The sequence below is a fragment of the Protomyctophum parallelum genome (assembly GCF_964188405.1).
Source record: "Protomyctophum parallelum genome assembly, chromosome: 12".
NCBI lineage: Eukaryota > Metazoa > Chordata > Actinopteri > Myctophiformes > Myctophidae > Protomyctophum > Protomyctophum parallelum.
The window spans coordinates 13,138,664-13,282,842 of record NC_139712.1 but is presented as its reverse complement, the minus strand read 5'-3'; the positions used below and the strand labels follow the sequence as shown (position 1 = coordinate 13,282,842).

Below are 144,179 nucleotides of genomic sequence, written 5' to 3'. Positions count from 1 at the left end.
CTGTTTCTCTGTTTTTCTTTTGTTTGTTGACAGAGAAAGAAGCATGTTATTATTATTTTCTTATGGACACCAGCCTCTGCACAACAAGCTATTAAAGAAAGAGAATAAAGATTAAGAACATTTATTCTTTAAAACTATGGATATTGGTGCTGGAGATATTAGCTGTACCCAGACGGATGGAGTCATGACATACTGTAATAAGTAATAATAATAATAATAACTAGAACTGTACTCTGTCGAGTGCATACTTGCTTGTTGCGCACTAGTAGGCCATAAATGGCCTACTAGTGCGCAAGCAGAGCGCGCAAGTCCTGTCGACCGCTACAAACTGTCAAATCTCAGCCTTCTCTGTGAAGGAACGTTTGAAATGTTGAATTATTAGGTTTAGCTATTTGCTACCTACCTAATTTATGCATGTAAAAAAGTAGTATTATGAAGTATGGTATACAAGTTTCTATCTAAGAAATACAGTTTTATCGATTTAGAATTATTCTGGATCCCTTTTTAGTTTCTCAAAGAATATAAATCATCGATATCCGATGAAAAAAAGGTATATTGTATTGTATAAAAGGTAAATTGTCAATAGTTTTAAATTTACTTAATCTTGGACTATAGTGATATTAATACTAAATGCCTCTGTGTATATGTAATTTGTAAGTTGATTAGCGGTATACTGTGGTTACTTTTGATGCGTATGCACCGTCCCAGCAAATGACGTAATGACTACTTGTGCCTGATACGGCAGTGGTGTCAGATTACATACATGTATACGCATTACCTTTAATCCTCCCGACACTAAAACATATCGTCATTATTACAGATTACATACATGTATACACAGGAGCATTACCTTTAATCCTCCCGACACTAAAACATATCGTCATTACGTCACCATCGAAAACCAATTACACCCTGGCATTGGGTCCTTTAATCCACATCTTTATTACGTCATCATTGAGAGGTAGTTGTACCAGTTCAGTCAGACAACTCAAGAAGGATGTAATATATTTATTGAATATAAGATAATCAATGCAATATATTTATTATGGTTTGGCGATGTATTGGATCTGCTTTTTAGGTACTCAGGTCAAGCGCATCAGTCCCGACCATAGGGACTCTGAATCCCCCGTACCTAAACAGTAGATCCAAAACGACAGGTGGTAGCTGGGGTGGAGGTGGGTGAGCACTTTGTATACAGCAGCGCACAGTATACAAAAAGCAGCAGCAAGCAAGCAAGCAGGAGGATGAATGCAAAACCTTCAGTTAAAGTAGCCGGTATGAGATGGGGTGAGCGTGTGATTGGCTGAATGAATCATGTGGATGAGAGTATGATGCTGCGGTGGCCCAATCAGCGGCCGGCGCGCTGACTGAGGTTCTCTGACTGAACTTGCTCTGCGCATGTCTACGACAGGCGCAAATGCTCATTTCAGTCAGACAACTCAAGAAGGATGTAATATATTTATTGAATATAAGATAATCAATGCAATATATTTATTATGGTTTGGCGATGTATTGGATCTGCTTTTTAGGTACTCAGGTCAAGCGCATCAGTCCCGACCATAGGGACTCTGAATCCCCCAACAGCGCAAAACATCTGAAACCCCCAAAAAGCAGATCATCACCAACCCTAAGCTATACATGTGTTCAACAGAGCACCTGTTCTAGCATTATGTGATGACTAGTCAATGTGTTCAACAGTACAGCGCCTGATGATCCCTGAAATTCAGGAGTCCTAAACGGTGTCCTGGTTCACTGCACAAATAACCCAACCCGACCAGGATCACCGAAAGGGACATTCTATCGTTATCATTAATATCTGAAATCAGTACCCAGTAGTCTACCACCTGGAGCTGCAAATTTTAGCGTGCAACATGATCGCATGCATGATCATGATGCGGCAATCGCTGCAAGTTCTGCCACAGTAATATGCAAAATACGTTTTAAGAATTTATTGTATACTTCTGTAGTAAGTAAGAAACAGTAGCAAAATAACACACTATTCACGACTCATTAGAATTTGAGCCTGTAAAATATCTGTTAAGTCTAGTCTAACGTAGCTTTCGTAAGCCGCAGAGGACCACCGGCCTAAGGCTTTGAGGGTGGAAGTTGGGACTTTTGATGCCGCTGCAGTAGCTGCGCCGATCCTGAAGGAGTGCGACGTGTAGCGATCAGGGGGCAGCCCACAGCCTTGGCACAGGAGACGCAGCTTGTTGCAGAACCAAGGGCTGGACATGACTTTGCCAGAATCCGTCATAAACAGGGGCTCATTGGCAGTTGCAGATGGACGGCATTGCAGATAGCGAGACATGGAGGAGAAAGGGCAAAGATCAGTGTTAGTTTCTGTTATTACCACGGATACTCCTTTACAAAATGGGTCTGATTTTGAGTGCTTTAGGTTGATGGTGAAATGGTGATCACAAAAAACCAAGTCAGAAACAGAAAGATCATGCATAGGATTGAAAGAAAAAGTGCTAGTGCAGAATTCACCGCATCTTAGAAACCCATAAAAAGCGGTGAGAAAAGCTGATTCTAATAAACGATCAATATAGGGGCTAAAAAATCCTTGACGGAGCTTGAGAATTAGAGTATTAAGTACTGAAACAGTAATAGGAAGGCGTTTGTCTTTAGACCCTGGAAATTGTTTTTTAAAACCATTGAGGAGGAGACGAACAGAAGGGTTGCCAAGTAGACTACTCACGGTGGGATCTCTGCAGCGGAGATGGAACTGAATGCCAGCTATAATGCCTTTGATGGAGGAGGGCTGGATTTTTCGAGATTCAAAACAGTGAACTAAGAAGGCGCATATAATAGAAATGTTGACAGGGAGAGGCGCTACGCAGAAAGAGACACAGAAAGAAGAAAAGTAGGACCATGCAGAGTCGTAGCTTTTTAATGTAGATTTTGACAAACCTAATCTCATATAGCTTGCTGCTGCCGTTAAGTAACAAGACAAGGAACAATCTAGTCTAGTACGGTCTGACTGAAAGTTGGGCACTTCAGACCCGTTGGCATTGCCTCTGGGCACAGGGCATGAAATTCCTGAAATTTAAAACGGGACAAAGCATCAGCTAACGTATTTTCCAACCCTGGAATAAAAGCAGCTTTGAGAATGAAATTATTCATGACGCAGATCCAGGTTATGCGCCTGACTAACCTGTTAATGGCTGGAACGGAGGAGCGACCCTTATTAATAATGAAAACCGCAGCCTCATTATCACAAAAAACTGTGATCCTTTTCTTATTCCATAATTTCCCCCACAGAATGCAAGCCACCGCTATGGGGTAAATCTCATAAAGTGCAGTGGATTTAGCACTCTCTGGTAGAGTGCTAAACTCAGCAGGCCACTTATCGGCGAACCATTCCCCTTTCAGTATCCCACCAAAGCCGCGCGAGGGAGCTGCGTCTGTGAAAAACGCTAGGGAAGCGGAGGTTTCAATCTCGTCATTATAAAAAAAAGAAATTCCGTTCCAGTCGTTCAATAGCAGCGACCAAAAGCGCAAGTCGGAGCGGCAACCTTCGTCTAGCTGAAATGTATCGAGCAGATTTGGCACGGATTTAGCGAGGTCGAGAAGCCTGGCAATGAAGGCGCGCCCCTGGGGAATAATGCGCATTGCAAAATTAAAATGCCCCAGCAGGGAAAGTAATTCCCGTTTAGAAATGGGCTTATCTGCAGTTGATAAAAAATCAGAAACGAAACCTCGAAGCCGGTCGAGTTTCTCTGTGGGCAGAGAGGCCTGCATAAGGTTGCTGTCTAGGGTGATGCCCAAAAATTCTAACCTGGTAGTAGGCCCCACCGTTTTCTCCTCGGAGAGAGGCACCTTTAAAAGGCCGAAAAGGCCTCTAACGGCATGAATACATTTGGCAGGAGCCGAGCTGGGAAAATCAACTACCAGAAAATCGTCTAGCAAGTGTAGTACAAAGGGTAATTTGCTACAGTTCAACAGAATCCAGCAAAGCGCTTCGGACAAAGTATCGAAAATGCGGGGGCTACTGCGACATCCAAAAGTTAAGCGGACTGAAAAATAAAGATTCGATTTCCATTTAATCCCGAAGAGATGCCATTGGGAGGGATGGAGGGGCATTACTTTGAAGGCGTCTGAAATATCAGCCTTCCCTAGCCAAGCGCCTTTACCTGCTTGTTTAATAAATTTAACAGCATTATCCACCGTTGCGTAGAATAAAGAAAACTGTTCGAGAGGAATTAAGCTGTTAACACTGGGGTGGCTAGGATTGTTGTGAGGGGCTGATAAATCAATAATTAGCCTCTTTTTCCCCGAGTACTTGCGAGTCGCGACTCCTATAGGGCTTATCCTAAAAATAGGAAACGGGGCTTTACGAAAAGGGCCTATTAGGAACCCCTTCTTCACTTCCTTCTCAATTAAACCCTCTACCACATCTGGTTCTCTGAGCGCAGACAACAGGTTTTTGCACACAAAAGTGACTTTAGGCAAAAAGCACAAGCCTGCTACAAACCCCTGCACTAGACCGGTGATGAGGTAGTTCACGAAACATCTATTTGGGTGTTTGAACAAGCAATGAGACAGTTCGGGCACGTTGATAGGAGTTGATGGGTGCTTTATTTCTTTTTCCCCTGGGCCGGGCGGGACCGGCGTGGGCACACCGCCCTTGGGTGGCTGTCTTTGCATACGCTGCAAATATGCATAAATTTACAATTAGTATACGTGCAGACATTTTCATTGAAATTAATGCATATGGGGACTAGCCCGTCGGAATGACGAGGCTTCACCTCTTTGCCAGGTCGGGAGGGCGAGCCTGCAGGATTGGAATGAATGGCTTTGAACGCTGCCCTGGGGCATAGGTTGGCAGAGTGGGCGAAGGAACCGCAAATAGAGCAGGACAGGGACCGGTGGCCCGTGAAATGCCTGCTGAATAGTTCCAGGTCCAGCACAGACCAATCTACGCGAGAGTTGAATCTCTGTAGGTACATCGCGGCTTTATTGGAAAATGACTTGTGGTACTCGTAGAAGAGAGTTCCGCCATAGGACAGTGCTAAGTCGGCAATGATGGCCAGATAGTTATCCATCTCGATTCTTCTCCCTGGGAACACCTCGCAGAGAACATCCCTGAACACGCCAAAAGCTACAATAAACTCTGCCAGAGTTAAGCTTTTCAGCAGACGAGGGTCGCTCTCTTTGAGGGTTAAAGTTACATCACCGCAGTCTATGAGTCGTCTATCCATCAGATCAGATGCGCATAGAATTTTAACGAAATTGATGTCGTTACCTGCTACGATCTGGTTGCGTAGGCTCAGGGAAATAGCCGCAGAGGAAGAAATGAACGGGGCTCCTGTAGCAGCGGCAGGAACTGCAGTTCCCAGGGTCCTTTGCGGGAAGACGCTGGGAGCATATGGGACCCCGCAGGGGGGGGCAGCGGCAGGAGTGTAGACTGGCATAGCGGTAGCAGGAGGAACGACAGGAACGGCGAAATGCGCGGCGGTGGATGGAGGAACAGCAGCCGCTTGACCTGACAGGTGGCTCACTGCGGAAGAAGCCGCAGATGCTGACGTGGCTGCTGTTGCCGGATCCTCTAGTGCTATGATTCGGTTGTTCATCCGATCCATGGATGATTTAATATCCAGCAGCGCTGTCAGGACAGCATCCTTCGCCCGGCTCGCCTTTTTGGTCGCGGGAGCAGAGGGACCGGGACCACCGGGTAGCGTCGATGAGGCATTTTTTCTCTTGGATGAGGCTTTCTTAGCAGCGGGGGGTGCTACTGGATGGGCTCTCGTTTCGCCCTCAGAAGAAGCCAGAAAGAAATCGAATAGCTCGTGATGAGATATACCCATGGGGGGTGAAATCTCACGGGAGAAAAGATCCTCGAGGATCTTGTGCACAGGCCAGTCCTGGAAGGACGCCTGCTTCTGGGCGATACGGCCGCTCCGGCGGACTGCATCTGCAGACTGGGCATCTACAGCCTGTGAGAACGCCAGGGAATCAATGTCGAGGTCGGTCGTCGTGAAGTCTTCGTCCCCGTCCGAGTCGGGCTGCAGACCGCTTGAAGACATGATGACGACAACCCCGATCAATAGCAAAAAACGGACCCGCATCAGGTAAGTAGTATAATAAATAAATAAATATAATAGCACTTTGTATACAGCAGCGCACAGTATACAAAAAGCAGCAGCAAGCAAGCAAGCAGGAGGATGAATGCAAAACCTTCAGTTAAAGTAGCCGGTATGAGATGGGGTGAGCGTGTGATTGGCTGAATGAATCATGTGGATGAGAGTATGATGCTGCGGTGGCCCAATCAGCGGCCGGCGCGCTGACTGAGGTTCTCTGACTGAACTTGCTCTGCGCATGTCTACGACAGGCGCAAATGCTCATTTATACCCTGACGTCATATGCGGGGACGGTGCATACGCATGGAATATGCTGGGACGGTGCATACGCATGGAATATGTTGGGACGGTGCATACGCATGGAATATGCTGGGACGGTGCATACGCATCGAATATGCTGGGACGGTGCATACGCATCGAATATGCTGAGACGGTGCATACGCATCGAATATGCTGAGACGGTGCATACGCATCGAATATGCTGGGACGGTGCATACGCATCGAATATGCTGAGACGGTGCATACGCATGGAATATGCTGGGACGGTGCATACGCATCGAATATGCTGAGACGGTGCATACGCATCGAATATGCTGGGACGGTGCATACGCATCGAATATGCTGGGACGGTGCATACGCATGGAATATGCTGGGACGGTGCATACGCATGGAATATGCTGAGACGGTGCATACGCATCGAATATGCTGGGACGGTGCATACGCATCGAATATGCTGGGACGGTGCATACGCATGGAATATGCTGGGACGGTGCATACGCATGGAATATGCTGAGACGGTGCATAGGCATCGAATATGCTGAGACGGTGCATAGGCATGGAATATGCTGAGACGGTGCATAGGCATGGAATATGCTGAGACGGTGCATAGGCATGGAATATGCTGAGACGGTGCATAGGCATCGAATATGCTGAGACGGTGCATAGGCATGGAATATGCTGAGACGGTGCATACGCATGGAATATGCTGAGACGGTGCATAGGCATGGAATATGCTGAGACGGTGCATACGCATGGAATATGCTGAGACGGTGCATAGGCATGGAATATGCTGAGACGGTGCATACGCATTGAATATGCTGGGACGGTGCATAGGCATCGAATATGCTGGGACGGTGCATACGCATGGAATATGCTGAGACGGTGCATAGGCATGGAATATGCTGAGACGGTGCATAGGCATCGAATATGCTGGGACGGTGCATACGCATGGAATATGCTGAGACGGTGCATAGGCATCGAATATGCTGAGACGGTGCATACGCATTGAATATGCTGAGACGGTGCATAGGCATGGAATATGCTGAGACGGTGCATAGGCATGGAATATGCTGAGACGGTGCATAGGCATCGAATATGCTGGGACGGTGCATACGCATGGAATATGCTGAGACGGTGCATAGGCATCGAATATGCTGAGACGGTGCATACGCATGGAATATGCTGAGACGGTGCATAGGCATCGAATATGCTGGGACGGTGCATACGCATTGAATATGCTGAGACGGTGCATAGGCATCGAATATGCTGGGACGGTGCATACGCATGGAATATGCTGAGACGGTGCATAGGCATGGAATATGCTGAGACGGTGCATACGCATCGAATATGCTGGGACGGTGCATAGGCATCGAATATGCTGGGACGGTGCATAGGCATCGAATATGCTGAGACGGTGCATAGGCATCGAATATTGTCCTGGACGAAACTAGTACTTGCGCGCTCTGCTTTGCTGTCTGTTCAAGCTCTTGGCAAAGCCACACTAATGGCATCTCTGTGCTCTGGAGTGACATACTGGCCATGCGATGAGCCCTACGTTCAAATAAGACAAAGCAACTCCGGTGATAACTTCCATCTGCAGCAGTAAGATCATTTACACAAGATAGTCGAACTCTTAGGAATTGATCATACTTTGCTGATTCTAATATTCTCTTGCTGACTTTCATTTCTTGTATGAGATGAAGGGCCTCTTTTTTATCTTGTTGACAAAAGATACACCGCTTCCAATCAACTGGAGTTGTTTTGCTCCGTAGACTTACATTTTTCTGATTGGCATTTGATGTGGATGCAGACGAACTTTGGTCTTGTCCTATTTTTTGTCCAGCCTTCCTTAAGCATTCAATTTTAGTTTTACTCATGTAATTAGATCGACAGTTCTTATGCCATAACAATGATTGAGACGAGTTCTCAATAAGTATTTCAGTAAGTCGATTGGTTGCATCTCGGTAATTGTCAATATGTAATTTAGAACGGAGTAGTCTAACTCTATCAACTGACTGGAGGCCATCTTTACTAACTGTCATGAGCTTTTGCTTATTGTCTTTCTGACATATGACACACAATTGTGGCTCCAATGACACTTCTTGAGTATTGTCCATTCCCTCAGCCATGTTTTCTGTCAACAGCCACAATTGAGACTTAGGTCACATTCTCACCTAATACTTCGGTAGACTCAGATCCGTATGGGCGGGGAAATGGAATTCTTGCATATTTAATTGGCTGGGGTTTGCCTTCACACTGTCATTCGCAGCAATTGGAAACGCAGCAGGGGGGACCTTTATCAATGTGTTCCGTTCATAAACTATAGACTACACAGTGAAATCTATGGTGATAAAATTACACTCATAACGTGCATGTGTCGTGCCGTCTGGGACCCCCCCCCTCTCTCTACGCACGCAGCCGCCACACACTGTTCTTTTGGGCATGGAGGCACAGCGCTGCATGAGCGCACTGATATAACTCCCCAGTCCCACACAGTGACAGCACTCCATGTTTACGGCACACACAGACAGACAGAATATTATGTAGGCTATAATACACTGCAGTGTTTTTATGTGTTTTCTTAAGCAATTGATTAATGTACACGTCCTCATTTCGATCAGGGCTTCAGTCTCCTTATTCGACCACGTCTATCCACAGTAACGGGACATCTTTGCGCTGCGTTAAATATGCCTTCTCCGTCTCCAACTGTGTTCAGCTCCTCACCCGCCACATTATGTTTGCTTCATTTCCTTTATTTACTGCGGATTGCATTCACACCTGCACCGAATCGTAGTCAAGTGCGATTCGAAGCGAAGCGAAACCCACGTTTTTGGGCGGAGTAAAATGCGGTTATTTGCTGCGCATTAGGATTCGAATGAGCCTTCACACCTGCCAAACGAAGCGCACTTTCTGACAATGCGCAGCAGGATTCGTTTTAATCGCAGCAAAGCTCTCTGGTATGAATGCGACCTTAGTTGTGTGTGTACAATTTGTGTTCAATGTGTTTCAAGTTCTTTAATGGCAAATAAAATAGTTTGAGGAGTAGTCAGAGACAGAAACGTGTGCAGGCAAAAGTTCAAATAACAAAGGTCAATCAGCGAGGCAGAGGTACTGTAAGGGGTTAGGCAAAAATCTTAGTTTAAACGAGCAAGAGTCAGAATCAGTTCTTAAAGAAGGATCAGCAAAATTGTCTTGAGAGCTTGAGTGAGTCACAGAAACAATCTGGCAAACACTCTGAGCAGGGAGAGGGCTCTGGCTTAAATAAGGCTGGCCTGATAACTGGTGATGGTCTCCAGGTGTGTTCACTCTGGCAGAAGCTCCACCCACACCCAGAACTAGGTCACACTGTGACAATACATTTTGTGTGTGTTTTTTCTTTTCTGTGAGGTTCAGCTCCTTCTGAGAGAAGAAACAAGGTGTTTGTGGCTGATATTTGAGTTAGGCCATCAGTTTATGCCACAGGCATTCAATATGCTATTTAAGCAATTTCTTCACAAGTATTTTGGAGTTGGTTACCTTTATAACCTCCCGATGTGCTGGTTGGTGCCTTGCATGGTTTCTGCTGCCATCGGTGTATGAATGTGTGTGTGAATGTAATGCACAATCTCTGAAAGCGCCTTGGATAAAAGCGATATATAAATGCACCATTTACCATTTAATAAATGACAATTTTCACAATAAATATAAGTTTTAAGCAGTTTCCTCACACTTGATTTCAATTCTGATTATTTAATTGGATTCCCCATATATGAAAACACAAAGAATGTCACTTCAGTCTATTTTCTACCTTTGTTTAGTAAACATATAGGCGTTTTATTATGTTTCAGCATAGTGGTGGCCGCCATCTTTAAATTGTCCATTTTGAGGGCTTAGCGGCCATTTTTGAGCTTGGCATACAGCAGATTTGGATTCAGCAGACCTTAATACCCCTAGAAAGCTTGTATGCCATAAATTAACACGATTTGCCTTCAGGACTTTAAATAAGCACATATTCTGAAATGCTGCCTTGACTAACCCACATCAGAGCTGCCCCCACCTTCCAAATGTTCAAAAGCACACTCAAAACCCACCTTTTCAAACTGGCTTTCCCTACATAACCTAACTTATTTTAGGTTGTTTAAAACAGCGCTGTGAGACCCACTGTTCACGCTTTGACCAATCATCACTATAACAGAATCATTATAAGTAAGCACAGTCCTCCACTGAAGGGTGAGAGATTTATGTTCTTCAGTTAATGTCAATGTTTTATAACTTTATGTTTAATGTCAATGTTTTATAACTTTATGTTTAATGTCAATGTTTTATAACTTTTTCAAATGTTTCTGTTGGTTTCTGTTGTGTGAGCTTGTATATTAGCTGTTCTCTGTGCGCAACACTGTTGTGCAAGAGGAGGTTGAATGTACTGAAACCAGCGCTCCCCAAAACAACAGGTTTGGAGATCTGTTGGGAATTGATTACATGAAACAGTCACCCTAGCCGCAACTTGCAACTCTAGATTTTTTTATAATGGGATGAATCTAGAGTTGCAACAAGCTCCATCCACTTCCTATTCATCATTTTTGGTTTGTGATCTGCTTGTCTTAAACGACGTTAAACTCACCAACATTGCAGCTGTAGTCCAAGCTTGAATTATCCTCTTTCAATCTGCCGAGCTTGTTTTTCATAAAAATCCACCGTAGAGATGTTATGAGCTACTTTCTGTCAAGAGATCCTCTGCAAGTGATTCTTTTTCTAAGTGTTGCAGTTTGGAAGCACTCGTCGTACGTCACTGACTCGTCTCTCCTAATCCAGGGCGCTCTCCGTGGTGATGAATGGATCGATATGCTGGCGCTTAATTTCTGCTCCTCATCCGTCTCTCTCCCGCAAAATATGAACGCTTTTTGGATCACATATCGTATAAATTCAAATTAGGGGGGGGGGGGGGGGGTCCCAGTCAGGACTACATGTCAGGGTGGGGGGTCCCTGTTAGGACTACATGTCAGGGTGGGGGGGTCCCTGTTAGGACTACATGTCAGGGTGGGGGGGTCCCTGTTAGGACTACATGTCAGGGTGGGGGGGGTCCCCAGTTAGGACTAGATGTCAGGGTGGGGGGTCCCCAGTTAGGACTACATGTCAGGGTGGGGGTCCCAGTTAGGACTACATGTCAGGGTGGGGGGGTCCCCAGTTAGGACTACATGTCAGGGTGGGGGGTCCTCAGTTCGGACTACATGTCAGGGTGGGGGGGGTCCCCAGTTAGGACTACATGTCAGGGTGGGGGGGTCCCCAGTTAGGACTACATGTCAGGGTGGGGGGTCCCCAGTTAGGACTACATGTCAGGGTGGGGGGTCCCCAGTTAGGACTACATGTCAGGGTGGGGGGGTCCCCAGTTAGGACTACATGTCAGGGTGGGGGGTCCCCAGTTAGGACTACATGTCAGGGTGGGGGGGGTCCTTAGTTAGGACTACATGTCAGGGTGGGGGGGTCCCCAGTTAGGACTACATGTCAGGGTGGGGGGGTCCTCAGTTAGGACTACATGTCAGGGTGGGGGGGGGTCCCCAGTTAGGACTACATGTCAGGGTGGGGGGTCCCCAGTTAGGACTACATGTCAGGGTGGGGGGGTCCCCAGTTAGGACTACATGTCAGGGTGGGGGGTCCCAGTTAGGACTACATGTCAGGGTGGGGGGTCCCCAGTTAGGACTACATGTCAGGGTGGGGGGTCCCAGTTAGGACTACATGTCAGGGTGGGGGGTCCCCAGTTAGAACTACATGTCAGGGTGGGGGGGTCCCCAGTTAGGACTACATGTCAGGTTGGGGGGTCCTCAGTTAGGACTACATGTCAGGGTGGGGGATCCTCAGTTAGGACTACATGTCAGGGTGGGGGGTCCTCAGTTAGGACTACATGTCAGGGTGGGGGGGGTCCCCAGTTAGGACTACATGTCAGTGTGGGGGGTCCTCAGTTAGGACTACATGTCAGGGTGGGGGGGGGGGGTCCCCAGTTAGGACTACATGTCAGTGTGGGGGGTCCTCAGTTAGGACTACATGTCAGGGTGGGGGGGGTCCCCAGTTAGGACTACATGTCAGGGTGGGGGGTCCTCAGTTAGGACTACATGTCAGGGTGGGGGGGGGTCCCCAGTTAGGACTAAATGTCAGGGTGGTGGGGGGTCCCAGTTAGGACTACAAACTGTACCTACAACATCCATGCATTCATATTCCTGATTTAGACAATCTTTATTTTAAAGAATGACCTCCAACTCACCAAAAGATGACGATGACTATAGAAAGGATAGTGACTATATACTAACCCTAAAGGAGAATTCCATGCTAGAATGCTTTTTTTTTTTTTTTTTTAAGATATTTTTTTGCGGCTTACGCCTTTTTATTGATTTTTTAAGGGACAGATAGTAGGCTGACAGGAAACGGGAGAGAGATGGGGGGATGACATGCGGTAAAGGCCGTGTCGGGTTCGGGAGTCGAACCCGCGGCACACCGCGACTGGATCACCAGTCCGGTGCCCAGACCGTTACGCTACGGCCTGGGCCGCTAGAATGCTTTCTTATCTTTCTTACCTTTCTTTGTAGTTGTTACGTCCCCACCAAAGAGGTCCAGGTGTTTTTTTGTGCAAAAGCTCCTTATTGGCTATTTCCCCTACCATAAGCCCTCAATGAATTGCATTGCATTGAATTGGAATTGAATGGGGCTATGGGGTGTTGTGCTAATTCGCTTATTTCCATCGAAATAAGTAGTAAAGTGTGCCGATTATGGGATATTATTTACATTATGAAGAGAGGATATATACAAAGAAATTATAATTTTGAGCGATGGAAATAACCGAATTAGCACAACACCCCATAGCCCCATTCAATTCCCATTCAATTCAATGCAATTCATTGAGGGCTTATGGTAGGGGAAATAGCCAATAAGGAGCTTTTGCACAAAATAACACCTGGACCTCTTTGGTGGGGACGTAACAACTACAAATAACACCTGGACCTCTTTGGTGGGGACGTAACAACTACAAAGAAAGGTAAGAAAGCCTTTTAGTATGGAATTCTCCTTTAACAATGACTACTAATAGAAAGGATATCTAGTTAGTTAGTTAGTTAGTTAGTTAGTTACTAATAGAAAGGATATTTCCAACCAGGTCTGAGGCACATTTTATAAAAAAATAAAAGAATGTGATGAATTGTTTATAATGAAGACAATAAACAATGAACCATCAACATAAAATAAAAGCCCGGTGTAACGGCCTGATGGCGTTTGGAACCGTTCCGACGTCTGCAAAAAAAAGAGAAAAGAAAAAGCACAGATCAAGAAAAACAAAAACGTGCTATCCAGCACCAAACGTAAAATTAACAAATAAATGAATAAGAAACATGTAAAAAAGAAAATGTCATTGAGAATCCCAATAATGTGTAAACCAAATTAATAAAAATAGACATGATTTGTCCAAAAATAAACAAATGAATGAAAGCCGCGGCAGGTCATGTATAAACCCTAGTAGACGCTGATGTGTTCCCACAGACCCAGGGACCACCTAGGGACCCCCAGCCGGGCCCTTCGGCAGACCAGGGACCACCTTGGTACCCACCCAGCATGAAGTGGGTAATGTTTCCTTTCCTAACAATGATACAAAGTGCTCGTACAGAACGTTTTTCGTCAAATAAAACTTGAAGGCCTTTTAAACAGCTTTCGGGCGTCTTTTGTATAGCTTTGTTTGTTCTTCTGCACAACTATACCACGCAAGTTTCCGTATAACTGCAATGTGTGAAATGAAGTTGAAAGAAAAATAACTTATCTCATTGCGTGTGTTTTATTCCTCTGCTGGCCCCAATCAGATGATTTTAGACGCAGGCCTCCTATAGTTAAACTTTCCTCTGCTGACCAATCAGATGATTTTAGACGCAGGCCTTCTGTTTCGTCTTTAAAGTCATTCAAATCTATCCTAATATAAATATATATCACCTAAGCATATATAGCTGGTTGCTTAGTAGAAAAGGAAATAAAAAAATAAAATGTAAAGATATTTAGGTGTAGTTCCAGACTCTATAGTATTCAGAGATTGTAGAATATTGGTCTGGCTACGCGAGACTAGTCTGACCCTAAAGCTTCTTCGGGTACTTCGGTGTCCTCTCTCTGGGGTCGTCCTCAGACGAGCCCTCTATCGTCCAGACATCCTGCTTCTCCTGCTTCTCCATACATCTGACCAGTTCTTACAGACATCCCAGATGGTTCTCCATACATCTGACCAGTTCTTACAGTCATCCTGGTTCTCCATACATCTGACCAGTTCTTACAGACATCCTGCTTCTCCTGCTTCTCCTGGTTCTCCATACATCTGACCAGTTCTTCCAGACATCCTGGTTCTCCATACATCTGACCAGTTCTTCCAGATGGTTCTCCATACATCTGGCCAGTTCTTACAGACATCCTGGTTCTCCATACATCTGACCAGTTCTTCCAGATGGTTCTCCATACATCTGGCCAGTTCTTACAGACATCCTGGTTCTCCATACATCTGACCAGTTCTTCCAGATGGTTCTCCATACATCTGACCAGTTCTTCCAGACATCCCAGATGGTTCTCCATACATCTGGCCAGTTCTTACAGACATCCCAGATGGTTCTCCATACATCTGACCAGTTCTTCCAGTCATCCCAGATGGGTCTCCATACATCTGGCCAGTTCTTCCAGTCATCCCAGATGGGTCTCCATACATCTGGCCAGTTCTTCGGCCCTCGTCATAGAAACCACCCATCTCTCTCTCTCTCTCTAGGTGGTCCTCAGACCTGCTAGGTGGTCCTCAGACCTGTTAGGTGGTCCTGAGACCTGCTAGGTGGTCCTCAGACCTGCTAGGTGCTCCTCAGAGGTGGTCCTCAGGACTACAGCTTCTTCAGGTACTTGTGTCCGCCCTCGTCACTGCCCTTGTAGGTGTATCCGGTGGGGGGCTCGCGGCTGGCCGGGCACACGGTGATCCTGTGCTGGACGAAGGTTCCGCCGTAGGTGGTGAAGTCCTCGAAGGGCTCGCCCGACGCCTTCAGGTTGGTGACGGGCTTGATGCTCTTCCGGAGGCCCACGCTGGCGGCCGGCGACTCGAAGTCCACCTGGTACTTGGTGAGGCCGTCGAAGGGGCCCGACGGGGGCTTGTAGGCCAGCTCGGGCAGCACGATCTGGCTGCGGCCCGTGAAGTCGGGCTGCGTGTACGCGTGTCCGTACGTGGTGTGGTCCTCGAAGGGCTCGCCCGAGGCACGCAGGTTGGTGACGGGCTTGATGCTCTTGCGCAGCTCCGTGGTGGTGTGGCGGTAGTCGTCCTGGTACTTGGTCTTCCCGCAGGTGGTCTCGTTCTGGTAGCTGATGGCGGTGGGCCGCTGTGGGCAGCGGTGGCGCCCGCAGTTACACACGTTGCAGATGCACTCGCTCATGTTTTCCGGTTATCCTTTTATATGACGGCGATATGTTAACGGTAATAACGTTGTCCTGTAGACGGTGATAATTAGGGGAGCGCAATTCCGGCGTTTTGGGAGACTCGTCACACGGCTCCGGCTATATGTGGTCTGCAGCGCTCGCCAGCATGACGTATGACGATCGATGACGTCACTTCACACCCCTCCTATATTCAGCTAGTGTAGATTTATAGGGCGCTAGCCCCTCCTATATTCAGCTAGTGTAGATTTATAGGGCGCTAGCCCCTCCTATATTCAGCTATAGTGTAGATTTATAGGGCGCTAGCCCCTCCTATATTCAGCTATAGTGTAGATTTATAGGGCGCTAGCCCCTCCTATATTCAGCTATAGTGTAGATTTATAGGGTGCTAGCCCCTCCTATATTCAGCTATAGTGTAGATTTATATGCAGGGCGCTAGCCCTTCCTATATTCAGCTATAGTGTAGATTTATAGGGCGCTAGCCCCTCCTATATTCAGCTATAGTGCAGATTTATAGGGCGCTAGCCCCTCCTATATTCAGCTATAGTGTAGATTTATAGGGCGCTAGCCCCTCCTATTCAGTATTTTAGCTGTGACGTGAGCGCCCCCTCCTGAGATACTTCCGGGTCCTACTTTTGTGTCGCTTTTGTGTCCCCATGGAGTTATACTGTGACGCTCCGTCGGACTAAATCTGAGACGAAAACAACCACGAAAGTCTCATTTTACCGCTTTCCTCGCAACAACAAAGCTGCGCTGGTCTCCAAAATCTGGCTGTGACAGGCCGTCTGCCCCACATGGAATACTATCGCCATTTTATTTGATTGTGTCAACTAAATCCTCATTAATGCAAACTAGATTCAACATACTCAAGCCTGCACACATTGTAAATATCCCCCGAAATATTTTACCGAGCAAATGGACTGTTGCCACCTTCAATAATAATGATAATAATAGTCTTTATTGTCTCCACATCATATATTTTTGTTGTCATGGACACTTGTACAAAACATTAATAATTCTACTCGAGTTGGAAGCATTAAGACCCATTTTAACACTCTATGGCTTCCTTTCTGAAAAATAACGTCACTGTAAAAAGATTCACGCGTTTAGATATTCAATTTACAATGGGATGCGGACGGGAGCTGGTGCCACTTGGACCCGGACGTAACGTAGCACTACAAAATAACGTCGGACTTAAATACTGAATATTCAGCTATAGTGTAGATTTATAGGGCGCTAGCCCCTCCTATATTCAGCTATAGTGTAGATTTATAGGGTGCTAGCCCCTCCTAGATTCAGCTATATAGTGTAGATTTATAGGGCGCTAGCCCCTCCTATATTCAGCTATAGTGTAGATTTATAGGGCGCTAGCCCCTCCTATATTCAGCTATAGTGTAGATTTATAGGGCGCTAGCCCCTCCTATATTCAGCTATAGTATAGATTTATAGGGCGCTATAGCCCCTCCTATATTCAGCTATAGTGTAGATTTATAGGGCGCTATAGCCCCTCCTATATTCAGCTATAGTGTAGATTTATAGGGCGCTATAGCCCCTCCTATATTAAGCTATAGTGTAGATTTATAGGGCGCTATAGCCCCTCCTATATTCAGCTATAGTGTAGATTTATAGGGCGCTATAGCCCCTCCTATATTCAGCTATAGTGAAGATTTATAGGGCGCTAGCCCCTCCTATATTCAGCTATAGTGTAGATTTATAGGGCGCTAGCCCCTCCTATATTCAGCTATAGTGTAGATTTATAGGGCGCTATAGCCCCTCCTATATTCAGCTATAGTGTAGATTTATAGGGCGCTAGCCCCTCCTATATTCAGCTATAGTGTAGATTTATAGGGCGCTATAGCCCCTCCTATATTAAGCTATAGTGTAGATTTATAGGGCGCTATAGCCCCTCCTATATTCAGCTATAGTGTAGATTTATAGGGCGCTATAGCCCCTCCTATATTCAGCTATAGTGTAGATTTATAGGGCGCTAGCCCCTCCTATATTCAGCTATAGTGTAGATTTATAGGGCGCTAGCCCCTCATATATACAGCTATAGTGTAGATTTATAGGCCGATATAGCCCCTCCTATATTCAGCTATAGTGTAGATTTATAGGCCGCTAGCCCATCCTATATTCAGCTAGTGTAGATTTATAGGGCGCTAGCCCCTCCTATATTCAGCTATAGTGTAGATTTATAGGGCCCTAGCCCCTCCTATATTCAGCTATAGTGTAGATTTATAGGGCGCTAGTCCCTCCTATATTCAGCTATAGTGTAGATTTATAGGGCGCTAGCCCCTCCTATATTCAGCTATAGTGTAGATTTATAGGGTGCTAGCCCCTCCTATATTCAGCTATAGTGTAGATTTATAGGGCCCTAGCCCCTCCTATATTCAGCTATAGTGTAGTTTATAGGGCGCTAGCCCCTCCTATATTCAGCTATAGTGTAGATTTATAGGGCGCTAGCCCCTCCTATATTCAGCTATAGTGTAGATTTATAGGGCGCTAGCCCCTCCTATATTCAGCTATAGTGTAGATTTATAGGGCGCTAGCCCCTCCTATATTCAGCTATAGTGTAGATTTATAGGGTGCTAGCCCCTCCTATATTCAGCTATAGTGTAGATTTATAGGGTGCTAGCCCCTCCTATATTCAGCTATAGTGTAGATTTATAGGCCGATATAGCCCCTCCTATATTCAGCTATAGTGTAGATTTATAGGCCGATATAGCCCATCCTATATTCAGCTAGTGTAGATTTATAGGGCGCTAGCCCCCTCCTATATTCAGCTATAGTGTAGATTTATAGGGCGCTAGTCCCTCCTATATTCAGCTATAGTGTAGATTTATAGGGCGCTAGCCCCTCCTATATTCAGCTATAGTGTAGATTTATAGGGCGCTAGCCCCTCCTATATTCAGCTATAGTGTAGATTTATAGGGTGCTAGCCCCTCCTATATTAAGCTATAGTGTAGATTTATAGGGCGCTAGCCCCTCCTATATTCAGCTATAGTGTAGATTTATAGGGTGCTAGCCCCTCCTATATTCAGCTATAGTGTAGATTTATAGGGCGCTAGCCCCTCCTATATTCAGCTATAGAGTAGATTTATATGGCGCTAGCCCCTCCTATATTCAGCTATAGTGTAGATTTATAGGGCGCTAGCCCCTCCTATATTCAGCTATAGTGTAGATTTATATGCAGGGCGCTAGCCCCTCCTATATTCAGCTATAGTGTAGATTTATAGGGCGCTATAGCCCCTCCTATATTAAGCTATAGTGTAGATTTATAGGGCGCTATAGCCCCTCCTATATTCAGCTATAGTGTAGATTTATAGGGCGCTATAGCCCCTCCTATATTCAGCTATAGTGTAGATTTATAGGGCGCTAGCCCCTCCTATATTCAGCTATAGTGTAGATTTATAGGGCGCTAGCCCCTCCTATATTCAGCTATAGTGTAGATTTATAGGCCGATATAGCCCCTCCTATATTCAGCTATAGTGTAGATTTATAGGGCGCTAGCCCCTCCTATATTCAGCTATAGTGTAGATTTATAGGGCGCTAGCCCCTCCTATATTCAGCTATAGTGTAGATTTATAGGGCGCTAGCCCCTCCTATATTCAGCTATAGTGTAGATTTATAGGGTGCTAGCCCCTCCTATATTCAGCTATAGTGTAGATTTATAGGGCGCTAGCCCCTCCTATATTCAGCTATAGTGTAGATTTATAGGGTGCTAGCCCCTCCTATATTCAGCTATAGTGTAGATTTATAGGCCGATATAGCCCCTCCTATATTCAGCTATAGTGTAGATTTTAGGCCGATATAGCCCATCCTATATTCAGCTAGTGTAGATTTATAGGGCGCTAGCCCCTCCTATATTCAGCTATAGTGTAGATTCATAGGGCCCTAGCCCCTCCTATATTCAGCTATAGTGTAGATTTATAGGGCGCTAGTCCCTCCTATATTCAGCTATAGTGTAGATTTATAGGGCGCTAGCCCCTCCTATATTCAGCTATAGTGTAGATTTATAGGGCGCTAGCCCCTCCTATATTCAGCTATAGTGTAGATTAATAGGGTGCTAGCCCCTCCTATATTCAGCTATAGTGTAGATTTATAGGGCGCTAGCCCCTCCTATATTCAGCTATAGTGTAGATTTATAGGGCGCTAGCCCCTCCTATATTCAGCTATAGTGTAGATTTATAGGGCGCTAGCCCCTCCTATATTCAGCTATAGTGTAGATTTATAGGGCGCTAGCCCCTCCTATATTCAGCTATAGTGTAGATTTATAGGGTGCTAGCCCCTCCTATATTCAGCTATAGTGTAGATTTATAGGGCGCTAGCCCCTCCTATATTCAGCTATAGTGTAGATTTATAGGGTGCTAGCCCCTCCTATATTCAGCTATAGTGTAGATTTATAGGCCGATATAGCCCCTCCTATATTCAGCTATAGTGTAGATTTTAGGCCGATATAGCCCATCCTATATTCAGCTAGTGTAGATTTATAGGGCGCTAGCCCCTCCTATATTCAGCTATAGTGTAGATTCATAGGGCCCTAGCCCCTCCTATATTCAGCTATAGTGTAGATTTATAGGGCGCTAGTCCCTCCTATATTCAGCTATAGTGTAGATTTATAGGGCGCTAGCCCCTCCTATATTCAGCTATAGTGTAGATTTATAGGGCGCTAGCCCCTCCTATATTCAGCTATAGTGTAGATTTATAGGGTGCTAGCCCCTCCTATATTCAGCTATAGTGTAGATTTATAGGGCGCTAGCCCCTCCTATATTCAGCTATAGTGTAGATTTATAGGGTGCTAGACCCTCCTATATTCAGCTATAGTGTAGATTTTTAGGGCGCTAGCCCCTCCTATATTCAGCTATAGTGTAGATTTATAGGGCGCTAGCCCGTCCTATATTCAGCTATAGAGTAGATTTATATGGCGCTAGCCCCTCCTATATTCAGCTATAGTGTAGATTTATAGGGCGCTAGCCCCTCCTATATTCAGCTATAGTGTAGATTTATATGCAGGGCGCTAGCCCCTCCTATATTCAGCTATAGTGTAGATTTATAGGGCGCTAGCCCCTCCTATATTCAGCTATAGTGTAGATTTATAGGGCGCTAGCCCCTCCTATATTCAGCTATAGTGTAGATTTATAGGGCGCTAGCCCCTCCTATATTCAGCTATAGTGTAGATTTATAGGGTGCTAGCCCCTCCTATATTCAGCTATAGTGTAGATTTATAGGGCGCTAGCCCCTCCTATATTCAGCTATAGTGTAGATTTATAGGGTGCTAGCCCCTCCTATATTCAGCTATAGTGTAGATTTATAGGCCGATATAGCCCCTCCTATATTCAGCTATAGTGTAGATTTTAGGCCGATATAGCCCATCCTATATTCAGCTTGTGTAGATTTATAGGGCGCTAGCCCCTCCTATATTCAGCTATAGTGTAGATTTATAGGGCGCTAGCCCCTCCTATATTCAGCTATAGTGTAGATTTATAGGGCGCTAGTCCCTCCTATATTCAGCTATAGTGTAGATTTATAGGGCGCTAGCCCCTCCTATATTCAGCTATAGTGTAGATTTATAGGGCGCTAGCCCCTCCTATATTCAGCTATAGTGTAGATTTATAGGGTGCTAGCCCCTCCTATATTCAGCTATAGTGTAGATTTATAGGGCGCTAGCCCCTCCTATATTCAGCTATAGTGTAGATTTATAGGGTGCTAGACCCTCCTATATTCAGCTATAGTGTAGATTTTTAGGGCGCTAGCCCCTCCTATATTCAGCTATAGTGTAGATTTATAGGGCGCTAGCCCGTCCTATATTCAGCTATAGAGTAGATTTATATGGCGCTAGCCCCTCCTATATTCAGCTATAGTGTAGATTTATAGGGCGCTAGCCCCTCCTATATTCAGCTATAGTGTAGATTTATAGGGTGCTAGCCCCTCCTATATTCAGCTATAGTGTAGATTTATAGGGCGCTAGCCCCTCCTATATTCAGCTATAGTGTAGATTTATAGGGTGCTAGACCCTCCTATATTCAGCTATAGTGTAGATTTTTAGGGCGCTAGCCCCTCCTATATTCAGCTATAGTGTAGATTTATAGGGCGCTAGCCCGTCCTATATTCAGCTATAGAGTAGATTTATATGGCGCTAGCCCCTCCTATATTCAGCTATAGTGTAGATTTATAGGGCGCTAGCCCCTCCTATATTCAGCTATAGTGTAGATTTATATGCAGGGCGCTAGCCCCTCCTATATTCAGCTATAGTGTAGATTTATAGGGCGCTATAGCCCCTCCTATATTAAGCTATAGTGTAGATTTATACGGCGCTATAGCCCCTCCTATATTCAGCTATAGTGTAGATTTATAGGGCGCTATAGCCCCTCCTATATTCAGCTATAGTGTAGATTTATAGGGCGTTACGCTAGCCCCTCCTATATTCAGCTAGCCTATAGTGTAGATTTATAGGGCGCTAGCCCCTCCTATATTCAGCTATAGTGTAGATTTATAGGCCGCTAGCCCCTCCTATATTCAGCTATAGTGTAGATTTATAGGGCCCTAGCCCCTCCTATATTCAGCTATAGTATAGATTTATAGGGCGCTACGCTAGCCCCTCCTATATTCAGCTATAGTGTAGATTTATAGGGCGCTACGCTAGCCCCTCCTATATTCAGCTATAGTGTATAGATTTATAGGGCGCTACGCTAGCCCCTCCTATATTCAGCTATAGTGTAGATTTATAGGGCGCTATAGCCCCTCCTATATTCAGCTATAGTGTAGATTTATAGGGCGCTATAGCCCCTCCTATATTCAGCTATAGTGTAGATTTATAGGGCGCTATAGCCCCTCCTATATTCAGCTATAGTGTAGATTTATAGGGCGCTAGCCCCTCCTATATTCAGCTATAGTGTAGATCTATAGGGCGCTAGCCCCTCCTATATTCAGCTATAGTGTAGATTTTTAGGGCGCTATGCTAGCCCCTCCTATATTCAGCTATAGTGTAGATTTATAGGGCACTAGCCCCTCCTATATTCAGCTATAGTGTAGATTTATAGGGCGCTATAGCCCCTCCTATATTCAGCTATAGTGTAGATTTATAGGGTGCTAGCTCCTCCTATATTCAGCTATAGTGTAGATTTATAGGGTGCCAGACCCTCCTATATTCAGCTATAGTGTAGATTTATAGGGCGCTAGCCCCTCCTATATTCAGCTAGTGTAGATTTATAGGGCGCTAGCCCCTCCTATATTCAGCTATAGTGTAGATTTATAGGGCGCTAGCCCCTCCTATATTCAGCTATTAGTGTGGATTTATAGGGCGCTAGCCCCTCCTATATTCAGCTAGTGTAGATTTATAGGGCGCTAGCCCCTCCTATATTCAGCTATAGTGTAGATTCATAGGGCGCTAGCCCCTCCTATATTCAGCTATAGTGTAGATTTATAGGGCGCTAGCCCCTCCTATATTCAGCTATAGTGTAGATTTATAGGGCGCTAGCCCCTCCTATATTCAGCTATAGTGTAGATTTATAGGCCGCTAGCCCTTCCTATATTCAGCTATAGTGTAGACTTATAGGGCGCTAGCCCCTCCTATATTCAGCTATAGTGTAGATTTATATGGCGTTAGCCCCTCCTATATTCAGCTATAGTGTAGATTTATAGGGCCCTAGCCCCTCCTGTATTCAGCTATAGTGTAGATTTATAGGGCGCTAGCCCCTCCTATATTCAGCTATAGTGTAGATTTATAGGGCGCTAGCCCCTCCTATATTCAGCTATAGTGTAGATTTATAGGGTGCTAGCCCCTCCTATATTCAGCTATAGTGTAGATTTATAGGGCGCTAGCCCCTCCTATATTCAGCTATAGTGTAGATTTATAGGGCGCTAGCCCCTCCTATATTCAGCTATATAGTGTAGATTTATAGGGCGCTAGCCCCTCCTATATTCAGCTATAGTGTAGATTTATAGGGCGCTAGCCCCTCCTATATTCAGCTATAGTGTAGATTTATAGGGCGCTAGCCCCTCCTATATTCAGATAGTGTAGATTTATAGGGCGCTAGCCCCTCCTATATTCAGCTATAGTGTAGATTTATATGCAGGGCGCTAGCCCTTCCTATATTCAGCTATAGTGTAGATTTATAGGGCGCTAGCCCCTCCTATATTCAGCTATAGTGCAGATTTATAGGGCGCTAGCCCCTCCTATATTCAGCTATAGTGTAGATTTATAGGGCGCTAGCCCCTCCTATTCAGTATTTTAGCTGTGACGTGAGCGCCCCCTCCTGAGATACTTCCGGGTCCTACTTTTGTGTCGCTTTTGTGTCCCCATGGAGTTATACTGTGACGCTCCGTCGGACTAAATCTGAGACGAAAACAACCACGAAAGTCTCATTTTACCGCTTTCCTCGCAACAACAAAGCTGCGCTGGTCTCCAAAATCTGGCTGTGACAGGCCGTCTGCCCCACATGGAATACTATCGCCATTTTATTTGATTGTGTCAACTAAATCCTCATTAATGCAAACTAGATTCAACATACTCAAGCCTGCACACATTGTAAATATCCCCCGAAATATTTTACCGAGCAAATGGACTGTTGCCACCTTCAATAATAATGATAATAATAGTCTTTATTGTCTCCACATCATATATTTTTGTTGTCATGGACACTTGTACAAAACATTAATAATTCTACTCGAGTTGGAAGCATTAAGACCCATTTTAACACTCTATGGCTTCCTTTCTGAAAAATAACGTCACTGTAAAAAGATTCACGCGTTTAGATATTCAATTTACAATGGGATGCGGACGGGAGCTGGTGCCACTTGGACCCGGACGTAACGTAGCACTACAAAATAACGTCGGACTTAAATACTGAATATTCAGCTATAGTGTAGATTTATAGGGCGCTAGCCCCTCCTATATTCAGCTATAGTGTAGATTTATAGGGTGCTAGCCCCTCCTAGATTCAGCTATATAGTGTAGATTTATAGGGCGCTAGCCCCTCCTATATTCAGCTATAGTGTAGATTTATAGGGCGCTAGCCCCTCCTATATTCAGCTATAGTGTAGATTTATAGGGCGCTAGCCCCTCCTATATTCAGCTATAGTATAGATTTATAGGGCGCTATAGCCCCTCCTATATTCAGCTATAGTGTAGATTTATAGGGCGCTATAGCCCCTCCTATATTCAGCTATAGTGTAGATTTATAGGGCGCTATAGCCCCTCCTATATTAAGCTATAGTGTAGATTTATAGGGCGCTATAGCCCCTCCTATATTCAGCTATAGTGTAGATTTATAGGGCGCTATAGCCCCTCCTATATTCAGCTATAGTGTAGATTTATAGGGCGCTAGCCCCTCCTATATTCAGCTATAGTGTAGATTTATAGGGCGCTATAGCCCCTCCTATATTCAGCTATAGTGTAGATTTATAGGGCGCTAGCCCCTCCTATATTCAGCTATAGTGTAGATTTATAGGGCGCTAGCCCCTCCTATATTCAGCTATAGTGTAGATTTATAGGGCGCTATAGCCCCTCCTATATTCAGCTATAGTGTAGATTTATAGGGCGCTAGCCCCTCCTATATTCAGCTATAGTGTAGATTTATAGGGCGCTATAGCCCCTCCTATATTAAGCTATAGTGTAGATTTATAGGGCGCTATAGCCCCTCCTATATTCAGCTATAGTGTAGATTTATAGGGCGCTATAGCCCCTCCTATATTCAGCTATAGTGTAGATTTATAGGGCGCTAGCCCCTCCTATATTCAGCTATAGTGTAGATTTATAGGGCGCTAGCCCATCATATATTCAGCTATAGTGTAGATTTATAGGCCGATATAGCCCCTCCTATATTCAGCTATAGTGTAGATCTATAGGGCGCTAGCCCCTCCTATATTCAGCTATAGTGTAGATTTATAGGGCGCTATGCTAGCCCCTCCTATATTCAGCTATAGTGTAGATTTATAGGGCACTAGCCCCTCCTATATTCAGCTATAGTGTAGATTTATAGGGCGCTATAGCCCCTCCTATATTCAGCTATAGTGTAGATTTATAGGGCGCTAGCCCCTCCTATATTCAGCTATAGTGTAGATTTATAGGGTGCTAGCTCCTCCTATATTCAGCTATAGTGTAGATTTATAGGGTGCCAGACCCTCCTATATTCAGCTATAGTGTAGATTTATAGGGCGCTAGCCCCTCCTATATTCAGCTAGTGTAGATTTATAGGGCGCTAGCCCCTCCTATATTCAGCTATAGTGTAGATTTATAGGGCGCTAGCCCCTCCTATATTCAGCTATTAGTGTGGATTTATAGGGCGCTAGCCCCTCCTATATTCAGCTAGTGTAGATTTATAGGGCGCTAGCCCCTCCTATATTCAGCTATAGTGTAGATTCATAGGGCGCTAGCCCCTCCTATATTCAGCTATAGTGTAGATTTATAGGGCGCTAGCCCCTCCTATATTCAGCTATAGTGTAGATTTATAGGGCGCTAGCCCCTCCTATATTCAGCTATAGAGTAGATTTATATGGCGCTAGCCCCTCCTATATTCAGCTATAGTGTAGATTTATAGGCCGCTAGCCCTTCCTATATTCAGCTATAGTGTAGATTTATAGGCCGCTAGCCCCTCCTATATTCAGCTATAGTGTAGATTTATAGGGCGCTAGCCCCTCCTATATTCAGCTATAGTGTAGATTTATAGGGCGCTAGCCCCTCCTATATTCAGATAGTGTAGATTTATAGGGCGCTAGCCCCTCCTATATTCAGCTATAGTGTAGATTTATATGCAGGGCGCTAGCCCTTCCTATATTCAGCTATAGTGTAGATTTATAGGGCGCTAGCCCCTCCTATATTCAGCTATAGTGCAGATTTATAGGGCGCTAGCCCCTCCTATATTCAGCTATAGTGTAGATTTATAGGGCGCTAGCCCCTCCTATTCAGTATTTTAGCTGTGACGTGAGCGCCCCCTCCTGAGATACTTCCGGGTCCTACTTTTGTGTCGCTTTTGTGTCCCCATGGAGTTATACTGTGACGCTCCGTCGGACTAAATCTGAGACGAAAACAACCACGAAAGTCTCATTTTACCGCTTTCCTCGCAACAACAAAGCTGCGCTGGTCTCCAAAATCTGGCTGTGACAGGCCGTCTGCCCCACATGGAATACTATCGCCATTTTATTTGATTGTGTCAACTAAATCCTCATTAATGCAAACTAGATTCAACATACTCAAGCCTGCACACATTGTAAATATCCCCCGAAATATTTTACCGAGCAAATGGACTGTTGCCACCTTCAATAATAATGATAATAATAGTCTTTATTGTCTCCACATCATATATTTTTGTTGTCATGGACACTTGTACAAAACATTAATAATTCTACTCGAGTTGGAAGCATTAAGACCCATTTTAACACTCTATGGCTTCCTTTCTGAAAAATAACGTCACTGTAAAAAGATTCACGCGTTTAGATATTCAATTTACAATGGGATGCGGACGGGAGCTGGTGCCACTTGGACCCGGACGTAACGTAGCACTACAAAATAACGTCGGACTTAAATACTGAATATTCAGCTATAGTGTAGATTTATAGGGCGCTAGCCCCTCCTATATTCAGCTATAGTGTAGATTTATAGGGTGCTAGCCCCTCCTAGATTCAGCTATATAGTGTAGATTTATAGGGCGCTAGCCCCTCCTATATTCAGCTATAGTGTAGATTTATAGGGCGCTAGCCCCTCCTATATTCAGCTATAGTGTAGATTTATAGGGCGCTAGCCCCTCCTATATTCAGCTATAGTATAGATTTATAGGGCGCTATAGCCCCTCCTATATTCAGCTATAGTGTAGATTTATAGGGCGCTATAGCCCCTCCTATATTCAGCTATAGTGTAGATTTATAGGGCGCTATAGCCCCTCCTATATTAAGCTATAGTGTAGATTTATAGGGCGCTATAGCCCCTCCTATATTCAGCTATAGTGTAGATTTATAGGGCGCTATAGCCCCTCCTATATTCAGCTATAGTGTAGATTTATAGGGCGCTAGCCCCTCCTATATTCAGCTATAGTGTAGATTTATAGGGCGCTAGCCCCTCCTATATTCAGCTATAGTGTAGATTTATAGGGCGCTATAGCCCCTCCTATATTAAGCTATAGTGTAGATTTATAGGGCGCTAGCCCCTCCTATATTCAGCTATAGTGTAGATTTATAGGGCGCTATAGCCCCTCCTATATTCAGCTATAGTGTAGATTTATAGGGCGCTAGCCCCTCCTATATTCAGCTATAGTGTAGATTTATAGGGCGCTAGCCCATCATATATTCAGCTATAGTGTAGATTTATAGGCCGATATAGCCCCTCCTATATTCAGCTATAGTGTAGATTTATAGGCCGCTAGCCCATCCTATATTCAGCTAGTGTAGATTTATAGGGTGCTAGCCCCTCCTATATTCAGCTATAGTGTAGATTTATAGGGCCCTAGCCCCTCCTATATTCAGCTATAGTGTAGTTTATAGGGTGCTAGCCCCTCCTATATTCAGCTATAGTGTAGATTTATAGGGCGCTAGCCCCTCCTATATTCAGCTATAGTGTAGATTTATAGGGCGCTAGCCCCTCCTATATTCAGCTATAGTGTAGATTTATAGGGCGCTAGCCCCTCCTATATTCAGCTATAGTGTAGATTTATAGGGTGCTAGCCCCTCCTATATTCAGCTATAGTGTAGATTTATAGGGCGCTAGCCCCTCCTATATTCAGCTATAGTGTAGATTTATAGGGTGCTAGCCCCTCCTATATTCAGCTATAGTGTAGATTTATAGGCCGATATAGCCCCTCCTATATTCAGCTATAGTGTAGATTTATAGGCCGATATAGCCCATCCTATATTCAGCTAGTGTAGATTTATAGGGCGCTAGCCCCCTCCTATATTCAGCTATAGTGTAGATTTATAGGGCCCTAGCCCCTCCTATATTCAGCTATAGTGTAGATTTATAGGGCGCTAGTCCCTCCTATATTCAGCTATAGTGTAGATTTATAGGGCGCTAGCCCCTCCTATATTCAGCTATAGTGTAGATTTATAGGGCGCTAGCCCCTCCTATATTCAGCTATAGTGTAGATTTATAGGGTGCTAGCCCCTCCTATATTAAGCTATAGTGTAGATTTATAGGGCGCTAGCCCCTCCTATATTCAGCTATAGTGTAGATTTATAGGGTGCTAGCCCCTCCTATATTCAGCTATAGTGTAGATTTATAGGGCGCTAGCCCCTCCTATATTCAGCTATAGTGTAGATTTATAGGGCGCTAGCCCCTCCTATATTCAGCTATAGAGTAGATTTATATGGCGCTAGCCCCTCCTATATTCAGCTATAGTGTAGATTTATAGGGCGCTAGCCCCTCCTATATTCAGCTATAGTGTAGATTTATATGCAGGGCGCTAGCCCCTCCTATATTCAGCTATAGTGTAGATTTATAGGGCGCTATAGCCCCTCCTATATTAAGTTATAGTGTAGATTTATAGGGCGCTATAGCCCCTCCTATATTCAGCTATAGTGTAGATTTATAGGGCGCTATAGCCCCTCCTATATTCAGCTATAGTGTAGATTTATAGGGCGCTAGCCCCTCCTATATTCAGCTATAGTGTAGATTTATAGGGCGCTAGCCCCTCCTATATTCAGCTATAGTGTAGATTTATAGGCCGATATAGCCCCTCCTATATTCAGCTATAGTGTAGATTTATAGGGCGCTAGCCCCTCCTATATTCAGCTATAGTGTAGATTTATAGGGCACTAGCCCCTCCTATATTCAGCTATAGTGTAGATTTATAGGGCGCTAGCCCCTCCTATATTCAGCTATAGTGTAGATTTATAGGGTGCTAGCCCCTCCTATATTCAGCTATAGTGTAGATTTATAGGGCGCTAGCCCCTCCTATATTCAGCTATAGTGTAGATTTATAGGGTGCTAGCCCCTCCTATATTCAGCTATAGTGTAGATTTATAGGCCGATATAGCCCCTCCTATATTCAGCTATAGTGTAGATTTATAGGCCGATATAGCCCATCCTATATTCAGCTAGTGTAGATTTATAGGGCGCTAGCCCCTCCTATATTCAGCTATAGTGTAGATTTATAGGGCCCTAGCCCCTCCTATATTCAGCTATAGTGTAGATTTATAGGGCCCTAGTCCCTCCTATATTCAGCTATAGTGTAGATTTATAGGGCGCTAGCCCCTCCTATATTCAGCTATAGTGTAGATTTATAGGGCGCTAGCCCCTCCTATATTCAGCTATAGTGTAGATTTATAGGGTGCTAGCCCCTCCTATATTCAGCTATAGTGTAGATTTATAGGGCGCTAGCCCCTCCTATATTCAGCTATAGTGTAGATTTATAGGGTGCTAGCCCCTCCTATATTCAGCTATAGTGTAGATTTATAGGGCGCTAGCCCCTCCTATATTCAGCTATAGTGTAGATTTATAGGGCGCTAGCCCCTCCTATATTCAGCTATAGAGTAGATTTATATGGCGCTAGCCCCTCCTATATTCAGCTATAGTGTAGATTTATAGGGCGCTAGCCCCTCCTATATTCAGCTATAGTGTAGATTTATATGCAGGGCGCTAGCCCCTCCTATATTCAGCTATAGTGTAGATTTATAGGGCGCTATAGCCCCTCCTATATTAAGCTATAGTGTAGATTTATAGGGCGCTATAGCCCCTCCTATATTCAGCTATAGTGTAGATTTATAGGGCGCTATAGCCCCTCCTATATTCAGCTATAGTGTAGATTTATAGGGCGCTAGCCCCTCCTATATTCAGCTATAGTGTAGATTTATAGGGCGCTAGCCCCTCCTATATTCAGCTATAGTGTAGATTTATAGGCCGATATAGCCCCTCCTATATTCAGCTATAGTGTAGATTTATAGGCCGCTAGCCCATCCTATATTCAGCTAGTGTAGATTTATAGGGCGCTAGCCCCTCCTATATTCAACTATAGTGTAGATTTATAGGGCGCTAGCCCCTCCTATATTCAGCTATAGTGTAGATTTATAGGGTGCTAGCCCCTCCTATATTCAGCTATAGTGTAGATTTATAGGGCGCTAGCCCCTCCTATATTCAGCTATAGTGTAGATTTATAGGGTGCTAGCCCCTCCTATATTCAGCTATAGTGTAGATTTATAGGGCGCTAGCCCCTCCTATATTCAGCTATAGTGTAGATTTATAGGGCGCTAGCCCCTCCTATATTCAGCTATAGAGTAGATTTATATGGCGCTAGCCCCTCCTATATTCAGCTATAGTGTAGATTTATAGGGCGCTAGCCCCTCCTATATTCAGCTATAGTGTAGATTTATATGCAGGGCGCTAGCCCCTCCTATATTCAGCTATAGTGTAGATTTATAGGGCGCTATAGCCCCTCCTATATTAAGCTATAGTGTAGATTTATAGGGCGCTATAGCCCCTCCTATATTCAGCTATAGTGTAGATTTATAGGGCGCTATAGCCCCTCCTATATTCAGCTATAGTGTAGATTTATAGGGCGCTAGCCCCTCCTATATTCAGCTATAGTGTAGATTTATAGGGCGCTAGCCCCTCCTATATTCAGCTATAGTGTAGATTTATAGGCCGATATAGCCCCTCCTATATTCAGCTATAGTGTAGATTTATAGGCCGCTAGCCCATCCTATATTCAGCTAGTGTAGATTTATAGGGCGCTAGCCCCTCCTATATTCAGCTATAGTGTAGATTTATAGGGCCCTAGCCCCTCCTATATTCAGCTATAGTGTAGATTTATAGGGCGCTAGTCCCTCCTATATTCAGCTATAGTGTAGATTTATAGGGCGCTAGCCCCTCCTATATTCAGCTATAGTGTAGATTTATAGGGTGCTAGCCCCTCCTATATTCAGCTATAGTGTAGATTTATAGGGCCCTAGCCCCTCCTATATTCAGCTATAGTGTAGATTTATAGGGCGCTAGCCCCTCCTATATTCAGCTATAGTGTAGATTTATAGGGCGCTAGCCCCTCCTATATTCAGCTATAGTGTAGATTTATAGGGCGCTAGCCCCTCCTATATTCAGCTATAGTGTAGATTTATAGGGCGCTAGCCCCTCCTATATTCAGCTATAGTGTAGATTTATAGGGTGCTAGCCCCTCCTATATTCAGCTATAGTGTAGATTTATAGGGCGCTAGCCCCTCCTATATTCAGCTATAGTGTAGATTTATAGGGCGCTAGCCCCTCCTATATTCAGCTATAGAGTAGATTTATATGGCGCTAGCCCCTCCTATATTCAGCTATAGTGTAGATTTATAGGGCGCTAGCCCCTCCTATATTCAGCTATAGTGTAGATTTATATGCAGGGCGCTAGCCCCTTCTATATTCAGCTATAGTGTAGATTTATAGGGCGCTAGCCCCTCCTATATTCAGCTATATAAGTGTAGATTTATATGCAGGGCACTAGCCCCTCCTATATTCAGAATGTTGACCTTACTCAAACATTAAATGCTATTGACAATGGAAGGATAATTTATGTCATAATAATAACTAGAACTGCACTCTGTCGAGTGCATACTTTCTTGTTGCACACTAGTAGGCCATAAATGGCCAACTAGTGCGCAAGCAGAGCGCGCATGTAATGTTTTCGCCCGCTGTAAACTGTCAAATCTCAGTATCTCTGTGAACGAACGTTTGAAATGATTAATGTTTAAATGTAATTATTTGCTACCTACTATACATGTAAACATTTAGTATTAAGTATGATTCTAGTTTCTATCTATATAAGAAATACTGTTTTATTGTTGTAGATATATTCTGGATCCCTTTTTTGTTTTTCAGAGACAAATAAATCATTTATATGTGTTGAAAAAAAAAGGTATATAAACTGAATTAAAATATGTTATACAGTATACTTTTTCTGTAAACGGTGGAATCTCAATATCTCTGTGAAGGAACATTTGAAATGTGTAATTATTAGGTGTAACTATTTACTACCTATCTAATTTATGTATGTAAACGCCTATAAAAAAAAGTATATAAACTGAATTAAAAATGTAATTTTAATTTTATCTATTTCATGTTAGACTATAGTGATATTAATACTAAATCATGGTCAGAGTAATATGTGTCTCTAACTTCAATTTCTATAATAATACTTTCACATTTGTTAAAATATACATGATCTAAAATATTTCCGTAATCTGTAGTTGGATTTGTATTGAATTGTTTAAAGCCTAATTTTGACATGTAGGTCTTTATACTTCTTTCTATCTCAGTATTATGGTCTTCATTGAAATCTCCTATTATCAAAATTGCAGAAGTCGGAGATGATATATACTTTACCATGTTTTCGAGAAATGTGTTTAATTTTGAAAGGTCTGTTTTAGGTGATCTGTACATAAGAATGATATATAGATTTTTATCTTTTACATGTATACATATATGTTCTACTTTCTCTAATATCCTGCTTTCAGTTGGAATTCTTTCAATGGAAATATCTTCTTTTATAGCAAACATAACTCCCCCACCTATATCTTTTTCTCTGTCATTCCTCATTGTATTGTAATTCGTGTTCGTTGTTTTTAATTTAAAAGTAATGTTATTATTTTTCTTTAAGTGTGTTTCAGTAAAAGCTATTAGATCCAACATTTCGAGTTGGGAATCTGAGTTTATATCTTCTAAATGTGGTAGATAACCTCTGACGTTCAATAATCCAATATTTAATGAATGTTTTAATGGTAATTGAGTTATCTTACGTATATTAGGATTTTCAAGAGGTGATTGTCGTAATCGTATCATTTCTCTCTCTACATTCTTATCTACTTTGATCTTCTTAGGATTAAAGTCAAGTATATATAGATCTTTTATCCTTTTCACTCTGCTGAATGCTACATAGGCTTGTCCCGGGTTAAAATGTGAGCCCTTCATAGATACGACAATCTCTTGTATAGTTAAACCTTGGACCTTATGAATAGTTAATCCCCAAGCTAATGTCAACGGGAATTGAAATCTATTTGTTGATCCTGTTTTTCTGCCTCCATGGAATATGATAGCTTCATGTCTGTAAATTGGAACTGCTTCCGGATATTTTTTATAGTTACTATTAGCCTTCGCATTAAGACCAACATATTTGTCTTGGAATTTAACGAGTATTACTGTAACATACGTGCCGTTTTTTCCCAAAGTCAATATACTCAACAAATCCTCTGATACCGTTGACTAATCCATCAGATACCATTACATTAGTAGTCAACATCACTTGTGCACCAATTGCTATACTGAGTGTAGTTGGTAAACCTCCTGTTTGTGATAGTTTCCTATTTGTGCAATCCAGATCAAATAGTCGTGTGTCTTTATCTTTTCTACTATCTTCTGCCTTTATATGATAAATAGTAATATTCAATTTTTCAAGTTTGTAGTTATTGTGTTCATCGACAGATTTATTCTCTGCAAACACATGAAGTGCATCTTCTGGGTAATTATCAGCATTAGCATTTATTTCTCTTGATTGTAACTGTTGGTTCTCTATCGTGTTCGAGACTGGCTCTCCACTACATATTATTAAATATGTACGGGAACTGACCCCACAGGGCAGTGTTCATGGATATCTCTTTAAGACACATATACTATGGTGGCCCTGCCCAGATTGCCAATCAGCGGGCTATTTAAGCCCCATCTGTGCAGAGCCACTTCGATTTTTTCATTTCCACGAGCAGACGTTTCGTGTATCTCAGCAGTTTTGACACTTATTAAACAATATATATATATATATATATTTAGAACATACAGCTGCGTGGCACACAGTCCGCTTACCGGAGGTAAGAAGAGAGCCGGTCGTCGTTACGACTCCTCTCAGGGCGCCGCGTAGCTCCATCGAGAAATCAAACAAAACAGCAACAGCAACAAGCTGCAGTGCCTAATCCGCTAGACAGTGGAGGAAGCCTCAGCCTGTCCGTGCGTCCGTCCCTAGTGAAACCCGACCACGTTGGGGGAAACTAGGAGACGGCGTTCGGTGTGGCCAAAGCCAAGCGCGAAGCCGACCACGTTGGCGACGCCTTGGTTCCCTGGCTGCAGAAGCGGTGAGAGAGCCGGTCGTCTCGACGACTCCTCTCAGGGCGCCGCGTAGCTCTACTGATAAAACAGCAGCAACAACAAGCTCAGTGCCGAATCCGCTAGACAGTGGAGGAAGCCTCAGTCTTGTCCGTGCGTCCGCTCCCTGGGACGGCGTTCGGTGTGGCCAAAGCCAAGTGCGAAGCCGACCACGTTGGCGATGCCTTGGTTCCCTGGCTGCAGAAGCGCTGTGAGACCCCGAGCGAAACCGACCTCGTCGGTGGACCTCCTGGTTGATCATCGCGGCTGTACACCGTTGCGGCGGGTAGCGGGGTAGAACCCAGAGGAGCTGACCTAGTCGGCGTACTCTGAGGCCATCTACAGTCGCTGATCGTTGCCGCCGCGGTCCGGCCAGACCACACGGCAGAGAGTGTAAACAAACAATTCCAGCGTGTTCCACTTCCTCATTGACAGGTTGACATGAGCGTCATAGTGTAGGAGGGATTCCCGTCAGGGACGGCTGCCCAGACTGCACTGTGCCTCATGGTTCACAAGAGGGCGGTGTGGCTCAAAGATCAGGAGACAAAAACTCCCGATGACCCACCGTGTCAGGCGCTGCAATTAAATCGCTTACTCTGTCACAATTGGTTCTGGTTAATATATACTTATATGCTTATAAGTATGATAATGGCTACAACACCACACTATGCATGTGTACTTGTAGGCCTACTGGAATGATATACAAAAGCTCCAGTGTGCTTAATGTCAGATGGTTTTGTGCTAGAGCGCCTCAGAGCGGCCGAGCAGTTTATGTACAACCTCTTCCAGAGGTCCATAACTCTGCTGGTGACACAAAACAAACTGTGGACATTGATTTGGTATGGACTCTGTCCTAACAAAGAGAGAGCACACTGAGAATCCGTGTCATGGGGATGTCTTAGGGTACCATGTTGCCTTGATTCGTTTATGCAGCATTGTGAGATTCTGCAAAGGGTAGATTATGACCCCTCACGTTCAAGCAATTACTATGTGCCCACTCCCTGTTGAGCACAGTCCGAGTTAAAATATGGTGTACAATACAAGATGTATACATATATGTATATATAGGTACACATATAAAAAATAATATAGGTATATGAATATATCTATATAGAGACAAGAGGAGATGGAAACAGCAGGGGTTTCTCAGGCTGCATGTGGAGCTCACATGCCCACAGAGGATGGCCATGACCAGTGTGTGTCCTGCGGGGGCCCTGGTATGAGGACCCCGCCCCCGGTACGAATGGTCTCATCCTTCCAGCTGAAGCTGGAGGGGCCATGGGGGCCTGTTTTTAGAGGCAAAAGACCAGTCGTTTCCACTGACAGACTAAAATGTCCCATAGAAATGTCATTTTTATGTGAACATGTATGCTAATTGTATACAGCTGTGACTCTGTCTCCAAGACAATTTTTTCTCAAGGGAGATAAATAAAGACTACCTTGAACCTTGTCCCAGGTTGGCAGAGCTGGGTGAGCTAAGCTCAGGCTATAGCTCCACCTCTTTCCTGCCCTGCCTGGTATGGACAGGTCTGTAAAGAAGGATTTAGTGAAAGTTTTCTGTGAGACTACTTACGAGTGTCAGCAGCCTATTAATGCACTACAGTGTGCAGTTTAGGGAGCGAGCGTTGACTCGCCCTCTCGGGTTAGCTGTTGTCTCGTTTGAAGGTGAGACTAACAAAATTCCTTGGGGTCAGACGGCCATTAGAGCACACTATACACTACAGGGTATGGTTTATTGTTTATTGAATGGATCCCCGTTAGCTGATGCCGAGGCGACAGCTAATCTTCCTGGGGTCCATATGAAACGGACATACAAAAAGTACATGAATACATGTATTGTTGGTGTTACGCCAGCTTACACGCCTGTGATGTAGTTCGGTATTGTGGATCTGGGTTCAGTGACACAAACAGAACGTGCTGGGTCAGTCGAATGTTTCCCTTTATGTTGGGCAGTCATCATAGCGCACTATACTGTCATATTTCTGGCGAGGCGTCAGCTCACGCGACAGTGGTGTAGTTCTGTCACAGACAGGACATGCTGTGTCTGTCCGATGTTTGGTGACACAGACATGACATGCTGGGTCTGCCAGGAAGTATGCCTGAATCTCAGCCATTGTCACACTATAGGGCGTATTGCTGACGGGGTCAGCTCATGCGTCCGTGGTGTAGTTCTGTCACAGACAGGACAGGACGTGCTGTGTCTGTCCGACGTTTGGTTGAAGGCAAATTATGCAGGCATTATAGCGCACTATACTGTCGTATTGCTGGCGGGGCGCCTGCTTACGCGACCGTGGTGTAGTTCTGTCTGTGGATCTGGTTCCCCAGTGACACAGACATGACATGCTGGGTCTGCCAGGAAGTATGCCTGAATCTCAGCCATTGGCACACTATACGGCGTATTGCTGACGGGGTCAGCTCATGCGTCCGTGGTGTAGTTTCACGGTGAAGCCGGGCTCAGTAACACAGCAGAGCGTGCTGTGGCTGTCGCGCAGAGCACACGATACAGTATACAGTGTGTCACGGCGAGCCGTTTACGCACCTGGGTGTGACTCTGCGGGGTAGAATCCGGTTACCGGTCTGAAACCACAGAGAAAGCTCTTCTCATCCAGAGAAGTCACGAAGTCATGGCTATCTAGGCGCAGCTAGCCAACACAGGGCTATTTTGTCAATGACACCGTCACCTGCTTACACGGCGCTTCGGTGACCATAAGGGCCCTGACCTTATTGAGGAGCTACAGCGACTGGCTTCATGCTTCCCAGGCAGTAGCAGCGGGTGTGGCGCCTTCGGTTTCCACAGTCCGAGCTGCAGCAGGAAGGCCGAGCTCGTCCAATGAAGCTGCCTGTTTAGCCATTGGCCTTGTTAGGCCAGGAGGTCAGTGCATTGCTCCAACAAGCTAAGAAGGCTTGTGCAGATGAACAGATGCAGGAGGTGATGGCAGGAATGCTCCATCATGAGCAACTTGCCTCAACGGCTCCTCAGGCTGCGCAACCCCAGTTAGGTTTGGCAGCTCCAGGGGCCTACGGGTCCGGTTGGAGGCCAACCGGCGGGGTATGGCTAGATGTGCTCAGCACACCGAGCCCACTCCTCAGTCCTGACAGTTCAGGGAACCCAGCCCCCACATGCTGTCTCTCGAGACAGTGGCGGTCAATTCAGGTGGACCCCTGAGTAGGTTCCACCATGTCAAGGGTTGTATCACTCTCGAGGTCGTCCTCAGACGAGCCCTCCATCGTCGTTTCCAGTCATCCTGGTTCTCCATCTGGTCAGTTTGTTGGTACTTTGCGCTCCGGCGTCATTCTTGAGTACATCCACGTATGTTAGCGTGGGACGTCCTCGTGACCGGTGCCTGTTTGTTGGATCCCACAGCACTAGTTTGCTGGCTGGCATCTCTTGGCAGTTGAGCCAGCTGGTGCCTCCGCCCCTTAGGGCTGAGGGCGGCCACGGTGCACTGCGTCCCCCCGGCTCCCCTGAACATGCGGCCAGTGCATTATCTGTCCTTTACGGTCAGGCACTATGCAGGCGTATTGCTGACAGTGTCAGTTTACATGTATGAAACGTGTATAGTTACGCCGGTTCACACAGCAGAGTGAGTGTGAAAAGACTGTCATGGGGGAGCAGAACCACCAGAAGGGCGTATTACGGCATGGCCGTTAAGCGCCTGGGTGTAATTGTGTGGGGGAAACCGGTTATCGGAGCCACGGAGTGAGCTCCCTCCTCGTCCGGGGGTAATGGGCTATGCCGGTGACCTTGTGACACGGCGGACCACTGTCCCACACAAGGTCAACACAAGGATCACCCAGTTACTGAAGGGTGCTCGCACATTAGGTCGGCAGTCCCCCCACGGGAGGTGGTACTGTCTGCCTTGCGGCATGAGCCAATTAAGCGGGGACACTTGGGTGGCTTCTCGCAGGACAGCATTCTTGCTGTTAGCAGTGTCAGCCACAAGAATGTCCCTATGAGTGCATGAAGGATGCTGCCACTTCCTGCATGGCATTGGTTAGGTGGTGCTGGCACCAATCCCTGCATTCTATACCATAACGGCCTGATCAGAGTACGAGCCAGTCAGCCTGTTGAGTTGCACCCTCCCCACCCTCCTAAGCAGGGTGGTAAAGCAGGATTGCAGTCATGGTTGGGCCCTGTCAGGGCCTCTAATGGGCCAAACTGTTTTAAGCAGATGGTCTCCAAGACTGGGCTCCCTCATTGGGTTGTGAAACAATCTAGCAGGCATATAGGTGGGCAGGGATGTGGGCACAATCCGTGCAGGGCCTTGTGGCCCATGCACTGATGACGAGATGTCCCTCTATCTGAGATCTGTGTGACGGACTCTGTGTCGATGCCGTCCGCATTTAGCAGGTTATACCAGTGTGGTATCCATGTGACAGCCAGCACCCTCCTCACTGAGTGGGCTGGGCTCCGCATCAGGACACGGCTTCAACAGTCTGTTGGCCTACTGTCCGAAGGGCTGACTTGAGCGGGAGTGCATGACTGCAGACTGCAGTAACCTGGTTACATTTCCCGAATGGCACCCTGGTGCTCAGAGGAGCTCAGGTTAGGGCCCCACCAGTCCTGTTTGGGGGCCAGGCCGTTAGCCCTGGAGGCTCTATGATGAGCCCCCTTAAAATCGTTTAGTCAGTGAGCCTGACATGCTGTCACTCAAGACAGCCGTATTATATAGTCACGTCTGCAAGGAGAAATGTGGGAGTTGTGAGCGCTGTCAACCCCTGACACGCTCGGCCGGGTGATGGAGTAGTTTTACACCTCGACCCAACCTTCTCCCCAAGGTTCTCTCAGGGGCACATCTCAATCAGGTGATTGAGCTCTGTCCTCTCTTTACATGCAGACGGATGAAGTGTGCAGTGGTGTATCTCTGACAGAGATCTACACAGCAGTGACATGGGCGACTCTGCCTACATTCACCCTGTCCTACCAATGGAACGTGGTGGCATCCGCTCCCCCTGTGGGAGTCGCTCCTGCGTGCTACTCAGCGGTAGGGTCACCGGCACCTTGACCGGTCAGGTCGGCCGGGCATCTGACGGGCTGGCTTGAGCAGCCCTTCACCCCGGTGGTCACTGGCCTAGCATCGTGCTGGGCCAGCTGAGCCTAGGTGGCGTCTTGCGCCTAGGCCACGAGTATTACTTACTTGGTATGAATACTGAAGTTTTGGAGCATTTTGGCGAGCACCTGTGACTCATGGCGCTCACCACTTATAGGCTCGGATGGAATTCAGGTTAAACTGCCTCGGGCTGCCGCGGGGGCAGCTGGTCTGCTTATTTCCTCGCGGTGTGTCTTAGAGAGTTCCCGTACATATTTAATAATATGTAGTGGAGAGCCAGTCTCGAACACGATAGAGAACGGAGGGTTACACTGTAACCCAGGTTCTCTGAGTGGAGAGACTGGCTCTCCACGAAAGAGCCGCTTCCGAAATTCGTGTCAATCAAGTTAATCGAAGTGGCTCTGCACAGATGGGGCTTAAATAGCCCGCTGATTGGCAATCTGGGCAGGGCCACCATAGTATATGTGTCTTAAAGAGATATCCATGAACACTGCCCTGTGGGGTCAGTTCCCGTACATATTTAATAATATGTAGTGGAGAGCCAGTCTCTCCACTCAGAGAACCTGGGTTACAGTGTAACCCTCCGATATCCTCATCTGTTATTTTTCCTTCTCTGACTCGATTCAACATTACAGCAAAGTTCAAATCATCTTTCTGGCGCATTACTTCATTAAGTTCCAACAATTTAAATGAATCCCATCCATTACCACATATATTTGCCATTGCATTACTTGTACCTTGAAAGATGTATTTTTGCATTACTGGTGGTAATTGGAATAGATCTCCAACAGCTAAAATAGATACATTGCCAAATGGTTCTTGTACCTTTGAGCCATTTTCCATAACATTTGTGCCTTTAATTTGACTCAATCGTTTGTGTACTTGGAGAAAAATGTCTGCACCAATCATAGAAATTTCATCTATAATTAATAATTGCAGATTTTGTAAGGAATTTTCTAGTAATGCTACCTTTTCTTGATTCAGTGGTAAGAAAGAATTTCCAAATCTCGATGATTTTAAAGATAAAGCTGAATGGAGTGTCACACCTCTAATATTGAAAGCTGCTATTCCCGTCGATGCCGTAATCATAGAAATAGTGTCATCAGGTTTTATGAAGTTGGCTGTTTTGAATAATCTCATGCAGTCGTAATGGATCAGGACTCTTTCCTACCCCACCTGATCCACTAAGGAAGATGTGATATGGGACATTAACTCAGCACGGAAGTGTTTTTCCTTTCTAAATTATTTTTTATTGATTATGTATATAGTATACGTATGACTAGCTCTAAATGATGACGTAAGAAATATATATAGTATATATATAGTATATAGGCATATACTATATATGTATACATATATACTCTATACTCTATACTGTATAAAGTGTGTAGTTGTAAGTTGATTAGCGGTATTCTGTGGTCACTTTGGTCCAAAAACCGTGACAGCCGTTCCGCCATTTCAGGACCCCCCCAGAAAAACATCAAATCTGTGCCCTTATTGCTGGACCAATGATGACGAAATGACCATATTTCTTACGTCATCATTTAGAGCTAGTCATACACATACGTGTATGACTAGCTCTAAATGATGACGTAAGAAATACGTGTATGACTAGCTCTAAATGATGACGTAAGAAATATGGTCATTTCGTCATCATTGGTCCAGCAATACGGGCACAGATTTGATGTTTTTCTGGGGGGGTCCTGAAATGGCGGAACGGCTGTCACGACAAATGGACCAGGCCGATCACATTACTTGCGCGCTCTGCTTGCGCAAGTAATAATAATATGTATATTGGTATATTTGTTAAATTCCCGTTGATAATGAATGTAGAATGTATGGGGGTGGGGGGGGGGGTGGGCTGTCCAATGGCTTGTGATTGGCTAATCGCCCTACATATTGAGGTTAAAATTAAGGCAGAAAAGTGAAGACACCAAAAGTGATTGGCCGGATTGACATTTGTGATGATTTGATTGGTTGAGCACGGAATGTGATGATAAGATAAAGCATCATATCCCGCCATACGTCCGGACGGTATGCACGTTGTGCAGGTCTTTGTGGTCTAGATTCTCTAGAACAACCACTAAAGTATTTTCCTCACAACAACAAAGCTACTGGTCTCCCAAACCTGGCTGTGACAGGCCGTCTGCCACACACTGGATAATATCGCCATTTTATTTCATTGTGTCAACTAAATCCTCCATTTTGAGATCGTATTAATGCAATCTAGATTCAACTGCACACATTCTAAATAATGCCCCAGAAATATTGTACTGAGCAAATGGACTGTTACCACCTTCAATAATAATGATAATAATAGTCTTTATTGTCTCCACATCATATTATTTTCTTTGTCATGGACACTTATGGACACTTGTACAGAACATTAATAATTCTACTTGAGTTGGAAGCATTAAGACCCATTTTAACCCTCAATGGCTTCCTTTCTGAAACATATACGTCATTGTAAAAAGATTCACGAGTTTAGATATTCTATTTACAATGAGATGCGGACGGGAGCTGGTGCCACTTGGACCCGGACGTAACGTAGGACTACACAATGACCCGGACGTAACGTATAACTACAACATGTCGGACTAAAATACCCTATAAACCCAACCTCACTGGAAGCCACAGGTTAGTTTTAACCCGCCAAGGGTTAGTTTTAACCTGGTTAAAAGTCTGACCACAAAACTGATTTATTTTTCACCTTGAGATCACATATGTTGAATTATTAATTATATTTAAACATTTCAAGAAAAAAAAAGTTACTAATGAACAATAACATGCCCCCAGCCCCCCCCCAGGCCTTGCAATGACTGTAAGGACCCTCTAGGGGTCGCGACCCCCCCTGTTGAATGCTAATGATTTAAGATGTATTGAATCTGAAAATACACATTTAACAACAATCCAACACAGTAACAGAAAATGAGGAACCAGACAAACAAAAAATATATACATTTACCTGAAGCTAAAGTCAATGAATCTTTCTATGAAGTCTATGGAAAAGGTTGAATCTGGGGCACAAGTTTATACATGTATTGTGAGTGTGTGTGTGTGTGTGTGTGTGTGTGTGTGTGTGTGTGTGTGTGTGTGTGTGTGTGTGTGCGCATGTATGAGTGTGTGTGTGTGTGTGTGTGTGTGTTTGTGTGTATGTGTGTGCGTGCATGTTGGGGGGCTAGCATGGGTTAGCATGGTGACATTACTGTAACATTATAGCATCATTGAATCAGTGTGTCTTTACTGTAAATTGGTGAAAGAAAAAGACGTTGCAACATCACTGGGGATGATGTGCCTCCATGTTTGGGCAAGACTGGTGTCATCTATACATATGACATCACCAACGTGACATCATCTATACGTATGACATCACCAACATGACATCCAAGCTTCACAAGGAAGTCACAGCATTGTGTCTTTTCTATTGTTTTGTTTTTAGGTCTCCTGTAATCCGAACCACACTTAGTGGTCCGCTTATCCCAAGTCGGGTCACGAGGGCAAAGGCTCCAGACCTTCCTCTCCACAGCAACATTAGTGACTTCCTCCTGGGGGATCCCTGAGTCGATGTAATCCCCATCTGGTCCTTGGTCTGCCCCAGGGTCTCCTCCCAGTGGAGATATAATCCATCTGGTCCTTGGTCTGCCCCGGGGTCTCCTCCTAGTGGAGATATAATCCATCTGGTCCTTGGTCTGCCCCGGGGTCTCCTCCTAGTGGAGATATAATCCATCTGGTCCTTGGTCTGCCCCGGGGTCTCCTCCCAGTGGAGATATAATCCATCTGGTCCTCGGTCTGCCCCGGGGTCTCCTCCCGGTGGAGATATAATCCATCTGGTTCTTGGTCTGCCCCGGGGTCTCCTCCCAGTGGAGATAATAATCCATCTGGTCCTTGGTCTTCCCCGGGGTCTCTTCCCAGTGCGACGTGCATCGAGGACCTCCCTAGGAAGACCCTCGAGAGGTATTCTAAACAGACCTGAACTGCGTCCTTTCCAATCACAGAAGCGACTCTGCTCCGAGTCTCTCTCGTGGTGACTGAACTTCTCACCCAGACACCCGTCTTTCGGTCATGACCATAATGGTGAGAGTAGGAATGAAGATTGCTCAATAGACAGAGAGATTTGAAGCAGAGCGACTGCAATACCGCTGCTCGCCTGTCATCAATCTCTCCCACTACACTCCCAGCAGCCGTCAAGGTCAAGGACCCTTCACTGGGCGACGCCAGTTGCACCCGGGGTTTTGCCCAAACCGGAGTTCCCAGCAGCAGTCTAGGACCCTTCGCCGGGCGACGCCAGTTGCACCCGGGGTTTGGCCCAACCCGGAGTTCCCAGCAGCGGTCTAGGACCCTTCGCCGGGCGACGCCAGGTCCACACGGGGCTTGGCACCGCCGAATATGCTGGAGTTGGGGTTGGCCACCTGGTTGAGCGGGCCGGCCACCGTGCGAGGTTTGAGCTGCAGGCGAGGCCTCTGGGCGCGCTCCTCGTCCGAAGGCTCTCTGAAGTCGGCGGGAGGAGGCGGCCCCCCTCCTCCTCCTCCTCCTCCTCCTCCTCCTAAACGTTGGGGCGCTCCTCCGTCTCGGAAGTGCCCCGGGGCTCCCGCCACGGCTCCTCTCGTTCCTCCTCCCGCTCCTCTCCTGTCGCCAGGGGCGTGTCCGCTCCGGCCACCTCCTCCTCCGCCCATGAAGTCGTCGTCCCTGAAGCTCCGTTCGTCCTTTCGGAAGGCGTACGCTCCCCCCCCTCTCCCCCCGTCGTGGTGCCCTCCCCCCCCTCTCCCCCCCCGCCCGCCGCCCATCATCGTCGTCATCATCTCGTCGTCTCTCGTGACGAAGGCGCGGTCGTCCTTGCGGAACCCGAAGCCGCCTCCGCCCGCGCTCTCCTGCCGCCGCTTCTCGGCGATGTCCACCCTCAGCGAGCGCTCGCCCAGCTTGGCGCCGTCGTACTTCAGCGCCGACTTCAGGGAGTCCAGCTCGTCGAACTCCACGTAGCCGAAGCCCTTGAACTTGTCCGTCTCCTTGTCGCGCACCAGGCGCACGCTGCGGATGCTGAGCTCCTTGAAGATGGCGTCCACGTCTCCCTGCACCGTGTTGAAGGGGAGGTTCCCCACGTACGCCGTGAAGGGCGGCTCCACGGGAAGCTCCTTCTGCTTCCTGTTGGGGGCGCCGCCGCCGCGCGCCCAGCGCTGGCCGAAGTTCCCGTACGCTCTGCTGTCGTGGTCGTAGTAGTGGTCGTTTACGTGATGCTGCTGCTGGCCGCCATCTTGTTTCTGTCCGTCCTCGCCTCTGTAATGGTTATCCTTCAGGGAAGTCATCAGAACATGTATGCCGACTCACTGGGGAAAGAATAATTAGTTTTATCCAAGAATATTCTAGGGAACGATACACGCCAACGGTGACTAAACAGTCTCCTATAAGAGTCGTATAACCCGTGGCCTGCTTTAAATAGAGTCTGTGTCATAGCATGACGTCATCAGCCGTGCATGGTTGCAAATATGGCATCAGCTCTATCGGGAATCAGGTTGTAATGGCTATTAGCAAACGTGCTAACAGCAGTGGTGCTGTGTAGTGGCCTAATAGCATTAGCAACAGTGCTAACAGCAGTGGTGTTGTGCTAGTGTTACAGCTTTGAGTGGCGCTAGCCCCTCCTATATACATGAGCTTTGAGGCTAGCCCCTCCTATATACAGCTTTGAGGGGCGCTAGCCCCTCCTATATACAGCTTTGAGGGGCGCTAGCCATTCCTATATACAGCTTTGAGGGGCGCTAGCCCCTCCTATATACAGCTTTGAGGGGCGCTAGCCCCTCCTATATACAGCTTTGAGGGGTGCTAGCCCCTCCCCCTCCTATATACAGCTTTGAGGGGTGCTAGCCCCTCCCCCTCCTATATACAGCTTTGAGGGGTGCTAGCCCCATCCGATATACAGCTTTGAGGGGCACTATCCCCTCCTATATACAGCTTTGAGGGGCACTAGCCCCTCCTATATACAGCTTTGAGGGGCACTAGCCCCTCCTATATACAGCTTTGAGGCTACCCCTCTTATATACAGCTTTGAGTAGCGCTAGCCCCTCCTATATACAGCTTTGAGGGGTGCTAGCCCCTCCTATATACAGCTTTGAGGGGCGCTAGCCCCCCCTATATACAGCTTTGAGGGGTGCTAGCCCCTCCTATATACAGCTTTGAGGGGTGCTAGCCCCTCCTATATACAGCTTTGAGGGGCGCTAGCCCCCCCTATATACAGCTTTGAGGGGTGCTAGCCCCTCCTATATACAGCTTTGAGGGGTGCTAGCCCCCCCTATATACAGCTTTGAGGGGTGCTAGCCTCTCCTATATACAGCTTTGAGGGGTGCTAGCCCCCCCTATATACAGCTTTGAGTAGCGCAGCTTTTGTCCCCACACATCTCACGATTTGCCATTGACAAAGAAAGGGGATTTCAGGTCAAAATTCTGCTAAATATGATGTAAATTAAACACCCAAACATGAAAGGCCATTCACATTGAAGGGAAAATGCACGTCATATGTAAACGAACAAATCAGCTAACCAATCACAGGCAACAGGCATTCTGATTGGCCAGTATGATATGATGCATGATGATGTATGATGATAAGAGCGCCCCTCACTTCACCAGGGTGTGAGAGGGATCTCATTCCACTAGATCTCCTCAGAGTGACAGGGATCTCATTCCACTAGATCTCAGAGTGATCCACTAGATCTCCTCAGAGTGACAGGGATCTCATTCCACTAGATCTCAGAGTGATCCACTAGATCTCCTCAGAGTGACAGGGATCTCATGTAATTCCAGTATTGACAACCTTTGATGGAGAGAACATTTTGACGTCACAGTCACCGCTGTCACTTCCGGTCTGCAGCTATATCTTTAGGACATGTGAATGCTTTTAGGCGGTGAGCGATAACTGTCACGAGGCGTGACCATATATGGAGGCGTGGGTGACTAAGGAGGCGTGACCATATATGGAGGCGTGGGTGACTAACGGACGGACGGACGGTCTGGAGATGCAGGTTTTCATAGTGAATGTGGTCTACAGTCGCAACGTGGCTGTCAGAGAGAGAGAGAGAGAGAGAGAGAGAGAGAGAGAGAGAGAGAGAGAGAGAGAGAGAGAGAGTGAGAGAGAGAGAGAGAGAGAGAACACAGACAAAGAACAGAGGAAACAAAGGAGACAGATGTAGGCAGACACACACATGCACAAACGCACGCATGCACGCACGCACGCACACTCACACACACACACACACACACACACACACGCAGGCACACACACACACACACACACACACACACACACACACACACACACACACGTGTTTGTTTGTTTGGAAGATTTATCCAGGAGCAAATTATAAGTCTGTGCAGCATTCCCTACCAATGTTCTACCGCTGCATGTGATGTATTTCCTGAAAGAAAATTAAACATACTGCATGGAAATAACAAGGGAATCTATTGGCTAAAATGAAACATACTGGGGAATAACAAGGGAATCTATTGGCTAAAATGAAACATAATGGGGAATAACAAGGGAATCTATTGGCTAAAATTAAACATACAGGGGAATAACAAGGGAATCTATTGGTTAAAATGAAACATACTGGGGAATTAATTACAAGGGAATCTATTGGTTAAAATGAAACATACTGGGGAATTAATTACAAGGGAATCTATTGGTTAAAATGAAACATACTGGGGAATTAATTACAAGGGAATCTATTGTCTAAAATGAAACATACTGCGGAATAACAAGGGAATCTATTGGCTAAAATGAAACATACTGGGGAATAACAAGGGAATCTATTGGCTAAAATGAAATATACTGGGGAATAACAAGGGAATCTATTGGCTAAAATGAAACATACTGGGGAATTACAAGGGAATCTATTGGTTAAAATGAAAAATACTGGGGAATAACAAGGGAATCTATTGGCTAAAATGAAATATACTGGGGAATAACAAGGGAATCTATTGGCTAAAATGAAACATACTGGGGAATTACAAGGGAATCTATTGGTTAAAATGAAAAATACTGGGGAATAACAAGGGAATCTATTGGCTAAAATGAAACATACTGGGGAATTACAAGGGAATCTATTGGTTAAAATGAAACATACTGGGGAATAACAAGGGAATCTATTGGTTAAAACTACGGTTCAATATTTAACACTGGAATGTAGTTTGGTCATAGGGGGAGCTGTGGGGAAATGAATGTAGTTTGGCCATAGGGGGAGCTGTGGGGAAATGTATGTGAGCAATAGTTCCAGGAATAGTTCCAATTCCAGGAAGTGAACTGCCAGGAAGCTATAAAAGAACAGGAAGTGAGGCATTTCTGAGGCAGTTAGAAGAGTGTTTGGTGGTTGTTACTGTTTGTCTGTTTTTAATCCAATCCTTAAAGCTAAATCAGAGTGTTTGGTGTTTGTTACTGTTTGTCCAACACACTGTTTTTAAACCAATCCTTAAAGCTAAATCAGAGTGTTTGGTTTGGTTGTTACTGTTTGTCAAACACACTGTTTTTAATCCAATCCTTAAAGCTAAATCGGAGTGTTTGGTGTTTGTTACTGTCTGTCAAACACACTGTTTTTAATACAATCCTTAAAGCTAAATCAGAGTGTTTGGTGTTTGTTACTGTTTGTCAAACACACTGTTTTTAATACAATCCTTAAAGTTAAATCAGATTGTTTGGTTTGGTTGTTACTGTTTGTCAAACACACTGTTTTTAATCCAATCCTTAAAGCCAAATCAGAGTGTTTGCTTTGGCTGTTACTGTTTGTCAAACACACTCTTTTTAATCAAATACTTCAGAACTGAACTTTAGGTGAGGGAAGATAGTAAAGTTTGGTCAGACGTTTCTGAAGCTTTGAACTCTAAGCAAACAATCCAGTGTTTGTGAACAAATGAACCAGCTGAGGACTCCTGACTTAAAGGTTAAGGTGAGGAGGATGTATAGTTTTATTTCTTTCAGTGAGCAATGCATTGTTCTTTTGGTTTTATAACTTTGAGGACTACTTGATTTAACAAAAGAGAAGATCTGCAACGAGTACTCGGATTCTCTTTGGGGATTACTTTGGGATACTCTGACTCTGGGACACCTTTAACACTAGGAAGTCTGAGCAGCCGTTCTGACCGAATTTGAAATTTCAACGTTTATTTTCTTAGCCCATGGAGTCCAGAGAAAGTTCCCCTTGCATGACTTTGTCTAAATATTCGGTTGAAATCATCTCTGTTTTTTTTTCCATTTGAAACATTTTGTAAATATGATTTTAGGCATATATCTCTTACTCAGTCTGACTATAATCGGCCCAATCGACCGCCGTCACCCTTTCTCCCCCTCTCGTCTTTTGTTTGCGCTGCTTGATAATGGTGTTAATGGTGATTCCCCGACATTTACTTTTCACTTGATATCGTTTCGTAGAGAGCGCCTACACAACCGATTTATATACCAAATGAAAGCCCCAATTCCATAGTTTACATGGTATTTTGATTTTTTTTAAATGAGCAAAAAATGAGCGAGTTATGGTCGTTATGGTGGTAGGGGTGGAGAAAAAAAAATAACACACAAAAGACAGCTGGAGACGGCATTGTTGTTGTTCAAGCCTGCATTCCATGTCCAACGAATTAAATCATATACGTTTGGCTGGTTAATTAACTTGGAATTTGTTTATTATTTTGATAAGATAATAGGAATATGAATACAATGATTATTATCATTGTTATCATTATTATTATTATTATTGAATGCTCGGTTAGACTCGACCCGACATTTACTTTCCATGAAGCGAGAACGCTTGCCGATGCGCGATACAAAATAAAAAGTGTTTGAATAATTCCAACCAGATAGACCTCCCGAACCGCTAAATGTTTTGTCAGTCAAAAGAACAGTTCTTTCTGCAAGCGACGTGGAACTTATGTAGGCATGCTGCTGTGGATTAATTTGTTCTGGCATATAGGCTCAATATCGCCAGCTCTTTGTCAGTCAAAAGAGTTCAGCCTCTGTCCGTCCTTCTTTATCTGTAAACTTTTTCTCTCTCTCTCCCTCTCAGGGAAGCATGCAAATGTTCATGAATTCAATAACTGCACGATGTTTTATAAACAGCAGCTGAGCTGGTGTTTCTCCTCAACATGCAGTGCATTTCACGTGTGGAGTTTATTTTTTGTATCACCAGGCTGCAGGCTTTCTATTTAGTGTCTATTTAGTGTGCAAGGCTTACATCCGGTAAGCCACTGTATGCGCTGAGTTCCATACACAACACATACACGAACCGTATCCTCTCCTCACCGGATGTTGAATTCACAGTGCTAACGGCCGTATTCTGAACGATGTTTTTTTATTAATTAAACTGATATAACAACATAACGTGGCTAATAATTGTTTATTTGGAATGTACTTTGGCTGGTAATTTAGGTAAATATAACGCGACTCACTTGTATAAGTAATTTACCGCGGACAGGCCGCATTTAATGCAATACATTGGCTTTAGTAATGTTGTTAGCTTATAATATTAGCAACTGTAAGCTAACGGCTGGAGGACTACGGACAATCCGGTCAATAACATCATTACACTTAAACATTAATACAATTATGTCATGTTTACATGCCTAGTCAAGCAGTCTGTACATCGCGTGGGGTGACATATATTAATTACATCGATAACACACAAGAAAAGACAAGTGATCTTGCTCTTTTGGAAGGAAAAAAATAACAACAAAAGGCAGCAACGACACTCTTCCATGGCTATGTTGCAATATAGTACTAACGGGCAACGGCAAAATATATATTTTTCACATGTATTATTAGTTTTATACATTTTAGGAGTGAAAACATGTGTTAAGAAACATATGATTTAATTCGTTGGAAATGGGATGCAGGCTTGAACAATGTCTTCTCCAGCTGGAGAGGGACGTGTGGGGGAGAGAGTGGCCAATCAAATCGCACCAAAAACACGGTCCCCCTGACCCCCAGCCGACTGAGTAGTAGTGATTTTTTTTCAGACTTCGTAGTGTTAAAGGGACATTATGTGAGTGAAAGGGTGAATGTAATGGGTTGTGTTTTGCTGCAATACAGTTACAGTTACACAACAAATCACAATAAGATACACAGAAAATAAATACACAGCAAATCACAATAAAATACACAACAAATCACAATAAAATACAAATTATGAGTGGCAGTGTTAGATGGATGGATGGATGGATGCTTAGACGGATAGATATATACATATACTGTGAATATATATATATATATATATATATATATATATACAGCGTCTCCACATCGACGTAGCTCATGTTTCTAAATGTGTTTCTGAAACAGTCACTATTTTTAGCTTTTCTTCATATCCTGTTATCAGATTACTGTTCACCCATTGAATTATGTGACACACACACACACACACAGTCACACACACACACACACGCACGCACACACACACACATGCACGCACACAAGCACACGTATATGCACACACACGCACACCACGGTCCATTAGTCCATTCGTGTATTTAAACAACTTTCATGACCTTTCAAGGCTTTTTATGTATTAAATGTTTCTAAATCACTTCATGTTAAATAACTCTTCATTCAGATAGCAGATATTCAGTGTGGAATGTGAAGTCTAAAAAAAATTAACAATCCTTTCCATTGCACGCGCGCGTACACACACACACACACACACACACACACACACACACACACACACACACACACACACACACACACACTGATAATGTGATCAAAGTATTTATCAAAGAATGAACTTCCCATTACAGTCAGAACTACAGACTCACTCCCAATCTAAACTATGGAATGAACTTCCCATTGCAGTCAGAACTACAGACTCAGTCCCAATCTAAACTATGGAATGAACTTCCCATTGCAGTCAGAATACAGACTCACTCCCAATCTAAACTATGGAATGAATTTACCATTGCAGTCAGAACTACAGACTCACTCCCAATCTAAACTATGGAATGAACTTCCCATTGCAGTCAGAACTACAGACTCACTCCCAATCTAAACTATGGAATGAACTTCCCATTGCAGTCAGAACTACAGACTCACTCCCAATCTAAACTATGGAATGAACTTCCCACTGCAGTCAGAACTACAGACTCACTCCCAATCTAAACTATGGAATGAACTTCCCACTGCTGTCAGAACTACAGACTTACTATGGAATGAACTTCCCATTGCAGTCAGAACTACAGACTCACTCCCAATCTAAACTATGGAATGAACTTCCCACTGCTGTCAGAACTACTGACTCACTCCCAATCTAAACTATGGAATGAACTTCCCATTGCAGTCAGAATTACAGACTCACTCCCAATCTAAACTATGGAATGAACTTCCCATTGCAGTCAGAATTACAGACTCACTCCCGATCTCCCACCTCTTCAGACTCCATCTTAGCCCGTAGCCCCTCCCCTAGCCTCAACCACCTTACAGGCGTATGCAAAGGCTCAATTTATGTAACTTATAGCACTATATAGTATATATGCATAGTTTTACTGTACATATTTCATGCTACTGTTAGACAGATGTTAGGTTCTTATAGCTTTCGTATGATCCTAGATGACTATTTCTATGTATGAGATGGATTACATTGTGTTGTTCTATTGTTCTGTAGGAGATGTATTACATTGTGTTCCTTCTTACTGTAAATCACTCTGGATTAAGAGTCTGATAAATGATTACATTGTAAATTGAAAATGAGGATGATTGTTTGATGCAGACTTAACTGAGTCTGTGGAGTGTGTGTGTGTGTGTGTGTGTGTGTGTGTGTGTGTGTGTGTGTGTGTGTGTGTGGAGGCTCTTCTATATTTAGCTTTGTCGTCAACAGAGAAATACACGTGTGTGTGTGTGTGTGTGTGTGTGTGTGTGTGTGTGTGTGTGTGTGTGTGTGTGTGTGTGTGTGTGTGTGTGTGTGTGTGTGTGTGTGTGTGTGTGTGTGTGTGTGTGTGTGTGTGTGTGTGTGTGTGTGTGTGTGTGTGTGTGTGTGTGTGTGTGTGTGTGTGTGTGTGTGTGTGCGTGCGTGCAGGCGCGCATGCGAGCGTGTGTGTGATTGCGCGTAGTGACATCATGCTACCTTCCTCTAGCTGCGCTATCAACTCCTGATCCGCGTCAAGGCTGATCCACTATCCACATGTTGTCTGTGTCAGAATGTGGGTGGGGCTGAACTGCAGAGAGAGAGAGAGAGAGAGAGAGAGGGGTGGATGCTCGTTCCATTCATTCACAGACAGACAACGGAGCACGTTGGTTCAATGTGCTAGCAGGTACTGTAACGTGTGTGTGTGTGTGTGTGTGTGTGTGTGTGTGTGTGTGCGCGCGCGCCCATTCGCGCGCGCGCGTGTGTGTGTGTGTGTGTGTGTGCGCGCGCGTGCCAGGGACAGTTTGACCTCTGGTGAACTTGCTGTCCTCATGAGAAAACTGACTTACAGTATTTCTGTTCATGTTTAGACGTGTTGTTTCAGATGCTCTCTCTCTCTCTCTCTCTCTCTCTCTCTCTCTCTCTCTCTCTCTCTCTCTCTCTCTCTCTCTCTCTCTCACACCTTGCACATGCTTTATTGTGTTGCCATGGTAACTACATTGATCTCTCCTACACCCTGGTCTCATCACCTACAGTGGTGGGTGGGTGTGTCTGTGTGTCTGTGTGTGTGTGTGTGTGTGTGTGTGTGTGTGTGTGTGTGTGAGGGTGAGGGTGTGTGTGTGTGTGTGTGTGTGCGTTCCTCTCAGAGTTAGTGTCCTTGAGCAAGACTCTGAACCCCAAATTGCTCCTGATGTGCCTTGCATGGTTTCCCTGCCATCGGTGTGTGAATGTCATGCACCATCTATGTAAAGGTGTATGAATGTATGCGTGGTTGGGTGTAGTTGATTATTTGGTCTTGTTTCTAAAGTGTAGTTGATTATTTGGTCTTGTTTCTAAAGTGTAGTTGATTATTTGGTCTTGTTTCTAAAGTGTAGTTGTTTATTTGGACTTGTTTCTAAAGGTTAGGGTTAGGCGAATAGACTATGTGACAACGTGTCTGGTGACCACCGGAGAGACGGGTGACAGCCGGAATGTAGACGGCACCCCGGTGAGCAGTGTGGGTTAGCGCCCCAGCCTGTGTCCTCCATGAGGAGGTGAGCAGTGTGGGTTAGCGCCCCAGCCTGTGTCCTCCATGAGGAGGTGAGCAGTGTGGGTTAGTGCCCCAGCCTGTGTCCTCCATGAGGAGGTGAGCAGTGTCCTCCATGAGGAGGTGAGCAGTGTCCTCCATGAGGAGGTGAGCAGTGTGGGTTAGCGCCTCAGCCTGTGTCCTCCATGAGGAGGTGAGCAGTGTGGGTTAGCGCCCCAGCCTGTGTCCTCCATGAGGAGGTGAGCAGTGTCCTCCATGAGGAGGTGAGCAGTGTGGGTTAGCGCCTCAGCCTGTGTCCTCCATGAGGAGGTGAGCAGTGTGGGTTAGCGCCCCAGCCTGTGTCCTCCATGAGGAGGTGAGCAGTGTGGGTTAGCGCCCCAGCCTGTGTCCTCCATGAGGAGGTGAGCAGTGTGGGTTAGCGCCCCCAGCCTGTGTCCTCCGTGAGGAGGTGAGCAGTGTGGGTTAGCGCCCCAGCCTGTGTCCTCCATGAGGAGGTGAGCAGTGTGGGTTAGCGCCCCCAGCCTGTGTCCTCCGTGAGGAGGTGAGCAGTGTGGGTTAGCGCCCCAGCCTGTGTCCTCCATGCGGAGGTGAGCAGTGTGGGTTAGCGCCCCCAGCCTGTGTCCTCCATGAGGAGGTGAGCAGTGTGGGTTAACGCCCCAGCCTGTGTCCTCCATGCGGAGGTGAGCAGTGTGGGTTAGCGCCCCAGCCTGCATGTGTCCTCTATGCGGAGGTGAGCAGTGTGGGTTAGCGCCCCAGCCTGTGTCCTCCGTGAGGAGGGAGCCCAACAAACCCTCGGTGAGGCCTTTAGGAGGGCCACTAAAGTGTGTGTGGGGGTGTGGGGGTATTTAGGACCATTAAATCAGACGCCGGGGGTCTTTAGGACCATTGAATCAGCACATTTAGCGGCCCTCCAGGCGCTACCCTGGATGTAGCCGAAGTAGCTAGTTGTAGCCAAAACACTCCCGAGGCGATCGACAACAACGGGATATGATTAATTCTAACGTGACTAACGACGGGACCGCGATGGGGCGTCTAAAACATAACCATCGCTTAGAATTTGACGGAATGATTTCGATCAGGCGTGTCAAAGATACGGCCCGCTGTGATTTAATCCGGCCCGTAAAAAAAAAAAAGCGAGTCTCTACTAGCTCTATACTAGCTATCAAAAGTTATGATTTCTTTTAAAGGTTTTATGACATTCATTTTCATTTATTTTTCTTTTAGGTTTTATGACGTCAATTACACCCAAAAAACCTGAACTTTGAACATTCAGTGGATCTTCTGTGGTCTGAAGTTTTCTTTGGGGTTTTTTGGGCCTTTTGAGCTACAATGAAAACAGGCAACACAGTGAAAACAGTGACATCTGCTGGCAAATCCCATTGACATATATGGGATTTGCAGTAAGTGATGTCACTTACTGCCGGCAAATCAGAGCACCTGTTTGAGCCAGAAAACCCCAGATCACAGAAAATCTACTGAATGTTAAAAGTTCATGTTTTTTGGGTGCAATTGAGATTAGAAAACCTACAAAAAAACAAGAACAATTCCAAAACCTTTTTTTTATGTCACAATCCCTTTAAAGAAATACCCAATTATGCTCCCTCCAGCCGCTAGAGGGCAGCACATGTATTCAAAAAATCCTCACGTCCAGCAGACGGCAGGAAATGAACAACACAACGTAAATAACAACTAAGAAGTATAATATGAATAGAGACGGCACCCGGAGGAAGCCCTGAGGCCAAATGGACATAGTGGCCGAATTTGGTATTGCAGCGCTGGGCCAATTCTGGTCCATTGACTATCATTGCGCACGTTCACGATGACACGTGAACGCCGTTTCATACGTGAACGCGCGCAATGATAGTCAACGGGACAGCGCGTTCACGATTTGGCCCAATCCATCCCAGAATGCACTCTGTTCCTAGCCTGGTTAATAAACCAGACCGAATCAGCCGTTGGCAAAAATAAATTGCCTGCCGGCGGATTACGGTCTGGAGAGGCTCAATTGTACGCCCATTTCCTACACCAGAGAAATGGGGCGGCCAATCGGGACACGGTATGCAATATGGGCGGGCTTTGGTACAGTGACTTTCAATGCTTGAGACCTTTGACTGACAGTAGCTCTGACCAATTGCGTCAAAGAGAAAATGTTTCAACCCGCTCCCCTGGAAATGAAATCCAAGCTGAGCCTCCCCAGACTAATATCCCGCGGTCCGTGCGATATTAGTCTGGTTTATTAACCAGGCTACTTCTAGTTCCTACCCGGAAGGAGGAGTGAAATCGCCTCATGCGCTTTAGAGCAACTTAATGCAAGTGGATGGAAGGAGAAATCCGGTGCCGTCTCTATGCATATATAAAAAGAAACCAGTTGTTAATTAAAGTTAAATCATTTTATTTCAATTCTATTGTTTGTGAATAAATGTGTTGTGCTTAGAATAGATCCCTCGTGATCCGTGATTATAATATGTATGATTTGGAGTTGACATACTGTAGGTTATTTTGTCATTCTTTTACTGGTCTGGCCCACTTGAGATCAGATGGTCTGGATCTGGCCCCCGAACCAAACTGAGCTCGACATCCCTGATTTAGATCAAGAGTTATTCACGTTTTTAAGATTTTCGATCTCATCCGCTAAAACTGGGGCGAGCGTTTGTCACATAACGTTGTCATGTTGCTCTGTCCTTACAGAAGTTAGTAACACTGTTTCTAATTGGACTGTGGCATCTCTATTCATGTAACATAACGTCATGTTCTCCCTGTCTAAACTGTCCTTACAGAACTTGGTCAGAATGTTTCTGCTGTGTTCCTCCCAACTTCCATTCTCCTTTAACATTTTAAATGTGATTTAGCTAAACGGGGAGGAGGTTTGCACTTGTACCTTTTTAGGTTTTTAATCTGGTTAGCGCTTGAATCTGTTTTTTATGGTCTTTATATGTATTGTCTCTGTGATCGTTGCTGCTCTCTTAAGATTATCCTGTTTTACAATGATGTGACAGCCCATCTTCCTACCTCCAGAACTCCTAGCCATCCCGTGGACTAACCTAGGCTTAGCTTAGACTGTCACAGCTCCAAGACTGTAGACTAGATTTAGGCTTAGCTTAGACTGTCACAGCTCCAAGACTGTAGACTAGACTTAGGCTTAGCTTAGACTGTCACAGCTCCAATACTGTAGACTAGGCTTAGCTTAGACTGTCACAGCTCCAAGACTGTAGACTAGATTTAGGCTTAGCTTAAACTGTCACAGCTCCAAGACGTCTTCTGTTGACTCCTTCAGCCACTTGAACGAAACCTCCCTCTAGTTATTATCGGCCTTGGAATCCTGTTAAACTCAGCCCTCGCTAACCCTCCGGGCACAGTTTCTTACAAAACGAGACCGGGACCTTATGCCTCCTCAACCCCTGCTCCTCACTATAGGGTTTAAGGGGCTACATCTAGGCTTTAAGGGGCTACATCTAGGGTTTAAGGGGCTACATCTAGGGTTTAAGGGGCTACATCTAGGGTTTAAGGGGCTACATCTAGGGTTTAAGTGGCTACATCTAGGCTTTAAGGGATACATCTAGGGTTTAAGTGGTTACATCTAAGGACAATTATTCACTATAGCTTTTGACTCCCCCTGATGTGGCTGCATGCTATTTATCATTGGTGGTTGTTATTGCTTTTATGTTTTATTTACACTTTGTTTCTTACTGTTTTTATTGCCTCCGAGTTGTATGTCTTGTTTAATGTTTTTCTGCATTAGTGATTTGGCTACCTCCTGGCCTGTAGTAACCTGACTCCACCAGATGGAGGTAGTAGTGAGTCCCCTACTCCTGGCCTGTAGTAACCTGACTCCACCAGATGGAGGCAGTATTGAGTCCCCTCCTCCTGGCCTGTACAGCACTTTGGTTAATTAGCTCTTTACCGTATTTGTTTTCGGACGGGCGGCTGGCTTCTCCCTTAGAGAGAGGGTGAGTATTTCAGTTAGGGTGGCTGGCATCTCCCTTAGAGAGAGGGTAAGAAGTTAGAGTCGATGCTTCTTCACTTGGAAAGGAGCCAGCGTAGGCGGTTCAGGCATCCGGTTAGGATGCCTCTCGGGCTGCTGTGGTTGCCATGGTTACTTCCTATCAGTAAGGCCTGTAGCTGCTGTGGTTGCCATGGTTACTTCCTCTCAGTAAGGCCTGTAGCTGCTGTGGTTGCCATGGTTACTTCCTCTCAGTAAGGCCTGTAGCTGCTGTGGTTGCTTCCCCGTCTTGGAGTTTTCCCATAGCTGGAGTTGCCCTTGTTGTAGTCATACGCTCCGCCGCCGTAACCGTAGTAACCAGAGGAGTAGTAGTCGTTTCCGCCGTAGCCGCTGTACCCTCCTCCGTATCCTCCGCAGGCTTGGTTTCCGTAGCCCTGTTGGTTCCAGTAGTAGCCGCCGCTGGTGAAGGGCTTGTTGTAGGCCAGGGTTTGGTTCCAGCCCTGGCCGCGACCCGGTCGGCCCCGGCCTCCCCTGGCGCCCCCGTAGCCCCCCCGGCCTCCGTACTGCTGCTGCTGCTGGTACATCTCCTTGGGCTGGGCCATCTTCAGCTCGCACTTGCTCCCCTCGACCACGTGGACCTTCCTCTCCAGGCAGCGGCGCGCCGACGCCTCGTCGCGGTACGTGACGAAGGCGAACGCCTTCCGCCTCTGCGTCTTGACGTCCACGGGCAGCTTGACGCCGTCGATCTCCCCGAAGGCGCCGAAGTGCTCGCGCACGGCGTCCTCGGAGGCGTCGGGGTCCAGGCCGCGGACGAAGACCTTCCGGCAGGGCTCCTTCCTCATGGCCATGGCCTTCTTGGGGTCGATCTGCCGCCCGTCCAGGCGGTGCTCCCTCTGCTCCAGGACCTTGTCCACGCCGCCCGGGTCCTTGAAGAGGACAAAGCCGAAGCCTCGCGAGCGGCCCGTGCTGGCGTTGATCTTGATGGTGCACTCGGAGACCTCGCCGAACTTGGCGAAGTAGTCCTTCAGGTCCTTCTTGCTGGTGTCCCAGCTGAGGCCGCCCACGAACATCTTGCCGGCGTCGTCCTCTCCCTTTGAGGCGTTGATCCTGGAGCCGACGTCCCGGACCGCCTCCCCGTCGTTGGTCCTCGGCGGCGGCGGCGACCGGCCGTCCGTCCCCGTCCCGTCGTTGGTGGTCCCTGATTGGCCGTCCTCTTCGCCCTCGTCGCTGATCCTGTTGTCGTCGCCGTCGCCTGATTCGTCGCCCCATTCCACGTCCAGCCCTCCTCCGCCCGGCGCTCTGCCCGTCGTGGCGTGCTCCACAGACGTCTCCATGTTGAACTGCTTCTCTCTCAGGTTGATGTTCGTTCGGCCAATTGGAGAAAAGATCGGATACCCAAACAGCCAGAAAAGTGCTCATAGAAACGGACCGTCTCCTATTTGACAAACACACGCATCAGTGCTGTGATGTCACGCATTGACCATATATGGGCAACCTCTCTATAGACAGCTATGTGTGTCCCTGTGGGTCTCCTTGGTGCAACGCACGCGCGCACACACACACACACACACACACACACACACACACACACACACACACACATATTAACTATATGATGATTTTGGGTGTGACAGTACAGTACAGTAGAGGGACCCCCACACGGAGTTGCACCACTCACTTCACACGGGTGTGATTTTCTTAATTTTTTTTGCTATATCGAGTTAATGTTAATCCTCTCTCTCTCTCTCTCTCTCTCTCTCTCTCTCTCTCTCTCTCTCTCTCTCTCTCTCTCGCCCCGTAGACCCAGTGCTCATCCAGCGTTTCAACTCTCCAGGGTTCCTCCTTCTCCAGGAGTAGACACGCCTCCTTCTCCAGTGACCACGCCTCCTTATCCAGGAGTAGCCACGCCTCCTTCTCCAGTGACCACGCCTCCTTATCCAGGAGTAGACACGCATCCTTCTCTAGTGTGGTTCAACACAGTAGCCACGCCTCCTTCTCCAGTGTGGTTCAACACAGTAGCCACGCCTCCTTCTCCAGTGTGGTTCAACGCAGTAGCCACGCCTCCTTCTACAGTGGCCACGCCTCCTTCTCCAGTGGCCACGCCTCCTTGTCCAGTAGACACGCCTCCTTCTCCAGTGGCCACGCCTCCTTGTCCAGTAGACACGCCTCCTTGTCCAGTGCGGTTCAACGGAGTAGCCACGCCTCCTTCTACAGTGGCCACGCCTCCTTATCCAGTAGACACGCCTCCTGCTCCAGTGCGGTTCAACGGAGTAGCCACGCCTCCTTCTACAGTGGCCACGCCTCCTTATCTAGTAGCCACGCCTCCTTCTCCAGTGCGGTTCAACGGAGTAGCCACGCCTCCTTCTCCAGAGCGGTTCAACGGAGTAGCCACGCCTCCTTCTCCAGAGCGGTTCAACGGAGTAGCCACGCCCCTGCAGTCTGCCCTGAGAGACCCTGTAGCCACACCCACGCCCCCAGCCACGCCCACATCGTCCTTCCAGGGTAATGTCTGCTGCCACGGACCCCCTACTGGACAACACAGGTACTACACCCCATCTGGGGGTGATGGGGGTCCATGGGGTTAGGGGTGATGGGGGGAGGGGTGATGGGGGAGGGGTGATGGGGGTCCATGGGGGGAGGGGTGATGGGGGTCCATGGGGTTAGGGGTGATGGGGGGAGGGGTGATGGGGGGAGGGGTGATGGGGGTCCATGGGAGGGAGATACGGCAAACAGCACTGCTATTCCCAATACACTAGCTTTTCTTTATTTCACTCTCTCTCTCTGTTTCTCTCTCTCTCTGTCTCTCTCTCTGTGTCTCTCTCTCTCTCTCTCTCTCTCTCTCTCAGAGTTCCCCTTCAATGAGGAGAGGGCGTTCCCCGGCGGTGTCAACAGGAACTCTGCCATCATCGGAGGTACGGCCAATCAGAATGTTTGTTCATAACCAACCAATCATGTTCTACTGTTTGTATCAGCTGACGTCTGGTTGGTCTGCAGGCATCATCGCCGTGGTGATCTTCACCATCCTGTGCACTCTGGTGTTCCTGATTCGCTACATGTTCCGTCATAAAGGCTCCGCCTCCTACCACACCAACGAGACCAGAGGAGGAGGAGACTCGCAAGGGGAGGAGTCTGGTGACATGGCCATCCTCGGCACCGACAACCCAGACACACTGAACGAGTCAAAGAAAGAGTGGTTCATTTAACTAGAGTCAAAGAGTGGTTCATTTAACTAGAGTCAAAGAGTGGTTCATTTAACTAGAGTCACAGAGTGGTTCATTTAACTAGCGTCAAAGAGTGGTTCATTTAACTAGAGTCAAAGAGTGGTTCATTTAACTAGAGTCACAGAGTGGTTCATTTAACTAGCGTCAAAGAGTGGTTCATTTAACTAGAGTAAAAGAGTGATTAATTTAACTAGCGTCAAAGAGTGGTTCATTTAACTAGAGTAAAAGAGTGATTCATTTAACCATAGAGTCACAGAGTGGTTCATTTAACTATAGAGTCACAGAGTGGTTCATTTAACTATATAGTCAAAGAGTGGTTCATTTAACTATAGAGTCACAGAGTGGTTCATTTAACTATAGAGTCAAAGAGTGGTTCATTTAACTAGAGTCAAAGAGTGGTTCATTTAACTAGTCACATAGTGGTTAATTTAACTAGAGTCAAAGAGTGGTTCATTTAACTAGTCACATAGTGGTTCATTTAACTAGAGTCACAGAGTGGTTCATTTAACTAGAGTCAAAGAGTGGTTAATTTAACTAGAGTCACAGAGTGGTTCATTTAACTAGAGTCAAAGAGTGGTTCATTTAACTAGAGTCAAAGAGTGGTTCATTTAACTATAGTCACAGAGTGGTTCATTTAACTATAGAGTCAAAGAGTGGTTCATTTAACTAGAGTCACAGAGTGGTTCATTTAACTATAGAGTCAAAGAGTGGTTCATTTAACTATAGTCACAGAGTGGTTCATTTAACTATAGAGTCAAAGAGTGGTTCATTTAACTATAGAGTCAAAGAGTGGTTCATTTAACTAGAGTCAAAGAGTGGTTCATTTAACTAGAGTCACAGAGTGGTTCATTTAACTAGAGTCAAAGAGTGGTTCATTTAACTATAGAGTCAAAGAGTGGTTCATTTAACTAGAGTCAAAGAGTGGTTCATTTAACTAGAGTCAAAGAGTGGTTCATTTAACTAGAGTCACAGAGTGGTTCATTTAACTATAGAGTCAAAGAGTGGTTCATTTAACTATAGAGTCAAAGAGTGGTTCATTTAACTAGAGTCAAAGAGTGGTTCATTTAACTAGAGTCAAAGAGTGGTTCATTTAACTAGAGTCACAGAGTGGTTCATTTAACTAGAGTCACAGAGTGGTTCATTTAACTAGAGTCACAGAGTGGTTCATTTAACTAGAGTCAAAGAGTGGTTCATTTAACTAGAGTCACAGAGTGGTTCATTTAACTAGAGTCAAAGAGTGGTTCATTTAACTAGAGTCAAAGAGTGGTTCATTTAACTAGAGTCACAGAGTGGTTCATTTTACTAGAGTCATAGAGTGGTTCATTTAACTAGAGTCACAGAGTGGTTCATTTAACTAGAGTCAAAGAGTGGTTCATTTAACTAGAGTCACAGAGTGGTTCATTTAACTATAGAGTCAAAGAGTGGTTCATTTAACTAGAGTCAAAGAGTGGTTCATTTAACTAGAGTCACAGAGTGGTTAATTTAACTAGAGTCAAAGAGTGGTTCATTTAACTAGAGTCAAAGAGTGGTTCATTTAACTAGAGTCAAAGAGTGGTTCATTTAACTAGAGTCAAAGAGTGGTTCATTTAACTATAGTCAAAGAGTGGTTCATTTAACTAGACAACCCAGACATGTTGGTTCATTTAATAAGGGGGATTTAAATTCAGAGACTATATAGGCAGTTTATCAAAGATGGACGCAGGGCGATTTAAATTCAGTGACCAATCACAGGACAGGTAGAAGAAAAAGTAATCCAATCAGACAAAGATAGGCATGGAGATGATCCAATCACAGGACAGGTAGAGATGGAGATGTGGACAAAGACCAGGAGGAATCCACGTGGTGCCGTGCACTGTTTAAAAAAATAATTAAAAAAATATATTGTGATTTGTAGAAACATACGGTACCAATGTTTTCTATAAACATACTGTACCAATGTTTTCTCTGCCAAAGAGGCTGACCGTTGTGCTAGATCTGATCTACAGACCCTGGTTCGTACTGTATGTGTAGATCTGATCTACAGACCCTGGTTCGTACTGTATGTGTAATTCATTATTTATCTCAGAAATGTGCACTTATTTACCTTCATGCTCCATGCTGATGTTTTCTGCTGGCTCAGCCACGATGCTGCTCTGGAGTCTTTTTTAATCACAATAAACTGTTATGATGCCAATTACCGCTTCCCTGTTTTTCCTCCCCGATTTCGCACCAGTGAGGGGTTGGGGGTTGAGAGTGTGTAAACTCCTGCATTTGATCATCAATGTATTCGTATTCCATTAGATTAGACCATATAGAACATTCCAGGTAAATGAGTGTACATAATGTTTTCATTATTACATAACTTAATATGCCACTGGGCTGGCTGTATTCTTAAGCCTGGCCTACACCGTAGCCCTTTCATGAATTGTAAATTGTAGTGTGTGTGTGTGTGTGTGTGTGTGTGTGTGTGTGTGTGTGTGTGTGTGTGTGTGTGTGTGTGTGTGTGTGTGTGTGTGTGTGTGTGTGTGTGTGTGTGTGTGTGTGTGTGTGTGTGTGTGTGTGCTAGCTATTGATTTTGAAGCGAGGAATAGAAGTATCGGAGCACAGTACAGTATCTAGTGACAATCATCATTCTGGAAATATGGCTTAAAATAGTTGACTAACTGAATTATGATATCCGTTTAAATAGTTAAAACTGAATTATGATATCAATGCTAAGTGTCCACAGAGATTTACATGGCTGAAGGAAGTAGGGGTGGAGCACAGCCCCCCCTCGGACAGGAGGGGGGAAATAATAATAATTTTAATCAAAACAGATTTATGTTACTATACAGTAGGCCCATTATGTTGTATCACAGTATCGGTGCTTTATCCTGGTTAATTGCCTGTGACAGTTTGCTCACAGTTCACCTGCTCACAGTTCATCTGCTCACAGTTCATCTGCTCACAGTTCATCTGCTCACAGTTCATCTGCTCACAGTTCATCTGCTCACAGTTCACCTGCTCACAGTTCACCTGCTCACAGTTCATCTGCTCACAGTTCATCTGCTCACAGTTCACCTGCTCACAGTTCAAATGCTCACAGTTCATCTGCTCACAGTTCACCTGCTCACAGTTCACCTGCTCACAGTTCACCTGCTCACAGTTCATCTGCTCACAGTTCATCTGCTCACAGTTCACCTGCTCACAGTTCACCTGCTCACTGTTCATCTGCTCACAGTTCACCTGCTCACAGTTCACCTGCTCACAGTTCATCTGCTCACAGTTCACCTGCTCACAGTTCATCTGCTCACAGTTCACCTGCTCACAGTTCATCTGCTCACAGTTCACCTGCTCACAGTTCACCTGCTCACAGTTCACCTGCTCACAGTTCATCTGCTCACAGTTCACCTGCTCACAGTTCACCTGCTCACAGTTCATCTGCTCACAGTTCACCTGCTCACAGTTCACCTGCTCACAGTTCATCTGCTCACAGTTCATCTGCTCACAGTTCATCTGCTCACAGTTCACCCCCTGCTCACAGTTCACCTGCTCACAGCTCACCTGCTCACAGCTCACCTGCTCACAGTTCACCTGCTCACAGCTCACATGCTCACAGTTCACCTGCTCACAGTTCACTATGTTCATTATGTAGACGAGCAAATCGGCGAAGCAATCGCATAAATTCAGTTGTTCATGAGATGATGTATAATGTATAAGAACGCCCCTCACTTCACACGGGTGTGATTTTTTATTTCTTGTCCACATTTGGAATTGCTCTTGTCCTTTAAGGTCAGAGAGAGAGAGAGAGAGAGAGAGAGAGATCAAAATGCAGTTACCACGGCAACAGATGGAAGCCTGGCACAGGCGAGGGTGACGGAATATGTGGAAACCGGAGCAGCACTGACACGGAGCGGGAAGTGGTAGAAGATAAGGTAGCTAGTGGTTGGCTGGTTGGCAGAAGGCTCTGGTCAGTTGGCTTAGGGTCAGTTGGCTGGTTGGCAGAAGGCTCTGGTCAGTTGGCTTAGGGTCAGTTGGGTTAGGGTCAGTTGGCTGGTTGGCAGAAGGCTCTGGTCAGTTGGCTTAGGGTCAGTTGGGTTAGGGTCAGTTGGCTGGTTGGCAGAAGGCTCTGGTCAGTTGGCTTAGGGTCAGTTGGGTTAGGGTCAGTTGGCTGGTTGGCAGAAGGCTCTGGTCAGTTGGCTTAGGGTCAGTTGGGTTAGGGTCAGTTGGCTGGTTGGCAGAAGGCTCTGGTCAGTTGGCTTAGGGTCAGTTGGGTTAGGGTCAGTTGGCTGGTTGGCAGAAGGCTCTGGTCAGTTGGCTTAGGGTCAGTTGGGTTAGGGTCAGTTGGCTGGTTGGCAGAAGGCTCTGGTCAGTTGGCTTAGGGTCAGTTGGGTTAGGGTCAGTTGGCTGGTTGGCAGAAGGCTCTGGTCAGTTGGCTTAGGGTCAGTTGTGTTAGGGTCAGTTGGCTGGTTGGCAGAAGGCTCTGGTCAGTTGGCTTAGGGTCAGTTGGGTTAGGGTCAGTTGGCTGGTTGGCAGAAGGCTCTGGTCAGTTGGCTTAGGGTCAGTTGGGTCAGTTGGCTGGTTGGCAGAAGGCTCTGGTCAGTTGGCTTAGGGTCAGTTGGGTTAGGGTCAGTTGGCTGGTTGGCAGAAGGCTCTGGTCAGTTGGCTTAGGGTCAGTTGGGTTAGGGTCAGTTGGCTGGTTGGCAGAAGGCTCTGGTCAGTTGGCTTAGGGTCAGTTGGGTCAGTTGGCTGGTTGGCAGAAGGCTCTGGTCAGTTGGCTTAGGGTCAGTTGGGTTAGGGTCAGTTGGCTGGTTGGCAGAAGGCTCTGGTCAGTTGGCTTAGGGTCAGTTGGGTTAGGGTCAGTTGGCTGGTTGGCAGAAGGCTCTGGTCAGTTGGCTTAGGGTCAGTTGGGTTAGGGTCAGTTGGCTGGTTGGCAGAAGGCTCTGGTCAGTTGGCTTAGGGTCAGTTGGGTTAGGGTCAGTTGGGTTAGGGTCAGTTGGCTTAGGGTCAGTTGGCTTAGGGTCAGTTGGCTTAGGGTCAGTTGGCTTAGGGTCAGTTGGATTAGGGTCAGTTGGGTTAGGGTCAGATGGGTTAGGGTCAGTTGGCTTAGGGTCAGTTGGGTTAGTTAGGGTCAGTTAGGGTCAGTTGGCTTAGGGTCAGTTGATGATGTCATCACGACATCATCAACATGACATAATTCACCATGTGTGAATATAAACGTAAGGAACGCCGAACCGGTGCAAAAATAATTAGCGTTCAAAGCGCAGCGTGTGAGCCAATCAACGATCAATCACCTTTACGACCATGTCGACGACCTCCCAGAAACACAAGGACTTTGTGTCCGAGCCCATGGGGGAGAAGTCTGCGCTGGCTCTGGCCGGCATCGGAGAGGCTCTGGGGAAGAGGCTGCAGGAGAAGGACTTCCACAAGGCCTACGCGGTCCTGGGACAGCTCCTGGTGCTCCAGAAGGACCAGGAGCTCTTCAAGGAGTGGCTGAAGGACGCGTGTGGAGCCAACGCCAAGCAGCAGGCCGACTGCTGCGGCTGTCTGCTGGAGTGGTGTGACTCCTTCCTGTAAACTGCATCCTGTCTGTGACGCCTTCCTGTAAGCTGCATCCTGTCTGTGACTGCTTCCTGTAAGCTGCATCCTGTCTGTGACTGCTTCCTGTAAGCTGCATCCTGTCTGTGACGCCTTCCTGTAAGCTGCATCCTGTCTGTGACTGCTTCCTGTAAGCTGCATCCTGTCTGTGATGCCTTCCTGTAAGCTGCATCCTGTCTGTGACTGCTTCCTGTAAGCTGCATCCTGTCTGTGACGCCTTCCTGTAAGCTGCATCCTGTCTGTGACTGCTTCCTGTAAGCTGCATCCTGTCTGTGACGCCTTCCTGTAAGCTGCATCCTGTCTGTGACTGCTTCCTGTAAGCTGCATCCTGTCTGCTGGAGTGGTGTGACTCTTTCCTGTAAGCTGCATCCTGTCTGTGACTGCTTCCTGTAAGCAGCATCCTGTCTGTGACTGCTTCCTGTAAGCAGCATCCTGTCTGTGCATGACTGCTTCCTGTAAGCTGCATCCTGTCTGCTGGAGTGGTGTGACTCTTTCCTGTAAGCTGCATCCTGTCTGTGACTGCTTCCTGTAAGCTGCCAAGGAAGCTCTTAGAAGGAAGGGAAGTGGTCACGTGACTGGGCCGCGCCATGACACTTTCATGGACACTTTCATGGGAGCCAAACTCACACCGGAAGTGCAATGAATACATGGCAGTGAATGGAGCCGGCTGGACCAGCTCATAACAAACATTATTCATGAACTATTGCGAGCTTTGTCATATAATTGGTTCAGGAATATGAAAGAAGACATAAGTGATATCACACGTTTTTTCTGAGTGGTTGTTATTTGACTTAATAACTATTTATTTTTATTGAGGTATTTATAGAAGAGCACATAGTAAGTTTTCTGCCTGGGCTGCTCTCTGCTCTTTGAAAAAATATATCACATTAAGTAGTATGCACATCAAAAAATAAGACAGCCTAAAATAACGTGTTATATATATTATTTTATTTTCCAGAATCACTTTACAAAAGGTCTCAGTTATTCATAAATAATGTTTCTTCATGAGCTGGTCACTGAGCTCTCATTGGCTCCAGTGCAGGCAGACAGACAGAGACAGAAAATAATAGAAAAATAATTTTCAAATTCCAATGGACTATACAGAAAGAAGACTGAGCTTGTTTCCATTGTGGTCCACCTTGTAACATAAAATGCCCATTAAAAGATCCAGGGTCGGAAATTAACTATATGACCAGTTAGTGTGAAGATGGAGCCATGATTTAAGGTCTAGACTCTAGGGGTAGAGTGGCTGTTCCAACCCGGGCTCCCCCAGAGTTAGTGTCAAAGTGTCCCCTATGAACCCCTGATTGCTCCTGATGTGCAGGATGGTGTGTGTGAATGGGTGAATGTAATGCACCATCTATGTAAAGCGCCACGTGCGTGCGTGCGTGCGTGCGTGCGTGTGAGTGTGTCTACACACCTAAGTACATTCCTGCCTCTCCTGAGCTCACTCATTGGTCACAAACACAAGGCTGCTGTACTTTTTACCTCATACCAAGCATTTAAAATATAATAATAATAATAATAATACTAATAATAAAACTTTATTTGTATAGCACCTTTCATGACATGAAATGCAGCTCAAAGTGCTTTACAGAACAATGGAGAATAAAAAAGAAAAGCAAGGCAACGACATTAAAAAACAAGCAGTGATGCAATACAGTGAGGACATGAATAACAAAAAATAAAAGATCAATTAAAAGCAATGTTGTAGAGGTGGGTCTTGAGCTGTGCTTTAAAAATGTCTACAGAGGCTGCCTGTCGAAGGTACAGTGGGAGTTTGTTCCATGCCGACTGCCCGTAGAAGCAAAAAGCTGCTTCCACGTATTTTTTAGTTGCCATTTTTTTAGGCAAAGCGAGCAGGCCAGCAGTGGAAGACCTTAGCGGGCGGTTTGGGACATATTTAGGCAGGCAGTCATGTAGGTAGGAAGGTGCGAGACCATTGAGAGCTTTATACACAAGTAAAATAATTTTAAAATCAATCCTAAAAACAACCGGAAGCCAGTGCAGTGAAGCCAAAACTGGAGTAATATGTTCTCTCATCTTAGTTCTAGTTAAAACTCTGGCTGCTGCATTTGAGGTATAAAGTTTATACCTCATACTAAGCATTTAAAGGATGAGGTATAAAGTACAGCAGCTTTGTGTTCATAAAACAGAAAGATTGGGTATTGGGTAAGACTGACGTTATGTATCTTTCAGGACCTTTCACTGCTTCGTCTCAACCACTACTCTATGGCTCTGGTCTCAACCATTACTCTATGGCTCTGGTCACGTAAACGTAAACATGCACGGTCGCGGTCGTCCTTGGACCACCTGGAACCCCCTGAAGGACCACTGGTGGTCCCCGGACCACCTGGAACCCCCTCAAGGACCACTGGTGGTCCCCGGACCACCTGGAACCCCCTCAAGGACCACCGGTGGTCCCCGGGCCACTGGTTGAGAACCACTGATTTAAAGAACAGACCCACACCCACAAGTGGCCTGTAATTACACAGTTTATACTGTGGGTGGTGCTGTTGCCTATGGAGTCCCATAGCTGTAATTACACAGTTTATACTGTGGGTGGTACTGTTGCCTATGGAGTCCCATAGCTGTAATTACACAGTTTGTACTGTGGGTGATGCTGTTGCCTATGGAGTCCCATAGCTGTAATTACACAGTTTGTACTGTGGGTGGTGCTGTTGCCTGTGGTGCATGGAGTCCCATAGCTGTTAGTTGGACCAGAAGTGGGCAGGGATGAGCAGAAGTGGGCGGGGATGAGCAGAAGTGAAGAAAAAAAGGAAAAGTGTTGTGAATCTGGGAGAGAATGTTTGTTCAGTTGGTCCTGAAGGTGGAATATCAGCACAATGTACTGCAGGTAGGAACAACAATAACTTATATAATCATTATATAATAACTTATACAATAATAACCTATTATATAACTAATTAAGGTGGAATATCAGCACAATGTATTGCAGGTAAGGTTAACTTATATAAACTAATTATTATTATTATTATTATTTAAGGTTTAATTTATATTAGTTGATGTTGCTTTTCCATACATTATGGTACATGTATAGTATTCTACAGTATAGACTGACACAATCATTTGCAATATAACTGTAGTTTTAATATAACTGTAGTTTTAATATAACTGTAGTTTTGTGTCTCCCTGCTTTTCTCTTGAGACATTTAGATTGTGTCAAAGGTCATTCTTTTTTTTTAACAATGTATTTATTTTCCTTTTCTATACACACAAATGACAATACAAACACACAGAAAACAACAATGAACATTACAAGACAATACAATTACTAATATAAAGAAAGCAAAACAACAATAACCAAAAAACAAAACAAAAAAACAACAGCACTATACTCCTCTTCAGCTCCATCCATTAAATGTGACAAATTATTGTTCTTTATGTATCTAATAAAACGGCCCCACACCTCCTGAAACACTTCTTGTTTGTCCTTTTTTTCCAAAGGTAAACATATCGACAGTTCCCTGAACCACTGTGTAATACTCGGTTTGTCTGGTCTCTTCCAGGTCAATGCTATCATTCTCTTAGCTTGTAAAAGATATCTATGTGCCTCTTTCTTCACCGCATCTGGTGCATACATCTGGTCAAAGGTCATTCTGACCTAGACAGACAGGTCAGGACAGTGTCTAGATCTGACCTGTCAGGACCTGGTCATTCTGACCTGTCAGGATCTGGTCTGTGCGTGCGTGCGTGCGCGCGTGGGAGTCTCCATATTAGTGTGTGTAACTATGTATTTTATGTCCATATAAGGAGTGTGTTATAATGTGTATTTTATGTTCATATATATTATAATGTATATTGTATGTCCATATAAGGAGTGTGTTATAATGTATATTGTATGTCCATATAAGGAGTGTGTTATAATGTATATTGTATGTCCATATAAGGAGTGTGTGCTGCCACCGCTGGTCGTGTGACGAGAGGCTGGACGGTAAAACGGTCGTCATAACAGGAGCAAACACTGGGATCGGCAAGGAGACGACTAGAGACCTCGCTAGGAGAGGTAAGACTCCTAACTCCTAACGTGTTATACAAGGAGACCACTAGAGACCTCGCTAGGAGAGGTAAGACTCCTAACTCCTAACGTGTTATACAAGGAGACCACTAGAGACCTCGCTAGGAGAGGTAAGACTCCTAACTCCTAACGTGTTATACAAGGAGACCACTAGAGACCTCGCTAGGAGAGGTAAGACTCCTAACTCCTAACGTGTTATACAAGGAGACCACTAGAGACCTCGCTAGGAGAGGTCAGGGGTTATGCTTAGGGCTTATGCTTAGGGGTTATGCTTAGGGGTTATGCTTAGGGCTTATGCTTAGGGGTTATGCTTAGGGGTTATGGTTAGGGGTTATGGTTAGGGGTTAAGGTTAGGGGTTATGCTTAGGGGTTATGCTTAGGGGTTATGCTTATAGGGTTTATGCTTAGGGCTTACGCTTAGGGGTTAGGGTTAAGGGTTATGGTTAGGGGTTATGGTTAGGGGTTATGGTTAAGGATTATGGTTAAGGGGTTAGGGTTAAGGGTAGCTTACCTTGGTCTCGATCTTATGATATCGTTAGAAGCTCCAAAGCGTATTTTGAACGAGAGGCGGACGAGGAGCAGAAATTAAGCGCTAGTATATCCATCAGATTAAAACTACGGAGAGCGCCCTGGATTAACAGAGTTGAGGCATTCTTTCTGCCGCGCTAACGGCTAAGTCAACGCTAAGCTAATATGACCGTAGAGCGCGAAGGACAGTGGCCGAGAGTCGGACTGAAAAATTTTTTTAAAGGAAAAAATTTAGAATATTCCTCTCTCGCCTCATTGAGGATGCGCTAGAACGTCCTATATATGGACGGAACCTGTTAACCCATTCTGACCTGAGATCAGATTCACACGAGGTTTCCACTGGACACACACTGGTCTGATTAACCCATTCTGACCTGAGATCAGATTCTAAAAATGTCAGTCGCTCTTCGATTTTTCAAAAATAGCAGACCTACAAGCTCGTATCGCGCCACTCGGTGGCGCGATATGAGCTTGTAGATCTGCTATTTTTAAATAGCTAAAGCATAACATGATGCTGACACCAAAATGGGTGCCCGGTCAGAATGGGTTAAAGCTGGACATAGGGGGGGCTATAGCGCCCCTCAAAAGAGAAGGTGATATCAGTGTCATGTTATCAATTATTTGGGGGCCATGCATTTGGGTATTCTCACAGCCCACAGGTTGAAAGGCTTACTGTAAGCCCCGTTTGATTTTGGGGATTCTGGGCGGTAAGCGGCGACACCGCTGTACTGTACTGCCAGCTGTAAAGCAGACTTATTATAGGCATTTATCCCACAGCCACTTACAGTAAGCAAGAACAATACAATGTAATCTCCTTATATTACGTTATATGCTTTACATATAACAAAACCACTTTTTGCTGTGACTTTTAACGTAACTCTTTACATTTTCTCATTCAGTAACGCCATTATAGTTATAGTTCATAATGAAGACGATTGGTCAACATAGGGTAATTAGTGCACTATTGCCTACTAGTGGCTGCATTCATTCATTCAGGACCATGGACAGCGACTAGTCTGTCTGTCTGCCTGCCTGCCTCCGTATCTTTTTAGGGGCCTAGGTACCCCAAAATTACACCAAAATGAAAACAAAATACCCCCAATATGTTGCTGTAAAACTGCATTAGTGCACTACTAGTGGCTGCAGTCAATCAGCACAAATGCACCATGGGCAGAGACTAGTCTCTGTCTGTCTGTCTGCCTGCCTGCCTGCCTGTCTGCCTGCCTGCCTGCCTGCCTGCCTGCCTGCCTGTCTGTCTGTCTGCCTGCCTGTCTGCCTGCCTGCCTGCCTGCCTGCCGGCCTCTCTTTTTAGGGGCCTGGGTACCCCAAAATGATAACAAAATAGCCCAAATGTCTGTGCATGGGCAGGGCATCAGTATTATATAATATATAATAATATAAATTACGTTAGGCCTGTCTGTGCATGGGCAGGGCATCAGTATTATATCCATATCATTAGACTGGACTAGACCTGTACATGCCCGTCCGCCATACCGGCCTGCTTGGGAACCTAATAATAATACCTAGTTGACACTGTGAAAGGTGGGGTGGTTAAGTAATCAATTGGCAGGTGTGGAGTTGCCATGGCAATCAATTGGCCGAGGCAGAGGCTGGGAATTGCACAGGTGAGGGGACTTTGGCTCATTAGGCCCACTGGCAGAGCCTGACCAGGTGAGGGGACTTTGGCTCATTAGGCCCACTGGCAGAGCCTGAGCAGGTGAAAGGAGTTGGCCTCATTAGGCCCACTGGCAGAGCCTGAGCAGGTGAAAGGAGTTGGCCTCATTAGGCCCACTGGCAGAGCCTGAGCAGGTGAAAGGAGTTGGCCTCATTAGGCCCACTGGCAGAGCCTGAGCAGGTGAAAGGAGTTGGCCTCATTAGGCCCACTGGCAGAGCCTGAGCAGGTGAAAGGAGTTGGTCTCATTAGGCCCACTGGCAGAGCCTGAGCAGGTGAAAGGAGTTGGCCTCATTAGGCCCACTGGCAGAGCCTGAGCAGGTGAAAGGAGTTGGCCTCATTAGGCCCACTGGCAGAGCCTGAGCAGGTGAAAGGAGTTGGCCTCATTAGGCCCACTGGCAGAGCCTGAGCAGAGCCTTTTGTGGTGGTTCCGACCGACTCGATACTGCACTCCCTGTGGGGGTGTGGAACACGTGTCGAATTTGAAGACAGTGGGTGAAACGAGTTACGTGCATTCCAACGGTAGACACAGTGCATTACAACCGTACACACACACACACACACACACACACACACACACACACACACACACACACACACACTGTGACACACACGCACGCAGAGATGTGGCACATTAATAGTAGGATATTGTCTGTGATTTTGGATATTGTACTATTGGCGTAAGGGTTCTTCTATTCCTGTTTTTTAGAGCTTAAAACAAACCACAACTGGACCAGTGACATTACATTAGGGAATATTTTCATTCCTTGAAAACAATGTGTCTGAATTAGATTTTTTTTTTTTTTTTAACTAGTAACAAGTTACTTTCATAATTTAGTAACTAGCCTGTCAGTTAGTTCTGATGTTAACTAGTCAGTCAGTTAGTTCTGATGTTAACTAGCCTGTCGGTTAGTTCTGATGTTAACTAGTCAGTCAGTTCTGATGTTAACTAGCCTGTCAGTTAGTTCTGATGTTAACTAGTCAGTCAGTTCTGATGTTAACTAGTCAGTCAGTTCTGATGTTAACTAGTCAGTCAGTTAGTAATCATTGCAATGGGAAGTTCATTCCATAGTTCTGAAGCCAGAAGGGAGGCTTATGGGAGGCGCTGCCACCCATTGTACTGCTGGCTAAATGAGGATTATGTTTAAACGAGCGTCTTGTGATCACATAATTATGACTCTCAGTCCACAACACAGTATAGTCTATACACTAGTAATTAGTTTAAATCTTTTCTCATTTCTCTCAACTCTTATGTTCTCTTTTTACTGTGTTTGAAATGAACTGTTTCTGTAACGCTGTTCCTCTCATGTGTTGTTGTTAGTTTAAACATAGACTAACAGACTATGTTTCTGTAACACTGTTCCTCTCATGTGTTGTTGTTAGTTTAAACATAAACTAACAGACTATGTTTCTGTAACGCTGTTCCTCATGTCTTTAGTTTAATGTTCAATGTCCTAAAAGGGGCTACGGATGGAAATTAGCATCTCTAACCCTAACCCTAATCTGGTGTATTTAGTTACTCTACATTTTTAATGAAATGTTCTTTAATATACTCTGATCCGTCAAAATAAAATAAAGTAAAGTAAATTCAAGCGACGACTCCATTCCACCGTGAATGAGGCTTAGGCTTAAAGCGTGTGATCCGTTCCAGTGATCCGTTCCGCCTGACACCTTCACTAAACCAGTGTGATCCATTCCAGTGATCCGTTCCACCTGACACCTTCACTAAACCAGTTGACTTCATTTTACAACAGCAGTGGTTGGAAAGTACTCGAGTGCAATATATATATATATATATATATATATATATATATATAGCCTATATATATTTCCAACCAAAAGTAAAAGTATTGGAAGTTGAAGATACTGAAATAAAAATATCTCACAGTTGTACTTGAGTACAGTACTTTACACCACTGCCAGACAGGGAACGGTGGACACACACACACGCACGCATGCACACACACGTACACACGTAGTGGGGACCATGTCTGTATAGCTGGGACCATGTGGGGACCATGTGGGAACCATGTGGGGACCATGTGGGGACCATGTGGGGCGTCGTAGAGGGGAACATAACACTTCCCCTGATGTGATTGGCTGTTGGGACACTGAAGAGGGACGGTGTGATGTGATTGGCTGTTGGGACACTGCAGAGGGACGGTGTGATGTGATTGGCTGTTGCAGGGAGCTTCCCCCTCATTGGAGACAAAGACACTTTGATGAGTACAGCGGCGCTTTGCTCCCCATCTCCCATAATTACTGCACATAGAAGCTATTGTGTGTGTGTGTGTGTGTGTGTGTGTGTGTGTGTGTGTGTGTGTGTGTGTGTGTGTGTGTGTGTGTGTGTGTGTGTGTGTGTGTGTGTGTGTGTGTGTGTGTGACATGCGGCTAGAACTATGGAAGGCAGCATGTTTGCCCTCCATAGTTCTAGCCGTTTCTCACCAGTCAGAGAGAGAGAGGGGGGGGCGAGGGAGAGAGAGAGAGAGGGGGGGGAGGGAGAGAGAGAGAGGGGGGGGGAGGGAGAGGGGGAGAAAGCCAATGTTAGCCAATTAGGATGGAATATTATGAAATATGGGACAGATCCATAAGGATATAAGATACTGTGTCACTGAGTACATGTTGAATTGGAACAACATGGTAATGTCCGACCTCTTCACTTTGAAGTGGACATTCAAACACTAATGTGCTTATTATTATTTATTATTATTAATGTGCGACGACACGTGAAGCCATACCATGCAGTATTACATAACATGGTCAATCCAATTGCTTCAGACAATACGCGCACGCACGCACGCACACACGTATGTACAGTACACTCGGGCTGGAACTTTAACTGATTCATTTTGACCAATTAATAACAGAGAAGAATAACGCAATTAAAGAAAGGGACGCTTTTTAATCAAGCTTATAGTTTTTGATTATATGTCCAGGTGCTCGTATAATAACAATAACAATAACAATATTTCCAGGAGCTCGCATCATCATGGCCTGTAGAGACTTGGAGAGGGCAGAGGAAGCAAGGAAGGTCATCGCAGAGGACACAGGAAACGAGAACCTGCTCATTAGGAAGCTGGACCTGTCCGACACTCGCTCTATAAGAGCCTTCAGCGAGCTCATCGTCAGAGGTAGATAATCTATTAGAGCCTTCAGCGAGCTCATCATCAGAGGTAGATAATCTATGAGAGCCTTCAGCGAGCTCATCATCAGAGGTAGATAATCTATTAGAGCCTTCAGCGAGCTCATCATCAGAGGTAGATAATCTATTAGAGCCTTCAGCGAGCTCATCATCAGAGGTAGATAATCTATGAGAGCCTTCAGCGAGCTCATCATCAGAGGTAGATAATCTATTAGAGCCTTCAGCGAGCTCATCATCAGAGGTAGATAATCTATTAGAGCCTTCAGCGAGCTCATCATCAGAGGTAGATAATCTATTAGAGCCTTCAGCGAGCTCATCATCAGAGGTAGATAATCTATTAGAGCCTTCAGCGAGCTCATCATCAGAGGTAGATAATCTATGAGAGCCTTCAGCGAGCTCATCATCAGAGGTAGATAATCTATTAGAGCCTTCAGCGAGCTCATCATCAGAGGTAGATAATCTATTAGAGCCTTCAGCGAGCTCATCATCAGAGGTAGATCATCTATTAGAGCCTTCAGCGAGCTCATCATCAGAGGTAGATAATCTATTAGAGCCTTCAGCGAGCTCATCATCAGAGGTAGATAATCTATTAGAGCCTTCAGCGAGCTCATCATCAGAGGTAGATCATCTATTAGAGCCTTCAGCGAGCTCATCATCAGAGGTAGATAATCTATTAGAGCCTTCAGCGAGCTCATCGTCAGAGGTAGATAATCTATTAGAGCCTTCAGCGAGCTCATCATCAGAGGTAGATAATCTATTAGAGCCTTCAGCGAGCTCATCGTCAGAGGTAGATAATCTATTAGAGCCTTCAGCGAGCTCATCATCAGAGGTAGATAATCTATTAGAGCCTTCAGCGAGCTCATCATCAGAGGTAGATAATCTATTAGAGCCTTCAGCGAGCTCATCATCAGAGGTAGATAATCTATAAGAGCCTTCAGCGAGCTCATCATCAGAGGTAGATAATCTATTAGAGCCTTCAGCGAGCTCATCATCAGAGGTAGATAATCTATTAGAGCCTTCAGCGAGCTCATCGTCAGAGGTAGATAATCTATTAGAGCCTTCAGCGAGCTCATCATCAGAGGTAGATAATCTATTAGAGCCTGCTATAGTCTCATTCTCCTGGTGTCTTTGGCATTCCATCAAACAGATTCTTGTTGGAAACGTGTGTAATTTTACTCATGTTAAGATAGAAGTGATCAATTATTGTCTATAACATAGTGTTGCCTGTGTGTGTGTGTGTGTGTGTGTGTGTGTGTGTGTGTGTGTGTGTGTGTGTGTGTGTGTGTGTGTGTGTGTGTGTGTGTGTGCATGCGTGCGTGCGTGCGTTACAGAGGAGAAACAGGTGCACGTGTTGATCAACAACGCGGGCATCATGATGTGTCCTCACTCCAAGACTGTGGACGGCTTCGAGATGCAGTTAGGAGTCAATCACCTCGGTAAGACGACCATATATGGTGTGATGGAGTCAATCACCTCGGTAAGACGACCATATATGGTGTGATGGAGTCAATCACCTCGGTAAGACGACCATATATGGTGTGATGGAGTCAATCACCTCGGTAAGACGACCATATATGGTGTGATGGAGTCAATCACCTCGGTAAGACGACCATATATGGTGTGATGGAGTCAATCACCTCGGTAAGACGACCATATATGGTGTGATGGAGTCAATCACCTCGGTAAGACGACCATATATGGTGTGATGGAGTCAATCACCTCGGTAAGACGACCATATATGGTGTGATGGAGTCAATCACCTCAGTAAGACGACCATATATGGTGTGATGGAGTCAATCACCTCAGTAAGACGACCATATAGTTTGAGTCTGTAACTATAGCCCCATTAGCTGGACCTACAGCCCCATCAGCTGAGTAAGGAATGCTATAGAGAGTCTGGAACTACAGCCCCATCAGCTGAGTAAGGAATGCTATAGAGAGTCTGGAACTACAGCCCCATCAGCTGAGTAAGGAATGCTATATAGAGTCTGGAACTACAGCCCCATGAGCTGAGTAAGGAATGCTATATAGAGTCTGGAACTATAGCCCCATCAGCTGAGTAAGGAATGCTATAGAGAGTCTGGAACTACAGCCCCATCAGCTGAGTAAGGAATGCTATAGAGAGTCTGGAACTACAGCCCCATCAGCTGAGTAAGGAATGCTATATAGAGTCTGGAACTACAGCCCCATGAGCTGAGTAAGGAATGCTATATAGAGTCTGGAACTACAGCCCCATGAGCTGAGTAAGGAATGCTATATAGAGTCTGGAACTATAGCCCCATCAGCTGAGTAAGGAATGCTATAGAGAGTCTGGAACTATAGCCCCATCAGCTGAGTAAGGAAGCTGCCATTTCCGTTTAATATATTTTAAAATATCTTTACATTTTATTTTTGTATTTTCTTTTCTGCTAAGCAACACAATTGGTAAATGGTAAATTGTGCATTTATATAGCGCCTTTATCCAAGGCGCTTTACAGAGATTGTGCATTACATTCACACACACATTCATACACCGATGGCAGCGGAAACCATGCAAGGCACCAACCTGCACATCGGGAGCAATTAGGGGTTCAGTGTCTTGCTCAAGGACACTTCGACAGTAACTCTGGGGGAGCCCGGGTTCGAACTGGCAACCTTACGGTTACCATCCAGGCACTCTACCCCTGAGCCACCGCCGCCGCCACAAGCTATATATAGGCCTATGCTTAGATGATTTATATTTATATTAGGATAAGTTTGGATAAGTTTGCGCGACTGTAACTTAGACAAAACGGAAGTGGGGAGGAGGCTCCACTTCTGCTTCATCGCGTACGCATGATAGCTCCTCCGTTGCTCCAGACTGTATGATGAAGCATTTAGTCGGCAGTCTAGTGACGCGAGACTAGTCGGTCAGTAAACCAGTCAGTCATACTTTCACAGCTCAACCATGGATAATTATAATCAATATTATCAACCGCGCTCTGGCCAATGGAGAGCGACGTTGCTACGTGGTGGCCATCTTACCGAGGGGCAGCATAACATTGTGTCTATGGGGCATGTACTTTTAAATAACAATAACATTGTGTCTATGGGGCATGTACTTTTAAATAACCATAACATTGTGTCTTTTGGGCATGTACTTTTAAATAACCATAACATTGTGTCTATGGGGCATGTACTTTTAAATAACCATAACATTGTGTCTATGGGGCATGTACTTTTTAAACGGTTTGGTTTGTTATAAACGTCAGAGACATCCGCATATGTATATGCTTCTATACGACGTTCATATAAAAAACAAAATTAAGCAAATAAGCGTCCTGAGTCTAGCCTTTATATATGTCTATGGCCTGGTAGAGTACACATAGAACTACACATCCCACAATGCACTGGGCCATCTAGCCTTTATATATAATGTCTATGGCCTGGTAGAGTACACATAGAACTACACATCCCACAATGCACTGGGCCATCTAGCCTTTATATATGTCTATGGCCTGGTAGAGTACACATAGAACTACACATCCCACAATGCACTGGGGCCATCTAGCCTTTATATATGTCTATGGCCTGGTAGAGTACACATATAACTACACATCCCACAATGCACTGGGGCCATATAGCCTTTATACATGTCTATGGCCTGGTAGAGTACACATAGAACTACACATCCCACAATGCACTGGGGCCATCTAGCCTTTATATATGTCTATGGCCTGGTAGAGTACACATATAACTACACATCCCACAATGCACTGGGGCCATCTAGCCTTTATATATGTCTATGGCCTGGTAGAGTACACATAGAACTACACATCCCACAATGCACTGGGGCCATCTAGCCTTTATATATAATGTCTATGGGCTGGTAGAGTACACATAGAACTACACATCCCACAATGCACTGGGGCCATCTAGCCTTTATATATTATGTCTATGGCCTGGTAGAGTACACATAGAACTACACATCCCACAATGCACTGGGGCCATCTAGCCTTTATATATGTCTATGGCAGGGGTGGGCAACTTTGATGATGGAGAAGGCCACTATATTTCCACACTCACTCCCTAGGGCCATAATATTACTGTCGTAGCTAAAATAGCCGATCTACAAGCTCAAAACGCGTCGCGCTGCGACGCGTTTTGAGCTTGTAGATCGGATATTTTTTGCTATATTCGAATAGAAATCTTGAATTATTTTTAGCTATTTTTTAATTAGAATCCTGGAAATTAATTTTTTTATGTTATGTAATTTCAAATGCAAATTCAAATTATACTTGTGTTGAGAAAATTAGCTACTGATTTAGGCAGTGATTAAAGCGCGTCATGTTTCCATGTTGTGGAATTGTAAACATGCTGAAACCAACATTATATCCGTATTCTGACATTAACCTGAGGGCCACATTAAGTGAAGGTGCCGCCAGTTGCCCACCCCTGGTCTATGGGCTGGTAGAGTACACTGTACACATATAACTACACATCCCACAATGCACTGGGCCATCTAGCCTATATGGGCTGGTAGAGTACATATAACTACACATCCCACAATGCACTGGGGCCATCTAGCCTATGAGCTCAACACCCATCAGCTACAGAGACTCAACTTGACTCCCTGAGTAGAGCGTTCCTTCACCTGTAACGGTGTTGTTGTTCTATGAGCTCAACAACACCCCCATGACTTCCTGCATAGGTCATTTCACTGCCATGTCTTCCTGTTTAGGCCACTTCCTGTTGACCCACCTCCTCCTGGACGTGCTGAAGCGCTCGTCTCCGTCTCGCATCGTGGTGGTGTCGTCCGTCGCTCACACCTGGTCCGGACTGCGTCTGGACGACATCAACAGCCAACGCAGCTACGACCCCATCAAGGCCTACGGACAGAGCAAGCTGTGCAACGTCCTGTCTGCTCGCTCACTGGCCAAGAGACTGGAGGGTGAGACAGACAGACAGACAGACAGACAGACAGACAGACAGACAGACAGACAGACAGACAGACAGACAAAAGCAATGATATAGTAGAAACAGTAGAAACAGAAATGTATGTATTTTATTTTTCATGCATTCCAATGTTCAATGCCACAAACACAATTAAAAATGTAATCGCAACACATTTTGTGCCCAAGACGTTCACAGACGTCCTGGGAATTACCGTATGCGCTGCCCAGGACGTCTTTATGTGATTTTCATAAATCATTAAAAGAATGACAAAGATGGCATTGGGCACCCTGGGTCACTAGTCTAACCCTGGGTCACTATTCTAACCCTGGGTCACTATTCTAACCCTGGGTCACTATTCTAACCCTGGGTCACTAGTCTAACCCTGGGTCACTATTCTAACCCTGGGTCACTATTCTAACCCTGGGTCACTATTCTAACCCTGGGTCACTAGTCTAACCCTGGGTCACTATTCTAACCCTGGGTCACTAGTCTAACCCTGGGTCACTATTCTAACCCTGGGTCACTATTCTAACCCTGGGTCACTATTCTAACCCTGGGTCACTATTCTAACCCTGGGTCACTATTCTAACCCTGGGTCACTAGTCTAACCCTGGGTCACTATTCTAACCCTGGGTCACTATTCTAACCCTGCGTCACTAGTCTAACCCTGGGTCACTATTCTAACCCTGGGTCACTATTCTAACCCTGGGTCACAATTTTGAAAGTGTTGTGTGGGCTCACAGCAATCGTCAATTTAAATTTGTTATGGTTATTGTTCCATGGGCCCTGTGGTGCAGTCATAATGTGTTGTGTTCCATAGGCCCTGTGGTGCAGTGATAATGTGTTGTGTTCCATAGGCCCTGTGGTGCAGTCATAATGTTCTGATGTGGTCCATAGGCCCTGTGGTGCAGTCATAATGTTCTGATGTGGTCCATAGGCCCTGTGGTGCAGTCATAATGTTGATGTGTTCCATATGCCCTGTGGTGCAGTCATAATGTTCTGATGTGTTCCATAGGTTCTGGGGTCAGTGTGTTCTCCCTCCATCCCGGCGTGGTCCAGTCAGATCTATGGAGACATCAACACCAGTGCATCCAGGTGGCCGTGAAGGTCTTCAGGGTCTTCACTAAGACCACCGTGGAGGGAGCTCAGACCACCATCTACTGCACCGTGGAGCCTGGTCTGGAGCGGCTCAGTGGAGGATACTTCAGGTATGTTAATACTACTACTAGTATCAGGGGTAGGCAACCTTAGGCAAGGGTGCCAACATTGGCACAGGGGAGGGTTATCACTGGCACACTGGCATAAGAGTGAGACAGAGAATATTTTTAAATATTAAAAAAAAAAGGTTTAGTCAGTTCAAATAAGTCCACTGACACTCACATGCACAAATGACATCCTGCACATAATGGTACATTCATTCAAACTTCTAACTCATGACTGGGGAGGAATTCTGGGACATACTGTCTGTAGGTGGGCTACTGCTCTGAGTTTAATAATCATTACATCCTGATGTGAAAGAAAATATTCCTAAGCTTGTGTTATGTATGTGTATACCACTGTATATGGACACTCAAAATCAGTTGGAAATATTTAATTTTGATGTGATGTCATAATTATATATGGCACTGACTATCACGAAAATAAAAACGGGCCCTTCACGTGAAAAAGGTTGCAGACCCCTGGTGGTCTACTAGTACTACTATTAGTATTACTGTATGAGCTGGTCTAGTAAAACTACTGCAGTATTACTATTAGTATTACTGTAGGAACTGGTCTAGTAAAACTACTACAGTATTACTATTAGTATTACTGTACGAGCTGGTCTAGTATATATTCTTAGTCCTGGAGGAACACAGTACTACTTCCATGCCAGGATTAACAATGGAATTTAGTGGAGCTTAAGCCATTACTGGGCGGGAACCCATTTTGGTGTTAGCACTATGTTACATGCTTTAGCTATTGAAAAATAGCAGATCTACAAGCTCGTAGCTAAGAGCTAAGAGCTTGTAGGTCTGCTATTTTTGAAAAATCGAAGAACGACTGACATTTTTAGAATCTGATCTCAGGTCAGAACACACACACACACACACACACACACACACACACACACACACACACACACACACACACACACACTCTTGTTTCTGTGTGTCAACAGTGACTGTGCTCCAGCGCGCTGTTCCAGGGACGCTTCCGACGATGACTTGGCCGAGAAGCTGTGGGAGATCAGCTGTGACATGCTGGACATCACCTGGAACTGACCCATCTGTCACACCCCTTATATGGAGATCAGCTGTGACATGCTGGACATCACCTGGAACTGACCCATCTGTCACACCCCTTATATGGAGATCAGCTGTGACACACTGGACATCACCTGGAACTGACCCATCTGTCACACCCCTTATATGGAGATCAGCTGTGACACGCTGGACATCACCAGGGATTAAAACACAGCTCAGCTGTATGGAACTAAACCTACACAGTGCAGTGCAGTGCAGTGCAGTACAGTGCAAGGCAGTGCAGTACAGTACAGTACAGTACAGTACATTGCAGTGCAGTGCAGTGCAGTGCAGTGCAGTGCAGTGCAGTGCAGTTCAGTGCAGTGCAGTGCTACAGTACAGTACTGCTGTGCAGTGCAGTGCAGTAATTGGTCCTCAATAATGTTCATGATAAAATTCCACAACCTCTTTCTACTCTGACTCTGTGTCTCATAGGAGGGCTGTGGGCGGTTCAGAAACCAGTCTGTGTCTCATAGGAGGGCTGTGGGCGGTTCAGAAACCAGTCTGTGTCTCATAGGAGGGCTGTGGGCGGTTCAGAAACCAGTCTGTGTCTCATAGGAGGGCTGCAGTTCAGAAACCAGTGTGTGTGTCTCATAGGAGGGCTGTGGGCGGTTCAGAAACCAGTCTGTGTCTCATAGGAGGGCTGTGGGCAGTTCAGAAACCAGTCTGTGTCTCATAGGAGGGCTGTGGGCAGTTCAGAAACCAGTCTGTGTCTCATAGGAGGGCTGTGGGCAGTTCAGAAACCAGTGTGTGTCTCATAGGAGGGCTGTGGGCGGTTCAGAAACCAGTCTGTGTCTCATAGGAGGGCTGTGGGCAGTTCAGAAACCAGTCTGTGTCTCATAGGAGGGCTGTGGGCAGTTCAGAAACCAGTCTGTGTCTCATAGGAGGGCTGTGGGCAGTTCAGAAACCAGTCTGTGTCTCATAGGAGGGCTGTGGGCAGTTCAGAAACCAGTCTGTGTCTCATAGAAGGGCTGTGAGCAGTTCAGAAACCAGTCTGTGTCTCATAGGAGGGCTGTGGGCAGTTCAGAAACCAGTCTGTCTCATAGAAGGGTTGTGGGCAGTTCAGAAACCAGTCTGTGTCTCATAGGAGGGCTGTGGGCAGTTCAGAAACCAGTCTGTGTCTCATAGGAGGGCTGTGAGCAGTTCTGAAACTTGTCCACCAGTGACATCATCATTAGGCAGATGTTTTTAACATTGCAACTTTTCAGGAAAAGTTTCCATTAGCTTGGATTCCCCATTGATGATGTAACTGGTGGACAGATTTCTGAACTGCCCACCGCCCTTCTATGAGACACAGACTGGTTTCTGAACTGCCCACAGCCCTCCTATGAGACACAGACTGGTTTCTGAACTGCCCACAGCCCTCCTATGAGACACAGACTGGTTTCTGAACTGCCCACAGCCCTCCTAGGAGACACAGACTGGTTTCTGAACTGCCAACAGCCCTCCTATGAGACAGACTGAATAGAGAAAAAAATAAGTTTCTATTATATCAGGAACATTAGTGAGCAGGCAGGCAGGCAGGCAGGCAGGCAGGCAGACAGACAGACAGACAGACAGACAGACAGACAGGCAGGCAGGCAGGCAGGCAGGCAGGCAGGCAGGCAGGCAGGCAGGCAGGCAGGCAGACAGACAGACATGTATGGGACTGAACCATAGATGGATAGATATAGATAGTATGTATTTAGTCTAAAGCACAAACACAGTCATAGATAGTTAGATACGTCCCGTGTTCCCCAAAGCACCGTGCTAAAAGCTGTTGACAAAGAAATGGTCTACCTAAAACAATGTTTACATACAATGCTTCTTAGCGTCAAATTGCTTAGTTTTGCTTTTCTTATAATCCATGCATTAAAACCAGAAAAGCATTTATGCAAGCTGCTATGACCCTGATGTCATGATTTAATTTAATGACCCTGATGTCATGATTTAATTTATTGTGATGTGATGTCTCTCTTCAAATGGGGGTCCCTGGAATATCTCTTCAAATGGGGGTCCCTGGCATATCTCTTCAAATGGGGGTCCCTGGCATATCTCTTCAAATGGGGGGTCCCTGGCATATCTCTTCAAATGGGGGTCCCTGGCATATCTCTTCAAATGGGGGTCCCTGGCATATCTCTTCAAATGGGGGTCCCTGGCATATCTCTTCAAATGGGGGTCCCTGGCATATCTCTTCAAATGGGCGTCCCTGGCATATCTCTTCAAATGGGGTCCCTTTCATATCTCTTCAAATGGGGGGTCCCTGGCATATCTCTTCAAATGGGGGGTCCCTGGCATATCTCTTCAAATGGGGGGTCCCTGGCATATCTCTTCAAATGGGGGGTCCCTGGCATATCTCTTCAAATGGGGGGTCCCTGGCATATCTCTTCAAATGGGGGGTCCCTGGCATATCTCTTCAAATGGGGGTCCCTGGCATATCTCTTCAAATGGGGGTCCCTGGCATATCTCTTCAAATGGGGGTCCCTGGCATATCTCTTCAAATGGGGGTCCACGGGGTGGGCTTCAGCGAAGGGTCCATTAACGAAATCACTGAATAAATATATTTTATTAAGTGCATTATTTTAAACAGTGGTTCCCAAAGTGGGGTCCGGTGACTAATTATCTCTTCAAATGGGGGTCCGCTGGCTAATTAGTGTCCAATGGGGGTCCTCGACATGAAAAAGTTTGGGAACCACTGAATTGAAATACATCTCAAAGTGTTTAATCATAATCACAGATAATCACAGCTTATATGAAGCTGTGGTTATCCTTGTAAACTTATATAACTGAGAAACTGCTGTTTTGTTATAGTCAAACATTCCCATACATTTCATCTTGAACATATTTCTGCTGTTAGTTTGAGACAGATTCACACACCAAGGATATAACTATTATTATTATTATTGGTGTTAAGTGTCCATTCAAAGACTGCTCAGATAGTCTGTGGTCTGTGATATAATTTACATGATGTGCTCTCATTTTAAGACCCATTTGCAAAAAATAAGCCAAATCAGGGCTTTTCTGCCATCCTGTGGTGTTACTGGAGAATTGCAGAATATACATTTAAATGAATGCATGGTTGATGAGTGCCGAGAATAAGAATAAAAATAACAATAATATTAATGATAGTAAATGTTTATGGGTTTTAAATACGTTCTAAAACATCATTATTTTATTCTATATAACAATAATAACAATAATAGTAACGATAATTGTTGTGGCTGATAATAATTTACCAATACATTACTCATGCCGGCAGGCTAAACCTGGGAGCTAAAAAAACTGTAATGACGCGCGATAAAACAATGATAAAATGATTCATATCCAATCAAGCTCAAAGTTTAAAACGTTTATATAGCTCAGTGCACAAAATATTACAATACAATAAATAAATATATGTATGCAATAAATATGTGCAAAGAATCTAATAAATAACAATCAAAACAGTGAGCAAACAAAACGTGAATGAATCAAACTAACAAAGTATATGTGCGGTCAACAAAGTGTATCCTCCCAGCTCACCCTGCCTCCAAGTTCAAACAGCCTTAGGGGCGAGCTGGTTCAGACACCCGTATTTGTTGACTACCAAGGGCCATCCACAGACGCTCCCACCAATAACGGAACGTCAAGCGATGCCCACACCATCACCAACCAAGTGACAATTACTGTATAGGCCCTACAAGCATTCTTTGGCTCCTACAATAATAAATGGGTTCGATCCCCGCTCCGCGCAATGTCTTTTCATTCGCTACATGTAGCTAAGACTCAGGCTCAACCCCTCCTTTTAGCACCGTGGACTGCACGTTGGACTGGCGACTGTCGACGTTGATCAAAATAATAATTCTATAATTGTGTAGACTTTTTGTAAATGAAGTAATGCAGATGTTTAACAATAATGTAACTCTTGAGAGCACATACGGGTCCATTTGGTTTCATTTTACACTCTCAAGAGTTAAAGATCTAATCATTAAAGGTCCATTTGGTTTACCAACTCTCCATCATAACATAATGTCATGTATATATGTCAATAAAAGTCTGTCTTTTATTGATGCTGGTGTAATGAGCACATGCACCCGCAGAGCGTCGCTGTTGTACCTTAAACCTCCCCAGACAGACAAAAGCACACAGTGGAGTAGGAACGGTTATAGACGGAACTGATCTGTTAATTAAAGTGTTTGTTCCAGACTTTTTAACGGCTGCACACCGGATGTTTTCCTATGATGTCAAAGATGGCAGAGTGTTAACGTTAACGAAGCTGTTTAATGAATATATGATCATAAATATGACTTTATTAACGTTTTGATACATCCTGGTGTCATGGTGTCAGACTGAGGCTACATGTGAGGACAGAGATGGAACTTTTAGGAGAAATTAATCTCCATCTGCGGATGTTTCTGTGTTCAAATCCAGCTCTGAAATCACCAGGTACTCAAATGATGATTTAATTACACATGTTAATTACTCTGTTAATGATTCTCATTGAATTGCACATGTTTAAGGTAGGATAAGTTGGCCCTATTGTAAACAAGTGTAATGCTTTATGTTACCAGGTTTTGTATGGAGCTGTGCTTTAAATGTACTGTGATTCTCCAATCTGTTAATAAATGCATCAATCAATCAATCAATCAATCAAACCTGGCCCTTCGAACCCATCCCCCTACCTGGTCCCTCATCAAACCCTGTACACTCAAGACAATTTACAATTTAGGCATTTAGCAGACGCTCTTAATCCAGAGCTATTTACATTAAGCAAGAACAAAAAGCATGGGAATACATCACATAAAAACATTTATCAAGAGACATGCGTAAGCTAAGAAAGTAACAGTGGAATATCTATATAATGAGACTATACATCTATACTACTATGCTATACATATGTACTATGACGTGCTATGACTATATACAATGCAATTATAGTGCTGTCTACATAACATGCTATAAGTCTGTATCAAATGCTATCTAAGTCTACCGAAATGCTATCTAAGGGGGTAGGTTAAGTGCTATGGGCCATGATGGAGTCTGAAAAGGTGGGTTTTCAGACTACGGCGGAAGATTGGGAGTGATTCTGCAGTTCTGACTGCAATGGGAAGTGCATTCCACAGTTTTGGAGCCAGAAGGGAGAAGAGTTTGGGACGTGTGGAGCATTGTTGTCCGGCGTTTTTAGTGAGGGTACTTCCAGCTTCCCTGCGTTGGCTGATCTGAGTGCGCGGGAGGGTTTGTATTGTTCGATCATAGACACACTCCATATATGGCCAGTACACGTGACCTCGCCCGGCAGTGGTGGATAAAATTATTCACATTTGAGTAAAAGTACAAAAGTAGTGACATAAAATGTACTTAAAGTACCAATAAGTAAAAGTATTTTGTGTGTGTGTGTGTGTGTGTGTGTGTGTGTGTGTGTGTGTGTGTACCAGGTATTACTGGTCCAAGTGGGCATAGTACTGCCCTATAAAGCCAAATGCAGCAACAACGACCTAAGACTTACTTACTTCTAGACTGTATGGAGGAGGTTCCTGCCCTATGGGCCACATGGCTTAGAGAGGAGGTTCCTGCCCTATGGGCCACGTGGCTTAGAGAGGAGGTTCCTGCTCTATGGGCCATGTGGCTTAGAGAGGAGGTTCCTGCCCTATGGGCCACATGGCTTAGAGAGGAGGTTCCTGCCCTATGGGCCACGTGGCTTACAGAGGAGGTTCCTGCCCTATGGGCCAAGTGGCTTAGAGAGGAGGTTCCTGCCCTATGGGCCATGTGGCTTAGAGAGGAGGTTCCTGCTCTATGGGCCACATGGCTTAGAGAGGAGGTTCCTGCCCTATGGGCCACGTGGCTTAGAGAGGAGGTTCCTGCCCTATGGGCCACGTGGCTTAGAGAGGAGGTTCCTGCTCTATGGGCCACGTGGCTTAGAGAGGAGGTTCCTGCCCTATGGGCCACATGGCTTACAGAGGAGGTTCCTGCCCTATGGGCCACGTGGCTTAGAGAGGAGGTTCCTGCCCTATGGGCCACGTGGCTTAGAGAGGAGGTTCCTGCCCTATGGGCCACGTGGCTTAGAGAGGAGGTTCCTGCCCTATGGGCCACATGGCTTAGAGAGGAGGTTCCTGCCCTATGGGCCACGTGGCTTAGAGAGGAGGTTCCTGCCCTATGGGCCACGTGGCTTAGAGAGGAGGTTCCTGCCCTATGGGCCATGTGGCTTAGAGAGGAGGTTCCTGCCCTATGGGCCACGTGGCTTAGAGAGGAGGTTCCTGCCCTATGGGCCACGTGGCTTAGAGAGGAGGTTCCTGCCCTATGGGCCACGTGGCTTAGAGAGGAGGTTCCTGCCCTATGGGCCATGTGGCTTAGAGAGGAGGTTCCTGCCCTATGGGCCACGTGGCTTAGAGAGGAGGTTCCTGCCCTATGGGCCATGTGGCTTAGAGAGGAGGTTCCTGCCCTATGGGCCACGTGGCTTAGAGAGGAGGTTCCTGCCCTATGGGCCACATGGCTTAGAGGGCAGAGGAGGTTCGTTACTTCTGAACACTACTTCTACATCATTCCAGTTCCACCTGACAGCGACAATGTACTTTTAACTCATTCAGGACGGGAACCCCTTTTGGTGTTTTAAGCATTGTGTTATACTTTAAGCGTTTGAAAAATAGCAGATCTACAAGCTCCTGTAGATCTGCTATTTTTGAAAAATGGTGAAAATGTATATATTCTTTTAGACCTAACATTTTTTGGGGGGGTCCCTGGAACAACATATTGGCTAATTGCATGTAATTCTTTGGGTCCTTGACGTGAAATAGTTTGAGCACCACTGACAGAAACATAGGTTTTTCAGAAAACTCAATTTTTTTTAGAATCGGCCTCAGGTCAAAATGGGTTAATGCGTAGGATGTCCCTTTTCTGTTCTAGGATGCGTTGGAACTGCTAGAGAGAGAGAGAGAGAGGGAGAGAGAGAGAGAGAGAGACTAAGCCGGGGGAAAGGTGGAGACTCCGCTGAGCGATCTGCTCAACAGAAAGATGGAGGTAGTTCTGCCCAACAGCAACCGCCACGCTGCAGCCATGCAGGCTCTGAGCACCAGACCCCAGTTCAACAAGACCACAGAGCTGGAGGTACACACACACACACACACACATACGCACGCTTTCAAAGATGATATAAGTTAGACCGTCAGAATTAAAAGTTTGAATGAATGTAGAATAATTTGCAGGATTTATTATTATTTGCCGGAACCACCTCAGCTGGCTCCTTTCCAGGCAAAGGAGCAGCGGTTCTACTCCGAGTCCCTCTCGTGTGACTGAACTTCTCACCCTATCTCTAAGGGAGATTTTATACAGCTTAAGTTAAAAAAAATCTGAACTACCCCTTTAATATTCGGGGCGAGAGGCATGTTGAAGTCAGAATTGAAGACAGAAGTAGAGCCATCTGGTCAAAACCACGGAGAGCTCCGTAGATTACACGCGGCGAGCCTTTCTTTCTGATCCGTAAACAGGGAAGTGAGCGGCAGAGCGCATGCGCCAAAAGAAGGAGAAGGAGAGGCCAAATCCGTAAACAGGGAAGTGAGCGGCAGAGCGCATGCGCCAAAAGAAGGAGAAGGAGAGGCCAACCCAAAAAAACAGAAGACAATCTGAATATATTTTCTCCGTTTGATATCAATGAAAAAGCCCTAGGACGTGGCAACCCGTCGGTTGGATTAGTTATGACGTTCCCACACGTCGTACGTCTGAATGTGTTAATAGGACAGTTTTTCTTGTACTTTTCTTGTCACTCACAGATAAGAATAAAAATAATTATAATTATACAATATACATCATCTCACTAACAACTGCATTGATGTGATTGGTTAGCCGATCTGCTCGTCTATGTACAATATGACAAAATTTACCTTCATTGTCAACAGCATTTAATGTTTGTGTTGGCACACATTTACGTCATCCTGCACCTTTTCAAAAACATTGAATATTGTGTAAAAGTTATTTTTCTTCACAAATATAATTCTAAAGGTGAAAGGTGAAAGGTTTCATATATTCTCAATATATTGTGCATAAAGTCAAGTATTTAAAACTTTTGTTTTAATCTTGATGATTATGGCATACAGCTCATGAAAATCAAAAAATCCTATTTCAAAATATTAGAATATTTTACGAGACCACAAAAAAATATTTTTTTAAACGAGAAATGTCGATATATTCAGGGCTGCACATAAGCGGTGCGCCAGTGCGCATGCGTCCTCAAAATTAAAAATGCGCTGTCAATCAAGCGCCGAGAAGCGCTTCTGCGTACCAACAGCTGGGGCCGCCCAGAATGATTATTATGGCCAGATTACCCACTAGTAAATTCTGTGGCGAGAGCGTTTCCCACTGACTGCCACTCAAAGTGGCTACTGGCCAATCACAGCACGTCTTGCGAGAGTGCAAAATTTAAAAGTATCTAAATATTGCTCATATTATCATTAGGAAGTATTAAGAAGTTTGTATTAGAATATGCATATAGGGCTGGAATACACATATAGCTGCAATTTGCAACTCTAGATTTATTTTTATAATGGGATGAATCTAGAGTTGCAATACTCTCCATTGACTCCCCAGTCCCCACTTATCCAATAAATATCGTTTTGCTATAAGTTATTCATGCATCCCTCTTTTATCCATCCGGCGAGACGGGTCGCTGCATTTTAGGAGCACCAAGTAACTCCTCCAGGTGCTCCTCTGAGTACTAGACCAAAAAGGTTGTGTGCAGCCCTGGATATATTAATGTATGTAGTCAATACTTGGGTCTGGGCTACTTTTGAACAAATCATTTCATCAATGGGGAGTTGCATGGAGGTGACCAGCCTGTGGCACTGTTGAGGTGTTATGGAAGCCCAGGTTTGCTTTGATAACAGCCGTAAGTTAATTTGTATTGTTCAGTCTCATGTCTCACACCTTCCTCTTGACAATACAACCTAGATTCTCTGTGGGGTTCAGGTCAGGCCAGTTGGCTGGTCAGTTAAGCACAGTAATACCATGGTCAGTACACCAGTTACTAGTAGTTTTAACACAGTAATACCATGGTCAGTACACCAGTTACTAGTAGTTTTAACACCGTAATACCATGGTCAGTACACCAGTTACTAGTAGTTTTAACACAGTAATACCATGGTCAGTACACCAGTTACTAGTAGTTTTAAAACAGTAATACCATGGTCAGTACACCAGTTACTAGTAGTTTTAACACAGTAATACCATGGTCAGTACACCAGTTACTAGTAGTTTTCAATTTAAAAATATATTTTAATCCAAATACAGCAAAAATTGCAGATCTACAAGCTCAAAACGTGTCTATACAACAGTATATGCAGTGTGGCCCTCTGGAGTTAGTGTAGCCCTGTCCATATCCAAAGTAGAAGACATGTTGTAGAATCTGCTCTCAGCTCTCAATGAGGTTAATGTGTCTCATCATCACGTCTGTTTGCTGCTCTTCCAGATATCGCCGTGCAGTTCCTCCATAAATCTGCCCCCATATGCAAGCTACAGAAGAAGTACGCAGCGCATGTCGCCAGGTTAGTGGATGTATAGATCTACATGTTGTGTTGTGTTGTAACTTAAGTCTCCTGAACTTAAGTCTCCTGAACTTAAACACAGCATTTTGCGTTGAACAAATTTGTTTAGAAATCCATGTCGTTACACCGCATCTCCACTAGCTAAAGATTGCTGGGTTGCGCCCCGAAAATATCTAATCTACAAGCTCTCAACGTGACACGTTGTGAGCTACCTGGTTGGTCCTGCCAGTAGCATATTCTTGTCTCAAAGATTAAGCCATGCATGTCTAAGTACAAACGGCTTGTACAGTGAAACTGCGTCATGAGTCCATAATTATCGTTACCAACGTTATCAGTCGGTCACTAGCTTTCTGTTTCTGTTTCTCTATCACAGTTACTGACATGTGGATGAAACAGCAGACGCAGGACATCGACTCTGCTTTGGACACGGAGAGCAAAGACCGCTCGTCTGAGAAACTGCAGCCGCCGTCTGTGTCCGTGAGCCGCCACCAACACCACTGAGGGGAGGAGATTGTGTTTTCAGCCAGGTTGGCATTTAATGCTCCTCCCACCTCTGGTGAACTCTCACATTTCTGACATTGAGGCACAAGAACACTTTGGTCACTTTTCTTTTTTTATATATAAAGTATATTTATTGGTTTTTCACTTGGGTGACTTTGTGAGTGTGTGTTGGTGTTTCTCGCTTCAAGGAGACAAGAGAAACAAGACTACATAATATGTAGTAATGCCTCATTTAGACTGCAGTCACATCCAGTCAAATATTTTGCCCCAACCGTTCACACTGCATCTGCAATGAGATTTGAATCAGACTTGAATCCACCTCTGAATGTGGCTCAAGTCGCATTTGTAAAAATCGGATTCCACTTGTTGGTGTTTAGACTTAATGTAATCAAATCGGATTCCAGTCTGGATGTGGCACAGATCTGATTCAGATTATTTTTTTCTTCTCAAAAATGTTTGAAGCGCAATTAATCTTTGTTAATAATAGTAATAATAATAAAACTTTATTTGTATAGCACCTTTCATGTCATGAAATGCAGCTCAAAGTGCTTTACAGAGCAATGGAGGAAAAAAAAAGAAAAGCAAGGCAACGACATTAAAAAACAAGCAGAAATGCAATACAGTAAATGGTAAATGGTGCATTTATATAGCGCCTTTATCCAAGGCGCTTTACAGAGATTGTGCATTACATTCACCCATTCACACACACATCCATACACCGATGGCAGCGGAAACCATGCAAGGCACCAACCTGCACATCGGGAGCAATTAGGGGTTCAGTGTCTTGCTCAAGGACACTTCGACAGTAACTCTGGGGGAGCCCGGGTTCGAACTGGCAACCTTACGGTTACCATCCAGGCACTCTACCCCTGAGCCACCGCCGCCCCTGTGAGGACATGAATAACAAAAAATAAAAGATCAATTAAAAGCAATGTTGTAGAAGTGGGTCTTGAGCTGTGCTATAAAAATGTCTACAGAGGCTTCCTGACGAAGGTACAGTGGGAGCTTGTTCCATGCCGTCGGCCCGTAGAAGCAAAAAGCTGCTTCCCCGTATTTTTAGAGGTTTGGGCTGTGTTAACAACATTATGATGTTAACTCCAAGTGTTGGTGAGATTCATACCTCCAAATATCTCCTTTAGTTCACTTTAGTATGTGTGCCAAAAGTGTGCCTTTGAGCCCTGCTTTACAGTGAAACTCAACAGGGAGACTATCTTACGTCATACATATATATTCTCTTTAATCTATGGAGCAACTATTGGACAACAGACACAAATATTTGTAGTTACATCGTGGCATGGAAACCACACAGCTCAAAGCTCCACCAATAAACATAATATGTCTTTGCACTTTACATAATCTGGTGTGGTGAGTTATTATGAATAATAGTCAGGTTTTCTTTTTTTTCTTTTCAGTTAAATATTGGTCCGGGGGGTTGCGTGGTCCGGCTTTTATTTGCTACCTGGCACATTATTATTAATAATAATTTATTTATTGTTGAATTAAAGAATATAACATTATTTAATACAACTATAATACATTTCAACATTTTATTGTTGAACTAAATGTTAGAACATTATTTATATAAATAATTAGCATTTTTAAGCATTGTGTTTAAGATAAATTGGGCTACGGTACCGTTCAGTGACAAGCACTTTGTTATTTTATTTTGCTTTCCATTCAGTCTTGTGTCGAAGCACTTCAATCTCTATTTGCTTCATATTTAATTGTATAAGGCAGTGATTCTCCACCAGTGGTCCGTGAGGTGGTTCCAGGTGGTCCCCATACAGCTAAATGATGGAGAGGTGGTAACCAAATGCACCCTTATTAGATCTTTAAGTCTTGAGAGTGTCAAATGAAACCAAATGGACCCCATTTGGTTTACGTAGTGAGTTAAATTATTGTTAAACATCTGAATTACTTAACTTACAAGATGTCTACACAATTAGAGCATGTAGAATAGTTGTCATTTTCATCGTTTGCCTGTTATGCCTGGTTAAATGTCATCAAATGGTGCTCCGTGGCTCATATGCTGAATAAATAATATAACTTGATATGAAAAGGGTAAGGCGATACTGCTCAAAAAACAGATCTCTCTGTTTCTGTTAGCATCGGCCTGTAGACGAGTCTGCAGAGCGGTGCCCTGCAGGCAATCAGCATCACATGAAGCACAGCTTGACACAGACAAAAATGAACCGATCTACAAGCTCACAACGTGCTGCAGAGTGATCCTATGTCCTAGGAGAGGTGGTCTAGTAGCAAAGATTTGGCACAACGTTTGGAATAGAATTAGGCCTATACCGTAATTTGGGCAGCCTCAAGTATGTATGGATGGTTCTAGACCTGTTACTGGTCTTCTCCACTTGAGGGCGACACAGACCGTAGAATAAAAACGGATTCAGCTCTGTCTTTCACAATCTGAGAACCCATCGTCAAAAAATAAAATAAAAACGGCGCCCTATTTTCCTTTGAGGGTGACAAATGCCGTTGAATGAGAACAGAGAGACTTAACTTTGCCAGGGATGCTTTTTGAAACCAGTAGAAATCTTTAGGGACAAACGGCAGCATGTTTCCTTCTCAAAACTATTTAAATAGTCTAGAAGCTTCAGATATTAACATGGTGACATGATATCCACTATGAATATTAATGTTATACTAACACTAGTTCAACTAACTAATTTAAAATAATCCTTTCGTAAAAAAAAACCCCAACTAATTTAAAATAATCCATAAACATATATTATATAACTAAAACGTTATCTCACACTTTACATCGTTATATTTATTTAACTTCGTATTATACTTATGATTCTCGAACGGGAGGCGAACCATTCGGCTAAAGAGTCATGATCTAATAGGTGGAGTGTGCCGTAAATAGCGGATCTACAAACCCACAGCGCGTCTCTGATGCAGCTCGTTGTGGGCTTGTAGATCTGACGACAGCGCCCCTGGTGGTTAGTCTACCAACTTTGTGTAATGTAAATGTCCGTGTGTTTTTTATTAGTAATTGAATATTAGGACCACCAAACACTGTGTTATCCTTTAGGCCAAAGTGTCTCACTTTAAATCTGTGCTATATATTTTTCATCTAATAAACTAACTAAAATAATAGCTAAATAACGAATTAACTATCTAATGCTGACATATTATTGATTTCAGCTGTTTACAATTCTACAACATATGCAAAGATGACCTGCTTTAATTCAGTCAGTCTAAATCAGTAGCTTATAATAATTTAATAGTATAGCCTATTAAAATGTTATGTTTTAGGATTCCAATTCAAAAATAGCAAAAAACTATTCAGGATTTCAAATATAGCAAAAATAGATTGCGTTTTGAGCTTGTAGATCGGCTATTTTTGCTACGACAGAAATATGCAATGTGGCCCTCTGAAGTGAGTGTATACATATAGTGGCCCTCTGAAGTGAGTGTATATATAGTGGCTCTCTGGAGTGAGTGTAGAATTATAGTGGCCCTCTGGAGTGAGTGTGGAACTATAGTGACCCTCTGGAGTGAGTGTGGAACTATAGTGGCCCTCTGGAGTGAGTGTATACATATAGTGACCCTCTGGAGTGAGTGTGGGACTATAGTGACCCTGTGGAGTGAGTGTGGAATTATAGCGGCCCTCTGGAGTGAGTGTGGAACTATAGTGGCCCTCTGGAGTGAGTGTGGAACTATAGTGACCCTCTGGAGTGTTTGTGGAACTATAGTGACCCTCTGGAGTGAGTGTGGAACTATAGTGACCCTCTGGAGTGAGTGTGGAACTATAGTGACCCTCTGGAGTGAGTGTGGAACTATAGTGACCCTCTGGAGTGAGTGTGGAACTATAGTGGCCCTCTGGAGGGAGTGTGGAACTATAGTGGCCCTCTGGAGGGAGTGTGGAACTATAGTGGCCCTCTGGAGTGAGCTGCTGAAGAAAGCCCAGCAGAGACTCTACTTCCTGAGGGTGCTCAGGGGGAACAACATCACACAGAGACTGCTGGTGTCCTTCTATCGGTGCTCCATAGAGAGCATACTAACGTACTGCATATGTGTGTGGTACACCAGCTGTACAGTGGCGCAGAGGAAAAAGCTCCAGGGGGTCATAAATACGGCACAGAAGATCGTTGGCTGCCCTCTCCCCACACTGGAAGAACTACACAGAGACCGCTGTCATAAAAAAACTCTGAACATTATAAAAGACACTTCCCACCCCGCTCACTCACTGTTTGAACTGTTGCCATCAGGCAGACGGTACAGAGTGATCAAGTCCAAGACCAACAGATTCAGTAACAGCTTCTATCCCACAGCGGTAGTTGCACTCAATGCTGCTAAAAAATGATCTGTTGCTGCGACACTTTTTAGTTTCTATTATCTATTATCTATTACCTTCTATTACTATCTATTATCTTAAGTACAATAAGGGTTGTTGTGCGATAACAGCTGAAAATTACATGTTTGTGTATTAGTGCTGCTGGGGTTGTGCAATAACAAGAAGTCATGTGTGTTTTTGTTTTATCTTGTACAGTATGTTGTTTTGTGATATGATGCACTGATTGGTTGGCACTTTTAATTTCGTTGTACACGTTGCAATGACAAATAAAGATCTATCTATCTATCTATCTATAGTGGCCCTCTGGAGTGAGAAATGGGTCTGAGAGGCTAAATGTCATCAGATGGTTGTTCCGTGGCTCAGATGCAGAATAAATACAAAATGGACCTTAATATATCCTGGATCAGCGATTAACCGGTTTCATGAAAGCTGGTTAATCTTGCCAGATTAATTTAACCAGTTAACCTGGATATGTTGAGGCTTGATTCGGTTTCATGAAAGTGATGCTACATTAGTTACCATGCATGCTTTGGATTTAGCCTGCTACGGACCAGGCTAACAGCCAGGTTTAACCTAATCCTGATGTCTTTACTGTTCAATAAGCAGTCAAACTGATCACAAACCAATGATGTTTTCCAGATTTATTCAATTATTATGGGTTCACGTTGCCTTATTTGTATCGTTCTGCATTAAAGGACTAATTTAAGCACTATATAAAATCAAATAGCCAAAATATATATAGGCTGCACAACATCATGACAGCTTGTGAGCTTGTAGATCAGCTGCTTTTGGTGAATGTTCCCCAGAATAGGTTTGCTGTCGTGCAAATGCACGGTTAAGAAGAATTATTATATTATATTATATTATATTATATTATATATTTTATATATATATATATATATATATATATATATATATATATATATACACTCCACCCATTGAGATGCATGTAAATGATTTTTCCATAAAATAATCGATAACTTCAGTAGCAAGAGCTTGAAAATGTCAAAAAATCCTACAGTAGACTATAGGCCTATGCACAAATGTGGATTACATTATTGGGGGAGAAAGTTGAAACCGATTTGATTAACTAAATATCCTTGCAAGACATTACTCTATAAGTCATATCTCCAAAACTGGTGAGTCAAACTGAACAACCAATATGTCAATTTGAAGCAATGGTTCCCTATAGCTGCTTTCATTATGACATATGAAAAAACATTCAATGACTGTCCTAGGTCAGAAGCAGTCACAAATAGCCTAACGCTCTGATAAAGGACTCTCTGACAGAAATCATTTAAATAGATTAAATGGATAGTGTACTAACCAACCCATAATTAAGATGTTACACTTACATTAAGAGTTGCTTTTACTTTTCTTAGTTTTACATGTCATGGTAAAATCCCACATCAAGTATATTAACAGTAAAAGATACAAAGGACATAAAGAGAGGGACATTTATTGACATTCAGTTTAAATTCTGGACAGATACTGGTACATGCGGTTAATGTTAAATTGGCAGTTTATTTTCCATAAATGTTTAAAATAAAAAATATGCTTTGGAAAATGGACATAAATAATGTCAATGATACATGATTTACATCAAGCTATCTAGGTTTTATAGCATTTAAAAAATATATTAGGCCTTAAATGTTATTACAAATTAAAAATATATTATATTTTATATATATATATATCTGTAAAAATGTTGGGTCTTAAATGTTATTACAAAAATATATTATTATTTTATTATTATCTGTAATCAAATAGTACAAATAGAATTGTGCCAAGTGTTCTCATGGGCCTAATAGTTCCAGTTACCTTTCCTGTCCCTTACTTTAGTTTAGTTTAGTTCAGTATTTGCACACAATTACACATAGTATTCAATCAACACATCTCTCTCACTACAGACTACAGTCACATAGTATACAATCAACACATCTCTCTCACTACAGACTACAGTCACATAGTATACAATCAACACATCTCTCTCACTACAGACTACAGTCACATAGTATACAATCAACACATCTCTCTCACTACAGACTACAGTCACATAGTATACAATCAACACATCTCTCTCACTACAGACTACAGTCACATAGTATACAATCAACACATCTCTCTCACTACAGACTACAGTCCATGCCTGTACTGTACTGTAGTTCCACCACTGCTCTCCAAATGAAGTACATTACTGTACATGGAATACATTCTGTGTACATCATCTTTATACCTGTGTAATTACTACAGCTATTGTTAAAAAACCATGAAAAGGTCCCTCAAATAATTACAAGTGAAAAGGTTCTCTGGAACAGTGATAAAGGTACAGTTGAATTATGTATTATAAAAGCTTTCTCTGTAAAGGCACAAACTACCATCACACTGCTTCAATGAACCACTTTAATCCTGATCCTAGGATCAGAGGTCAGAGGTTAAACCCTGTCTGCAGTGAACACCTCGTTTCATCCAGGAGACATGAAGGAAAAATAGATTTATAAAAGCTTTCTCTGTAAAGGCACAAAGTAACTCCATCTGATCAATACATCACACTGCTGCTCAAATCAATGAACCACTTTAACCCTGGAGAGAGACATGTAGAAGTGTAGAGTTTTAATCAATGAACCACTTTAACCCTGGAGAGAGACATGTAGAAGTGTAGAGTTTTTAATCAAATGAAAACAGCTGGTTTAACCCATTAAGATCTGAGGGGCCGGTTCTACAAATTGCCTTCTAAATCAGTATAGTTCTCAAACTGCTTCGTGACCCAAAATGATGAAAATGTTTCGTGCCAGAGACCCCCCCCCCCCCCCCCAGAAGAGAAGATTTGCATTAAATTCTAATTTTTCTATATAATATTTTCTATTTTAAATGATGTTTCGAAAACAATTCTTTTCAAAAAATGTGAGATGTGTCTCAGAGGTTAACATCTGTCCTACAAACTGAATTATTAACCTTCAAATTTCTTGAAGCAGACTTTGCTGGAAGCGTCTGCAGAGATGACCTCGTTGATCCAAAGGAGGTGCGCAGAGACGTCGTGGTGCAGAGAAGGAGCCCATGACCAACCCCAGAAGATGACACCATGCAGGTAATTGATCAGGCTGTCCTCCTCCTCACAGCTAAGCGGTCCACCGCCGTCTTGCTGTAACAACAACAAACAAGTTGTGTTTTTTAGAGTGTGTTTTATCTGTAATTATCATGTTTATGTTTCCATCTCTATGTCACTCACCCAGGAGGGATAAGTCTTATCGGCTGCAGTACAGATCGTAGAGTTGGTGATTTCTTTGAGCGTGGAAGGATAATCAGCCCAGTCCCGTCTGCACTGATCGGTTGTGATTGTGGTGACTGAGCCTTCACGGAGAACGTCATTGAGCCAATCTGGAGAAACATACACAGTATTCATAGTCAGGACATTGTATACAGAGGAAAAATATATTCCATTAAAAATATATAAAATTTTAACCACTTGTTTACCTATAATGACAATATGTATGTATGTATTTATTTATTTATTTGTTTGTTCGTTCGTTTGTTCATTTATTCATTTATTCATTTATTATAATGTATACATTATATAATAATGTAAATATTATAATGTTCACACATTTTCAAAAAATTATAATGTGAGTGACCAATCAAATTCCATGTCAGCCTGTCTGAATGTGTGTTTATGTGTTTATGTTCCTCACCTGGATTCTTCTGATCTCCCCACCCAGCGATTAGGCAGTCAGAACCTGCAGGGAGTACGTAGCCAGGCTTCGGGAGACAGATGGGTTGAATATGCTTGGTGAATTGGACAGGGCGAGACAGTTTGAGCAGAAACATGCCAAGGTAAGGCCAGTTGGAGGAGGTGTAGTTGGGGTGCCTGAAGACCTACCAGAGAAATTACAGACACACGTTTAGATCAACCACATAAACCCTGTTTCCAAACATTTTCAAGAAAGCTCAGATTGTAGATCTATCTTCAAAGGATTTTAACACATTGTGGAATGTTTGACTGAACAGAAGGACACTCAGTTCTCAAACACAACTTTCATTTCAGTAACACTGTAAGGTGATGTGTAGAACTTCCACCTCTCATTTTTAAGTTATTGTATTTTCAAGTGTAGAGAGACAGGAAATGACATCAGAGAGGGGGTGAGGACTTAAAGTCTTAATGTTTTATCTCTAGCAGCTAAAACACTTGTCCATAATAATTTATGAATAATACATTAATAATTCTAATAAACATTATAATGTATCAGTAAAAAGCTCTATAATGATCTTTAATAGATCTATAATGTGTATTTAAAGACTTAGTTCAGAATGCAGGCTCAGACTTGATAAAACCATCTGATTACATTTAGACCTGTTAGTTATGTAATATGTTCTGACATATTGATCATACCTTTAGACCTGTTAGTTATGTAATATGTTCTGACATATTGATCATACCTTTAGACCTGTTAGTTATGTAATATGTTCTGACATATTGATCATACCTTTAGACCTGTTAGTTATGTAATATGTTCTGACATATTGATCATACCTTTAGACCTGTTAGTTATGTAATATGTTCTGACATATTGATCATACCTTTTCTATCATGATCTTCTGAATGGGTTCAGAGGTCGAGGAACGATTATGGGCCCCCAGGACCACAAAGTCACCAGGACTGGGGACAGAAACATAATTATTACATTTTAATTCCATTATCAATTAGTAGCCTAATAAAAAAGTAGTAAAACTATTTAACATTTGTCTATAGACCGATTCTGTACCGGTTTCATGGTCGCAGCCTACGTATTTCCTGTAGGCGGATCCGCCATAGCTGCGGGGGAGATCAGCACGTCTTTCACTACAGTGAATGTAAAGTGACTTGTGTTCGTTGGCTCACGTTACGCTAATTACTAACACTACAACTTTACAAAGATGCCTGAAAAATCGGGACGAACGTGTGTCGTTTATGCCTGCTCCAACAGTAGTGGCAAAATTCATGCACTTAGGAGGAGACAAATTCTACGTCCTGACTCATCATGACGATTGTCTATGAGCGCAGGCTGCGCAGCGCCGGCAGCCATTAGATTCCCTGCGAGTGCAGAGGACAGATGTTCGCCAGAAGTGGGTCAAAAAGCGAGGACTTTGTTCCCACTTCCCAGGCACAAAGAACAGCATGGTAAGTTTGAGACTTTTCGTTAGTTGCCATTAACTACCATTAATATAATACTAGCATGCAGCCCCCATTGAGTGGTGAAATATGTTACATGTCATTAATAACTGTTCACTGTCCAGCTAGCGAAACACGTGGCGCCGATCGTTACATTTACAGTGAAAACGTGTTCATAAACATTCAGATTTCAAATATAAAGTACTCACTACGTGTGCCACGGGTGTTATAAATGTGCTGGTACAGCGATTAGCACTGCTGCATTCCACGTAGTTTAATAAATGGCATTTTTATCCAAGCGCCTCGTTATTTTTCTCAAACGGGGTGCGTTCGGAAAATACACAGTTTCTCACCGGGAGCGCACTCTCTCATTAGTTTGTATTGGCAGTGCGGTCAGCGTGAATATATCGAACACACCCACTGTTTCAGAGCGCAACACTCCTTCCTCGACCTGACAAAAAAACTGCTCGGATAAAATGCCTTTTATTAAACAACGCGGGATGCAGCAATGCTAATCGCCGTACCAGCACATTTCTAACACCCGTGCCCCACGTGGTGAGTACTTCATATTTGAAATCTGAATGTTTATGTACACGTTTTCACTCTAAATGTAACGATCGCGTAAAACAGACTGCAGTAGCATCATGTGAACAATGGCTAAGCTAACGCTAATAACATTGATTGATTGATTGATTGATTGATTGATTGAAAACAGTTTGCAGAATTACAGTATATTTCAAGCACAAACTCAATACAAAGACTGTTAACTGTGAGTGGACGACCCAATTAAACATTACTGTTTACACTTGTTTACAACAGGGTCCACCTTGTTCAATTCATCAAAACATAATTTTTAGTAGGCTAAGCTGCTCCTCAAAATAAGTCACATGCGGCGTGGGCCGCGTGGCATAATTGTGATTAATTATCAGTTGAGAAGATTCACTCATTGAAGGCTACTGTAAAAAGATAGAGGAATAAAGTGCATCATATGACTAATCTGCCCAAAATTAGTGGAAAATATGTTTTATGCGTTATTGAGTCTGTTATTATGTGGTACCAGCTATTCATCCTCATCGTTCTATCTTTAGGTGTGTTGAGTACACTTCCCAGATGGGAGGCCATTGAAAGAACACCCATAGTTCTGCAACTAGGATAAAAATATAATTTCCCCCTTAAAATTTACTGTCTGGTGTGATTGTTTTCATTTAATATTTGGTTTCTTTTGAAAACCAATAACTTAAAAAAAAGAAAGGTAAGCACTGTTTATTTTTCTTTCACAGAGGAGAATGCAGCCCCCCCCCCCCCCCAAGAGAAGAGGCATTCAGTCATAAAGCAGCAGCAGGGCCTGAAGTGAAGACACAGCATCCAATGTGGAAAATGTTATGCCTCTGTGCATGAAGTTGGAGATACAGGCATGTGCAGATCAAAAAAATATTTATTTTACTTAATAATATACTTAATATAGCATCTTTTGGATTCTTTGATGACATTAATGCAGCGCAAAGTGCTTTACAGAGCAATAAAGAAAAAACAGAAAACATTTTCTCAACTGAAACTCATTAAATTCAAAAGAGGGCTAGTTTACTTTAGTCCATCCACTTTCATTACCCCGTGGGCTATCCTTGTGGATATTGCTGGAAGTAAGTGCTGAAAATACACGTCCTTCAGGTGGCTGATTTTCTCTGTAATCCACTCTTCATTGTATGGGACATCTGCAATGACCTGCTCATTTGGAGTCCAGACAATGAATTTACAATTATTTTTTTTAGCACAATGCATCGCCACTTGTACCTGGTAATAGTACCCTAATCCTGATGCCGTTTCCCTCAGAATATATTTTCCATCCTTATGCCTCACATCGTACTTGTTAGAGTCAATCATTTTTAGCAGACTGCCATTGTGTGCCACAAGTTTTTTGGCTGTAGGACATTTAATTTCAATGATGGTATCGGCATCTATAATACCATCAAGGCTGGCACCAAGCCAGTTTTCCTCTTCATGTACAACAAGTCCTGTACACTCCACAGTTATTCCTGTGGTCTCCTCAAACCACTTTCTTGCCAAAGGCTCGGATGTTTGGCCATGCCTAGTGGCTGTATTTCCGGCAAAGGTGCCATTCAATTTTCGTTCCACCCAGTTTTGTGGGTCAACCTTTTTGGGCACTTGAGAGGCCTCACTACTTGTGATTCTTATTTTTCGTTGATCTAGCCAAAATTGATTATTCTGGCCCTTGGATTGTACAAGAATTCTCTCCCTCTCACGTTTCCCACATAACACATGTCTTTCAAAAATACAGTTGCAAAGTTGACATTTTTGTTGAGCACATTGCTCGTGACATGTGGGCAGTTTATCAGTAACCTCTTTGGTTTGTGGCTGTGCAGTCAACAGATCATGCAAAAGGGTACCAGGTATGTTGGATAGACCAGCCATCTCAGGGGATGTGAGGTGCTGAATGACATCTGCATCTTTCTCAAATGCTGTTGACTTTATTTTCATTTTTTTCCGAGGTCCCTGGTCTGGCCCCCTGATGTTCTCGACTGTATCAGGCATCACATTGTCACACGTGGAACTGTTCCAGACACAAGCCTCATCGGTGCTTGCTGTGCCTGTGAACCCCTGACTGGCAGCATCTTTGATTTTGTACAGTATCCCTGCTGAATGACTGCAGCTCTTCCCTTGGTTGGCCATGCAGTCACAGTTCACATCCACCACTTTGCCATCCCTCCTCTGCAAGGTCAGTTCAACATGATGGTACTGTTTAATGTCCTGTGAGTAGCGAACAGGTCCTTTCAAGAGTATGTGCTCCTCATCTGGTAGCCTGTGGAGTATCTGGCCAACCCATCCGGAGCTCAGGTAATTTTGACCCTCTATCAGGGACCTGTAGTTGGCATTGGGTTGTTCATCACATGCCAGTCGGTGAAGGAAATATTCTTGAATACCTATCATAAAAATAAATAAAAACATTCGTTTTTTTAATAGGATTAATACCACTTATCTGTAATGATTAGGAAATACACAGTCTTAGATCATTAAGATTTGCATTTCATAATTTTTATTATGCAAACAAACAACAAACAGTAAACACAAGTTAACCACCCCAGGCAGCATTGGGATAAATACTAACTTAACCGCATGCATGCCATGGTGACTTTCTGGCAAAGAGATGGTGTAGGAAAATAGTCAAAGCTAGTCTAGTCTACTAGACAGTGTAATAATAAGACAGTGGTTTAAGCACTGATTGGCGATTGCCATCAATTAATTACCTTTATCAGTAACTGGAGGCCACTGTCTGACGTCGTCAATCCAGGTACTCATTCTGTTAGTCGCTGGCTGTCACAACCGACCGAGTTAGGTTTTGGTAAACCAAGCAGATAAAGACTGGTATGGTAGCAGCAGCCAAACACCAGCCAGACGCCAAGGGAATCAATTTATGCACCTACAGGGTGTGCACCCAGAGGGTGCCCAATCAAGCCAATCACTGTTATCTGGCCCCTGACTTTGACAAGATACTCCACATGCTACCAAATGATGAGCACAGTTCTGAAAGGACCTGTGTTACTCACAGGACATTATCATGTACCATCATGTTGAAGTAACTTTGCAGAGGAGGGATGGCAAAGTGGTGGATGTGAACTGCGACTGCTAGGCCAACCAACTTAAGGGAAGAGCTGCAGTCATTCAGCAGGGATACTGTACAAAATCAAAGATGCGGCCAGCCACACAGGCACAGCATGCACAGATGACAATGTGACAATGTGAGGCCTGATGCAGTTGACAACATCAGGGGGCCAGACCAGGGACCTCGATGAAAGTAACAGCTTTTGAGACGGATGCAATCCCCTGAGATGGCTGGTCTATCCAAAATACCTGGAACTCTTTTGCATAACGTGTTGACTGCACAGCCACAAAACAAAGCAAATGAAAAACTCACCATGTCATGAGCATGTCATGAGCTCAACACAAATGTAAACTTTGTAATGAAAATAAATGTGATATGTGGGAAACATGAGAGGGAGACAATTGCTGCACAAACAAAGGGCCAGAGTAGTTTATTTGGAGTAAATTAAAGGAAATCTGAATCATCAGTAGCCTCTGAAGTGCCCAAAAAAGAAAATCCACAAAACTGGGTGGAACGAAAATTGAATGGCACCTTTGCTGGTAGCCACTAGGCATGACCAAACATCGGAGCCTTTGACAACAAAGTGGTTTGAAGAGGATACAGGGATACAGGTATTCTAATAAACATTTTACTTATTGTGCATGAGGAGGGAAACTGAGAATTAATAATAATTGTTTATAATTTTTTCCATCTTTCTCTTTCTCAGGGGAATAGGAATCTGGGTAGGCTGAGAAACACCTGGAGAGTAGAGACTCTCCAAGACCTAAAGAACATTGGAATGAGCTGGCAGGAAGCAAAAGCCCAGGCCCAGGAGATTGAGATGGAGAGCTCTGGTGGACGCCCTATGCCCCTCGATGGGGTAAAGAGGATCAAGTCATGTCATGCTCATCTAGGCTTACATCCTCATCCACATCACATTCCTCTTCTTCCTCAATATCAGATGTTTCTTGTTGCTCAGTTTCAGTCTGAATTAACTTGGGTTGCAAATTACATAGCCCAGCACAAATACTCACAATGTCATCAACATGTTTTATACTACCTTGAATGACATAACTGACCATTTTAAAACCTTTGAACCTTCTAATTGCACGCTCTACATGGATTCTGACATTTGCTAGGCGCCGTGTTGCCACAACATCATGCCCAGGAAGTTCTTTGAGGCCGCGAGTAAAAGCTGGGAGAGCCAGAGTCACCCCTGGAGGCAACACATCTGAGATGGTGAACCCACGGTCTGCTAGGATTTGATCACCAGGAATCAGAAGTTCAAGAAGACCACTGTTCTTTGTGATGAAAGTGTCACTGGCCCGTCCACCAAATAGTTTTGATGTGAACATCACATAACCATTGGGGGCAATACAATATAATAATTTGTAAGTGTTATGATGTTTGTAGTTGCTGAATGTTTGGGATCGCTTTCTTAAGTGTTTTGGCCTTTGGACAAATATTTCTGTACAGTCTATTATGCATGTTGCTTTGGGATAATTTTTACTGAAACATGATGGCATTATTCTTCTGAGAGTATCCCTAGGCAACCACGCAATCACATTTTCCCTCATAAACCTAGCAAGTATTGGTCTCCAAAGTGAAAAGATCACACATGCTGAGGTCTTGCTTATTCCAAATCTTTTAGCCAAGTCTGTGAACATCAAACAAAGACGTAGCCTAGTTAAAACGAGTAACAGCTGGTCATGGACTGCTAATCTGGTCATCTTTGGAGGTGGGTGAAAAGCTATGAGGGAATGTAAAAGCTGCCAAAAACTTGCAATACCTATGCCCGTGTGAAACCTTGCATCTTTGTCATCTAGGTCATAGGCTGACAATGATGGTGTAGGATCAGTTTGTGTTGCACGGTTTGTTAACTTTATGGTAGAGTAGCTGTGGTCTGTAATAATTTCTGGACACTGGATTCCAATATCACGCTTCAGAGGCATGACATCAGTTTGTGTTGCACTGTTTGCCCTTGAGTTGATACGGAAGTAATTGTGGTCTGCAATATGTTCCATTCCGATATCACTGGTGTCTTCAGGTCCTGCTCTTAATTCTGTTGTTGTTGATGTTGTTGCGTTTAATTCTGTTGTTGTTGATGTTGTTGCGTTTTGTGTGCTGCTGCTGCTTGATGACCGAAGGCCTCTTCTCTTAGGGGGGGCTCTACCAGATGTCATTCTCCCCTGTGAAAGGAAAAGAAACGATGCACTACAAGTTATTGTTTTATTCAAAATAAACCTAATCTGTTGAACCAAAAACAATCACATCAAACTGTCAATTTGAAGGGGAGAATCAAACGTACATGTTTATATCCTAGTTGCAGAACTGGATACGGGTGTTCTTTTGTTGGCCTCCCATCTGGGAAGTGTACTCCACACACCTAAAGATAGAATAATTAGGATGAATAGTAAATACTGGTAGGCTACCAGATATAACTCATAATGCATTAAAATACTGTCCACTAAATGGTTTCATGTTATGCAATTTAGTTATATTATGCACTTTATGCCTCTATCTTGACTGCAAAAACGCCTTCTCAACTAATAATTTTACCCACCTTGTGATGTGATAAAGATTTATTCTGATTTAGAAAATACTGTCCACTAAATGGTTTCATGTATCATGTTATGCAATTAGTTATATTATGCACTTTATGCCTCTATTTTGACTGCAAAAACGCCTTCTCAACTAATAATTTTACCCACCTTGTGATGTGATAAAGATTTATTCTGATTCAGAAAATACTGTCCACTAAATGGTGGCATAGCCATTTCATAGAGTGGACGTTGTACATTGCTTTGCACCATTTCATAGGGGGTAGACTAGATTGTCAACATTCAGCCACTGTTGTGACTCACTACTTGGGTCTAATTTAGACCCAGATGTTTCCAACTTTCCATGAAGTTTGTTTATGTGTAGAACCCTACCATACAACTGTGTCCTGCAGTATTTGTGTTCATTAGACTGTCATAGTTTGTCCAAATAGCCTAGTATTTAATCACAATAATGTCAAGCCACAGGTGACTTATTTACTAACAATGATGAACTAGTTGAGATAACATTTCACTCCTCAATGGGGGCTGCATGCTAGCATTAATGGTATAACTAACAAAAAGTATCCAAAAGTTACCGTGCTGTTCTTTGTGGGAACAAAGTCCTTTATGTTGATGTTTTTTATCCACATCTGGCGCACGTCATTGTCCTCTGCACGCCCAGGGAATCTGTGCAAACCGTATGGCTTTTGGCATGGACAATCTTCATGATGTAGAGGTTTGTGTTTTTGACATTCAGTTTCTTTCCAGAGTTGGATTTTGCCACTACTGTTGGAGCAGCCATGAACTGCACACGTTCGTCCCGATTTTTTGGGCATCTTTGTAACGTTATAGAGTTATCAATTAGCGTAACGTGAGCCAACGAAAACAAGACACTTTACATTCACTGTAATGAAAGACGTGCTGATCTCCCCCGCAGCTATGGCGGATCCGCCTACAGGAAATACGTAGGCTGCGACCATGAAACCGGTACGGAATCGGTCTATACCAGGGGTCGGCAACCGGCGGCTCTAGAGCCGCATGCGGCTCTTGAGCACTCCCCTGGTGGCTCTCTGTAGCATTACAAAAAAATCGATGAAAATGTATAAATGTTTATTTTTTCACATTTTTATTTTTCATTTATGGTTTCTGTAGGAGGCAAAACGTGACAGAAACATTCTTAAGTTTCCCAATTTTGTAAAAATGTGTAGAATAAATATTAAGTTTAAATAATGTCAACTAAAATTTGCGTCATAGCATGCGACACACTCGCATGCTGCGCGCCTGACACTATTATAAACAAACGGGGGTGTGTGAACATATGGGTGTGTGAGGCTGGTGCCTGCTACGCTATGGCTTCTACATCTACAGGGAGAAAAAGAAAGATAGCCGACGAAAACAGAGGATTTAACAATTCGTGGACAGACGCTTATGCCTTCACAGCCAATGCAGAAGATGGATTGCCTGTATGCTTAATCTGCAGTATCCCATGACGCAACAGCAGCCTGTTTTACGCAATCGCAGTCCAAACGTGTATATAAACATTCCGATTTCAAATATAAGGTCCTCGCCACATGTGCCACGGGGGTTAGAAATTTGCTGGTACAGTGATTAGCATTGCTGCATCCCGCGTTGTTTAATAAAAAGCATTTTTATCCGAGCGCCCGGCTACTTGTCTCAAACGGGGTTGGGAAATCCACAGTTGCACACCGGTTGGGGGCGCGTAGTTGAAAGCCAATGGCAAAATAACAGCTCGGATAAAAATGCTTTTTATTAAACAACGCGGGATGCAGAAATGCTAATCGCTGTACCAGCAACATTCTAACACCAGTGGCACACGTGGCGAGTACTTTATATTTGGAATCTGAATGTTTATGTACACGTTTACAATGTAAATGTAGCGATTGCATAAAACAGGCTGCAGTTGCCATGACGCACCATGGCTAAATCTGCAGTGACAAACTTATCAAACAATAAATAAAACGTGGCAAGCCGTTCACAGACGGTGACTACAGTATATGAAGGAGTCATATAGACGTTGTATTATCTCCCGTGTTGCAACGAAACTATAGCAGCAGCCAGCAGTGGTGGAGTTTAAAGCTGCGATGATTGCGATCCACTTCTTAAAAGTTATAGTTTGCTGACTTTGCTCCCTTCTGCTTTCTTCAGCAGTTCTGTGACTGCAACAGCCCTCTTTCTCTCATTCATGCAAACTTAGCATGCTTTCCCTGGAAATGTCTTTCAACGTTACTTTTTTATTGTTTGATAGTTTGTCACTGCAGATTAAGCATACAGGCAAATACCGATATTGTAAACCTCCCAAAACACGACACACTTGTGTGGAAAACATGGAATGCTCTTCCAGAGCATGAAGAAACTCGCATTTGGAGTATTTGTGGAGTAACGTTGTGAGCAGATATTCTCAAACATGAACTACATTAAATCCAAATACCGCACACGCCTCACCGATGAGAGCCTGCGCAGTTGTGTGTGAAGATTAAAGTGACATTTTACGTGCCCAGTGTTGAGAAGCTCTCCAGCGATGTCCACACACAGAAATCACATTAAACGGGTAAGAACACAATGCAAAAAACATGGCATAATAATGGAGGGTGCGTTGACTGCGTTCGGAAATGCGCACCGGGAGCGCACTCGCCTATATTAGTTTGCATTGCACAGTGCGCTCAGTGCGCTATTTCCGAACGGGCCCGTAATGAAAGTTAAACCATAGCGCACTTTTTATTTTGATAGATAGGCTAATATCCACTTGCAGCCCTTTTGTCTTCATTATATAAGCATTTTATGGCTAAAAAAATGTTGCGGCTCCAGATAGATTTTGAATTAATTTTTTTGGTCGAAAATGGCTCATTCAACATCTTGGGTTGCCGACCCCTGGTCTATACTGTATGTAGCATAGCCATGGCTTGGTTGTAAAACGTATATTTAATCACTTTAGCCCTAAATACTTTGTTTGTGTATTATGCATAGAAAAGATAGACGATCTAAGATGACAACACCTTGCTGTGGCACATTGTGAACTTGTAGATCAGATGTTTTCAGCAAGTTAATACCAAAATAGGAGCAGGCTTTAAGATGTGATTAAATGAAAACAGGGTTTAACACATTAAGACCTGAGGCTGATTCTATAAATTTACTTTATTTGTATTAATACAAAATAAATAAATAAATTACCATGATCTATAATGACTGATGACCAGAATAGTGAGTCCAGATTGAAATAGTGACAGAGTGATAATAAACTGTGTTTACTTATATCTCATGGTTTATGTATGTTTGGATTATCGTACCCGCCAACATCAGACACAACAAAGGACTCATGAATAAGGGCAGCACCCCCCCAAAAGAATCCATCGGAACTCTGAAAGATAAAAAGGTAAAGTGTGAATCAAAGACAGACAGAATAAAGGGTTGGGTGAGCTTGTAGATGGTCTCTTTTTGCCGTGTGACGTCGTCGTACAATGGAGCATAAATGAAGCACTTCTCCAACATAATTACCATGTTCTATTAGCTCAGTGGTTCTCAAAGAGGGTCTGGGGACCCCCAGGGGTCCCTGAGGGGGTCCCTGAGGGGGTTCCTGATGGGGTTCCAGGGGGTCCCCGGCCAAATGTGTCACTAAAGTATGACAATCACTTCAAACACAATTCCTGTACAATTTGAAAATAGACGATCTACAAGCACAATATTTATATATTCGGGGGTCCGTCGCCAAATACATTAATTTGGGTGTTGTTGACACAACATGCGCTGAGAACCACTGTATTATCTGAAGCAACTGTAAATATGTGGCTCAAAGTGTCCTTGAGCCAGTCACTGAGCCTCTACTAACTGTTAGAGGTTCAGTGTCTTGCTCAAGGACACTCGGACACGCAGCCAGGAGGAGCCGGGGATCGAACCGGGAACCTTCTGACTCCAAGATGACCTCTTTTCCTCCTGAACCTCTGGCTGTCCTGCTGTATAAAGTATAATTACCTCAATGTATCCCATCCACGGTAAAGAATGGGGCGCAGAAACCTGTCCGTTTTCAACACGTACATCTGGAACATTGTTCCTCATCCCACACTGTGTCACCTGGGGCGGGTCCCTCATCTCTACACGGGATGAAAGTAACACACCATCTCTGTGAATAACAGCTAAATACATAAAGACTCCGCTCAACTCAGTATGAAGGACTTTAAGTGTCTAAGATGCACACGCACGCACACGTACCACACACACACACACACACACACACACACACACACACACACACACACACACAAACGTGCCAGCATGCAGGACGTTAAAACATGGACACACACGTACCTTTAATGGCGTCTTTGACGAACGTTTCGTTGTGGGTCAAGTAAACTCCTGGACTGTTCTGAGCAGCACAATCACGCGGCCCTCTGATGTTGGATCCCAACAGGATGAGGTCATCGCCGACTTTCACCAACAGGGGAGCTCCCGAGTCACCCTGATGAGACACAAGCAGTACAGCATTGTTCAGTATGAAACGTCTGGGTTTCCGAGGCTAAAGGCTCATTCATAGTCTGGATTCTCGGTGGTGAGGTGACCACCGAACTACAACATTCATGAAGGTGTGAATGGAGTTCTAACCTGGCAGATGTTCTGATGTCCATGAAGGTGTGGATGGAGTTCTCACCTGGCAGATGTTCTGATGTCCATGAAGGTGTGAATGGAGTTCTCACCTCGTAGATGTTCTGATGTCCATGAAGGTGTGGATGGAGTTCTCACCTGGCAGATGTTCTGTCCACCGCCGTCATTTCCAGCACAGATCATGTCGTCCGTCACCTTTCCAAGGTATTTCCGCTTACATTGGCCGTGGTCGTTTATCGTCACATTCACCGCCTGGAGCGTTCTGGGTGCTGATGGGTCTTCTATAAATACACACAATGCAGAACAGAACCATTATCTCTGTGTCTGTGTCTGTGTGTGTGTGTGTGTGTTCAGTGAAATTCTATACTGCACTCAAAGTGTGGTCCAGGGACCTCCAGGGGTACTTGAGGCCACCTGATTGATCCTCTAAACTCCAGGGTCCATTTAAGCAATATTACACGAGAGGGTGTTGTTTAACTTGATTATTGCCACGACAGGGATGCGGTCAGGAACGAGACGAAGTCGAGTTCGGCAAGCATCACTGAAGTGGCAATAATCACGTTAACCCACACCCTCGAGTGTAATATTGCAATTCTACCACAGTTACCCTTAAAACTAAGACAGATGTACAGTAGTCACTACGGCCACAAATGTCCCAAGAAACTAGCTAGCCTAGCCACCGAGTTTGCTAGCGCTCTGGGAGAACAGAGCTGGATTCTTTGTTTTGATTAGGTGGTGAACAGTGCTGGTTTGATCCACGGCTAGAAACCGTTTCAACCAATCAGATTGCTTCCTCGAAACGACCTGTTGTAGAATTGGTTATAACCTCATGCGAATAAACAGCTCTCAGTTGTATGTAACCCCATTTGACCCTAAAAGTCCATTAGTCCAAATGTGATTATCTTTGGTCCCCGGGCAGGGTGCCATCTCTGGGGTCCCGTGCCGTGCCTACCTGATGTATCCCATCCGTAAACTGTGGCGTTGGTGCCATTCAGGAAGACACTTCCGTGGGCTGCTAAACACACAGGCTTGATGTTCTCCACAGGTCGGTCCAGTTTGACCACCGCCTCGTCGTACGCCCAACTGCTGTCAGGGACGAGTCAGAATGATCCAATATTAGTTATTGGGGACAGGTTAGACAGCTCGATGGGTTGTGTCAGACAGGTAGTAAAGTCAGCTGTTCACCGGTGGCATTTCATCATGAATGGAAGGAGAGGGGGTGAACGACGGGGAAGTCCAACTTTGCTGACCGCTTTACAAACACAAACGCTAAGACAACACCACGCTGCTATCTGTACGATTCTGCACAACGCACTTTGTTATGATGCCAAATCAATTGTTTTAATATACCTTTAATAAATGAATAAAACGCAGTACACTGGAGAAGTGAGTCCTTGGCATGCAGCGCGTCTGGCAGTACATTTCCCCGCTTTTAGCCTCTCGGTGGCTTAATAAGTTCGTCGCCATACATTGTCAGCAAAATAGTGACACAAACGGAACGATTGGAGCCATGGAAGGACCCGACAAGTCACACGTTGACGCGGAGAAAACGAGCCACGCAAACAATTGAATGAACATAGCCACGGACACACACAACCGGACCGGAGCATTTCAAATGACAAGCGGTAATGTAACCCGACCTGTCGCGTTCTGCTGTTGAACTAAAGTTGGTTAGTTTGGATCAGTTTGAGCTGGTTATGCCGCTGAGTGGAAACTGGAAACTGACATTGTCTTTGTGATGCGCTGTGGATGTGCGGCCCGCCGGGCTAACGTAACCTATTGTGTGTCAACTCAACTGTCAAACAATAATAACGTGCGCTGCTGTTTGCGATCGCCGATCGCTGTGGCTGTTTAATGTGGCTAGCTGGCTCGCATTGGATTCTCATTGTGACTGTGTCATTTGCCTGTGCATTAAAATGAGTGGAACAAATGTTGGTTCAACCGTTGAAGGCCGCATAGGCCGAAACGTTGCTATTTCCCTGTAAATAAAAGGTGGTCACTGCATTTGAAGACAGTGTGCGGTTGTTTTCCTTGTTCATTTTTGGGGCACCGTACCCTCTCCTACGCACCTGTCGCATGTAGGTGTGCAAAAGCTTTGCTTTTCATTGGTTCAACTTCAACCGTTGGGAAACAGGACAAGGAAAACAGGAAAACAAACCTCAGCTAGAGGCTCAGTGCAGGCCCAGTCCTACTGAAAGCCCACCCAGCATGAGGCTGTGGAGGAGGAAAATGTGGAAGGGACTTTGCCTCAGTCACATCATGTTCATGATGCTCAGGAGGATGTTAGGCCATGGGACAGCATATCAAACATAAACAGTGAGAATCATGGTTCAAAGGTGTCCTCCACTGCATCACAATGTGTCATGGCTGAGGCTGAAATGGCGGCTTTAGTGGCTCGGCAAAGGTTGCTCGCACAAAAACACGCTCTTGAAGAACAGGAAGCTCAAATAAGAAAACGAAAGGAACAATTTCAGCTTGAAGCAGACATAGCCGCATCAGCAGCTAAATTAAATGTTTTGAGAAACTCTGGGTCTGGAGTAGGAAGTGCTGCTTCTCAGGAATTGGATGGAATGGAATCCTACTTTGAAGGTGGCCTCAATATTAATACAGAGGCATTATCACACAAGGATGGGATAGGAAGAGGACAACCTACAGTTTTTGGAGGCACAAGGTCAAAGGAAAGACAACCTGATCTCCAGAGGCCCTCGGCACTCGCACAGGCACGGAGCACGGCCCCAGAGCCTACATTGTCCTTGTATAGAGACATACAACCTATTCATATGAACACCACCAGTGAACAGAAGAACATGATGGCTATAATGCAAAAACAAAATGAGATAACATCAATGTTGGTGCAACAGCAGTGCATTGCTTCACTACCTAAAAGAGAGATACAACTGTTTGACGGTGACCCTCTGCAGTACCATGGTTTTATACAGTCATTTGAGCAAACCATAGAACGGAGGACCGACAATTCCATCGATTGCCTGCACTATCTAGAGCAATACACCAGGGGGCAGCCTCAACAGCTAGTCAGAAGCTGTCAACACATGACTGATGGTACTGGAGTGGATATGCTACAGCAAAGGCTTTACTCCAGGAGCATGTCATAGCATTTGTATATATGGACAAAATAGTCTCGTGGCCAGCAATTAAGCCAGAGGATGGGAAAGCCTTGCAAGCATACAGCGTATTCTTGCGAGGATGCTGCAACGCAATGAAAGACATACACAACCTATGTGACTTGAACACATCTGCAAACATGATTGCCGTGATTAAGAAGCTGCCCTACAAGTTGAGGGACAGGTGGCGAACAGAAGCATATAACATCCAAGAAAAGCATCGCAAACGAGCCATATTTGCCGATATCATGACTTTTATCGAGCGTGAAGCGAGAATCTCTACAGACCCTGTGTTTGGAGACATACAAGATGAAAGTGGCAGAGCCAAACCTGCCTTGTCTTCAGGCTAGAGGGAGCAGCTTTGCCACTACGTTCACAACTATTGAAAGAGACACTCATTTGGAACACGAAGCCAAAGATAGATCAGAGAAGACATGTCTTTTCTGCAGGAAGAGTGGACATGCACTGGAATCGTGTACTCTATTGGAGGGGAGAGCTCACAGTGAGAAGATGGAGTTCCTGAAGAAGAAGGGAGTTTGCTTCGGATGCTTGTGCCCTGTAGGGCACATTAACAGAATGTGTACGGAACGCCTGTCTTGCAAGACATGTGGCAAACGGCCACCCGACCTTACTTCACATCCACTCTGAGAATGGAGATGCAGAGGAAAGCAGGAACAACTCAGACAGAGCTCTAGTTGAAATCAATACCGCTGGTCTCACTGGGGCCGGTGATCAAGACTGTAAGCTTGCCATCATACCAGTTAAGGTGAAGGCAAGTAGAGGTCAAAGGTCAGCGAAAACCTACGCCTACCTAGACCCAGGGAGCTCAGCGTCCTTCTGTACAGTGGGTCTGATGGAGAAGCTTGGGCTTTCTGGGAGAAGAACAAGGATCCTTTTACGTACAATGGGCCAAGAAGAGGTGGTTTGCAGCCGACTTGGAAGTCGCTGGCTTGGACAGTGACCAGTACTGTGAAGTGCCCAAAATCTGCCCAAAAAAACAGAAGTAACATCCCACGACAGCAAGATCTGGAGAAATGGCCTCATCTGAAGCATGTCTGTCTGCCACAGATCGACGCAGACCTGGAGATGTTGATTGGTTTGAATGTTCCCAAGGCCTTGGAACCACTGGAAGTCATCCGAGGTGTGAATGGAGGAGAATATGCAGTAAAGACTATGCTCGGATGGACTGTAAATGGATCACTTGAAGGAGATGGCAGTGATGAACCTGTGACCTGTGACCCCTGCTATCAGCATTAACAGAATATCTGCTGTCACTCTTGATGAACTCTGGAACCAGCAATTTAAGTCAGAATTCCCTGAAAACAACCAGGATGAACTGCCAGGGCCCGCAAGGGAAGATTGTACATTTCTGAAAATTGCTAACAAGACATTGGAGCTGGTTGGATCATTACTGAAGACCATGGAGCAAACGCCTGCATTTGAGGAAGCTCGACAGCCGCAGCTGGATGCCCTACCCAGCAGCACCTTACTACTCTGGGGGACCCCAAAGAAACACATAGAGCAGAGGTGCTGAGCAACCTGAAAGAGAGAGAGCTAGGACTCCAGGCACATGTTGTCACTCCCTTCACAGACGAGACAGGTTGCTTTCTTTACTGGTGGTTTATTAAGCACTTTCCTCACTTAAAGACCAACGTCAAACTGGTGACACACAAATAATAAAGACATGATCAGAATAATCGCCAACTATACAATACCAGCATGATGATATGGAAAATGTGCTTGACAAATGAATGTACCTCGCTGGCTGCATAGCGATGTAAAGGGAATGAAGTTCATGGAATGCCCAAAATAATCAATAAACTGTCGAACTGAAACAAAGGTAAATCGATCAATTAAACTCATAAACAAATACAATATGGAACTTATAATGTAGACTGAGAACTCAAAATGTTGACACAAAACAATTAAACAAACCTTTTAAGCGACATGTTCTCAAACAAACAAACAGCCTCCCTCTCACGGAAGCGACAACTCTGAACTAGTGAGCCTTACTCACATGACCATATAAGGCCTGATGGCCGGAAATGATGTGAACGCAAACATCTGGTACTCGACTCTTAACAAAGTAAAATAATTTGTCAGTAAACAAAATAATGACAGAAATAATAACTACACAGCAGCAGTTATACATGTGGAAGACACGAACCAGAAATGGACGAAGATCAAGCAGAACTTAACTCATGCCAGACAGGAATGGACTTGTGTGACAGGTTCGGATTAAGACCCGGACCAGCTTCTCTGCAGATCTGCCCTCTTCAGGAGTTGTGAGGGCTTCGCTTCTTTCCATGGATTTGGATTATAATTGACCCTTTTTTCTTGACATTGAAAGCCTTTGACTTTTTCATGATTTCGGATTATTCGTGATTTTGCATGGGGCTCGATTCAAGACCTGCAATGGTCTACTCTACTGAACTATATGAACTCAATCGCAAAAAAGACAAACGGTGGGAAAAATAATGTAATGTGTTTTTCTATATGAATTAATGCCTTGGTAATTATTACTGTGTATTTATATGTAATAATTAGGGGCCGGAATGTTGGGGACAGGTTAGACAGCTCGATGGGTTGCTATGGTTACTATGGTCACGTGGTGTTGGGTGGTGTCAGACAGGTAGGAAGTCAGCTGTTCACCGGTGGCATTTCATCATGAATGGAAGGAGAGGGGGTGAACGACGGGGAAGTCCAACTTTGCTGACCGCTTTACAAACACAAACGCTAAGACAACACCACGCTGCTATCTGTACGATTCTGCACAACGCACTTTGTTACGATGCCAAATCAATTGTTTTAATATACCTTTAATAAATGAATAAAACGCAGTACACTGGAGAAGTGAGTCCTTGGCATGCAGCGCGTCTGGCAGTATACATTTCCCCGCTTTTAGCCTCTCGGTGGCTTAATAAGTTCGTCGCCATACATTTAGTTATTAAACAGCACAGAACAATAATCTATACTGTGATTTTGTCAGTCGTGCACAAGATCCTACTTTGAATCATTTGGATCCCACTTTGGGTTGATCCTGAAGTCACTGATGTTCCTCGCCACGCCCCCTTCTCCATCGAGGTCGGACCGCCCCATGGTTACCTTCAAGGAGGCTGCTGTGTTATTCCTGCATGGAAGAGAGACATAGGTGAGCTCTGCACAGTGCTATGCTATGCTCTCTTTCTCTCCCTCTCTCTCTCTTTCTCTCTCCCTCTCACCCACTCTCTCTACACCTCTCTCTCCCTCTCCCTCTGTCTCTCTCCTCTGTCTCTCTCTCTCTTTCTCCCTCTCCCTCCCTCCTCTGTCTCTCCCTCTCTCTCTCTCTCTCTCTCTCTCTCTCTCTCTCTCTCTCCCCCTCTCCCTCCCTCCTCTGTCTCTCTGTCTCTCTCTCTCTCTCTCTCTCTCTCTCTCTCTCTCTCCCTCTCTCCCTCTCTCTCTTTCTCTCTCTCTCTCTCTCTCTCTCTCTCTCTCTCTCTCTCTCTCTCTCTCTCTCTCTCTCTCTCTCTCTCTCTCCCTCTCCCTATCTCCTCTGTCTCCATCACTTTGCACATGCATGAGCACTTGTAAAACGTTTTGTTACTTACCTAATGCAATGTGCAGTAGTAAACACAAACTGGGACTCCACCAGAATTCCGTGGCATTCATGAACGCCACTTTTACTAAAGCTGGCGATGGACGACAGTTGGGCTGGCATCCCTGCAGTCCCAGCCGAACGACAGCAGGCTGTCTCAGCGACTGGAAAAAAGTCACCTGTGGAGACACAGATCACAGATATACAATTAACCACTAAAGACCTACTATATAAAAAAGACTAAATCCAAATTATTAATTATAAATTAAATTATAAGGGATTAGTGTTAAATATCTCTATATTCTGATAGTATCCTATATTATATATATCATTGATATATCATATAGTGTTAAATATCTCTATAGTATATTCTGATAGTATCCTATATTAATATCATTGATATAGCCTCCAGTAAAAAGGAGTCTCCCTGTCTCTGTTAACCAATAAGTAGATACATGTGAAAGAAGTGATCATGCAGACAAATTGGAACTGTAATAATGATCATGATGAATTGCAAAACACTCATCATGTGGAAGTTGTCTTATACCGCGTAAGATGAGCAGTTTAAACAACGCAATGCACACGCCCCAGACAATGAGAGAGATCACACCGAGGCCAGCAGTCAGGTAAGGATGCTTAGGACGGAGTTCAGCCATGAGGTACGCAGCCATGGTACGCAGAACCCCAGATCTGAAACACACACACAAGGACACACGCTTTAATCACAGCAGCGCCAGGACCAAACCTATATAATACATATATATATATTATATTATATATATATAATATATGACCTTCATAAATTAAACATAAGTCACAACAAGAACACGTTCCTATAGTATAATAGGCCACATCAGAGGTACGTGCACGGTGCACACACAGATAGACACTGGAGGTCAGGTGGTGTTAGAGCATAACGGAGCCAATCCGCTCCCTTACAGCAGTCAGTGGTTCTCAAAGTGGGGTCCGGGGACCCCCAGGGGTCCTAGCGGGAGTTCCAGAGGGTCCCCCCTGCAGGACCCCATGAAGATTATTTAGGAACCAAATGGACCAATTGAAATTAAATTGGTTGAAAATCTTAAATGGGTATTCTATAGATAGGTTAACGCTCTGTCTATTAAATATATAAATTGGGCGCTGTATAGGTTTACACCTGCATAACTATTGCACACTACAGGATAATATTATGGGTGAAATGATTAGCACACGGTATATGTTTTTTCCTCCGTAGATTAGGGAACACTGCACTAGGGAACACTGCACTAGGGAACACTGCACTAGGGAACACTGCACTAGGGGAACACACTGCACTAGGGAACACTGCACTAGGGGAACACTGCAAGGGAACACTGCACTAGGGGAACACACTGCACTAGGGGAACACACTGCACTAGGGGAACACAGCACTATGGAACACTGCACTAGGGAACACTGCACTAGGGAACACTGCACTAGGGAACACTGCACTAGGGGAACACTGCAAGGGAACACTGCACTAGGGGAACACACTGCACTAGGGGAACACAGCACTATGGAACACTGCACTAGGGAACACTGCACTAGGGAACACTGCACTAGGGAACACTGCACTAGGGGAACACACTGCACTAGGGAACACTGCACTATTGGAACACTGCACTAGGGAACACTGCACTAGGGAACACTGCACTAGGGAACACTGCACTAGGGAACACTGGGAACACTGCACTAGGAAACACTGCACTAGGGGAACACTGCACTAGGGAACACTGCACTAGGGAACACTGGGAACACTGCACTAGGAAACACTGCACTAGGGAACACATGCACTAGGGGAACACTGCACTAGGGGAACACTGCACTAGGGAACACTGCACTAGGGAACACTGGGAACACTGCACTAGGGGAACACTGCACTAGGGAACACTGCACTAGGGAACACTGCACTAGGGAACACTGGGAACACTGCACTAGGGAACACTGCACTAGGGGAACACTGCACTAGGGGAACACTGCACTAGGGAACACTGCACTAGGGAACGCTGCACTAGGGAACACTGGGATAAGAACCCTGCACGGCAGGAGCCGGGATCTCCACTGTACCTCTCTGGGTGCTGAACGTTTGGTTCCTTGGGAGTGATAACGGGGGGCTGGGGACCCCCGGTGGCAGCCTGGCCATCGGCTGCCTGGACCCCCTCTGTAGCGGTGGGGGGAGGAGGGGCTGCCTGGACCCCCTCTGGAGCGGTGGGGGGAGGAGGGGCTGCCTGGACCCCCTCTGGAGCGGTGGGGGGAGGAGGGGCTGCCTGGACCCCCTCTGGAGTGGCGGGGGGAGTCTGAACGGCGGTGACCTGCAGCTGAGCGAGCCGGTCAGTCATCTCAACAAGAACAGCACCTCGAAGCTGGGCGAGTTCCGCTGGATCCATCTTTTGGGTTGGTTTACTGTCCGGCTTCTATCCCAGGTAAGGATCCTAAATGCAGAACACAGGTTGATTTATACTGTCAGGCTTCTATCCCAGGTAAGGATCCTACATGCAGAACACAGGTTGGTTTATACTGTCAGGCTTCTGTCCCAGGTAAGGATCCTACATGCAGAACACAGGTTGGTTTATACTGTCAGGCTTCTATCCCAGGTAAGGATCCTAAATGCAGAACACAGGTTGGTTTATACTGTCAGGCTTCTATCCCAGGTAAGGATCCTACATGCAGAACACAGGTTGGTTTATACTGTCAGGCTTCTATCCCTGCAGGTAAGGATCCTAAATGCAGAACACAGGACACAAGGAATAACTTAAAGTCTTTACTTAGAAATAAGGTACACCATTACAAGGCAAGAATAAACGTATTCACAAGGCAGAGCAAACTGATAAACCAACAATCACATGAGAAGATCAAGGGCTATATTATATAGACTAGGGCCCTCATTTATCAACCGTGCGTATACGCCAAAATATGGGTGCACGCCGAAATAACAATTTAAATAGTGTTTTGCATGAGCGCATACCAGTAGCCCCCCCGACCCCCCCCCTCCTAACTTAATTCATTCCATCACTGGATCGAGAGGCATTTGCAGTGCTGCAGCTTTACATTTTCTTTTTGCAGATAAGTAAGCCTGGGACCTAATATACAGTGAGTAATGTTTTGATTGATTGATTGAAATATTTATTAACAGTTTGTAGAATTTACAGTGTGTGTGTGTGTGTGAGAGAGAGAGGGGGGTGAGGCGGTCAGCAAGGCAAGGAAGGCTTGACTTGATGTAACTATGGTTTCCAAGGTCGTACTGCAGTTGTTCATGTCACAAAAACGAGGGCGAGGCTTGATTTCACAGGGCGTGCCAGATAGATTTCAGCCGTCACATTTATTGAACGAAATTAAGGAAGAATCAGCTGTTTGCGATGACTTTATAAATGCCGTGGCGACGTGGGTGTACTACGAAACCTGCACTCGAATCCGTGGCAGATTTTACACTCAATTGATAAATGAGGGCCCAAATGTCCACAGAGATAACAGGCTTAATAGGCCAGTGCGCCCCCTGCAGTATTAGCACCGCAGCGGGCTCAATGCTCAATGCAGGCTATAGTCCGATTGATTGATTGATTGAAATATTTATTAACAGTTTGTAGAATTACAGTAGCCTACATTTCAAGCACAAACTCAATACAAACTACAAAGACTGTTAACTGTGAGTATGGACGACCCAATTAAGCATTACACTTGTTTACAACAGGGTCCACATGTTCAATTCATCAAAACATTTAGAGACATATCCTGTAAATCCCTGGAACATGTGACGCGTTTAAACCTAAACACCATGTGTGTAATAATAAAATGCCAAGTGTTTATTAATGGTCATAAAATACAGTAGAACACGAGTTCACTCAAACACCTCACGAGAACACCTATAGTGTTCAAATTCTAAACACCTATATGACTGACTTTGATTGTAAAAACTAAACACGTTTATGTGTTTAAAAAGTGTTACAGGGATTAAACATGTTCTTCTGTTTATAATCTAAACACCTTGACACGTTTATTAAGTGTTACAATTAGGTGTTTAATATGTGTTCAGAACCTAAACGCTTGGGTTTAGTGTGTACAAATAGACACTTCAATGTAGTTAAAGAACAGAACAGGAATTCATCATAATCCGTTTGATCAACTCACAGCCGAGCCAACAACACATAAAACCAACCATGTTATTATATTTACACGCCAGCCTATTACCATTTTAATTACTAAACACAATATTAGATGTATAGCTGCAACTCCCCCCCCCCCCCAGAATGACTCCTCCTATAGAGTCCCTATATGGTCACATTCTCACCTAATACTTCGGTAGACTCAATGCGTATATGCAGGGCGGAGAATTTGGGATTCTTGCTTATTTCATTTGCTGTGTGTCTCTACGCACGCAGCCGCCACGCACTGTTCTTTTGGGCATGGAGGCACAGCGATGAGCGCACTGATATAACTCCCCAGTCCCCACACAGTGACAGCACTCCATGTTTACGGCACGCACAGACAGAATATTCTGTTGGCTGCTATAATACACTGCAGTGTTTTTATGTGTTTTCTTAAGCAATTGATTAATGTACTCTTCCTCATTTCGATCAGGGCTTCAGTCACCTCATTCGACCTCAGTCTATCCACGGTAACTAACGGGACATCTTTGCGCTGCGTAAAATATGCCTTCTCCGTCTCCAACTGTGTTCAGCTCCTCGCCCGCCACATTTGCTTAATTTCCTTTATTTACTGCGGATTGCATTCATATACCTGCACCGAATCGTATATATAATCAAATGAGATTGGAAGCGAAACCCCCGTTTTTGCTCGGAGTAGAATGAGGCTCTTTGATACGCATTAGGATTTGGAATGAGCCTTCACACCTGCCAAACGAAGTGCACTTTCTGACAATGCGCAGCATGCAGGATTCGTTTTAATTGCAGCAAAGCATGGACAGAGCATTACGCCTTTCAGAACACCGTTCTCAAAGAGAGACGGAACTGAAATTACGAGATATATATTTATAAATATAGAAAGACACGAGATAAGAAATGAGAAGAATACATCCTATGAAAACGGGAATTTAATTTAAATATAGGTTACAACAACAAGCCCTAATCTAAACTCAAATTAACAAGAAAGACAGCTATTTCATTCACAGTGAACAACAATTATTAAAGCTATACATCTGAGTTTTGTCATTCATTTAAATAACCGCTCTACTTTCTAACCAAGGTCACGGTGACTGCTAAAAATAAATCAACATAATAAATCAACATAATAGATGATAATACCAATAACAGCCAACAGCATAATTAAACTAAATAAACATATAAAGATCAGATCGATGTATGTCCACGCAGCGCGCAGCGCGCTCTTCTCCGGGCAAAGAAGCGCACATGCATAAACATAATGTTGGCACCAATGCGCTCCGATCTGAACACTCACTTTAGGCCTAGGCCTACTATGCGTCTCAGACATGCCAAATAAAACCAACATTCTGTCTTAAGTCTTTACGCGTCTCAGACATGCCAAATAAAACCAACATTCTGTCTTAAGTCGCTGCTTGATAATTCCATGATAGGCCTACATCATTTACATTTATTTCACATAGCTGAATTTTTCCGCGAGATTAATTCACTCGGACAATTCTCTACGTGCCAGCTAATCAAATACAGTAAATAAATAGCCTATTCCGTTGAAAAAAACGGAATATTGCCCCTCATTTTTACGGTGTGTATACTGTATACTATAGCATATAACTATACACAAGACACACTGGTTGAAGGAATCGTTGAATGCGTTTAGCCAACACCATGCAGTCCCACAACAACACAGTATAATAAACTTATTATAGCCTATAAAAAATCAATGTCGTTACTTAATATATTTCAGATTTAATACTCACATTTGTAGAGTCAAGACTCTCTCTTGCAATTGTTTCAATTAAGCTCTCTCTGCACTGAATTTAAATCCCAGGTTCCTCCAGCGAGCTAGTCGACAGGAGATCAGACTCTGATGGAAGTTTGTAACTCAACTGACTGACTGACTCGTATAGCTACGGTTCTGACGCATTCAGACCCAGGCTGGTCAACCTGTGCACAACACCTCTCTCCCTCTCTCTCTCTCTCTCTCTCCGTGCGTGTGCGTGCGTGCGTGCATGTGTCTCATAACTTCCTCAAAACAACATGCATTTGCATCATGTGACTCCACTGTGACTCAACAGCGGCTTCATTAATTGTTTCAAAGTAACCGTTATGTTCTCTCATGCCGACATGTAGCCTATGTTTGATCTCTGGTGAAGGTAAACAGTGGCCTTGCATGCTGACTGAAAATAAAATACACGATTTATGCATAAATAAATATCATTGAATTAAAAAACAACAATGGGTGACACACACACACATGCACACACACACACACACACACACGCACACGCACACGCACACGCACGCACACACACACACACACACACAACAAACCATGTACAATCCAGATTCGGCACAAACAATTAAGGGACTAAATTATTTTCGCTCCTATGCCACCAAAATGTGGAACGCCCTACCAACAGTCATTAAGACATGTAAATCCCTTGACTCTTTCAAAACCGCTCTCAAAGGGCACCTACGGACGGCTGCAATTCGAAACTGGCCCCGTAAAATCTGAATCCCCCCCCTTTTCCCCTCACTGTATATGTATCTTTTCCCTTTTTGCTTCCTTTATGATGAATTCCTGTTTGTTCTTTAACTATATAGAAGTGTCTATTTGTACGTCTCTAAATGTTTTGATGAATTGAACAATGTGGACCCTGTTGTAAACCAGTGTAATGCTTAATTGGGTCGTCCACTCACAGTTAACAGTCTTTGTATTGAGTTTGTGCTTGAAATGTACTGTAATTCTGCAAACTGTTAATAAATATTTCAATCAATCAATCAAAACACACACACACACACACACACACACACACACACACACACACACACACATGTGACCACAATGGAAACACTGTGTTATCCTTTAGGCCAAATTGTCTCACTTTAAATCTGTGTTATATATATTTTTTTCATCTAATAAACTAACTAAAAAAATAGCTAAATAACGAATTAACTATCTAATGCTGACATATTATTGATTTCAGCTGTTTACAATTCCACAACATGCAAATATGACCCGCTTTAATTCAGTCAGTCTAAATCAGTAGCTTATGAGTAGTAGCCTATTAAAATGTTATGTTTAAGGACTCCAATTCAAAAATACCAAAAACTATTCAAGATTTCAAATATAGCAAAAATAGATCGCGTTTTGAACTTGTAGATCGGCTATTTTTGCTACGACAGAAATATGCAATGTGGCCCTCTGAAGTGAGTGTATACATATAGTGGCCCTCTGGAGTGAGTGTGGAATTATAGTGGCCCTCTGGAGTGAGTGTGGAACTATAGTGGCCCTCTGGAGTGAGTGTATACATATAGTGGCCCTCTGGAGTGAGTGTGGAATTATAGTGGCCCTCTGGAGTGAGTGTGGAACTATAGTGGCCCTCTGGAGTGAGTGTGGAATTATAGTGGCCCTCTGGAGTGAGTGTGGAACTATAGTGGCCCTCTGGAGTGAGTGTGGAATTATAGTGGCCCTCTGGAGTGAGTGTGGAACTATAGTGTCCCTCTGGAGTGAGTGTGGAACTATAGTGACCCCCTTTAAAACCCTTTTTTGATGAACAGAGTGTCATCAAGTCCTTTAAAGGCTGTAAGCCTGGGAAAAGTCCCGGCCCAGACAATATTGGGGGTCACCTGATAAAGACTTGCGCTGAACAACTAGGCCCTATCTTTTATTATATATTTAATCTATCTCTTTTCCAGCAGAAGGTGCCATCCCTCTGGAAACAGTCCACTATAGTTCCGGTGGCCAAGAGCAATAAGCCCCAAACGCTCAATGATTTCAGGCCTGTTGCTCTAACTTCCCTGATCATGAAACAATTAGAAAAACTAATCAAGTCCGAGCTCGTGGCAAAAACTGAGCGCTTACTGGACCCCCTCCAGTCTGCGTATAGGGCTGGAAGGGGTGTTCAAGATGCACTTGCCATGCACCTTATTGAATCTCCTACACAAACACCTTGAAGGTAGTAAAACCCATGCTAGGCTGCTCTTTATTGATTTTTCCTCAGCATTTAATACCATACAGCCCCATGTCTTGGTTGATAAACTGGTTAACTCCTTTGGTGTAGACCCCTGTCTGGTGGGCTGGATTCTTGACTTCTTAACCAACAGATCTCAACGTGTAAGGGTTAATGAAATACTGTCTAGCTTCCTGACATCTTCTACTGGCTCGCCCCTGCAGGGCTGTGTTTTATCTGCCTTTCTTTACATTCTTTATACCAACGATTGTGTTAGCCATTTCCAAAATAGATTCATCATTAAATACGCTGACGACTCGGTCATCGTCAGCCTGCTTGACAATGATGAGAACTGTCACGGGCAAGTGGTAGACGACTTTCTATCCTGGTGTGACAACGCCTTCTTGCAGCTTAATGTTTCAAAAACAAAAGAGCTATGCATAGATTTTAGACGTTCCCCACAATCCCCCCAGAAGAGTGTTGTCAATGGACAGACTGTAGATATTGTGCCCAGCTACAAGTATCTAGGCACAATTATTGATGACAAACTGAAATTCGACCTAAATACTGATGTGATGCAAAAAAAAGGTCAACAACGCCTGTACTGCCTAAGGAAATTGGCTAAGTTCAATGTCGATAAGACTCTGATGAAACTGTTTTACAGTGCCTACATCGAGTCCCTCATTTCTTTCTCCATTATCTGTTGGTATGGTAATCTCTGCATCAGAGACAAAAATTCCCTAGGGAGAATTGTAAAAGTGGCCTCAAAAATCATTTTTGATTGATTGATTGAAATATTTATTAACAGTTTGTAGAATTTACAGTACATTTTAAGCACAAACTCAATACAAAGACTGTCAACTGTGAGTGGACGACCCAATTAAGCATTACACTTGTTTACAACAGGGTCCACATTGTTCAATTCATCAAAACATTTATAGACATACAAACATTTAGAGACATACAAATAGACATTTCTATGTAGCTAAAGAACAGAACAGGAATTCATCATATGGGAAGCAAAAAAGGGAAAAGATACAATATACAGTGAGGGAAAATGGGGTGGGGGGGATTCAGATTTTACAGAGGCCAGTTTCGAATTGCAGCCATCCGTAGGTGCCCTTTGAGAGCGGTTTTGAAGGAGTCAAGGGATTCACATGTCTTAATGACTGTTGGTAGGGCGTTCCACATTTTGGTGGCATAGGAGCGAAAATAATTTAGTCCCTTGTTTGTGCCGAATCTGGGTTGTACATGGTTTGTTGCACTCCCTCTGGTGTTGTGGGTGTGGACTTCGTTTACATTAAGGAAGTATTTAGACAGGTACATGGGTATCTTAGTGAAGTATTTAGACAGGTACATGGGTATCTTGGTGGTGTATCGAATCTTGTGGACCAGACCCATTGCAAGATGCTGTACTCTGTCGACGACCCTAAGCCATCCCAGCCTGTCAAAGTGGGCAGGGGTGAGGTGGGTTCGGGGGGTGAGGCCAAAGGCCTGACCAGTTTGTTTTGGGAGGTCTGGAGCCTTGTTTTAAGGGCCTTTGAGGTGCTGTGGTACCAAGAGGTGGATGCATAGTCAAAGAAACCTTGTACGAGGGCTCCTGTTAAGGTCTTCAAGGTGTTTTTGCTGACCAGTGAGGAGATCCTGTAAAGGAATCTTGTTCTTTGATTGACTTTTTTGATTACGTTGGTGGCCATTTTATCACCGGAAAGATTGGCCTCCAGGATGGAACCTAGGTAGGTAATTTGATCTTTTCGTGTGATAATATTGTCACCCACTCTAACCAAGAAGCCATCTGCCTTGCTGAGTTTACTATTTGATCCGAAGAGGATGGATTCAGTTTTTCCCAGGTGTAAGGATAGTTTGTTATTGGCTCACAAATGAACGGCCTAGACCAGATCTTTAAGAAACAGGTACTTAATAAAGCCCTGTGTATCCGATCTGATGCTGCTCACCCACTATACGGAGAGTACATCCTTCTCCCATCCGGCCTTCGCTTGCGAGCCCCCTGTGCCACAAAAAACAGGCACAAACATTCCTTTGTCCCGGTCTCTATTCACACACTGAATGCTGCTGTGCGTAGATCGAGGATATAACCTTATGATGAGCACTTTTACTTTTTACTGTATTATCTTGTGCCTATGTCTATGCACACACACTTTTATGACCTATCGCATAGCACTTTAAACGCCTGCACTTTAATGGTTGTGTGCACCTTTTACTCTGGTATCCGCTATGTGAACTGTTTGTTGTCTGTACTGTTTCATTCATTGTTTAATGTACTGTCTATGCTGCAACCCAATTTGCCCTTCGGGGACACTAAATAAACTTGAACCTTGAACCTTGAACCTTGGATTGAGTGTGGAACTACAGTGGCCCTCTGGAGTGAGAGTGGAACTATAGTGACCCTCTGGAGTGAGTGTGGAACTATAGTGGCCCTCTGGAGTGTGTGTGGAACTATAGTGGCCCTCTGGAGTGAGTGTGGAACTATAGTGACCCTCTGGCGTGAGTGTGGAACTATAGTGGCCCTCTGGAGTGAGTGTGGAACTATAGTGACCCTCTGGAGTGAGTGTGGAACTATAGTGGCCCTCTGGAGTGAGTGTGGAACTATAGTGGCCCTCTGGAGTGAGTGTGGAACTATAGTGGCCCTCTGGAGTGAGTGTGGAACTATAGTGGCCCTCTGGAGTGAGTGTGGAACTATAGTGGCCCTCTGGAGTGAGTGTGGAACTATACTGGCCCTCTGGAGTGAGTGTGGAACTATAGTGACCGTCTGGAGTGTGTGTGGAACAATAGTGGCCCTCTGGAGTGAGTGTGGAACTATAGTGTCTCTCTGGAGTTAGTGTGGAACTATAGTGGCCCTCTGGAGTGAGTGTGGAACTATAGTGGCCCTCTGGAGTGAGTGTGGAACTATAGTGGCCCTCTGGAGTGAGTGTGGAACTATAGTGGCCCTCTGGAGTGAGTGTGGAACTACAGTGGCCCTCTGGAGTGAGTGTGGAAGTATAGTGGCCCTCTGGAGTGAGAGTGGAACTATAGTGGCCCTCTGGAGTGAGTGTGCAATTTAGGCATTTAGCAGAAAATTAATTTAATCCAGAGCGATAACAAAAAGCATGGGAATACATCACATGAAAACATTTATCATGTGTAAACTAAGAAAGTAACAGTGGAATATCTATATAATGAAACTATACATATAAACTATACATCTATACTACTATGCTAGATACATGTGTACTATGACGTGCTATGACTATACATCTATACTACTATGCTATAGTGGCCCTCTGGAGTGAGTGTGGAACTATAGTGGCCCTCTGGAGTGAGTGTGGAACTATAGTGGCCCTCTGGAGTGAGAAATGGGTCTGATGTCATCAAATGGTTGTTCCGTGGCTCAGATGCAGAATAAATAATAAATTGACCTTGAAATGAAACAGGGTTGAAAGCCACAGCTCTCATACAGTTTAATAATTAACTAAATAAGTCCACTTTAGCATGTCATGTCACATGACCCTGGCTATGACATGGCTGCACTTCCAACAACAATCAAACAAACGAGGGTTGTTTATGTTGTCAATAGAGAGAGAGAGGCCTGTTTCACCAAACTTGGATTAGAGATTAAACCGGGATTTAACACATATCCTGTTTTAATATATCCTGGATCAGCGATTAACCGGTTTCATGAAAGCTGGTTAATCTTGCCAGATTAATTTAACCAGTTAACCTGGATATGTCGGGCTGAGCAACATTCTCCACATTTGAATCACCCACAGTCACTGTCTTGTTTGTCACAACTGGATCCATTTTTCTGAATGTGATTCACACAAGCAATGTGTAATTAATTTACGTCGGAGATTTAAGAATGAATGACTCACACGTCCAACAAACTCCCAATATGCATCAACATGTAGCAGGACAATACTTCGGTCACTTCAGTGAGCTTGCCTCTTTCCAATAAAGCTGACAGTTATTCTTCACATATACCAATGTTGTTGCTGCATAGTTTTGTGCGAGTTTGATGTCCATTTAGGCTGCTTGGTCCTCCATTCGTGTCTTTAACAGCTTGATCCAAACTTCAAAGTGATTGTGCGGGTGTGGCTGGTGGCTCCATTGATTGATGTGTTTGAAAGTGAAAGTGCTTCGATCCACTCCAACTCCAAACATCCAATGGTGCAAAAAAATCCAAAACAACAATAAAAGTTTCCGCTTCAATAAGGGAGGTTTTTTACTTTATGTAGCGGCTAATCAACACCATGAACAATAACACTTTAAAAGCACCGGGCAGCGAATCTTACGCAGTTGGTATAGGGAATAAGACCATTGTCCAGTCAGTTGGTATAGGGAATAAGACCATTGTCCAGTCAGTTGGTATAGGGAATAAGACCATTGTCCAGTCAGTTGGTATAGGGAATAAGACCATTGTCCAGTCAGTTGGTATAGAATAAGACCATTGTCCAGTCAGTTGGTATAGGGAATAAGACCATTGTCCAGTCAGTTGGTATAGAATAAGACCATTGTCCAGTCAGTTGGTATAGAATAAGACCATTGTCCAGTCAGTTGGTATAGGGAATAAGACCATTGTCCAGTCAGTTGGTATAGGGAATACGACCATTGTCCAGTCAGTTGGTATAGAATAAGACCATTGTCCAGTCAGTTGGTATAGAATAAGACCATTGTCCAGTCAGTTGGTATAGGGAATAGACCATTGTCCAGTCAGTTGGTATAGAATAAGACCATTGTCCAGTCAGTTGGTATAGGGAATAAGACCATTGTCCAGTCAGTTGGTATAGGGAATAAGACCATTGTCCAGTCAGTTGGTATAGAATAAGACCATTGTCCAGTCAATTGGTATAGGGAATAAGACCATTGTCCAGTCAGTTGGTATAGGGAATAAGACCATTGTCCAGTCAGTTGGTATAGGGAATACGACCATTGTCCAGTCAGTTGGTATAGAATAAGACCATTGTCCAGTCAGTTGGTATAGGGAATAAGACCATTGTCCAGTCAGGGCAGCCACATTTGATGATGTTTTTATTTTGCTTCTCCAGACAGACATAGTATGAGATACAAGGTGTCAAAGTGCTCTCCCTAGCTGCTGGTAAAAAACCGTGGACCTTCCCAATGCTCTCTGACTCCCTGTGTGCTCTCTTAATTAAATAGACTCAGCTGTGAACTGCCCATCACCTTCAAAACAAAAGCTTTAGCCGCAACAGAAATAATGGCTGCATGTAAACAAACCAATTAAGCAAAGCAAATTAAACTAAAAATAAGAAATGCATTAAATATATAACAAATACTGAAATAGCAAATTACTGAATATAGCTCCCACAATATGTAAAATGAATTAGGTAGCAAATATTAATACAAAGTATAATTTCTTATACATTGCTATAGTAGGCCTAGTTTATTTTGAATACTTTTCAACATGTACACTTTTTCCCCTCACTGAGCGTTGGCAACCACCAGAGGGCGCCAGTGCACCATCCCAACGATATACGGCACTGTCTGCAATAACAACTGTCTAACTAACCTCTGTCTCTGTCTCTGTCTCTGTCTCTGTCTCTGTCTCTGTCTCTCTGTCTCTGTCTCTGTCTCTCTGTCTCTGTCTCTCTGTCTCTGTCTCTCTCTCTGTCTCTCTGTCTCTCTGTCTCTGTCTCTCTCTCTCTCTCTCTTTTGATTGATTGATTGAAATATTTATTAACAGTTTGCAGAATTTACAGTACATTTCAAGCACAAACTCAATACAAAGACTGTTAACTGTGAGTGGACGACCCAATTAAGCATTACACTTGTTTACAACAGGGTCCACATTGTTCAATTCATCAAAACATTTAGAGACATACAAATAGACATTTCTATGTAGCTAAAGAACAGAACAGGAATTCATCATATAGGAAGCAAAAAGGGAAAAGATACATATACATCTCTCTCTCTCTCTCTCTCTCTCTCTCTCTCTCTCTCTCTCTCTCTCTCTCTCTCTCTCTCCCTCTCTCCCTCTCTCCCTCTCTCAACCACAGCCACAGCGTGGCAGAGTAATGTGCTGACGGGACAATGTGGGTTAAAACCCACAGCATGGAGACGTTGCTCCAAACAGAACCATCCTGTTATTACAGTCACACTCACTCAGAGGGACTTTCCTCACATTTAATAATCGCTGTGTGAGGACTCAGAGAACGTCTGATCTCCTGCACTTTATGTTTGTGTTTTTCTTTTTCTTCGTAAAAGAACGTCCGTGCAGGTCTCGTCCTACATGGCGTCACACACAAAGGCATCAAAGAATAATTGTAATATTTATTGGAAACGTAAGAGTTTTGGACATATGAGGTTGACAGAGATGATATACTCGCAGGGACGGATTAACCCCCACGAGGGCCCCTGGGCCGGTAAGATTTGCAGGGCCCCCATAGCGACATTTCCGTGTTGTTTTGTGTTTTTTATCATCTTTTTAACCTAAATTTAACAAAATCAACAGCCAATGGAGGGCCCCTGGAGCCCTTCTCAGCGCGTCAAACCTAGTACCTCACGGTCCAATTTCCCCGAAGGGCCCCTGAAAGCCAAGGGCCCCTGGGCCACGGACCCACTGGCCCAATGGCTAATTTGTCCCTGTATACTTGTGGGTGTGTGGGTGTGTGTGTGTGTGTGTGTGTGTGTGTGTGTGTGTGTGTGTGTGTGTGTGTGTGTGTGTGTGTGTGTGTGTGTGTGTGTGTGGGTGTGTATGTGCAGATATCTGAAGCAGGCCTATACTACAGTAGAGGTTCTCATGTTGTTTTTGATCCCCAGCTCTGTGGTGAAAAACAGCAGCTGTATTTGAGGTTTGGGACATTAAATTCATAATAATACTAATAAGTTAACATCTATTAACATTTAGCTTTCAGAAGTGCAGCGTGACGTATGACAGCAGAATGCAGAGTCGACAGCACAGCAAAATACAATAACAAGTCATTTTACACTTAGTTTCATGCTGAAAATAGCCGATCTACGAGCTTGTAGATCGGCTATTTTCAGCAAGTGTGAAATCAGTCATTGCGCGACTGCATCAACAAAATACATTGTATAGTCGACTAGATCGACCGTAGATTTGGTCGACTAAAACTAGACTAACAGTAAAACATTCCAGGTGACTAAAATGTGACTAAAACTAAATGACAACCTTGAGGTCGATGACTCGACTCTGTTGTTTGTCACACGCGTTATAATTTTACTCTGTGTTGAACCGTATAATTCCTACCAGTACAGTCAGAGGTTATTACATGGTACAGTTGTACTGTACTGTGCTGTGCTGTGCTGTGCTGTGCTGGTGCTGTATTGTGTGCTGTGCTGTGCTGTACTGTACTGTGCTGTGCTGTGCTGTGCTGTACTGTACTGTACTGTACTGTACTGTGCTGTACTGTGCTGTGCTGTACTGTGCTGTGCTGTACTGTGCTGTGCTGTGCTGTGCTGTACTGTGCTGTGCTGTGCTGTGCTGTACTGTACTGTACTGTACTGTACTGTACTGTACTGTACTGTACTGTACTGTACTGTACTGTACTGTACTGTACTGTTGTATTATTACAGCGGAATGGAATCAGGCGTGAACACACAGCCTACCAGTGTTGTTGTTTGACAGCAGTTTTAAAGTCTTTGGAATTAAACTACACTTTAGTTTTAGTCATATTTTAGTCGTCTGAAATATTTTAGTGTTAGTCTAGTTTTAGTCGACTAAATATCGTACTATTTTAGTCGACTAAATCTACAGTTGTTTTTTTGTCGACAAATGCAATTTTGGCGGACCTTGATGCCGTCGTATAATGACAGATTTTTCATTTGCTGAAAATAGCCGATCTACAAGCTCACAAAGCTTGTGAGCTTGTAGATCTGCTATTTTCAGCATGCGACCTTAAGTGTAAAAAGACTTGTCCACTAGTCCTTTCCTAACATTTTAGTCTAGTTTTTAATTAGTTGACAAAATTGTCAGTATATTTAGTTTTAGTTTTAGTCATCATAGCTTCGTTTTAATCTAATTTCCATATAATTTTCGCCAGTGAAAAAAGGTGGTCGACGAACATTTTTTGTCATAGTTATAACTTTAAAAATATAGTCGACTAAATCAACACTGCAGCCTACGTCACTGTTGCCACATGGGAAATGTGTAGCGAGAAATCACATAAATATAATAATGTATAATATCGTTGCTGTCAGGAGGAAACCATAACTCAATTTTAAAGTTTTTGATTTTTTTTTGTGGCATATTTCAGTGCTATTGAACACAACCTTTACGTCTGCGTTGTTTCAGCAGATCTATACCAGCTCACGTTGAGAGCTTGTAGATCAGCTATTGTCGTCTAAAAGTGCCCTCCTAAGGCCGGGATGTCAGCCCCTGCCCCTCGGACAGATCTCTGCCCGCCCTTGCAGGACACAGCACTATAACTGCAGTCTGTCTAACGGTTCCTTAGTCGCTTGTCTCCTCCTACTATAAGTTTTAAAGAGCGACAGTAAACTATCCTCGTCTAGTGTTGCAGCTTTGTTGACTGACTGGGGAGTCAAACATTAATTGCTCTCTCTCTCTCTCTTTCTTTCTCTCTCTCTTGCAAAGGATACCGAAGATTTAAGAAAGAAAGAAACTGGACTATATAGGCTACTCTTTGGGGTTTATGTAATACGTGCGGACTGGACCCGGACTGGACCCGGACTGGACCGGAGTACTACACGTCTACACGGGGTGTGTTTCCGACGCGATGCTGTCCCTGCTGTGAGGAGGAAGGAATGTTCTGTTTATGGTCAAACTGTGTTTAGGCTACAAATGAGGATCCGACCATTTCAAAGACAAGAAACGAAGCGACACTCCTTTTCTTTGGGCTTAATTCGTGCGAGGTGTGAACGGAGCTGGCGATGCGATCCTTTGTCTGTCTGTCTGTCTGTCTGTTTCTCCGTGAGGACCGTCTGTGATGTCTGTGTTGTTCTTAAGTTCTTAACGCAGCTGTCAGAATGCCACGTTGATCACTTGATCACGTTGAACTCAGACTAACTTCCTCCCACTGAACCCTCACCCCTAAAGCACAGCAAAACAACAGACTAACAACAGACTAACATTCTCCCACTAAACCCTAAACCCTAAACCACAGCAAAACAACAGACTAACAACCCTAAACCACAGCAAAACAACAGACTAACAACAGACTAACATTCTCCCACTAAACCCTAAACCACAGCAAAACAACAGACTAACTAACAACAGACTAACTTCCTCCCACTAAACCCTCACCCCTAAACCACAGCAAAACAACAGTAAAAGTTGCGATATTTTCCTTTTCCTTTTGTCGTACAGTACAGTGAGTTGGCAGTTAGACTTTGAAGTGTCAATATTGCAGCAGGAAGGAAGACAGACTGCTGGACTAAACGGACCGCAGTCTGTCTGATCCAGAACCACAGGATGCAGTTCTGCTCCAGAATGCTGGACTAAACTAAACCAGTCTGGACTTATAGTTCTGCTTCATGTCCAGGCCTCCAGAACCTTCAGAATGCTGGACTAATGTAACATTCTTCATGGACAGACACATGCAGACTTAAGACCTGACCAGAACCAAAACCAGCTGGTCGTTCTAGACTATATTCTTCATGGACAGACGCCTCCAGAACCTCCAGACCTCCAGAACCACAGGTCACAACAAGGGGTTCTCCTTCATGGCATCGTCCGTGTTCGAAGGCTCGTCTGTGGCCAACATGTTCGTGAAGGACTGCTGGGTGAACGGCATCCGGAGGCTGGTCATCGGCCAGCGACCCGAGCAGGGAGCCGGGGCGTCTTCTGGGGGCTCAGGGGGGTCCGGGGGGTCCGCTGGGTCTTCTGGGGGGTCCGAAGAGGACTTCTATGAGATCCGGACGGAGTGGTCTGACAGGAACATCCTCTATCTGCATCGGAGCTCCTCTGACCTGGGAAGACTGTTCAGGAGACTAATGGAGTCCTTCCCTGAAGACCGGAGAGAGCTGTCCACGTGTCCTCTGATAGAAGGTCATTATTATTATTATTATTATTATTATTATTATTATTATTATTATTATTATTATTATTATTCATAATTCTCCAAGAAGAATCTATTCATAATCCAGAATCCCTCCCCATGCAGTCATGAGTTAGCAGTTTGAATGAATGCACAATTATGTGCAGGATGTAGTTTGTATAGATGTGACTGGACTTAATTGAACCCATTCTGACCTGAGATCAGATTCATACGAGGTTTCCACTGGACACACACTGGTCTGATTAACCCATTCTGACCTGATATCAGATTCTAAAAATGTCAGTCGTTCTTCGATTTTTTAAAAATAGCAGATCTACAAGCTCATAGCGCGCCACCGAGTGGCGCGCTATGAGCTTGTAGATCTGCTATTTTTCAATAGCTAAAGCATAACATGATGCTAACACCAAAATGGGTTCCCGTTCAGAATGGGTTAAAGGACCACTTCAACCTTCATATAATAGGTCCTCACTAATAATCATGATACAATGGCACGATTTTTTCCTACTCAGTCTGTGTCTCATAGGACGGCTGTGGGTAGTTTAGAAACCGTCTTCCAGTGACATCATCATTAGGCATATATATATTTTTTTTTAAACAAGATCTTTTTTACAAAAATGTTTAGATTTTCATTATCGTGAGAACGATGGCTTCCATTTTCGCATTGCAACTTTTCAGGACTAGAAAGCCTGCAGTTTCTATTAGCTTGTATTCCCCATCAATGATGTCACTGGAAGACGGTTTCTGAACTGCCCACAGCCCTCCTATGAGACACAGACCGAGTAGAAAAAAGAATTGTGCCATTTTTTTCAAGATAATTAGTGAGGACCTATTATATGAAGATAGGTTGAAAAGTGGTGAAGTGGTCCTTTAAAAGAAAAAACATATGTCTCACACTGCATGCCAGTGTGTCAGTGATCACCCTCCCCTGTGTCAGTGACCACCCTCCCCTGTGTCAGTTAGTTTTATTCATAGTCTCTTGAATAGTTTTCCTTTTAGTTTTAGTCACATTTTAGTCACCAGGAATGTCTCAGTGTTAGTCTAGTTTTAGTCGACTAAATATCATAAGATTTTAGTCGACTAAATCTACAGCTGATTTAGTCGACTAAAATTTATTTTGGCGGGCCTTGATGCCGTTGTAATGACTGATTTTACACTTGCTGAAAATAGCAGATCTACAAGCACACAGCGAGTCGTTGTTTTCTGCAAGACATTACTCTATAAGCCATATCTCCAAAGCTGAGGGTCAAACTAAACAACCAATATGTCAATTTGAAGCTACGATTCCCTGGGACGTCTAATCTGTCTTTCTGGTCTCCATCTGAAAAGTTTGTGAACAACAGTTAGACGGGCTAAGGACTATTATCTCTCTCTCTCTCTTTCTCTCTTTCTCTCTCTCTCTCTCTCTCTCCAGTGATGGATCGCTGCCCCCCCCCCCACCCCCCCTGGGGTTTAGTAATTCTCACCTCGGCTCAATATTTCATTTACATCCTCCTGGCTAAACGGACGCTCGGACAGGAAGTCCAGCTAGAAAAGAACTGTCACCTCCCCTCAACAAACGCTCTCTCTCTCTCTCTCTCTCTCTCTCTCTCTCTCTCTCTCTCTCTCTCTGCTGGCCCCCTCGGTCGCTCATGTTTTCCTGTTTCGGTGCGGTAACCCACGGCAACGAGTGAGGCGCGCAGAACTTTCACACTGATGTCATGATGAGAGGGAGAGGGTGATAAACACACTGGACAACGCTCCACACGTCCCAGACTCTTCTCCCTTCTCTAAAACACCCTGGACAACGCTCCACACGTCCCAGACTCTTCTCCCTTCTCTAAAACACCCTGGACAACGCTCCACACGTCCCAGACTCTTCTCCCTTCTCTAAAACACCCTGGACAACGCTCCACACGTCCCAGACTCTTCTCCCTTCTCTAAAACACCCTGGACAACGCTCCACACGTCCCTGACTCTTCTCCCTTCTCTAAAACACCCTGGACAACGCTCCACACGTCCCAGACTCTTCTCCCTTCTCTAAAACACCCTGGACAGGCTCAAATTTCACTAAACCAAAGTTGTGTTTGTTTGTTGTTTTGTTTCAGGACTGGTGAAGATCAAAGAGGCCGGCGACATCGAGATGAAGCTAAACGAAGTGGAGAGGCTTCTGAAGAACGCCATCACCATGCCATGGAAGGTTATTATCATCACCACGGTTATATTAGAACGCCATCACCATGCCATGGAAGGTTATTATCGTCACCACGGTTATATTAGAACGTTATCACCATGCCATGGAAGGTTATTATCATCACCACGGTTATATTAGAACGCCATCACCATGCCATGGAAGGTTATTATCATCACCACGGTTATATTAGAGCCTTATCACCATGCCATGGAAGGTTATTATCATCACCACGGTTATATTAGAACGCCATCACCATGCCATGGAAGGTTATTATCATCACCACGGTTATATTAGAACGCCATCACCATGCCATGGAAGGTTATTATCATCACCACGGTTATATTAGAACGCCATCACCATGCCATGGAAGGTTATTATCGTCACCACGGTTATATTAGAACGCCATCACCATGCCATGGAAGGTTATTATCATCACCACGGTTATATTAGAACGTTATCACCATGCCATGGAAGGTTATTATCATCACCACGGTCATATTAGAACGCCATCACCATGCCATGGAAGGTTATTATCGTCACCACGGTTATATTAGAACGTTATCGCCATGCCATGGAAGGTTATTATCATCACCACGGTTATATTAGAGCCTTATCACCATGCCATGGAAGGTTATTATCATCACCACGGTTACATTAGAACGTTATCACCATGCCATGGAAGGTTATTATCATCACCACGGTTATATTAGAACGTTATCGCCATGTCATAGATAGAAGGTTATTTTTATCACCACGGTTATATTAGAGCCTTATCACCATCACCATGCCATAGATAGAAGGTTATTTTTATCACCATGGTTATATTAGAACGTTATCACCATGCCATAGATAGATTATTTTTATCACCATGATTATATTAGAACGTTATCACCATGCCATAGATAGGTTATTTTTATCACCATGGTTATATTAGAACGTTATCACCATGCCATTATTATCACTACTATCACCATTAGAATGTTATCAGTCATTACGACGGCATCAAGGCCCGCCAAAATACATTTTAGTCGACTAAATCAACTGTCGACTAACACTAAAACATTCCGGGTGAAACTAAATGGAAGCTATTCAAGAAACTATGACTAAAACTAAAATCAAAATTTGCCAAAAACAACACTGCCTCCTCCCCAGTATTCCAGGTCTAAATGGGTGTTACTCTGTAAACCCTCCCCAGTATTCCAGGTCTAAATGGGTGTTACTCTGTAAACCCTCCCCAGTATTCCAGGTCTATATGGGTGTCACTCTGTAAACCCTCCCCAGTATTCCAGGTCTAAATGGGTGTCACTCTGTAAACCCTCCCCAGTATTCCAGGTCTAAATGGGTGTTACTCTCTAAACCCTCCCCAGTATTCCAGGTCTAAATGGGTGTTACTCTGTAAACCCTCCCCAGTATTCCAGGTCTAAATCGGTGTCACTCTGTAAACCCTCCCCAGTATTCCAGGTCTAAATGGGTGTCACTCTGTAAACCCTCCCCAGTATTCCAGGTCTAAATGGGTGTTACTCTCTAAACCCTCCCCAGTATTCCAGGTCTAAATCGGTGTTACTCTGTAAACCCTCCCCCAGTATTCCAGGTCTAAATGGGTGTCACTCTGTAAACCCTCCCCAGTATTCCAGGTCTAAATGGGTGTTACTCTGTAAACCCTCCCCAGTATTCCAGGTCTAAATGGGTGTTACTCTGTAAACCCTCCCCAGTATTCCAGGTCTAAATGGGTGTCACTCTGTAAACCCTCCCCAGTATTCCAGGTCTAAATGGGTGTTACTCTCTAAACCCTCCCCAGTATTCCAGGTCTAAATGGGTGTTACTCTGTAAACCCTCCCCAGTATTCCAGGTCTAAATCGGTGTTACTCTGTAAACCCTCCCCCAGTATTCCAGGTCTAAATGGGTGTCACTCTGTAAACCCTCCCCAGTATTCCAGGTCTAAATGGGTGTTACTCTGTAAACCCTCCCCCAGTATTCCAGGTCTAAATGGGTGTCACTCTGTAAACCCTCCCCAGTATTCCAGGTCTAAATGGGTGTTACTCTGTAAACCCTCCCCAGTATTCCAGGTCTAAATGGGTGTTGCTCTGTAAACCCTCCCCAGTATTCCAGGTCTAAATGGGTGTTACTCTGTAAACCCTCCCCAGTATTCCAGGTCGGAGGTGATGCTGACGTTCTTCGAGCGGTCTCCGCTGGACCAGCTGCTGCGGAACGACAAGGTCCACCGAATCCAGCCCTGCTTCCAGAGTCCAGTCCAGATCTCAGGTAGTGAATCCAGCCCTGCTTCCAGAGTCCAGTCCAGATCTCAGGTAGTGAATCCAGCCCTGCTTCCAGAGTCCGGTCCAGATCTCAGGTAGTGAATCCAGCCCTGCTTCCAGAGGCTACCCGCCCCTCTAGACCAGAAAGCACGCTGGCTGGGCCAGGCTACCCGCCCCTCTAGACCAGAAAGCACGCTGGCTGGGCCAGGCTACCACCCGCCCCTCTAGACCAGAAAGCACGCTGGCTGGGCCAGGCTACCCGCCCCTCTAGACCAGAAAGCACGCTGGCTGGGCCAGGCTACCCGCCGCTCTAGACCCGAAAGCACACTGGTTGGGCCGGGCTACCCGCCCCTCTAGACCAGAAAGCACACTGTCTGGGCCAGGCTACCCGCCTCTCTAGACCAGAAAGCATGCTGTCCGGGCCAGGCTACCCGCCTCTCTAGACCAGAAAGCATGCTGGCTGGGCCAGGCTACCCGCCCCTCTAGACCAGAAAGCACGCTGGCTGCTCCAGGCTACCCGCCCCTCTAGACCAGAAAGCACGCTGGCTGCTCCAGGCTACCCTCCCCTCTAGACCAGAAAGCACGCTGGCTGCTCCAGGCTACCCGCCCCTCTAGACCAGAAAGCATGCTGGCTGCTCCAGGCTACCCGCCCCTCTAGACCAGAAAGCTCCCTGGCTGGGCCAGGCTACCCGCCCCTCTAGACCAGAAAGCACGCTGGCTGTGCTTTCTGGTATTAAATAATTAAGAGTTCAAATGATCATCATTGCAGCAGCATCCATCCATCCATCTTCAACCGCTTATCCGTAGTCGGGTCGCGGGGGCAACAGCTCCACTTCCCTCTCCAGAGCAACATTAGTGACTTCCTCCTGGGAGATCCGGAGACGTTCCAAGGCCAGGGAGGCCCCCCGAGAGGCATCCTAACCAGATGCCCGAACCACCTCAGCTGGCTCCTTTCCAGGCGAAGAAGCAGTGACTCTATACTGAACTTCTCACCCTATCTCTCTAAGGGAGAGCATGCCAGCCACCCGTCGGAGAAATACCGCCCCCTGCTGCTCCGATTCGCCGATTTAGCATCACGTGTGACTATGATTGAAGTGATTGGTCATGTGTCTTTACAGAGATAATGTATGAGCGATGTGATTGGTCGGTTGTGTCTTTCAGAGATCATGTGATTGGTCGGTTGTGTCTTTCAGAGATCATGCGCTCCAACGGGTTCTGTCTGGCCAACACAGAGACCATCGTCTTCGACGACGTCCTGAGACCGCCGTCCACAGACTCCACAGAAAACACGTGAGTGGCGTCATCGTCTTCATCATTATCATCATCACTTATTTAACCCATTCTGACCTGAGATCAGATTCTAAAAATGTCTGTTTGAAAATGACAGTTTTTCCGAAAAAGCTATGTTTCTATGTCAGTCGTTCTTCGATTTTTCCAAAAATAGCAGACCTACAAGCTCGTAGATCTAGCTATTTTTTTGGTTTTGTTATCAAATGTTTTTTTATTTTAGACAAAAAATCACAATAGAACATGTTAACATCATGAATGAAATAAAGA

At 44.5% G+C, this 144,179-nt stretch overlaps 8 protein-coding genes and 1 long non-coding RNA gene across 10 annotated transcripts in view; 6 read left to right on the top strand and 3 right to left on the bottom strand.

The window, feature by feature from the left end:
- Positions 1 to 34,976: 34,976 nt before the first annotated feature.
- Positions 34,977 to 38,516, top strand: LOC310868358. The gene is made up of 3 exons (XR_014570083.1): positions 34,977 to 35,194; positions 37,819 to 38,338; positions 38,372 to 38,516. It is a non-coding gene; the product is annotated as an uncharacterized lncRNA (long non-coding RNA).
- Positions 38,517 to 44,164: 5,648 nt separating this feature from the next.
- Positions 44,165 to 45,133, bottom strand: LOC310867525 (eukaryotic translation initiation factor 4H-like; the record flags this gene model as incomplete). Its single annotated transcript, XM_083777640.1, has 1 exon — positions 44,165 to 45,133. The coding sequence occupies one exon, from the start codon at positions 45,131 to 45,133 to the stop codon at positions 44,165 to 44,167; it is 969 nt and encodes a 322-aa protein (XP_083633766.1).
- A 12,997-nt stretch (positions 45,134 to 58,130) lies between these two features.
- On the bottom strand, positions 58,131 to 59,213 carry LOC310867524 (heterogeneous nuclear ribonucleoprotein A/B-like; the record flags this gene model as incomplete). Its single annotated transcript, XM_083777639.1, has 1 exon — positions 58,131 to 59,213. One exon carries the CDS (start codon positions 59,211 to 59,213, stop codon positions 58,131 to 58,133), a length of 1,083 nt encoding a protein of 360 aa, XP_083633765.1.
- A 988-nt stretch (positions 59,214 to 60,201) lies between these two features.
- Positions 60,202 to 61,082, top strand: LOC310867522 (contactin-associated protein-like 2; the record flags this gene model as incomplete). Its single annotated transcript, XM_083777637.1, has 3 exons — positions 60,202 to 60,421; positions 60,726 to 60,791; positions 60,874 to 61,082. The coding sequence occupies exons 1-3, from the start codon at positions 60,385 to 60,387 to the stop codon at positions 61,080 to 61,082; spliced, it is 312 nt and encodes a 103-aa protein (XP_083633763.1). The 5' UTR covers positions 60,202 to 60,384.
- A 5,280-nt stretch (positions 61,083 to 66,362) lies between these two features.
- LOC310867900 (barrier-to-autointegration factor-like) lies at positions 66,363 to 66,635 on the top strand (the record flags this gene model as incomplete). Its single annotated transcript, XM_083778070.1, has 1 exon — positions 66,363 to 66,635. One exon carries the CDS (start codon positions 66,363 to 66,365, stop codon positions 66,633 to 66,635), a length of 273 nt encoding a protein of 90 aa, XP_083634196.1.
- A 2,880-nt stretch (positions 66,636 to 69,515) lies between these two features.
- On the top strand, positions 69,516 to 83,220 carry LOC310867733 (retinol dehydrogenase 12-like). The gene is made up of 7 exons (XM_083777849.1): positions 69,516 to 69,615; positions 70,568 to 70,683; positions 75,871 to 76,026; positions 77,369 to 77,473; positions 80,737 to 80,946; positions 81,967 to 82,159; positions 83,110 to 83,220. The coding sequence occupies exons 1-7, from the start codon at positions 69,605 to 69,607 to the stop codon at positions 83,210 to 83,212; spliced, it is 894 nt and encodes a 297-aa protein (XP_083633975.1). The 5' UTR covers positions 69,516 to 69,604; the 3' UTR covers positions 83,213 to 83,220.
- Positions 83,221 to 100,481: 17,261 nt separating this feature from the next.
- On the bottom strand, positions 100,482 to 102,339 carry LOC310867521 (chymotrypsin-like protease CTRL-1; the record flags this gene model as incomplete). Its single annotated transcript, XM_083777636.1, has 5 exons — positions 100,482 to 100,673; positions 100,761 to 100,909; positions 101,221 to 101,404; positions 102,107 to 102,185; positions 102,314 to 102,339. The coding sequence occupies 5 exons, from the start codon at positions 102,337 to 102,339 to the stop codon at positions 100,482 to 100,484; spliced, it is 630 nt and encodes a 209-aa protein (XP_083633762.1).
- A 1,664-nt stretch (positions 102,340 to 104,003) lies between these two features.
- On the top strand, positions 104,004 to 108,870 carry LOC310868158 (uncharacterized protein). 2 transcript variants are annotated; one of them, XM_083778426.1, is made up of 3 exons: positions 105,968 to 106,907; positions 107,003 to 107,155; positions 107,415 to 108,870. In XM_083778426.1, the coding sequence occupies exons 1-3, from the start codon at positions 106,821 to 106,823 to the stop codon at positions 107,508 to 107,510; spliced, it is 336 nt and encodes a 111-aa protein (XP_083634552.1). In that variant the 5' UTR covers positions 105,968 to 106,820; the 3' UTR covers positions 107,511 to 108,870. The 2 variants fall into 2 exon arrangements, 1 of the variants encoding a protein (XP_083634552.1); XR_014570060.1 differs by lacking the exon at positions 105,968 to 106,907 and adding an exon at positions 104,004 to 105,411 and having other exon boundaries at positions 107,003 to 108,870.
- A 27,876-nt stretch (positions 108,871 to 136,746) lies between these two features.
- Positions 136,747 to 144,179, top strand: part of pxdc1b (PX domain containing 1b) — a 12,850-nt gene continuing 5,417 nt past the window's right edge. Inside the window, exons 1-4 of the mRNA XM_083778660.1 lie at positions 136,747 to 138,187; positions 140,282 to 140,373; positions 142,512 to 142,629; positions 143,816 to 143,912. Of these exons, the coding sequence (XP_083634786.1) occupies positions 137,797 to 138,187; positions 140,282 to 140,373; positions 142,512 to 142,629; positions 143,816 to 143,912 (698 nt within the window). The 5' untranslated portion in view covers positions 136,747 to 137,796. The remainder of the gene's footprint in view (positions 138,188 to 140,281; positions 140,374 to 142,511; positions 142,630 to 143,815; positions 143,913 to 144,179) is intronic.

Coding starts and splice junctions, on each gene's coding strand:
- LOC310867733 (XM_083777849.1), top strand. Junction 76,027..77,368: donor CAGCGAGCTCATCGTCAGAG/GTAGATAATCTA, acceptor CGTGCGTTACAG/AGGAGAAACAGGTGCACGTG. Junction 80,947..81,966: donor ACTGGCCAAGAGACTGGAGG/GTGAGACAGACA, acceptor TGTGTTCCATAG/GTTCTGGGGTCAGTGTGTTC.
- LOC310868158 (XM_083778426.1), top strand. CDS start 106,821: ATGGCACCTTTGCTGGTAGCCACTAGGCATGACCAAACATCGGAGCCT. Junction 106,908..107,002: donor AAGAGGATACAGGGATACAG/GTATTCTAATAA, acceptor TCTCTTTCTCAG/GGGAATAGGAATCTGGGTAG. Junction 107,156..107,414: donor GCCCTATGCCCCTCGATGGG/GTAAAGAGGATC, acceptor GACATTTGCTAG/GCGCCGTGTTGCCACAACAT.